The sequence below is a fragment of the Ochotona princeps genome, chromosome 10 (genome assembly GCF_030435755.1).
Source record: "Ochotona princeps isolate mOchPri1 chromosome 10, mOchPri1.hap1, whole genome shotgun sequence".
NCBI classification, from domain to species: Eukaryota; Metazoa; Chordata; class Mammalia; order Lagomorpha; family Ochotonidae; genus Ochotona; species Ochotona princeps.
The window spans coordinates 21,068,082-21,208,895 of NC_080841.1; the positions used below are offsets into that span (position 1 = coordinate 21,068,082).

The following is a 140,814-nucleotide window of genomic DNA, read 5'->3' on the forward strand; positions in this document are numbered from 1 at the left end:
GCTGTTTATTGAATGAATGAGAGCCTCTGCCAAATGGCCTGGGAAAGCAGTTGAGGAAGACTTTTTCTGCACCCATGTGGAACATCCCAAAGATGCTCCTGGCTCCTGGCTTTGGACCAACCCAGCTCTGGTCATTGTGGCCATTTGGGAAATGGATGGAGGACCTTTCTCTGTTTCTATTTCTGTCTCTATAACTCTGCCTTTTCAATAAAAATAAAATCTTTTTATAAGTATTTATTTTATTGGATTTATTTATTTTTATTGGAAAGTCAGATTTACAGAGAGAAGAGACAGAAAGAACTTCCACCTGCTAGTTCCCAAAGTGATCACAACAGCAGGAGCTAAGCCAAACGGAAGCCAGGAGCCAGGAGCTTCTGGGTCTCCCACACAGGTGCAGGGTCCCAAGGCTTTGGGCCAACTTGGACTGTTTTCCCAAGTCACAAACAGGGAGCTGGAAGGGAAGTGGAGCAGCCAGGACACAAACCGGCCTCCATATGGGATCCTGGCGCATGCAAGGTGAGGACTTCAGCCACTAGGCTGCTATGCGGGACACTTAATTTTTTAAAAAAAATATTACTGTTTTGGGCCCGGCGGCGTGGCCTAGCGGCTAAAGTCCTCGCCTTGAATGCCCCGGGATCCCAGCTCCCTGCTTGTGGCCTGGGAAAGCAGTCAAGGATGGCCCAATGCTTTGGGACCCTGCACCCGCGTGGGAGACCTGGAGGAAGCTCCTGGTTCCCGGCCTCGGATCGGCACAGCACCGGCCGTTACGCTCACTTGGGGAGTGAACCAGCAGATGGAAGATCTTCCTCTCTGTATGTCTGACTTTGTAATAAAATAAATAAATCTTTTAAAAAATATTACTATTTTGATCATTACCTTGGCTATTTTATTTTACATTGAGTAAAACAGAGCTCCATTAACATATTGGTGTTAAACCCTCATGAAAGCATGTTGATTTATATAAAAAAATTATTATCAAGCTTACAGCAAAAAATCAAATAGGATTTCTAACTGTTTTCTAATTTCTTTATTCACTTTGGTGTTGGGATGCTGAGTTGGACTGCATCTGTGCTGTGCTCCATTTGCCTGTGCTGGAGATCTGAAGTCCAAGTGGGGACGTATTTAGACAAAGGGGGAAACACATTGACTCAAGTAATCACATCACAAGAAGGTCACACAGGAGCTGCAGTGCCCCAGGCCTCTCGCTGTACAGCCTGTGTCTGTTCCTCTGTGAGGTTGCAGCTTTCCTCGGCCCCCAGCGCAAGGTCTCCACACTTCACCAACAGCACGAGCCTGAGAGTCCTGCTGTCCAGTCCTGCATTCTGCATTGCTTAGACACCGTATCTCCCTTAGCTCAAATCACACATCCTACAAAGCACAGTCAAAGGTGGAAGGTGTTGGTCTTTAGGTGAGTCCTTGTGCCAGGGAGGGACCCGGAGTGGAAATCCTAACAAACAAGACACAAAGTCTTTCTCATTCTCACTGTCTCTCTTGAGTGTCAGAATAGATGAATTTATCAAACTGGGGTGGAGAGAGAGGGCTGCAGGAAGAATTCAAATCTGGGATCTATTTCTGCCAAGCAGTGACATGACCACAGGCTGGCTAATGTCTCTTCTCCTCAAGCTGGCTTCCCAATTGATCAATGGGAACTTGACTTTCTTGTCCAAGAGGAGTGTGGTGGAGATGAAGTGCAGTGGGGGAAGAGGGAAATGATCTTCCCCCAAATGTCTTGTTTTTAATTTTTCTTGGAAAGACACATCAGATTTATGGGGAGAAAGAGAGACAAAGATCTTTCATCTGCTGGTTCACTCCCCAAATGGCCGCAATGGCCAGAGCTGAGGCGATCTGAAGCCAGGAGCTAGCTTCTTCTGGGTCTCCCATGTTGCATAGGGTCCAAAGACTTTGTGTCATCCTCTACTGCCTTCCCAGGCCACAAACAGGGAGCTGTATGGGAAATGGAATAGCCGGGACATGAATTGGAGCCCATATGGGATGCCAGCACTTGCAAGGTAAAGATTTAGGTATGGAGCCATTGCACTGGCCCCTTAACTTCTTGTTTATTTAGAACTGCAGAATGTGATCTGTGTTAGAAGTAGGATGTTTACAGATGTCATTAAAGATCTTAAGGTAAAATCATGTTGGGTCTAGGATAGTCCCTACATTCAGTGACTGATAATCCTTACAAGACAAAGACAGGGTGAAGATGGAATAAGAGAGAAGAGACAGGAAGATGGAAGAGGACGCGGGAGTTGTGACCGGCAGTCAGGGACCACTGGAGTGCCAGCAGGCACCTGAAGCTGGGATACGAGCATGGGATGGTTTTACCTTTAGTCTTTGATAGGATTCAAGCTCATGGGTACCTTGGTTTCATATTTCTGGCCTTTCGAACTATGAGAATTTTTCCCATTTTTAAATTATATTTTTGACAATCTTTACATAGTTAATTAGGGTATAAAGGTTCAAGGGCTACAGGAAAGTGGATAAGACTATCATTTCCACACACATTTTTTTATATATATATCTGGGGTAAAGGGGGAGGTAAAGGGAGAAGTCCCACCCAGTCTCCCACCCATCCCAGAGCCCCGATGTGGGGCATGCTCCGAGGGTCTTGCTCAAGTGGTTTTAATAGTTCAACAGTTATGAATTGCTGCCAATCTCACCATTCCAAGAACGAAAAAATCTCTTCAGAATCCACTGGTTGACATAGTCCATCTTAGAGTCTCCATTTGCCCTGTTTTTCACTGCCAACATATGGCTGGGGGTAACTGATTTATTTGTGCTGTCCTCTGTCTTTTCATGGTTAGGGATCAAGTCCAGTAGTTCGACTGAGGGGATCCCTGAAGAAACTGTCTGAGGTGAACCCAGACCAGGTTCTTGTGTACTTGCAAGTACAGGGCCGGGTACAGTCCATCACCCCAATCAGCTGGTGGTCACAGTTGCTGGGTTGGTTCTGTTTCCAGCCCTGTCTTCCACTGGAACCAATGGGTGTTGCAGACCAGCCTGATTCTGCCTGGCACACACTTGGCCCTCACATAAACCAATGGGAGCTGCAGCCTAGTGGGAGCTACCCGCAATAACCCCCACCAGGCCCGCCCCTTATCCTAGTTCCCGTGCTTGCCATCATATGCAGCAGACTAGGACAGTCTGCCCCACATCCCATTCGGCTCTCATACATGTCAATGGTCATTGAAGCCTAGTCGAACTATGAGAATTTTAATTTTTTTAAAGACTTATGTACTTGTCTGAAATGTAGTATTATTGGGAGAAAAAGCGAGAGACATTCAGGCCAAAACAGGAGGTCTCCCATGTGGGTGGCAGGGTACAGGCACTTGGGCCATCCTTCACTGTGTTTGCAGGTGTATTAGCAGGGAGCTGAATTGGAAATGGAGCAGCCAGCATTCAAACCGACTTGATCCAGCACCCATGGGGGATGCCAGCATTGAAGACAGTGGCTTCATCTGCTGCAGCACAACACTGGCCCCCAGAAAAAATTTCTGTTGCTTAAAGTTAAACAGTTTGAGGCCCTGCGTTATGGGAGTCACAGAAGACTAACACCCAAGGTATACATTGTGTTACAGGATGAATGTTAGCAGCACTCCAGTGGGCAGATGTTTTGTGCAGTGGGCGGTGGTTAAATGACCACGTGGAATACTTGCATCCCATTCAGAGTGCCTGGGTTTAAGCCTTTGATCCACTCTTCATTCCAGCTTCCTGCTGATGCACACTCTGGGAGGCAACAGGTACTGGCTCAGGTCCTTGAGTCCCTGCCACCCATGTAGGAGATCCAGCTGGAATCCTTGGCTCCTGGCTTCAGCCTGGCTCAGCCACAGCTGTTGTGGGCATTTAAACAAAAATTAAAACTCATACTTATTTGGCCTAGTTCAGAATGTGCAGCTGTGTTCCCATGAAATTATTGCCATAACCTGAGCTGAGCAGTCACCTGTCATCTATGCAGGGGTGACCTGCATAGAAGTCCACGCTGACCTCAGAGGTGAGGTTGAGTGGGTGTAGGGCCAGCTCTGGGAAGTGATCTGTGGGTAGTTGCTTGTACACTGGCCATAGCTGTGACAGCCTTCAGCAGGCTGTGGGCCAGTGGCTCCTGGACCAGGAAGGAGACCCGCAATGTAACTCACATGTGGAGCCCAGCACTCCCACTGCGGATCCTGTGGGCTAAGCACTCCACAAGCTGCCTCAAGACAGCAGTGACCCAGTCTTTTTGACTGATGGGACACACATGGCTACTGCCTGAGACTGAGGCTGCATCTGGCCCTTGTCCTGCTGCTACCTTCCCAGGTGACATAGCAGGCTCTGGGAGCAGCCCACGCTCTCTAGCTCGTCTCCTCCTCAGGCTGCCCCTGCTTTTGGTCTTATCACTGGATGTCCAGCTCTGATAGTGAAAGGTGTTTGCAAAGGGGAGCTGGAGAGAAACATGAACCTGCCATCCTGCTGCTTAGGTATATGATGTCAGGTGGCAAGCTACAAGGCACTGGAGAGGTCCCCACTGGGCCCCATGCTGGGTGGCAGGTCCTAACACTCCCAGGGGGAACAGGTGGCTGACAGCATGCACAGAGCAGGACTGCAGGGTGGGCCTCCTGTGTTCCTGAGCCCTATTTGTTTGGCCTTTTCAACGAACTGTTATCACTCCCGCCACCAGAAAAACTCAGTTACCTTTGCACCTCCACTCGCATGTCTGTGGACCCTGCCTCATGCCAGCCTCTCCCGACCACATGCCACTGCTGTCCGACTCCTGCATGGGATTCTGCCTGCTCCAGCCCCAGCAATCACCTCACCCATAAAGTTGCTTTCTGGTGCTGTCCCTGTCCCCAACACAACCTTGAGGCCACAGGCTCAGTCCCTCTGGGGACGCAGCCCCTCAGATATGTACGAGCATCTGTAGGCTGACAGGCTCACAATTTCCCCTCTCCAGTAATGCCAGCTAGGAAAGGGCACCCCGCATCACCCACTTGCTCAGCCCCATTCCACGGAATCAATGGCATACCCCCCTTTCTTCGCTCAATTCATCAACATACAATTCACTTTCCCAAAACCTGTCTCAAGGGACACAACCCCAACAGAGCCCATGTCCGCTTCTAGTCTGGAGACTGTGGTCACCTCCCAAGCAGTTGCTGCTTCTGTCTTAGTCTTTCTGGTCCATTTCCCACACAGTGGTCAACCAGCTGAAAACCTGTGAATCCATTTCCTGGCTCTGTTAAAAGCAAACAAATAACCTTCTGATGGTTTGGATGCAGAATCAGAGTCAAAGCCCTTGTGTGGCCCCCAGGAATGGCCCTCCGGCATCACACTTTCTCTTCTGTTTGCTCCCTAAGGTCTGGCCACACCTGCTCTCCATCTGCCCCCACCGTGCCCCTGACTTTTCACTGTAGGGCTGGGACACAAACTGTCCCCACTTCGGGGGAATGCTCTGTCTGGGTCCTCCTGTGCCTGCCTGCAGCTTATCGTCAGTACTCAGAAACGCCCTTGACCCCTTTCCCTTCCATTCACATTCTAGTCCCCTTGCTTTCTCGTTTGGAAAACCACAGTTCTTTCCCATTGCAAGAATTTGTGACTATTAAGCTCTCCAAGGTTGCCACAAATACTATTAGCAGATATCCACCCCTGGGAAATCCAGAGCTGGGATTCTAGGAGCCTCCAGCACAGCATTTTCACCAACCTATTAATACAAATGACTCAATACATACAGTGACTCATTGTCACTTGCTCATTCCTTTTGAACTCATGGCAACCAGCCCCTCACCTGTGCATCACCTGTGCTCGGAAGAGAACTTCAATAATATAGGAACTCTGGATGGCCTTGAGGACTCTGCCTCACAGCCATTCTGAATAACGACATCGCCTACACAAGCGCAAAGATGCAAAAGCAAAAAGGCACTAAAGAGACCATAGAAAGGAGTGGTATGGGTGGCAGAGTGAGATTTGCATCAAAAAGGTATGATAAGACCACCTGGGTACATGCACCATCACACGACTCAGCAAGTGCCTACCTGTTACTTTTGGGAGACAAGTTTTCCTGAGCAGGTGAACTCCCAGGTACAGTATATGTAAATTAGAAGGGTCAACTGCCTTTGCTGTGGTTGTGCCCTGCTTCTCCCAAGGAAGCCGCATGCTCGTCCCAGCAGACCTTGTCAGTTTTGGTCCCTGCTGTGCACCCAATGCTCAGCACCAAGTTTGATATGGTCCAAAAGAGGCAAATGAAGGGAAGGACAAAAGTGAAAGAATAGAGCCCAGGCAGGGCCCAGATTGCCTGGCCCAGGTCCTTGGGCCCACTGGAGTGGTGGGTACTGGGTCCATGAGCTTCAGCGGTTGGGTGGGGTTTCGGTTGCGCCTTGGTCATGTGACCTGGGGTGCCAAGGGCCCCAGGGGAAGATCACTGGCTGCCCAGGGTCATACTTGTGGGTCTTGGTGTGTGGGCTTGCAGGGGTCTGGCGATGGCACGGGGGGGGTTGTGGGGACCTGGGGTCTCACATCCAGGATCAGTGGTTTGACTGGGGTTCATGTGTCAGAACTCAGCCTCCTCAGTGGAAAAGAGCAGCGGATGGCTGGCCCAGATGCACATGGAGGATGTCACAGCCCACTGGGAGCAGCACAGGACATCTGGTACCACAGCAGAGGAAGGAGGACAGAACAAATTGGACAACTACCCCAGCCAAACGATGACAGCAAATATCTAGGTGATTGGAGACTCTAAGGTTGACTATGTCAACCAGTGGATATTGGAAAGGGCTCCTCACCCTTAGATCTGTGAGACTGACTGCATTTCAAAACTAACGAAACCACTTGGGCAGGATCCTGGGAGCAGGCTCCACACCGGGGACTCTAGGTTGATATCAGGTAGCTGTTCCCCATTCCCAGGTACTGGGGTGGTTGGCAAGCTGGATATGGCTTCTTCCCTTCTCTTCCCTCTTTCCCCAGATACAGGAAGAAGACAGAAAATTTGGAAACAATGTTTTTACACACTTTTCTCTAACCACAATGATCAACTATGTAAACATAATCAAAAATTATAAATTTTATATACATGAAAGAATAAAGTCCAGGGTTCCTAGGCTGTTGATAGCAGGACGTGCCCCTCAGTGACCTCTAGCACTCACACGGACCCCAAGACCTTTGCTTTCTTTATCTCTTCATGAAATTCCATTCCAGCTCTGCCAGGTCCTCCTCTTTGTTCTGTAGCTTTCCCCTGGCAGGGCACATGTGCTTCCTCCTTGGTGTCCATGGCTAGAGCCATGCGGGCTGCATACACCGGCTGGCCCGGTACTTGCATGCCAGTCCTTGCTTCACACTTCCTCCCAGTGGGAGATTGCTGGTGTGATACGGAGCACGCTGTCCCTGATTCTGTCCACCCCCCACCTCTGTGCTCTGTCACTCAGGGCTCGGCTCCCAAACCAAATGGCCGGTCAGGAGCCAACGGCTTCCTCTCCCCTGTCCCCAGCATCCTGGGATGCCTTTGGAAGATGCACTCACCTTCCTGGGGCACCTGCACAGCTCTCAGTTGAATGTCAGGTTTCTTTTTAAAGATTTATTTATTTTTATTACAAAGTCAGATATTCAGAGAGGAAGATCTTCTGTCTGATGATTCATTCCCCAAGTGACAGCAACGGCCGGTACTGTGCTGATCCGGAGCCAGGAACCAGGAACTTCCTCCAGGTCTCCCACATGGGGTGCAGGGTCCCAAGGCTTTGGGCCATCCTCCTGTTTTCCCAGGCCACAAGCAGGGAGCTGGATGGGAAGTGGAACTGCCGGGATCAGAACCAGTGCACATATGGGATCCTGGTTCACAAGGCCCCTTTCCTTCCCTCCTCTTCTTCTTGCCCACAACATCTTCAAAAACAACCAGCACACCATTGTAAAGCCTAGGTGCCCTCGCCTCCTTGTGTATGAGCTCCTCCTCTGAGGTTCAAGGTCTTGCCTGTGCCTCCACATCCACACTTGAGTGTGTGAGAGCAGCTACTCCTGTTGGAAAGTCTTCTCCCAGTAACTGTCTCTGCAGTTACCCAGCACTGACCACACAGCTCACCCTTGCATGGACCCGCTTACCTCTTCTATTATTTTTTCAAAGGTAAGGTTTATTTATTTTAAAAGCAGAGTGACAGAGAGAGAGAGAGAAAGAGATCCCCCAAGTGCTGTTTACTTCCCAGAAGGCTGCAGGCAGAAGCCAGGAGTCTGGAACTCCACCTGGGTATCTCCTGTTGAGGACAGGGACCCAAACACTTGGGCCATTGTCTGGTGCTTTCCCAGGCGCATTAGCAGGGAGTGGGATCAGAAGCGCAGCAGCCGGGAACTTAATCTGTGCTCTCATATGGATGCCACTGCTACAAGCGCAAGTTTAACATACTATGCCACAGCACCGACTCCAACTCAATCTTAGTTTGACCCTCCTGAGAAGCATGGAGGGCATGCATAAATCTTTCCGGTGGGTGAGTCACTGGAGGCACTCGTGTGTCCAAGATTATAGAGGACTCCAAGGCTAGATTGGAGGGAATTCCCAGTCCTGATCCCAACTGAGTACCCACCCCATCAGTCTACAGGACCTACAGGAACGTCCGTTCAGATTCCACACAACAGGCATTTGCCAGACTACTGCTCTATGTACCAGCAGGCGCGCCTAGGAGAAACCAATGCCGGCCTCTGTACACCGTTCTCACAGAACGCAGAGGGTCAGAGCTCCCTGGGAGTGGACACAGCAGCCCAGAGCAGAGGTTTGTGCATGACCAATGTGGCTGGCAAGACGCTGAGCTGGGCTCCTGCCCTAGCCTCTTGGGTCGCTGGCCTGCATTCTCCCCTCTCCATGGCCCACAAACAGCAACAATGAACTTGCTCCTCTGCTGGCAGACACAGGGATTCTGGGCTGGAAATCATGCCAGCCGGTTTCTCTGAACAATGTGGGAGGCAGCTAAGGCCTGGAAAGTGGTTTCGAGGAAATGTGGCCAAGGAAGAGGGAAGGAAGACTTGGCAGGCAGTTCCTGGGCCGCCTGCTGGGCCAGCAGCCCTGGCTGGGCTGGGATAGCCTCAGCCTTGGAGCCTGGCGGTACGCAGGAGCAAGAGGACGTGAGTCTGCCCTGCAGTGGCCAGGTCCGCTCTGAGTCTGTCCCTGGGGTTGGCGTTCCCCTCTGTAGGAAGCCTTTAGAGACAACCCTTGTCTCTTCCTTCCAGAAGCCCTCAGCTCCACCACTAACCCCTGTGAGGCCATCCATGTTGTGCCAAGTGCGACTGTGATGGGGTGCCCTCCTCTGGCCCCTCTCATCTGCTTGGCAGACAACAGAGGGCCAGCCCCCAGCCCCACCTGCCATCTCACTGGCCTCTGCTTATGGTGTTACACACATGGTGTGACTGGGTCTAGGGTGGGATAACAGGCGGCCCAGGGAAGAATAGTGCAAAAATGAAGAAATGAAGTCACAGAACCATGCAAACTGTATTATTATTATCATTCTTACTATTTTGCAAATGTATTTGAAAGGCTAAGGGACAAAAAGAGATCTCCTATCCACTGGTTTATTCTCCAAATGCCCATAATAGCTGGAGCAGGACCAGGCCTAATCTGGGAGCCAGAAATAAAATGCAGACCTCCAACAAGTGTGGCAGGGACCCAGTGCTCGAGCCATCCCGGTTGCCTTCCAGAGTGCATGTCAGCAGGGGGCCAGAATCCCCTCCAGTAGGGGACATCACATCCCAGATGGCGCCTGAACCACTGTGCCAAATGCTGGCTCCTGTGAGAGGTACTCTGCCTTCTGACTTTGCACCCACCACCCTGGGTTCTGCAGAAAGTTAGTCCCCAGGGAAATCTGACAGCTACTGCACTGTGGCCTAAGGGCTTGGGTTCCCGGCTTTCAGCTGCTCCTCCCCTCCTCCCCTCCCTACCCGCCCGCCCCCCCCAGCTCTAGGACAGACTCCCGATCAAATATACACAAGTCACTCTGCCTTTGACCTTGGGGTTTCTCTGGTTCTGAGGGGCGCATGGCCAGGGAAGGAGTCTTCCAATGCATGGCAGAGGTGACTTGGAAGTTTAGGGGGACTAATTGATGGTGGGGATGGGTGGGGTTGGTGGCTGGCTGCCCAGCCTTCTAGCCCTCTGGATTGCTGCCCGAGTAGCACGTGGGTGGTCTTGGGTGGCTGGTTACACCCTGACTCCAGACAGTTCGCTCTGTTCGGCTCCTGTGCCTGGATTGGTGCGATGCCTGGGAGAAGGTTAGGAAGAGGGCATGAGGGCACCCAAGGGTCTGGCCTGGCTTCCTTGCTAGTCCTGGTGACAGATTGACTACAGGTGCTGACAGAAGCGCTCTCATTTTCCTGCCCTGTCATGGCTGTTTTGAAATTCTGGTTTCTTTATGAACCAGGCACTCCAGGCTTTCCTTTGGCTCTGGATCAGGTGGCCCAGTGGGTCACGTGTCAGGTGCTGTGTACTGGAAAGAGGCCTGTGTGAGTGATGGAAGGGACAGATCATGGCAACTGAAGCCCATCCCCTGAGCTCACAGGGTCATCCCCATACCCAGCAGGATGTGACAGGCAGCCCAGGGGGAGCATTTACCAGAAACCCCAGGAGGAGAGCTTGTGGGGGATGTGGCATCCCAGACTTCAGGGGCTAGCTGTCCTCACTCCAAGGTGGGATCTTCCGTCTGGCAGCCCAGGCACTGACTCACCCTGCCTCTTGGTGAATTCTTTTGGCCACAGAATGGGCCTGTTTCTCTGTGGGTGCCATTGTAACCACGCTTGCTCCTGGAAGTGTTGGAGCCTCTCTGGGAAGGACACCCTGGAACTCCAGACTCCTGCTCTGCCCTAGGCAGCCAGCATCCTCTAGGGAGGGGAAACTGAGGAAATAGGGTTCACAGCTCTTACCCCTCCCGCTGAGCCTCTTCCTGTTGTTGCTTCAGCAGTGGAAGCCTCATCTCCTTGCAAGAAGTCCTCCAGCTTGTCAAAATGAGAGCAAGAACTCCTACTTCTTTGCATGAAATCATTCTCCCCTAGGCTGTTGGCAAGGTGATGTCTTTTTTTTTTCAGATGTGTTTTGCTGTGGCTAAGTCACAGCAGCCTTCTTAGATTTGTGCTAAAGCTTTCCATGTGCTAGGTCTCTGCTGAAAGAAGGTTTCCAGATCCGCCCTACTCCATTGCCCGAGGAAATAAACACAGCACTTTAGAAACAGAACATAAATATGGCAACCGCCTCAAACAGCTGGAGTCACCAACATGAAGGCCTCCAAGCAAGAGGGTAGGGCATACACCTTGAAATGTGCCTGAAAGCAAAAGGCTTTTTCTGCGCCCTCACTGTGCCCACTGAGACATTCTGGGTGCTGGCTGCAGTGCTTAAATGCTGCTTAGTGTGTCTACACCCCATACCAGAGTGCCAGGGTTCAAGGTCTACCTCCATCTTTTGTTTTTTCAAAGGCAGAATGGGAGAGCGAGAGCGAGAGACAGAGAGAATTTTCCATTTACTGGTTCTCTTCCTCAAATGCCTGCAATGGCCAGGGTTGGCCCAATCCAAAGTCAGGAGCCAGGAGTTTTGTTTGGGTCTCCCATGTGGGTGCAGGTGCCTAGGACTTGGGCCATCTTCTGCTGCTTTCCCAGACTCGTTAGCAAGAAACGAAATGAGCAGTGGAGTAGCTGGGACTCAAATCTGCGCCCTGATGGGATGCGAGTGTCACAATGCCACCATGCTGGTGCTCTCCCTCCACTTCCAATTTCAGCTTCTTGCTGGGAGGCTGTAACTGATGGCCCCTGTACCTGCCTCCCTGCCACGCACACAGGAGAGCAGGACAGCACTGGGAGCTCCCGGCCAAGTGGAGGTTGCTGTGGTATTTGGGGAATGAACCAGTAGATGGAAGATACGTCTGCCTATCAGAGAAAGGCCAGACAGAAAAAGAGAAAGAAAGGACAGAAAAAAGGGAAGAGGGTAGAAAAGAGGAGGGAGGGAGGGAGGCAGGAGAGGAAGAGAGAAGGAACGGCCAGTGTGCTTCCCTAGCACCTTCCGGTCTGGAGAGCAACTGCCTCTGAGGGTGGCGTCAGGATGGCTGTCCTTGGCGTTCTGTCCTCAGGGGCAAGGGCAAAGGCCCACATGACGGGCAGCCCTGGGGGGATAAGCTTCACCGCATAGGCTCTACCTGTGTGCCCAGGCAGAGGTGCCCATGCTTGTGAGGAGCCTAGGAGCGAAGCCCTTGCCCAGGGCAGGGTTGGGGGCAACTGCGTGCTCCCCGCTTGCCTGTGAGGCCTTGGCCTCCCTGCTTCCCTCAGGGGCTCAAGGCTGTCACGGCTAATTCCAGTCTGAGTGGCTTTCAGGTTCTCTGCATCTCCCACGGAGGCGGCAGGAAGTGCGTGTCTAAGGGGAACCCCGCCTGAGAGAAGCTCCTCCTGCGGTTACATCGGTGTTGCAAGGGGGTGTTGAGGGGCCCGGCTCTCACTCCGCCCCTTCCTCTTTCAAGACCCACCCAAGCAAGTCGGACTGAGTGAACCCCTCTTCTGGCCTGGCAGTCTCCCCACCATGCATGCCAGTTCCAGCCTTGATCGAGGTTGCTATTGCTGATTTCACGGGAGACAGGTCAGGCTGCTGGCTGTGGCGATTCAGCCGCTTGTGTCTGCCTCCATGGACAGACAGCTTTGCTGGTTCCAATGGCATCAACTCTGTTTATTCCTCGCACTGCTTGACAAACACAGGCAGATTTTTCCCAAGTCAGTCAAGGACTTCTCTGACTCTGGCGATACTAAGCAGGCATCTGTGTGTCCAGGAGTGGTTGCTCATTGCCAAGCTTCCCCCTGGTGGTGGGTTCTAAGTTTTCCAGATCTATTGTAGGGTTCAGCATTGTGGTACAGCAGCTTAAGCTGCCACCTGCAATGCGATGCTGGCATTCCATATGCATCCCGGATGTTCCCCTTCCCATGTAGCTCCTTCCTACACAGGAACAGCAGCAGATGGCCCAAGTGTTTGAGTTGCTGCACTCTCAGGAGATGATGCGATGCAGTTTTTGGCTCTTGGCTTATGTCTGCCCAGCACTGACCATTATGACCATTTGGGGAGTGAACCATATTTCAAATAAATACATCTTTCAAAACAAGCAAACAAAAAAATCCATTCTGAGAAAGCTGTTCCATTATCTTGTCTTGGCTCTGTACCCTTTCTTCTGGAATGCCCAGCTATGGCTGTTTACAGCAAAACTCTGTCTCCAGAGGGCTGGGCAGCTTTTGGGCCATGACTCTCAGGGCAGGTGAGGGTGAGGCATCATCTGTTAATTAGATGCTCGGCTCCCAGCAGAACTGGGTTGGGACCACACCCTTGCTGACCCAGTACCCCAGTAACTACAGGTACTGCTGGATTCTTCTCTGCCCGTGTCCTTTTGGTATCCACATTCCTGAGATTTGACCCCATGGTGCTTCCCCGGAAGAGGAAAATGTCAGTTCTCAAGTTACAAACTCTGGTAACTGGCGAGGAAGCCTGTTCAAAATCACTTATCACCTTCCTGAAGCTGTAGGAGGCCTCAAATGCAGTTTTATATTTAGGGTTGCATCAATTATGCACAGGGAACCCTGGGGTGTGGAGGAGCTTCCAAATATGGGAAACTGTATTTCCCTCCCTTTTTATAATCAGTTCAACAGCTTCACCACAAGTGATGTCACGTCTCATAAGCAAAAATAGGTCCCTATGCAGGCTATGTCATGTTTCTGTCTTGGCAGATCCTGCTGTTTCCGTGTGCCCTCACTTCACCTTCCTAATTGGCTCTCTGACCTCAGAGCCGTTCTGGGCTGCTGCTGGAGGGACTGCGCTACACGGGACAGGGGTTGAGCATGTGGGGCTCTGAGCTGGCTGTCTATGCTTCTGGCATTCACCTACCTTAGAAACTCAAAGGACCTGAGGTTCCAGAAAACGGCTGGTGAGCATTAATAACCTATAGGGTCATGATACAATTTTTATGCCCAACTGGCCATTCAGAGTTTAGGCAGCTAAGGAGGGGACTAATCCATACCCTCTATTAAGCTCAATTGGGGTGGCACAAAGCCTCCTGTGTGCCAGACAGCAACTGTTCCAATGTCCTATGCACCTAGAGCACATCATCTCATTGAACTTCTTGGGAGTTGCCCATGTAACACACAAAGGCAGTGAGGTTGAGACGGTAAGGGCGGGGATGGGACTGAAGCTCAGAGGCCAAGTCATGGCTCCAACTGCCCTCTGTGAGTTCCTACTTGCACAAGACTTTGAACTTGATGGTGCTATGATGCAGGTGCATAGTGCTGGTACAGGCCACTGAACCTGATTTCATTATCCATTGTTAGCTTCATACCTGAAATTCAGAAATAAAAGGAATCAGAGTGACATGTTCACTCCTCTCTGCAGGAAAGGCATTCTCCATCCTCTATCACACGGGGTAAAAGCAAAACAAATGTGTATCTTACTGAGATATCCAAAAAGACACAAATCATGGATTTCAGGTATTTTTTTAAGGAGTAAAAAGTGTTCCCTTACAACAGCTGAAGACAACATTTGTTTAAAAACAAAATCTTTTAGGGTCTGGCACAGTAGCCTAATGGCTGAAGTCCTCGCCTTGCATGCACCAGATTCCTTAGATGCTGGTTCATGTCCCAGCTGCTCCACTTCCCAACTTGTGGCCTGGGAAAACAGTCGAGGACGGCCCAAAGCTTTGGGGCCCTGCACCCGCGTGGGAGACCCGGAAGAAGCTCCATTACATTTATTTTAAAATTCAGGAAAAGAATAAAGCCCCTTTAAGTCGTACTTAATCCTTTGCATTTATCTTTTGCTTCTCCAACACAGAAATCTCAACAGAGGCAATCTGTTGTTTTGGGGAAAATATTTGAATGCAAACCAAGAGAGTTAGTTCTAGTCAATACAGATCTACTAAATAGCCATTTGATGCTACCAGTAATAGACCGGAATTGAAGCCTACCAGCCCCTAAAAAAGTTCCTGTTAGTTCTTAAATTCTAAGGCACAACAACTCATGCAACAGTTATCAAAATCATCTAAGAATTAAGCCCAAGGAAACCTCTTTCAGCTAGAGGTCCACTTGATCATGATTTATATGAAAGAAAGGCAATACAACAGATCTAATCCTGTTAAAATAATCTGGAAACTCAAAAAAAAACCAAAAACACCACACATTCCCAGTGAACGGGTGCCGGTTTGTGTCCTGGCTGTTCCACCTCCCATCCAGCTCTCCACTTCTGGTCTAGAAAAGCAGTGGAGGGGCTTGGCAGCGTGGCCTAGTGGCTAAGGTCCTCGCCTTGATCCCATATGGCCGCTGGTTCTAATCCCGGCAGCTTCACTTCCTCTCTATCTCTCCTCCTCTCAGTATATCTGACTTTGTAATAAAAATAAAATAAATCTTAAAAAAAAAAAAAAAAAAAAAGAAAAGAAAAGCAGTGGAGGATAACTCAAGTCCTGGGGCCTTTGCACCCATGTGGGAGACCTGGAAGAAGCTCCTGCCTTTGCATGGGCTGTCAGCTCTGGCTGTAGCAGCCATTTGGGGAGTGAGTCAGCAGATGGAAGATCTCTCTGTCTCCCCTTCTCTGTAAATGTGCCTTTCCAATAAAAATAATCTTAAAGAAAAAAAAAAAAAAAAGCTGGCCCTCCCAGCCTTCTGTGAACCAGCCCATACTGAACCTAGACTGGACCTAGGACCTGCTTTAACTAAATGAATGCAATAGTGAAGGGCACACCACAGCAGCCCTGGGCTTGGGTTATGAGAAACACTGTTGCTCTCCCCAACGAACTACATCAGGATTGGATGCACTGAAACGAGCCCAAACAGCCTACTCCAAAGCCTTCCTTTGTCCCGATTAGAATATGAGTAAGTCAGGGAAAGACAAAGGGATCTACTGTGGCCTCCAGATGCCTTGATTACAAGAAGTGTTTGTATCACCAATGATTTGAGCCATCTCTTTGTGGGGTACCCCGAAGGGAGAAGCCCAACGGCTGAGAAGTGTCCTTTCTTCTGTAAAGTGGGCAGTCATCTGAAATGGAAGTTGCAGCCTTGGTCCAGAGCTCACATGACAGATGACTTCTGTAAGGCCACCCGTGGACAGCCTGCAGGGTAGGGGATGCAGGGGGCGGGGGGAGCTGTGCATACCTGTTCGGCAGCTTTGGCCTTCCCTGTCTTGGGGACACTCCTGGGACCTCTTCCAGATTCTCTACTCAGATCTGGTTTTCTTTGCCTCCAACAGTCCTTCAGTTGATCGTTCTCTCAGCCCTGCTACTCCCATCGTCTGGTAAAGGGTTTTGGCATCAGAAATGAAACAAAGGGATGGCAGTGACACTGGGCAAGGCTCACAACCTTGTTTTCTCAGTAGAATCACTAAGATAGTGCAAGGCTGGTCTCTGTTTCCTGCCTTGGGGAAGCAGAGAGGAAGAGTCAGCAGTCAGGGTGGCCAACGTGTGAGGAGAGGCAGCGAAACCTTTCTGGGGCAAGCTTGTAGAGGTGAGGTCTTGCTCCACTAGGGAATGAATCTGCCCCATGGCCAGGGCTCAGCCAGCCCTCTTGCCACATCCTGGTTCTCCGTGACCTACACAGCTGGGGCTTCAGGTCCCCCAAACCTCTAGGAGTGAAGAGCGCAGTTATCCGAATCCTGAGAGGCACAAATTTATTGATTTCTACTTTATTAGCATGTTATGGCTTCGTCTGCTCATACTGCTGATTTTCTCATAGAACCAAAAGATGACTTTTTTTTTCCTGCTTTAAAAAATACGTATTTTCTGCAGGAAGAAACTTTTAATATACAAGCACTTTCATATTAAGACAAAACTAAATACAATGGCTTTCTTCCACCAACTCAAAGAGGATTAGCCAATTGTTAAATTTTAGAATTTTGCCAGTAGTTGCTAAAGCAATTATTAAAATTAGATTACATAATCTATTTTTTATAAAGATTTATATTTATTTTATTACAAAGTCAGATATACAGAGAGGAGGAGAGACAGAGAGGAAGATCTTCCGTCCGATGATTCACTCCCCAAGTGAGCACAACGGCCGGTGCTGCATCGATCCGAAGCCGGGAACCAGGCACTTCTTCTGGGTCTCCCACGTGGGTGCAGGGTCCCAAGGCTTTGGGCCATCCTCGACTGCTTTCCCAGGCCACAAGCAGGGAGCTGGATGGGAAGTGGAGCTGCTGGGATCAGAACCGGCACCCATATAGGATCCCAGTGCATTCAAGGCGAGGGCTTTATTGGCTAGGCCACACCGCTGGGCCCAGATTACATAATCTAACAATGAGTGCTGAAACTAAAGGTAGCTTTAACGAGTATAATTTATGTGATGTAAGAAACAGGGCCCGGTGCAGTAGCCTAACAGCTAAAGTTCTCGTCTTGAAAGCGCCAGGATCCCAAATGGGCACCGGTTCTAATCTGGCTGCCTCGCTTCCCACCCAGCTCCCCACTTGTGGTATGGGAAAGCAGTCGAAGACAGTCCAAAGCCTTGGGACCCTGCACTCGCGTGGGAGACCTGGAAGAAGCTCCTAGCTCCTGCCTTCAGATTAGCTCAGCTTTGGCCGTTGCAGCCGCTTGGGGAGTGAATCAATGGATGGAAGATCTTCCTCTCTGTCTCTCCTCCTCTCTGTATATCTGACTTTCCAATAAAAATAAATAAATTCTTAATAATAATAATAATAATAAAAAGAAACAGCTGAGAGACAGGATCAGACATGAGTTTAAATGACAATGGAAGTGAGTAGATCAGGAAATAAAGTCATTTTTCAAATCACAGTTGAGACATAACCACAGGTTGGTTATTAGGGGTCAGCAAAGAGCTGAGAATCAATTTGCTTTATGGAACTTATAACTAAGTAGTTATATTTTGCTGTTATTTAATTGTTATACATTCTTGCTATCAGCAAAATATACAACAAACTTATGGACACTTGTGTCCATAGCTTCCCTTCCCCACCCCCAGGAAAATGGAGGAGGGGGGCAGAGTTTAAAACCAAAACTGTTCCCAAGGGACCCTTCAGTTTACTCTTGTCACATGGCTGCCCCCAGGGCTGAGCTCAAACTTACAGGCTCAGACCCAAACATCTCAGCTGTCCAAGCACACACCACCGCCACTAAGAAGTGAAGGAACTGCAGTTGAAAAAAATCAACTTTATTTTCTCTAGGTCTAAAAAAAAAAATAGAACCAGCTATTATTTTTTTATTGAGAAAACGCTTCTTTTGGTGTTCACAACTAAACATCTGCAAAGGTGATCTGGTTACTAAGGTCATCCCCAGATGCATTCATAAACCAGATCCGCACGTGACCAGCCTTTTACAAAAATCAATTACAGTTGCCACACCTTTTACATTCATTCTTAGCACACATTATGACATGCAGATACATAGAGAAAGCAAAGTCAACACTGAAGAAGTGAACATTACGGCAAGCAAAAACCTGCCTGTGCAAAAATAAATACGACTCTGTGAAAACGGTAAAGGAAATGAGAGCACTTGACAGAAATAATGGCAGCTGAAGGTAGACCTGTCTCCTTACTCAGCGCGAACGAAGCTGCTGGAAACTGCATAGACTTCTTCCATTCAAGGATGTGTGCATCACAGTCACGTGTTCATTAGTTCCACACAAATAAAAATAAAGCCATTCCAAATGTGGGCATACTTTGCAACCAGAGTACACTAAAAAAAAAAAAAGACTTTTGCTCTCTGAACTGCTTTAAAAAAATATTACATGTCAGGTCCTCAGACAGACACTGTGCAGAGAAGCCGCCATTCTGTCTCTCACAAGGATTCAGTCACCCTCCTCCGATGGCCCAGCATCTCAGCTTAGGCCCAGGGTCTAGTTCCTAATCACTGGGGATTGGTACAAAAGGAATATGGTCAAGCACACACCAGTGACTGCTCCAGAGGACACCAGCCCCTCTGTGATCTAGAAACTTCCAACTTAGGTGATGTTGGTCCCAAACGTAAATGTCTCTATCCTACCTGAAATGAGCCAATTTTCCCACTGCCTGCTGCCAGATGCAAGGTCCACAGCACTGAGGACAAAAAACAAAAACAAATGCGCAAGAACAAACCATTTTTATATATCCTTTGTGGATCAGAGCTGAGCACACTGGTGAGGGGAACCCTGCAGAAAAGTCTGCTGTAATGACTTCAAAAACAACAAAAACAGAAAATGACAAATGCTTCCTATTCAGTAGTGCAAACAAAACGTTATCTTTCAAATATCAAAAGAATCCAGGAGGACCACCCATGATTAACCACTACTTTCTGTTTTTATAAGGAGGTCCAACAAGTTCTGGAGTCTGGCGGGAAGTGATTGTCAGAGCACACCACTCAGACGAATCCATGAGAAGTGAGGATCAGGAGCAGAGAGGGTGAGAAGGCTGTCTCCTTGCCAAGGTCCGCCGGGTGATCGCCAGCGCCCCAAGCCATGCTGAGGTTTCCGGTGGCCACTTAGAAGTCCGTTCTCAGGAAAGGGCTTGGCAACAGTTATAAATCCACAACTCTGGACTCGCCCTGGACCTCTGCTAGTCCACAGCCCATTTCGGTACCTGGTTCCTCCTCCTGATGGCCAGCTGGCCCACTTCCACGTCATTTCACTGCTCTTTAACATTTAACAGCCACAGATCCACAGGCAGACAAAATTAATAAACAACTCAACTTTTTTTTTTTGATCAGCAAAGAAAGTTTGATGAAAATAAAAACTCAAACTCCTAATAAAATGAAGAGCTTTGGCTCACCATGACTCATTACTGAATTAACAACCCATTAATTAACAAACTGGCCAGAAATCCCTAGTTCCTTTTTATCATGGAAAATTAAGGATATAACAGATATAAACTTACAACCATCTTTTGCAAGAAAAACCTATTGTTTAGATTCTCTCCTAATTTGTTTCCTCATCCAAAATGTGATTTCCATTCCAATTTCACTCGGTGTTTTATTCCTTGTAGGTTGCTTTACAACACATAAATATTCCACCAACAACTGCTTCTGAAGAGTGAAATACTAGCCCATTTGCTTCTGAAGCTGCTTAGAGCTGCCTGTGACCAAGCACGTGCCCCATCACCGTGACTGCCAGCCTGTCTGCCGTGAGCACCTAGGCAGCATGGTCGAGACTAAGAGGTGCTCAAAGTCTACAGGATGTCAATATGAAACCGGCACGGTTTTCTTTTCCTTCTCCTTGACCAATGTGAATCGCCTAGACCTCCTGCCATCTCATTTCCCAAAGCAAGCACAAATTGGAGTGATCACTGAGTTCAGGACAGTGGCTCCTGGCTGCTTCCCAGCCTGCTCTCTCAGAACGTTGGTTTTCGCTTCACATTCCAGGCAGGTGAGCCCCAGGCACTATTAGGAAAGCACTATCAGATCTCCGACAGATTTTTGCAAAGAGAGAGAAAGAGGGGCGGGGCAGATCAAATAGACATCCATTAAAACTCACAGATGTGTTGTCAAACATTAACTCACCCATCTTTTGGTGTTTGTCACTGTAAAGCCTGTGGAAATGACACAGTGCTTGCAGAAGACAGTATCCTGCGGGGGGGGCTCATTTAACAGCTTTGGAACGCAGTGATGGCTACCGTGGCCAAGTGCCACAACGTTCAAAATACAGGTGTTTTTTGAATAAAACTGGCACTTGCTTCGGCAATGAGGCCTATTTTCCCACGTCCTAGGACTGTGCATGTTACCCTGGACAGTGTGTCATTTCTTCCCTGGATGGCTGACTAATCTCTCAAATGAGCAATTTTAATTCACTGTGTAATTCAGTATTTGCAGAAGCATCGTTAAGCTTCTGCCTGGTTTCCTATCCTCATGTGTACCTCTAAACTGAGCTGAGTTTCACTTACTCCTTGTCACCAGAAAATACACAATGAAATGCTTACATGCGGAGAATGTTGCATTTATAGCCACTGTTATAACCGTGCACAGCACTGCCCCCGCACGGCGCCAGCAGTAGCACAGCAGTAGCACAGCAGTAACACAGTACTCAGGGAGGGATTTCAGTTAGCACATCATTCTTCTTCACACAGCACTGAGTGCCTCCAAAGAGGAAGCTGCTATGGACTTTTATTTGGTGTTGCTTTACCTTCCCTACGTAACTGGAGGAAAATTCACTTCTTTTCCATTCTGCACTTTTTTTTTTTGGTATATTCAAAAAATAGAAAACACCAGCTTTTAGTTTTGATGTAGAGCCTATTTCTCAGAATTGCTATCTGTGTGGTTAGTGCCAACAGGGGAAGCGAGGATGCTCGAGTCACGGACAACTACTGCTGATTCACTGGGCTCTCCTTAGGCCTCCGGTCCCCAGCCAGAAGGCATCACCTCAACCCTGGGGCAGCGCCAGCACTTCTAGAGCAGAGTGTGGTCCTCCTGGGAGGTGATCACAGGAACACGGAAACAGATCACAGACAAGTTTTCCTAGAGTGAGGCTTGCCACTTTCCCCTCCTCAAAAGCAAGTGGCAGAGACTAGGAAGCCTCCCCAAGGCACCCCCTCCTCCATAAGGGGCAGCTCCTTGACAGATGATGGGGACACACTGCCCCAGTTTTCAGGGAGCTGTGGGCCAACCTGTCACCATTCTAAGCCAATGTCTGGTTCCAGCTCTCATTTTATCAAGAACTGAGCCTGCTTCCTCTTAAACTGACCATTGGAATGCCATACATCAGCTTGTTTTCACTGTGCCAAGATGTATTTGGCACTCACATTTCACAGAGGAAAGAGGAAGCAAGCCTCTGAGCTACCCACCAGGCTTCAGGTCGGGGGCACCTGAGGCGAGGTGCTGGAGAGCACTGCGGGCCCACACCCTCCTCACGGCACACTCATCTCTACCCTTCTGCTGTATGGACATCTGAGAAAAGTGCATTTTGTAAAAGACAATGATCCATCTGTGATATGCCTTCTACACAAAAGGAGAAGTGGGCGTGTCCTCCCGCCAAGGGGAAGCACCAGCACATGTAAACAAGGTATGGGCTAAGGACAGGGTCTAGTACCAGGAGGTATTCAGTGGCCACAGCCTCTCCAGCAGAGAACCCTGTTGCCACTGTATCTCATCAGTGGCTGAGGATGCAGTTGTCCTTTGGAGGGTGGTCACCAGCTCCCCTCAGGTTACCAGCCACAGACCACAAGTAGGCACCAATGAGGATGCCCGGACACTGCCGTAACACAGACTCCCAGCTACAGGGGATGAATACAACCTTGTGAACTTGAACTAAGTAATCAGGTATGTCTGGTGGCAACAGAATTTCTCTCAGAAAGTCTGCTGGGATAGTTTTATGATTTCCTCTTCTTCAAATGTGATGTTTGCTTAAATATGTGATACAGTGTATCTTTTTAAAACATGAAAAGTTCTTAAAATATATTAGCAGGTCATTATATTACTGATCCTTATTTAGCAGAGTCTTAAAATATCCCAAAGGGGGATAAATATTAATCCATCCAATGAATTTCCTTTGCTTTATATATATATATATATCTGTGTGTGTGTGTATAAATCCTGATTTCCACGTGTAAAATAACACACACTTATGAAAGTCCGAACTCCTATGGTGACCTTGACAAGTCCAAGTCAATTCCTAAAACAGGCAATGGTAAAAATACTGAATAATGTTGTACCACATATAGCCTGACAAAAATGCAAAAGATTGTATGAGAAATATCCACATGTTGCTGAGGGTCATCTCCCTGGAAACAGCCTCCTTCTGGCCCTTGGGAGGTGGGAAAGCTCCTGGAAGACAAGAGAGAGAGACACTGATTCGCTCTGCCCTAGTGGTGGGTCTCCCTGAGCAGCAAGAGTGTCACTGGGTGGTGATTTTCAGACAGCAAGTCTGCGCCGACTTTTACCACTGTTCAGGACAGATCTTATTTGAACTTCAATTTCCAAACTGCTTGTTCATTCCTGCCTTGGTGCCTCTGCCTTTATGCTCCTGCAGCTCGGCAAACAGTTGGTACAGCTGCACCCTTGCACACCAGGAAAACACTCACTGCCCAGCCTTAGTCACTCTGTCTCATGTCCAAGGTTCCTTCCCACAGTGGGATGGTCTGCATCACCATCTGTCTTCCACTGCAGCGGAGCCTGCACCAGAGCAGGTGCTTTCTCTCTTATTTCACAGTAGACCCCTAAAGGTTTCTACCATCTTGGCCACATGAAACTGACATACACAATTTCTGAAACAGTGCAATTTATACTGACTCCTCTATTTGTAAATGAAGTTGGGATTTTTTTGGTGGGGGAGTGCAGGGCACAAAAAGTTTTCTTTTACCACTGACATTTTCAAAAAAACTGTATAGGTTATGAAATATCTTCTTAGAAAGGAGAAATACAAAGTACATAGAGTTCTGGGCTTTTTTGTGTGGGGAAAGGAAATCTAGCTCATCACCTCAGAGTAACAGTACCTAAGCTCTGTCCCACCACACTCAGTCTTTGTCCTTGAGATAATCCTCCAGGGTAAGCTGATTCATGAAGGGATTGGCTTCTCACAAGCCATTTACTGTGTGCACTTCTAAGGTTTTTTTTCTTTTTTTTTTTACTTCTAAGTTTCAAAGTCTAAAATCCAAATTGTTTTCTTAAAAAGAGGTTCCAGGACCCAGTGTGGTAGCCTAGCGGCTAAAGTCCTCCTCTTACATGTGCTAGGATCCCATGTGGGCGCCGGTTTGTGTCCCAAGAGGCCTGTTTCTCATCCAGCTCCCTGCTTGTGACCTGGGAAAACAGTGGAGGACAGCCCAAAGCCTTGGGACCCTGCACCCCAGTGGGAGACCTGGAGGAGGCTCCTGCCTCTTGCCTTCGGATCAGCTCAGCTCTGGCTGCTGTGGCCGCTTGGGGAGTTAATCAGTACACAGAATATCTTCCTCTCTGTCTCTGCTCCTCTCTATATATCTGACTTTCCAATAAAATAAAATAAATCTTCAAAAAAAAAAGAGGCTTCCATTATTGCTGGTACAATTTTGGCCAAACATCACAAGGCAAGGGTTTGGGGGTTGGGAAAGGAGAGACATGATGAGCCCCTTCTCGCCCTCTGCCTGCCAACCTTTGCTAATCATAAACCTTGCAACACTCACTCAGGAGCTCTTCTCTTGGTTCAGCTTTTCTGCCTGTGGCAGGTGCTAGAAAACAGGTCCAGCATGTGGCTGGGAAAGTAGTTTGCTAGTGTCTGGCTTTTGGCCAACATCCTGCTCACTGCTTTTTAGTTTTCCCAGGATGTGTTAAATAATGACTACCCTATGATGCTATTTAAATAATCAAGTATAATGCCAGTGTGATTCACCCCCCATAATTTTACATGTGCACCTGCAGTTGTTCACAGATGGGTCCTGTGCTGTCTCCTGACTAGACCCACCTGTGTGATACAACATGGATGCTCCCTGCACACAGGCTTACAAAGGGCAAGCCTGAATAAATTCAACCCAATTCAATCTTTACAAAAATTTAAAGCTCAAATTCTTAAATATGCAAATGTTTTTACTCCTTTATTGTAAAGATCAAAAGATAGTCATCTTGCTGAAAGTCCCTTTGGAATTACTAGTAGGTTTAGAAATGTTCTGGGAACACTTACATACCTGTTTCATAAAAATGTGACAAGAGGTCTTCTTTCTCAATAAACCGCTGGTAAAGCCAATCAGCGAGGCTGTCATCAGTCTCCAGGGGTACGTCTTTAACCGGAAAGATCCTAAGACAAGTAGGGTAAATTCAAGGTCAAAACCACTCAGATCTATTGCACAGCTTGGGTAATGAAAAGCCGTACACAATCAAGAAGCCATCTTTTGTTTTTGCAAAGGTCATTCTTTCAGGGCATCTAGGGGGTTTTTTGTTTGTTTTTATAAAGCTTGTATTTATTGTTTGAAAGGCATGGTTACAAAGAGAAAGAGACAGGGTAAGAGAGACAGAGGTCTTTCATCCACTGGTTCACTCCTCAAATGGCTGCAATGGCTGGGGCTGGGCTGGGCTGAGGCTGGGCTGAGGCTGGGCTGGGCTGGGGCTGGGGCTGGGCTGAGGCTGGGCTGGGCTGGGGCTGGGGCTGGGCTGGGGCTGGGCTGGTGCTGGGGCTGGTGCTGGGGCTGGGCTGGGGCTGGGCTGGGGCTGGGGCTGGGCTGGGGCTGGGCTGGGCTGGGGCTGGGGCTGGGGCTGGGCTGGGGCTGGGCTGGGGCTGGGGCTGGGCTGAGGCTGGGCTGGGGCTGGGCTGGGGCTGGGGCTGGGGCTGGGCTGGGCTGAAGCCAGGAATTTCAGTAGGGTCTTAAACCTGAATGCAGGGGTCTAAGCACTTGAGCCATCATCTACTGCTTTCCCAGGCACCACAGCAGGGAGCCGGATCAGAAGTGGAGCAGCCAGGACTTGAACTGGGGCCCACATGGGATGCTGGTGTGGCAGGTAGTGGCTTAACTCAGTACATCACAAGGCCAGCCCTGTGTCCTGGTTTTTGGAAACTGTTGTGAATTATACAACAGAGATCACTCATGTTTCACTCAACCATCTATTGCCCCCTTATATGTTGGGTCCAGCAACAGATGCTGAAAACAAATTTTTAAATTATCCTGCATCTACAAATAATCACTGAAAATAACCATGATTTTCTGTAATTGTGGATTTAAGTTGGGATAGTATTTAGAATAAAGTTTTAAAATGCAATTAATTCAAGCAATGTAGTACTGTATTAAGTGAGGCCAAACAATGTATCTTAGCAATCAAAGCTCTTTTGGCAGGACTGTTTGAGAACCACATAGAACCTGCCCAAATTGGTGGCTTTTCATTAATTATGTCAGAGATTCTGGCTGTATGAACAGCAACAACTTTAACTGATGGGAAGAGCTATTGGATATTACCCTGAGGATTTACTTATGTATTGGAGTTACAAAAGGAGATCCTCCAACCTGTGGCCCACACCCTGAGCAGCCCTGACAGCATGCCAAACACTGAGGCCAACAGCAGAGAGCTGCATGGGAAGTGGAGCAGCCAAGACTGGAATGAGTGCCCACAGGGGATGCTGGCATCACAGGGGCTGGCTTTACCTAATACACACCAATGTTGGTGCCCACAGTACCAGTGTTCAGTCTGCAAAGGGTCTGTATGAAGAACCACAGCACCATCCCCCTCCCCTGAGGACTGATTTTTCACCTCTCGCAGCCCATCATCTTGATTCTTATTCCATATCAGGCCTTATCCACCAACTCCTCACTATGGAAGATGAGGATGAGGCTTTCTCCTCTTTCCTTTTCTGCTACACATTCATCTCCCTTTCCCCATTTTTTCCAATGTGGATATACAATAATTTGAACTAGTTCACTGTTAGAGATTCACAGCTAAGTCATGGAATAAGTCATCACTACTTTTTCTTTCTTGTCCTATCTTTACTTTCCCTGGCTTAGACAATTACATTGTTTTTCATTTGCTTAAATCTTCTGTTTACATATAACTAATCCAACCACCAGCTTTCAAAGTTCGAAGCCTGATGCCTAGTAGTCTGTAAACTACTTTTTAAAGGGTCAGAAAAACAATATTCCAGGACCAGGCAGGTATTTGGCACAGCAGTTAAGATACTGCCAGGAATGCCAGCATTCCACACAGAAGTGGCTAGGTTTGAGTCTTACCTCTTTTCTGATTCATTTCCTACTAATTTGCATTCAGGGAGGCAGCAAATGATGGTCCATGTAATTGAGTGCTTGCCACCTAAGTTAACTGGCAGACCCAGGCTGAGTTCTAGGCTAGTGGCTTTAGTCCAGCTTAGCCCTGACAGTTTTGGACATTTGGGAATAATGGACATGAGACCCTCCAGGCCTGCTGAGGTCTTGGCCACACCTTCAGGTGGGCGGCACCAGCATTGCCCCACCAATGGGGAACATCTTACCTGTAGGTTCCCCGCCCATCAAGGAGGGGTCAGGGAATGCTTAAAATCCCAAGACCCTTCCTCAAACCTTTGGTGTCCCTCTCTCCCTCCTCTTTCAGGAGGCACCCCACCTCCCGGCTTCCTTTCCGGAGGTGCTTTCCCCTCCCCTCTCCCTTTCCTGCTCACCTGGTCCCTTCACAAATAAAATTTTCTGTCTGCAATAGATTCCCGGCTTTTTATTTCTATACTAAGCTGAGGAAAGAACCCACTGGGCATTTCTGGTAACAGATAGAAAACATGTCCCCGTCTCTGTCCCCGTGTCTTTGAAAGCAACGAGGACAAATTTTCAAAAAACACAGAAGATACTTTAGGTCTTACAAGCTATGTGGTTTCAGCCACAGCTACTCAGTTTTGTCCTCTAGTGTGGAAGCAGCCACAGTATATAAATTCGAGTTGTTCCCAAATAAGTTATATTTAAAAAACAGGCAGTTGGCCAGATTGACCTCCAGTCTAGATCTTCCAAGGGGATCAGTCAGAAACAGAGCAGCCGAGAAGTGAGCCATCACCCAAGCAGGATGCTGGCGTGGCAGGTGGTGGCTTAACCATCAGGCCAGAATGCCGGCAACCCTAAGTTCCATTCTGCAGTCTTTACTAATGTTCTGGAGATGCCCACACTCCTGAAGCGGGTAAAGTGCAGCCTGCACCTCACACTTTCTTCTTCCTCTTATGACAGACTTTGATGATGCACACCCAGTTTCTTAGGAAAGGCTACTTGGTCTACCAAGGCCTTTTAACTATCTTCCCATCTGATCATGATAACCAGACTAGATACAGGATTTATGGTTACAAATAATTTTCATGCATTTCTTACTTCCAAAACTTTCATTGATATATTTTTATTTTATTGTGTTTTAAAATTTCTAACAGTTCTTTATATTGTTTTAAACATTCCTTAATAGTTTTTTTTATTGCTACAATATCTTCGAGAAAGTTTTAAATTATAAAGGATGTTTTTAGGCACAGAAGTAAAGAGAAGGGTTAATGAACTCTAGGCACTATCAGGAGTTTTGGGAGACGCCCTTTCCTGGAGAGAGTCTAGACCTCTGACTCACGTCCTTCTGTCTGCTTTGTCAGTATTTTTTAACTGGTTAGAACTCACACAGGCGGGGCTGAGCAGCTGGGTGAAGTGCTCAGCACGTGAGAGTCTGTGGCCCTAAGGCCTCGTGGAGGATTAGATGAGTGGGCTGTTTAAATTGATGCTCTTCATCACCCCTTGCTCATTTCCCCCAAGGAAGAACTGTGAGAGAGACTGGTTGCCAGCTTTGTGGTCCCAGTGAGACAGGGCACTGGGACTCTCAGAGCTCAGCACACCAACCTGCCTTTCCCTGCCCCAGCATGCCTGATTCTAGAGGCACACAGAGACCCCAGTTCCCTCTCCAGGGCAAGCCTCTAGCATCTGCCAGTGTAGAGTCACCATGCGCTTGGGCAGGGAGGGATGCAGGTCTGTGTCTCTTGAGGGATCTGAGCGTGTTCCGTGTTCTTCAACAGATTTCAAAGGCAGGCATTTGGCACAGTGTTTAACATGCCAGCTGGGACACCAGCATCCCATATTAGAGTGCCCAGCTCCACTTTTCAATCCAGCTTCCTGCTAACATGCACTCTGGCAGACAGCAGGTGACAGGTCAACTAGCTGGGTTCGTCACCCATGTGGGAGACCCAGATGGAGTTTCTGGATCTTGGCTTTGGCCTAGCGCTGCCAGGGATGTTTGTGGCATTTGAGGAGTAAACCAATAGGTGGAAGATTTCTCTGTCTTCTCTATTTCAAATTAATAATTCTAACAAGAAAACAATTTTTAAAAAAATATTTCCACCAGTTTTCCCAAGCTGCAACCTTACTTCCTAAGCACAGAGGTTGCCAGTTGTTCTGGAAGTTCTATGGTAGGAAGAGGTGAGTTCTTAGCTTTCTCACAGCTAGCTGCTTCTGTTCCTACATTTACTACTCTGCTTTTCCAGCCTCCCTATCTTTCTTTTTTTCCTCATCCTTGTGAGTTTATACTTAAAAACAATTAAACAAACCAAAAGACCTCACTTAGGGGCAAGCGTCTGGCTTTATAGTAGAGAAGCCCACATCCCATGTCAGAGTGCCAGGTTCAAACCTGGTTCTGGCTCCTGACTCCAGGTGCCTGCCATGCAGACCAGGAGAGGCAGGGGTGACTGCCGCCCACCTGTGAGACCTGGACTTACCCCACCTTGGCCTGGCACCGGGCCCATGCAGCCATCTGGAGAGTGAATCTGAAGATGAGGGCTCTCTTTCTTTGTCTCCCACATAAAACTAATTACTTTTTAAAAATAACATTTGGGGCCCGGCGGCGTGGCCTAGCAGCTTAAGTCCTCGCCTTGAAAGCCCCGGGATCCCATATGGGTGCCGGTTCTAATCCCAGCAGCTCCACTTCCCATCCAGCTCCCTGCTTGTGGCCTGGGAAAGCAGTTGAGGACGGCCCAATGCATTGGGACACTACACCCGTGTGGCAGACCCGGAAGAGGTTCCAGGTTCCTGGCTTCGGATCGGCGTGCACTGGCCGTTGCGGCTCACTTGGGGAGTGAATCATTGGACGGAAAATCTTCCTCTCTGTCTCTCCTCCTCTCTGTATATCTGACTTTGTAATAAAATAAATAAATCTTTAAAAAAAATAACATTTTTTTTTCATTTAGTGTTACTTTACTGGGGTTTCTAGAGGTCATGAAAATACACATTATGGTAATGTAACAGCTCTTCTGTGAAGTTGCCCTGTCATTTCTGAAAGGTCTAATATGGTTTTCTATCTTTGGCTAGGGTCTACAACTTGCCGTTCTTCAAAGGGTTTCCCATTGCTATTTCAGGTTTAGGCAAAATGCATGTCAGTTACTTGGTAAGATTTTGAACATCACAGCAATGCTTACGATCACAGAATCAGAAGCCGACTTCCATGGTATGATCAAAAGAATACGTCTCTAGATCAGTGAAATCTACACAAAGGATTCCACACTAACAAGAATGACTCTCCTCGGCCTCCTTCAAAGGCCTGGATCTATCACCAGAGTGCTGTCTCTTGTCAGGGGTATTTTATCATTCAAACGTAACTGTTTATATACAGGGAAAATAGGGAGAAAAGCAGCATGGTTTGAAAAAAAATTATTAAAAATCAATTTAAAGAACTCAGTACTTTAATTCGAAATTTACATTCAAACACTTGAAAAGAGGAACCAGCACTGTGGCACAGGGTCTGGGTCTCCTCACTTCTAAGGTTGTTTCCTCCATGTACACAACCTGTGGACCACCTACTACTCTGGGCTCAGCGGGAAGGCAAGCTCTTGGCCTCAGAAAACCCAGAGTGGAGAAATGGAGCTGCTACTGTTTGTTTCAAAGGGGATGAAGCTGGCTAAGGCCTTCTTCCTCAGTTTATCCAATCGCTGGCACATTCCTGTAATGAGGTTGCAACTAACAAAGATCTCCATGAATGCTTCAGGAAAATGGTCCTTGATGCACCACAGGGAGCAGCAGTCACTACCAGTGTTCTAAAAAATGTGGCAGCACCACAGAGTGTCCTGGTTGGAGCACTTAGGCTTCCATCCCTCCCACTCTAGGGTACTCTTGGAGAGGTGAGCCAAGGGGTCCTTTGCCCTGGGCTCAGCAGCCAGTGCCTGTTCACATCGTCCATCTCTTCCTCAGCAGCTGGGGTGGCCCCGTGATCTCCTCTTCGACTCAGTCTGGGCCTTTGCTTCTCTTCCTGTGAGCCCTTCTTTTTCTGAAGAGGCATCTTTTTTTTTTTTTTTTTTAATTTGTTTTTATTAAGTTGGCTCTCTGCAAGCTTTTCAGCATCAAAGTGGGCCATCTTCTCACCTAGTTTCACTTCCTCCAAGACAGCCAGGAACTGGGGCTGGTTAACACAGGGGAGGAGCCAGTGGTTGGCACTGGGAAAAGCCTAGCAGACACCAGGCCCCAGACCTTCTTATAGAGCCACAACAGGGCGCAGACAACCGTGATGTCCACTGTGCCACTCACTCTCCCACTGGAAATCTCCTCTTCAAGAGAGCACCCAGCAGCCCCAGGAGATGCCTCACTTTCTCCTCCACATTCGCAGGGCCCCTTTTTCATTGTGGCACATGATTCCCACATGCCTCAGCAGGGCTCACCCACCGCACCACCTGGAGGCCTTCCCAGTAGCCCCTCGTTGCTCACGCAGCAGGTAATGGCACTGCTCCCAAAACACACAGACTCCAACATCACCCTCAAATGCTGGAAACCCGGCCAGCAGGTAATCTGTGGGAGCCCTGAAGTGGAAGTAAGGTAGTGCAGAAAGCACGTGGATAAGGGCCCCACTGTATTAGTCAGGAGTGGAGAAAGGTACTGAACAGTGTAGTAATAACACGACTGCATAGAAATCCAAGTTTACTTACAATTTCTAGTAGCAAAATTGCTAGTACCAAAGTGAAAATGCATTAGTAATTTTGAAAGATATTTTTTAAAAACTATACTAATTTTTCAATATTCCTCTCATAGAAAGATTTTTAAACTAGAGTAAAATTAGTCAGAAACATCTTATTTAGATGCAGCTATCAGTATTTATAAACTGATCTATGCCAGTTTGGGGACAAACTCTTGAGACTCCATTCATAACACATTCTTGGGGACCTTCCACTCTAAGATGTCAGATGTCTTGAATTTTCATTTCAATATTAATAGTAAAAACCATTTTTAAACATATACATCTTATAACTTAGTGCTGCCATGTGTTTCTGGTGAATATGTTTAGAGTCACTTTATACGATGTAGGTCTGCCATGAAAGGAAAAGGCTTGAGAGGTGAAGAGAAGCACACTTCAGAGCAAAACCTATTCTCTCACCTCTTAAGCTGTAACTGCCCCTGGGACTTTTAATATCCATTAAAATAAAGCAAGAGAGGGGTTCTGCTTCTTGTAATGACAGAGTAGGTCACAGTAACGATTAGAAAGTCTGGACAAGACATAAAGAGTAATTAGTGCACGGCAGCGGGCGGTGACCAGGTGCAAGCTGACAGGGCAAGAGGCAGCACTGGAGGGCGAGTTTCTGACTTTCCTACAGTCTCCACTAGCTAGTGTCACATGGGGAGGCTAGAACTTATACAGAAACTTGTTCAAGCTTCTTATGCAGATGCATCAGTCAAGTATTTGCATTATTTTTAACCTCCTAAGATATATTACCTTTGCTGTGTGGCAAGATTTAACAGAAAAGGCTTTTGTACAAAGTCACTCTTAGGGATCCTCTCACCAAAGAAAAAGTCTGCAAATCTGTTATCACTCAGCTAATTGTGGGAGTCCTGGCACCATGACCATCAAAAACAATTTTAGAGCCAGTCATCATAGATGAGCAAACCCTCAGCCATAGCCAGGCCCAAACATATTAGAATAAACGTTCATTAAGAGATTACAAAAGTTTAAGAGAAATCACAGAGGGCCCAGCATGATAGCCTAGTGGCCAAAGTCCTTGTCTTACATCCACCAGGATCCCATATGGGGAGCAGTTTGTCTCGACTACTCTGCTTTCCATCCAGCTCCCTGTTTGCGGCCTGGGAAGGCAGCTGAGGATGGTCCAAGACCTTGGGACCCTGTACTGGCATGGGAGACCCAGAGGAAACTCCTGGCTCCTGGCTTCAGATCAGTTTAGCTCTGGCCATGGCAGCCACTTGGGGAGTGACTCAATGGACAGATCTTTATCTTCATATCTCTTTCTCTCTGTATGTCTGCCTTTCCAATAAAAACAAATCTTAAAAAAAAAAAGAGAAATTACAGAAAAGTTAAATCAAGCTCTTCCTTTAGCTGTGAAAAGATGAGGCCTTGAATTTGTTGGCTCTGCTGCTACCAGGTAAGGATGAAGCCAACCTAATCAGGAGAAAATAACTGAGACACACAGCTCGAGTCACTAGATTTAGCCTATCACGGGACCTGTGTTACTCTGGATGTCCAGTTAAGTAAGCCAATAAATTCCCTTATGGCTAAAGTTTAATTCCATCTGAATTGGGCGTTCTGGAACTTACAGCTACAAGTATTGCTCTTGGCTTTTAGAATGCACCAAAATCTGAACTCGCTTGTTTACTTCACTTTCTACAACTTCTTTATTCATGTTATATTACTGTTTCCTACAGATTCACTATATACTGCTTCTGTTAGGTGTTTATTCATATAGTTATTACTGCACAACATGCCTATCTATCCTTTCCCCTCTCTACCTATTAAAATTCTATCGGTCAGTAAGGCCTAGTACGGATAATTCATCTAAGAGGTTCCTTTGTTCTAAGAATACCACAAGCCCTGAGGTTAGCACAGAACAGATAGTCTTTGTAAGAGAAGCATATCAGATACTACTGGCAGGTATGCACTTCATTATATGAGATCAATGCAGTTTCTGTTAATATAAAAACAGGTCTAGGGCCCGGCGGCGTGGCCTAGCGGCTTAAGTCCTCGCCTTGAAGGCCCCGGGATCCCATATGGGTGCTGGTTCTAATCCCAGCAGCTCCATTTCCCATCCAGCTCCCTGCTTGTGGCCTGGGAAAGCAGTCGAGGACGGTCCAATGCATTGGGACCCTGCACCCGCGTGGGAGATCTGGAGGAAGTTCCAGGTTCCCGGCTTCTGATCGGCGTGCACCGGCCCGTTGCGGCTCACTTGGGGAGTGAATCATTGGACGGAAGATCTTCCTCTCTGTCTCTCCTCCTCTGTGTATATCTGGCTGTAATAAAAATGAATAAATCTTCAAAAAAAAAAAAAAAAAAACAGGTCTAACCAACGTAAGAATAACTTAGCAAGAGCCACAGGTTGAAGACCTTGAACAAGCATTTAAAATATCTTTAGAAGGAGAAAACAAGCATTAAAAATAAGCTTAAATTAAACAAAGAAAAATTCAGGTTTACCAACTGAATGTAAGAATGTGGAAAAGTTGGCGTAGCATCCATCGCTTTCCATGGGGATGAGCCTCAGAGAGGGCTGTGTTTTGACAGTGAGCCCCGCCTACCATCTGCCCAGAATAGCCTGGATATTCTCTCGACTTAATAGACAGCCAGGAGGGCAGACCAAATGCTCCCTCAAGAGCAATCGACTCCTATTACTCTGATTGTTTGGTCACCATGGGATTAAAATATTAAAATGACTAATCCCCTAATATGGCAAGGGATCAAATGCATTGAATACCAAGTCCTCTTGGAATCAAATAAGAGGAGTTCTTGTAAGATTTAAGTAAATACATATTTATGTATAACCATCTGCCATCCAAATGAGAAACTAGCTTCTAATGTTTAAGAAACAAAATTTCTTATTTTCAGTCACCCACAATGTGCTCTTAAATACAAAGAACTCTACCCAACTCCCTAGAAGACTAAAGAGCACTAGATAAAACTCAGAGCAGTTGTAAGGGCAGAGGCGTTTAGATGCCTGGCCCTGACACTGGCGTTGCCTGGCTCTAGTTCTGGCTTCCCTTCCAATTCCAGCTTCCTGGGAAGCAACAGGTGAAGGCTCAGATAGTTGAGACATTCCCAGGTGGGAGACCTGGACTGAGTTCTTGGTTCCCAACTTCAGCCTGGCCCAGCTCTCGCTGTTGCAGGTATTTGGGGTGTAAACCTGTGGATGGAAGATCATTATCTCTCTGCCTTTCACATAAACAAAACCAATTTAAAAATAAATAAAACACAAAAAGATATAAAATAATGCTTAGCAGATTACACTAAGTTCAAGTTAAAACATTTGAACTTATATGCTGTCAAGACTTCAGAATATGAACCAAGAAACAAAAACATGACTAAATGCTCAATTCAATTATGTCAACAACATGTAAGGAAATAAGCACTGACAGAAATGCTAAGATAAACAGTTATTGTTTTCAAAAGGCTAATAATGTATCAGTAGGCTACGAAACAGTAAACATTCAGAATAGGCTAAACATCATCTGATGGGTTCAAAGAGCATTGTTATGAATTTTAATGATGGAATGTGATGCTTGCTTATGGCACAGGATACACAGAAAAGATAACCTATGTTTAGCCTAAAGGAGTAGAATTAAAAAATGTAAAACATAAAATTTAACTAATGTATTCAGACTTTATTTTTAGAAGATAAAGTGGAATGTAAGGCAGATGATGAAAAATAACGTCCTAAGTCCCTGCTTGGAACACTGACTTGGGATGCCAGCATCTAGCTTCCTGCTAGTAAGCGTCCAGGAAGGCCACAGGTGACAGCCCAACTACCTGGATTCCTGCACCCGTGTGGGATACATGAGTGGAGTTCAGGCTCCTGGTGTTAGCCTGTCCATGTCCTACCCAGGTGTGGGACTCTGGGGGGTGAACCAGAAGATGGAAGCTCTCTCTGTCTTTCGGTCTCCCTGACTCCCAAATGAAATGAAAAACAAATTAAAAATATAATAGCCCTATTCTTTTCCTCCTCAGATACATGTTTCCCAGACATACTCCCTTCTAATTATTATTTCTGCTATTTATTTCCATATAGCTTATAAGCATGTGAATGCACTATTTCCAAATTATCTCATTTAACATTTAATGGTTGACTTTCTACCCTAAATGCTAAACGGCTACCTTACACTGCTGTCCCTGATCCCCTTCAATGTTCCTGCCATCACTTCTTACTTAAAGACGTTCTCAATGCCAACTCTGTCCTTTGTGAGTATATCTACAATGATCAGTCTGTGTTCTATATTACGCATCTGTTTACTCTATAAGACTGCATTACTCTCGTCTTTGTATACTCCATATACAAATCGGTACCTGATCCTTGAACTCAGGTTTGCTCAACTGAATAAAACTGACTGTAATATGCCAGGGCAAAATTTTGGAAGGTTCCATCTGTAGACAGCCACCCCATACCATGGGCTCAGGTAGCTGACTGACATCACCGTGGTTAGCATGACATGACTAACTCAGAAATCACTTGTTACAAAAGCCTTTACAGACAAGCCATCAAATTTGACATTATTTTGAGCCATCAGCTTGCACTAAGCTGCTCTGGCCTAATCCTCAATATTCTAAATTGTGGTATTCATCGTTTCCTCTTGGAACCATTAAAAAGCTATGAAAACAAGCAAACAAACCAAATCCACTTGGTTATTTGAAAATAGAATTCAGAGGCTCAGATATAAACTCCTACATACAGGGAAAACCAAGGAGTTATTTCACAAAACTCAACAGGTAGCCAATCTACAGTCATGCCAGTAAATAGTTTGGATCTTAATGCTGTGTGGAGAGGAACAGCACCCAACCCACTGCTTTGCTTCACAGGATAATTCGGCCCTGCTTCTTGCAAAACAAAGCTCTAGCAAGCCACAATGTTACTTGAGAATATGAAATGGCATTGCTTAAACCTGGCTTTATTACATCTTTATTCATTTTCTACCCTTTAAACCCAGTAAGAGGCTTATCAAGTGCTTACTCAACGGAATGAACTATCCGGTAACCAAAATATGACACTGATCTATTTGCTTAAAACACTTCCATGTTTTCTCTGTGTAGTGATGTTAAAAACTTTTAACTCTGAACCAGATTCAGACTCAGAGGAAAACAGCAAAAGTGGTAAGAAAAAAAAAATCACACATACACTTAACTGATACTTCCCAAGTATTACTGCTCCCTACGCCTGCGGTGCTGCCACATCAGGCCTCCCACTGTGACCCACAGAACCAATGCCCTATCACAGGCCTTAGGCCACCAACCCCCCAGTTCTTGGGGTTCAGACTGTACCAGGACTTGGAACACTGGCTTCCGTGACTACGGGGCTCCAAGGCAGGACGGGACTGCAGCAGCACTCCGGGCCTTGCCGGGCTCTCTGCTGGCCAGCTGCAGATCAAGGGACTTCCAGGCGCCCGTGAAGCAATCAACAAGCCCCTCTTATGCATTGACACACATAACCTATTAGTCCTGCTTTTCTGGAGAATCTGACTTATGTGCCACAGCAACATATAAATATTCCTTTCATGTGTAACTTACAAATAGTTTAAAAGAAATTAGATGTATCTTCCAGGACAGGATGATGCTTTATTTTAAATTATGAGAAAAAAAGTAATACAAACGATAGATAAGTAAAATGCTCTCATCCAGAAAAGATCAAGAAAATATGAAACAGGGCCAAATATTATTTCTGATTCATTAACAGCAAATATTGCTGAGGCTGCAGCAAAAATTAATATACAAATTGTTGCAGATTATTCAGATCTCCAACTTCATTATAGAAATACAAACCCAAATCCAACTAAGACCACACACATATTAAACACTTTTACACTGAATGGTATCAAACTAAAATGCTTTATTTTTTTTAAATAAAGGAAGAAAAAAAGCTAACCTGGTGTAGAGAAAAAAAAGAACCTGTGGGTGGTAAACATTACTAACAACAAACAGAACTGAAGATTAAAGTGTAAGTTTCCATTTCCAACAGGCAACTGAATAGTGATTGATGGCAAAAACTCCACCCTTTCCATGGAAAAGCAGGACACAGAAGTAAAGAAACAGACCATAAGAGAGGGTAGAAAAGCAGATGGGAATAATGAAGGAAATTATTAGACAGGAGAAGTAGGAGGGAAATGAACAATAATTACAAGCAATGATGGGAAAAAGCCTTATCATGGAACAACGTTCCCTTGTAGGCGGGAAATGCCATGGTTAGCTCAAGCATCCTTGAAGGTGACTCACTCCCAGCAAAGCCCCCTGAGGGGGAGTTGAGGCGAGTAAATCCCTACACACAGATGGTTAGTACCCAAGAGGGTCCCACATGTGCCAGTACCATTCAGTTACTCACAGTTACTGGGGTCAAGCTGCCTTAAAACTTAGCCCCAAATATGCCAAATAACTAGCCTTTATCATAATTACTCTATTCTACTTTGTTCTTTTACATCAAAAAATATCATTAGAGTTAATTCTCTTAAAACCACTTTAAATTACGGATTAAAATCCTGGAATATAAAAATCTAAACAATTTATGCAATTTGAGTGTTTCAATATCCTAGATTCAAAATGGAAAAAAATCTGTTTAATATCTATTAAATGGGATTTATTTTAAATGTGACATTGCTAAATTTTTAAAGCTACCAGATGAAAATGCTTTTTGTTATAATTATTCAAGTTGCAAATTCTAAATTCTATGAGTAACTTTTCTTTCAACTGACTTTTTTAACTGAAGAATTCATACATTCAAACCATAAAAAGAACTTTTTTTGTATAATGAGAAGTAACAGCCCCTCCCCAGGGGCAGCTGCCAGCAGACGGTTACTGCACTCAAGGTTACTGCACTCAAGGCAGTCAAAGTGTGACTTTTGTGCAAGTCACATATTAAAATTACTTTCAGAATCGTCAGCACTCACCAACAACTCAAGCCATAATATTTAAGCTTTAAATTTTGCTTTACAGTTTTCCAACTCTGCACTCATATTTGTAAAACTCTTCTGACTTACTCACAAGAAAACACACTGTCTCTCTACCACCATTGACTTGAGTAGTTCTCCTATTGACTTCCATAGCAATTGTCGTCTTCCTGGGTTTACAAGCTTAGGGGCCATGGGTTAGGTTTTCAATAAACAGTAAAGCTAATCGATCTAGAAAATGATCAAACATACACAGGCATCATCAGTATATGATTTTTTGATATCAATATTTTCATAATTCACACGAAACATCTATCCTGAAATCTATACGAAAAAAATAGTGATAGCATCGTCCATTCAATAAATGTTTTGGTTGTTATTTACACACCTGACGTAAGCATATTAAAACATTAAAAATTTTACATGGAAGTTAGATATCGAAATTACCAATTTAATCACTGAGATAATTTTACATTTTGATTGCAAAACAAATTCTTTTTCTATTAATACATTTTTTTTAGGCCAGGTGAGTACATCCTTCAAGTTATTTACTCTAGTATCAATGCAATAATCAGTGCCTCTAGAAAGTCATTTGCAGAGACATTTATCACTCAGCGAAAAGGACTTCAAAAATACAGTGTAAGAATGACTTTTGAGCCAACCACTTGTGCTGTCCAAATAAAAACTAAATACTAGAACATTCACATGTTTTGAGGAAGGTCTGTTGGGTATGAACTAAGCACTAAGACTGAATTCTTACCTGTAATGTACATGAGTGACTGTTGGCTTCCTGTAGCCCAGAATCCAGGTTTGAATATCTATAGGCTCAGCTTTGGGGTAAGCTATCGTTGTATCTATTATCCACTGGAGGCCTTTTGATTTGCTCTCTGAGAACAAAGAAAAAATGACCTAAAAGTGGGTCAATTTTTACATAACCTGCAGCAAAAATCACAGTACAGATTACTTGAGCAGTATACAGCATACTGATATACTGTTGCACTAAAAAACAGGATAAACTTTGGGTACTATTGTTCTACAACACATGTAGGATGAAATTAAGCATTTCTCAACATATTCTCAATATATTTCTTATATATATTTCTTAATATTGACGAGTTGCAAAACAAACAGAACAGCACTATGATTTAGTGAACATGCTACCATTTAAGTATTCAATATATTAGGGACTATAAAAGCGCAATTTATATTTATCACTCTAATTAAAAAAAAAAAAAGGAGGCCTATGAGAAAGCCAGAAGCTAAAGTATTACATCACAAAAATGGAAAACAGACTTCAAAACAAAAATCATTCTCTAAATTTAACACAAGACAAACACTGAGATTTGCAATTCTTGCAAGATGTTAATAAATAATGGAGCATAGAAACAAACTTCAGCATTTTCACACATTATTGTTAGTTGTTGCTCTTGTTTAAAAACAGAAGCATCCCCCAATTTTAACAAGAGTTATATACACAAAAAAGCAAGCTAAACCTTGCTGCCACACAACAGGTAGTCCCGTTGTAGAACAGGAACAGGGAAGTGCTGTTTTGTTTGGCCCTTTGCAGTTTTTCAAATTTTGTTTTGTCATTTTTGATTTATTTGAAAGGTTAGAGAGATCTTTCATCTGTCGATTCACTCCTCAAATGCTTGCTAACAAGCCAGGGCTGGGCCAGGCTGCAGCCAGGAACCACGAGCCAGGAAAACCAAGCCAGATCTCCTATGTGGGCAGCAAGGACTCAAGCACTTAGACCAACCCCTGCTGCCCCTCAGTGTGTGCGTTAGCAGGAAGCTGGATTCAGAAGCTCAGCCAGACTTGACATGGGGAACAGACATGTGAAATGGTTTTTATTCCCAGCACTGAGCACAAAGTCGAGCAAGAACTGAGAGGGGAATCCTCCCAGAGACTGCTGAGGGACAACTTTAAAGTGTAACTCTGCTGCTTTATAAGTCCAAATACACATTAGGAACCAGTGATAATTATTTTTATATGACAAATAATTGAAAAACGCTCTTAAACTCTTTAAAGATTTTAAAACAACATTCTGGAAAAAAATATAAAAGAAAAAACAAATAAAGGGATCAGGGTTGGGATGTTCTTGCTCTGCACTGGAGCGCCTGGGGTTAAGTCCTGGCCTGGTCCAGACCTGGGTTTCCTGCTAGCGCACACCCTGCAAGGCACAGGGGGTGGCTCAGGTACTTGGGTCCTCAGTCACCCATGCGGGAGACTTGGAGGGGGTAGCTCCAGCCTGGCCCAACCCAGGCTGAGACAGGCATTTGGGAAGTGAATCAATAAATCAGTCTCTCTCTTTGCTTTCAAATAAAGGTTTAAATAACACATTATTAATAAGGTAACAATTTATGTAAATAAACACACTTTAAAAGCTGCCAGAAATATGTGTGCTGAAATGTTGAGGGATATTGCATATTATTTTGAGATGCATAAAAAAGAAAATCCAAGATGGACTAATGGATGGAGAGACATGTGAGTAGGCAAACACAGTAAGCTGTTAACTGCAGACGCTAACTGGCCATCTCATTGATGTCCATTGTAAAATACTTCTATCACAGATGCATGTTTGAAAATTCTCCTAATACAGTGATGGAGAAGCGTGAGTCAGCAGAGTTCAGCTTACTATTTGTTACAACACACCATACATCTGAAACAATCCCAACCTTTCCAGAGTTCCTCAGCCAGAACTCAACACTGATGCACATGGAAGCCCCACAGATGAAGACAAACACAAAGCCAGGGTTTTCACTTAAAGGGACTAAAATGTCAGAACATATAAAAACCACGGAAAGTAAAACGCAAAACACCAAAACACACAGAAGTAAACGGTTTCACGTAAAAACAGTTTTCCAAGACACTTAATGGTTTTTCCTAAATAGCTGGAATATTTTAATTAAGGTTGGATAAATCCTATACTACTTTGTACTGGTTATAAGCAGAAATCATTTCTTTCCAAACAAAAAACCCATTTTTCCTCAATATCATGCCTCAGGTTCACACTGCCCTTTGTCAACTGGAGCAGCGCAGGTACCAACATGGGGGCCTGAGGGGGAGGCACTACTGGAAAACAGTGGTCGTTTTGGGCTTCATCCTCTTTGGAAAGCCTTGGACTCCAAGCGCTGGCTTTGCTGACGGCGCCACAGCATCTCTCCAGCAGGGAAGCTATCCTGAACCTTCCTCTTCTATTAAAAGATTTTCAATTTGGCTTTTTAATATATGATGAATGATTAAGAGTCCTGACTGCCACGCAGCTTCTTGAGAGGAGAAAACTCAACACACTCTCACCGGCACTGGTTTTGTATCTGGTCCTAATTCTCACTTAAGAACCAGCATGTGAGCACTTCAGGAATTTCATGGAAAATAGAACTAAAGATGCCTGGGCCCAAGAAAACATTTGAAATCTATGTGTAGCTTGTTTATAAACATACATTTTCCCTGAGCATTTTGAGATCCCCTGTGTTTCCAACGGTCAATTATTCCAATCTTAAACAACAGTAAAGGAAATAACAAAATGCTACCAAACAGGCCTAGTGAGTTCATCTTTAAATTTACAATTTATCATACCAAGTTTTCACAGCAGCAGTGTCTGAGATATACTTTTTTTTTTTTTTTAAAGATTTTATTATTACTGAAAAGCCGGATATACAGAGAGGAGGAGAGACAGAGAGGAAGATCTTCCATCCGATGTTTCACTCCCCAAGTGAGCCGCAACGGGCCGGTGCGCGCCAAACCGATGCCGGGAACCAGGAACCTCCTCCAGGTCTCCCACGAGGGTGCAGGGTCCCAAAGCCTTGGGCCATCCTCTCCTGCCTTCCCAGGCCACAAGCAGGGAGCTGGATGGGAAGTGGAGCTGCCGGGACTAGAACCGGCGCCCATATGGGATCCCGGGGCTCCCAAGGCGAGGACTTTAGCCGCTAGGCCACGCCGCCGGGCCCCTGAGATATACTTTTTCAAAACAGTCTTCATGCTTATGCCACAAACATTTTTTGCAAAACTTCACAATTTACTAGATGATCTCCAAATTAAGGCTTACCTTCTCCTACTCATAAAAGCAACATATACTCATTTTAAAATTTGGAAAATCCACAAAAGTATAAAGAGATGGAGGGGAAATCACGCATGATGTTATAGCTCAGAGAAGGGAATCAGTGCTCACATTTTGGGGTTCTCTTTCCAGGAACCTGCTACTAAGTCAGTGTTTTAAGAATTGGGCTCATGAGGGCCCGTTGCGGTAGCCTAGCAGCTGAAGTCCTCACCTTGAATGCGCCGGGATCCCATATGGGCACCGGTTCTAATCCTGGCGACCCCCACTTCCCATCCAGCTCCCTGCTTGTGGGCTGGGAAAGCAGTCGAGGACGGCCCAAAGCCTTGGGACCCTGTACCTGTGTGGGAGACCCAGAATAGGACCCGGGCTCCTGCCTTCAGAATGGCTCAGCTCCAGCCATTTGGGGAGTGAATCATCAGACAGAATATCTTCCTCTCTGTCTCTCCTCCTCTCTGTATATCTGCCTTTCCAATAAAAATAAATAAAAATCTAAAACAAAACAAAACAAAAAGAGAGTTGGATTCATGAGCCCAGTGTAATAGCCTAGTGGTTAAAGTCCTTGCCTTGCAGCCGCCAGGATCCCATATGGGGTTTGTATCCCAGCTGTTTCACTTCCCATCCAGCTCCCTCTTGTGCCCTGGGAAAGCATTTGACAATGTCCCAAAGCCCTTGGACCCTGCACCTGCATGGGAGACTCAGAAGACGCTCCTGGCTGCTGGCTTTGGCTTGGTTCAGCTCTGGCCACCTGGGGAGTGTACCAACTGACAAAGGATCTTTCTCTCTGTCTCTTCTTTCTGTATATCTGCCTCTCAATAATAAAAATAAATACATAAATCTTAAAAAAAAAGACTTGGGTTCACATTATTGTTTTATTTCCCCTAACCCATTTACATTATATACAGCACAAGCATTTTTCCAAGTTAACAAAACTTCTCTATTGTATGGATATTACATAACTACTTATCTGTTTTCCCTCTGGCTATTTGATTTTTTTTGTAATTGTAAATAACACTATGATAAACTTCTTTGCTTATATTTCAGATTATTTCCTTTTGATAAGCATTATTTGCAGTGGAATAACTGAGTTATTTATTAACACTTGAAGGCTCTTAGTACTCTGACAACATTAAATTCTCAGCATTAAAAACAAGCAAAAAACTTTCTATAGTTAACAATATGAAAAATGACAAAACATTATCATTCACATAAAAAGAATTAGTTTTTCAAACAGGTCATTTCTACATCTCTATCTTTTACCTGATGATTCTACAGAAACAGTTTCATAAATAATCACTTATAGAATGCTCCTGCAGCACTGAGAATATTCCAGAATGAGGTTAGGGTGAGGGAAAGACACATTTGACTTACAGCATTTGCTTTATTTGAATAGATTATTATCATTATAAACTACCTGCATAAATAGAAACCTAAAAAATTATAGTTTCACATTGTCCCTAATTCTTCCCTTTGTCAAATTTAAATATATTTTAAAAAAACAGTATCTTTTGGAACTCGCTTAATTGCAAAAACAGAAAAATGCCAACAGTCACCATACCTAATTCCTTAGCATCTCCTCCTGCTGGGCTTCCATTTTCCTGCCGTGCTACCAGTGCACTCAGAATAATCTTTGTTGCACCAACCCTTGGCAGAGTGACATGAGTAAGAAATGGCAAGTTGTTCTTTTTGGCAAATGCCTGGCTTGTTTCTCGCCTCTTCCTGAGGAAGCCTCCTTCTGGAAACAAAACGATCCATTTCCGGTCTCTGCTCCTGTAGTTCTTCTCTAGGTGCTTCTTGAGAAGCAGCAGCTGTTGGTCCCGATAAGATCTTCCCTGGAAGGGACACACACATAGTAGTGCAGGTGCTTCTGAAGGGCAAGGCCACAAGAGTAAAGACAAGCCCCAGTTTCTTAGTCAAGACCCAATTCTAATACCGAAGAGTCAGTTCCCTTCCCTGAACTCTGCTTGCTTCTTTTTTGACCACAGTAGGAAAAAAAACCAAACACCCAAGGACATTAGCAGCAATCATTTAAATAATTATTGTGCAGGAAAAGTACATTTTTCTGACTGCCCCTGAAAACAGACTCACTCATCAATTCACTATTTACTATCATCTGCCAAGCACTCTTCTGGACACTTAGAGTAAACGAGAGACCTTCGTGGACCTTCTATTCTTCGCTGGGAAGATGGTGAATATGGAGTGTAAGAATTGGTGAAGGGTCAAGGACAATGGAAGGTGCCTTGAAGGGGCGGACCTCTGTGAAGGATGACACCCAGTGGAGACAACAGCAGAATCTCCCAAACACCACAATTTGAATGTTCCAAGAGCAGTACCGAGGGCAGCATGGCTCAAGGGTGATGAGGCAGAGCCTCAGCAGTGGGAGACGGAACTGCAGAGGGGGGCTGATAGCAAATAAGGACCCTGTTCACAGGTCAGGCTTGTGGGTGGTAAAGCCACAGGGCTGCTTTGAACAAGGAAGTGCTACATTTTTACTTATATTTGAAAAATCTGCTGGTCCCTACAACAAAAAGATCCCATCATCTAAGTCAGAAGACAAGTACCAGAGCACACACAAGGGGGTCTGCGAGCACACACAGGGGGTCTGCGGGCACACACAGGGGGTCTGCGGGCACACACAAGGGGGTCTGCGGGCACACACAGGGGGTCTGCGGGCACACACAGGGGGTCTGCGAGCACACACAGGGGGTCTGCGGGCACACACAGGGGGTCTGCGGGCACACACAAGGGGGTCTGCGGGCACACACAGGGGGTCTGCGGGCACACACAGGAGGTCTGTGGGCACACATAGGAGGTCTGCGGGGTACATTCAGAAAGAGTGAATGCGGAACAACATTCTGATGACCTGGAGCTTTGCTGTGAGCAGACAGGAAAGAGGATGACTTGCTGATTGCAAAAAGGAATCCGGAAAAATGTACAGGAAGACCCCAAACCTGTAACTCAACATCACTAAAGTTTCTCCTTCCTGTGAGATCAATTTATTAATAATTTCCAGCCAACCAATTTATAGGGGTACCTTAGATAATTAGTGTGGAAAGCAAACAAGGCATTTTTTTTTTTAGCTAGTTTACTGAACTAGACTGAGTATGGTTAAGGCAGACAGTAAATTTTCACATTCACAAGTAAACTATTTTTACTTGTCTTGGTGATCCTGTCAAAATGGTCTAGGAACAAAATCCCACAGTTTCTTCAGACTACCAGGATGAAAGGGGCTCTAGTTTTTGCACTGTGTTCCCCAGGCTCCTCAACTTCCTAGTTGCTGGATCTGCTGTCTTCTCTGAGGTACCAGGCTAGGCTCTGTGCAAGGTTGCTCTGACCACAGTCTATCACCAGTGGTTAATCTCCATTGCCACTTCTTTCTGAGCTTCCCACACATAGTTCTTTCTGTCTCTCTGGTTAGACGAACCAAGGATATTACTCTAGAATAAATTAGACAACATAGCAGGTGAAAAATTAAGACGGGTTGTGTACATAAAACTGGAATAAAGCCCATGTGTTTTATGACATCCACTTATGCAAACCTTAGAAGCTTTGATACTTGTTTCCAGCTGCTTTTTGAATTTGTGATTCTTAGAAAAGTCTTAATTAGATGTGAAGCTACTAATTGCTCATTATATACAAAACACTACATTAACCAGGCTAAAGCTGCTAAATATACAAGCACAAAGTAAGTGTGGCGTTACCACACATAAAAACTTTGACAGATCAGGATCTGGCATTGTGGCATAATGAATAGTCACTATTTGCAAAGCTAATGTTGCATATGGGCACTTCTTTAAGTCCCAGTTGCTCCACTTTTGATCCAGCTCCCTGCTAATGTGCCCTAGCAGGAAGCAGAGTTGTCCCATGTCTTTGAGCTCCTACCACCCAATGGGGGAGACTGGCAGCAAGCTCCTGACTCCTAGCTTTGGCCTAGTCCAGTCCTGGCTGTTGTGACCATTTGAGAAGTGAACCAGTGGATGGAAAATCTTCTTTTCTCTCTAACTTCAGTTTCCAAATAAATAATTAAAATATTAAAAAAATACTCAAAATCTTTCACACAGCTACACCATGTACCTATTTGGGGACAGTGTATGATACTGGTAGCCCACCAGGGACACATTCCAATGCAGTGTTGGCTTGCCTGGTGGCTATCATTCTCATCATTCTCTTCCATGTACTGAACATTTCCTAACAGTGGGGACTTTTTCAATCCACCTTCATCTGTCAAGTCTATACTCATTCTTTAAAATTTATGCTAAATATCCTCTTCTCTGAAGATTCTCCAGAGTCTCAGAAACCTGATGAATTCAATTTTTTAAATTCACTTTTCCAACAATGAAGTCCCAAAATATTTCCTATTATGTTACATCTATTTAAATAATTTTCTTATTGGTAATTTAGATATCCTGTTTCACATAACAAGACCTTATAAATAAAAATAATAGTGTTAATATAGACAAGAATAATAATCATGATAAAATCACAATGTGAGTAGTAGGCACTGTTGGAAGTTTCACATTATTACTTCATTTACAAGAACTGTCTCAGGGGAATACTATCTATAATTTTCACTTGAAAAATGAGGACCCTTTGAACAGTAAGTAATTTGCCCAATTCACACAGCCAACCAGCAAAAAAGCAGGGACTGTGGCAGGGCTAGATAAATGCTTACTAAATTCAACTATACTTTCCAGATGGAAAGAAAGCAGAGATTAGAATATCTGCATGATAATCACTTGACATACTCAAATTCAGACTGAAATAAATGTTTATGGAACACAAATTCAGAAGAAGCATTCTCTGAGACACTGGGGCTGGATCTACTTAGAACTGGTCTTGTTTTGCCTCTTTTCATAATAAAGAATCAGTCTGACAGGCTACCTTTGTGGGAAAAAAACGTTCATCACTTACCTGTCTTATAAAGAAGTCTCCATGAATCAGAGAAACAATTCCAAAGTTCGTATATTTAAAAATATGATCCATCAACCACATCATTTGAGCAACAACCTAAAATATTTAAAAGCAAGAGATAAATGAGTGTTGTATAAAACAAACCTGACTTTAGCCAAGTCTCCAAGGTCTAAATAAAATCATCGAAGCACAACCTGGGTTATCCTAAATTTCTTAAATCTAATGGCTTTTTCTAAAAAAAAAATGCAATTACTAACGAAGCCTGCATGAAAAATTACAGGACCTGATTACAAGTCTTAGAATGCTAAGCCATCTGTACAAGCAACGCTGAACTAGTTTCTTAAATCTGGACTTAAATGATTTCAAATCTGTTCTGTCCTAACCCAGGTCTGGTAGTTCTTATGCATAAGAAAAATCATTACAAAATCATTTCCAGCTAATCAAAGAGTTGTGAAGGTTGTCAAATGAGGGCTATATGCTTTATTAATAAGTACTAAAACTATGTGAAATATAATTATACCTTAATGGCTAAAATGTTAAAAGTTAATGTCAAAAATAGCAGAGTATTTTAAAAATCTTTCATAAATTCATTTTGTGAATTTATGCCAGCATAAAAATATGTTTAATGCCACAGTTCTTAAAATCAAAAACACATATTTGCAGCAGGGGACTTCGTCTCAAGCAAATTTTAAAATTAATGGTAAGTGTAAGTAAGATCTAATTGATGAATTGCTTAATTGTTCTTTCCTGCTGAGGAAGCAGCATTCCTTGTTATAAGCCTTAAATAAAGCGAGAATCTCAGTCGAGCATGTGATGAGCACAACTGTGGTTTCTCATGGGAATAACAAATGTAAACATCGGCTCTAAGCACCAAATTATGCGGATTTAGAACAAGGAAAAATTCAACATTTATATGCTGCTTTTACAAAAGCACTCTAAAAGCCCACAAATATATAATATTACAGCTTCCGCCTTAGTTTTTCAGTTACACACCCCTATCCTCTAAGCTTTACTATATTAAATTACTTTAAAAAAATAAAAGCATGCCTAAGTGAACAACTCAGTTGCCAAGTTGAATTAGAGTAAAATAACCCCAATCTCACTTTTCAATCTTGTTTTGCTTTGCAAAGTTCACTTTGTTTAAATAAAAATGAATTTCAAAATAAATGGAATTTATTAAAAAGTGATGCCCCCCCAAACAAAGTGGACTCAACCTGTATTTTTTTAAGGGGCCAGCATTGTGATACAGCAAGTTAAACCATTTCCTGAAATGTCAGCATCCCATTTGAGCACTAGATTATGTCTTGAAAGCTCCACTTTCCATCTAGCTCCCTGTTAATATGCTTAGGACAGCAGTCGAATATGATCTAACTGTCTGGGTTCTTGCCGCCCAAAAGGAGAGCCTGATGGAGTTCCTGATTCCTGGTTTTGGCTTGGCTCAGCCCTGGTCATTGTGACAATTTGGAGGGTGAATCAGTGGATGAAAGATCTCTCTTCTCTCTCTCTAATACTCTATGTAATTTTAAGGTGTATAGAACCTGGTTGTATATAAACTGATAATTGAAATGTCAATGAAGAAGTCACAGGATGTGGTTCAGAACTTGCATTCTTTTTTTTTCTCTCTTTTTTTAACATATTGGTTACTCAATACCATGTCAATTAATTCCATAATGCTATAAATTGTTACCGATGTAATGTCGGGGCTTTCAATTGATCAGGATGATACTCTGCCGACTCTACCTTCAGACCAGAGATGGTCTCCCCAAGAAACCGTTGAACTTATCTGGACAATAATGCTTGGTAAATACTTGCAATGAAAGGATCTCAACTGATTCTGAACTGTGGTAATGCAACAAGGTGGAGGAATCCACCATGGGGGGAGGGCTTGGGGAGGGGCGGGGGAATCCCAGTGCCTATAAATCTGTGCCACATAATGCAATACAATCAATAAAAAGAAAAAAAATAAGCCCTAAAAAACATATTCTATGTAACCCTGCCTTTCAAAATATCCCTTAAAAAATTTCAACTTGATACACAGTATGATGTATAGTTCAGATGTATTAATCTCTGGGTGTTTACATAATTGGTATTTATGCTTAATCTTTATGAATTTAACTCTTAAGTTAGAATGGTCATTAAAACACCAAGTTCAGAGCTCGGCACAGTAGACTAGTGGCTAAAGTTCTTGCCTTGCATCCACTGGGTTCTCATATGGGTGCCAGTTCATGTCCCAGCTGCTCCACTTCCCATCCAGCTCCCTGCTGTGGCCTGGGAAGGCAGCAGAGGATGTCCCAAAGCCTTGGCACCCACGTGGGAGACCTGGAAGAAGCTTTGGACCAGCTCAGCTCCGGCCACTGTGGCCACTTGGGGAGTGAATCAGCAGATGGAAGATCTTTCTCTCTGTCTCTCCTCCTCTCTGTAAATCTCTCTTTCCAATAAAAATAAATGCATCTTAAAACATCAAGTTCAGTAAGATTCCTGAACTATATTGAGATTTGTGCTCAATTATTTTAGGTAAACTCTCACAAGTCAATATAAAGCTTTTTTTTTTTTTTTTTTTGCTGTTGTTTTTTGTTTTTGTAGAAATACATGCTCTTAGCGTTATTGTAAATCACTATAAAAGGACAAACTGCCTTATTTCAATTACTTATTAAAAATATACCAGCTAGCCCATTTGGAAAAAAGTAGTTTGTCACTGGGTCACATTTCTGAAATAAAAACAAAGAAGGATCAGTGAACACATACCTCCTAAATTAACAGTCAATGTTGGTAGTTGGACACTTAGAACTTTATCTATTATCTCTGGCAGATAAAATCAGTCTACACAACTGTCCTTCATCTGGAAGCACACACTTGACCATCTGGATGGCAATACCAAATAGACAGACTGCCATCATTTCTGCTTGAAATGACAGTGAGGGCAGTGGTTCTCCTTGGGATAAGGATGTCACTAAGACTGCTACTACCATTTAGCAGGTGGCAGACCACTATGTAAAACATACAGCACTGTGCAGGACAGTCCCCAAACAACGGTGTTGTGTTAGCAAAATGCCAGCCGTATCTCCACTGAGAACACTGACTGGTGGTCCTGGGAGTCTCCTGAATTAAAAAAGCTATGTTATAATTATATCACCATGAAAGCAGTAGTTTTAAACTGGCTTAAAATTTAGCAGGTAAATATTCTTATTGTAAGTTATTGCTCTATAGTTAGTAGCAAATTTCTAGTAAGAGGTGGAGATAATCATGCCTTAACCACTGTTTTTTATTATTTCTTTATGAGGGAATATTACAAAAAGAAAACTCTTGTAGGGCATTAAATGTTCAGTATTAACTAGCCTGAAAATACAAGCAACTCAGGACAATAAAACAAATGTGAACAAACTCAAATTTATTTTACAAAGGCAAAAAAATAACCAAACTTCCTTTTGTCGACAAGATTGGTAAATTTCAGGTTACCTAACAGTCTGATTGACACAGTTAATATCTATACCAATCTGGATCAGAAAACAGGCATATTTACACTGACCATTTTAATCATTCCTTGAGAGTCAAAAACCACATAAGGATACTGTATTCCCTCAGATTAATTGATGTAAATGTAACTACTGTATTAGTGAGTTTAAAACTGTTAAGACAACTGGGGATTATCTTTAATAGAAGGATAAATAAAACTTGTTTTTATAAAATGTTAATATCATGAATTTATGGGACAAGTAAAATGTATTAAGTACATTTTCTTTCACAGAAAGCCAAATAAGATCAGTTTTTATAAAATTTAATCATACCTTTATTGAACAGTTAAAATGCATCATCATAAATGCAAATATATCTATGCAATGATTAAACACTTCAATATTCAGAATACATAAAGGATTGAATTTATTTCTCGTTCTACCAAGATTACGCCTATGCTTTTCAGATAAACAAACAAAAAACTCAGATTTGCAATAACCACAACATACTTCACTTTAATTTTCCCTCCTTTTTTACCCTACCCTGACCTGGTAAATCAAAATCTTCAGGACCTAATAAACTGCCCCCTCCTGCTCTCACCTGTTCCTGCCAGGATGGTTCCCCTAAAGCAGGACCTGCTCTTGTGCTCCTCCTGACTAAATTCTACTTTGCTTCAAGGCCAAGTTTAAGTCCTATCCTCTACACAAAGCTTTCCATCCCCATCAGGTACATGGTGATCTCCTCCACCACAGACCATTGCACAGGGCCTTGGAATCCTCTCTGCAACATTCTAATTTTAGTATTTGTGCTGCCAAAGAGAGCACAATTTGGTAAGTGATCAATTTACTTTTAATCTATTTTTAAATCTATTCAATTTGCTGATATATTTTATTATTTTTAATTAATCTCTCTTTTTAAATAAATATTTGAAATACAGAGCATCAGAGAGGTGGAGAGAGAGCTCTCCTACCTGCTGTTTCACTTCCCAAAGAGGCACAATGGTCCAGGCAGGGCCAGGTGGAAGCCAGGAGCCAGAAACTCCATCTGAGTCACTCCCACGGGTTACAGCAGCCGTAGCCACCTTCCCTATAGCACATCAACAGGGAGCTGGACTATATGCAGAGCTGGGAGTCAAGCTGGCTCTCTGAGATGCTGGCATCACCAGAGGCAGCCAAACCTGCTCAGAGCAAAATGCTGACCCCCATTACTATATTTTAGCTAGCAATCTAAGTAATGTAAAATCAATAGCCCAAACACAGCAAGACTGGGTAAAATAAATCTAATATATTTTCTTTGAATCCACTTTGTAAATGAAATTTAAAGTAATAATGATCTTACTTCTGCTGGCTAGAGATCCCCAAGATCATCTAATTCACTGATTAATTTTACAATGCTTCTTGAGTTTCTGTTTCTGAAACTACAACCCACTACTTTGAACTGTAGTAACTTTGTGCTTCCAACCCAGTAGATATTTTTTAAAAACGGTTTCTGAGATACAATTTTTATTACCCCAGGTATTTTTCTAATCTCTAAATCCCCCTCCTAGAGTGATTTACAATTAAATATGTACTGATACAGCTATCGATCCATATCTATACTATTTTTAAGATGTACAGGTAGACTTTTCTTTTTTTTATTTTCTAGGTTTTCAGCAAAACAGTGAGTGCTGAGTCCAATCCTAGGCTCCTGCCGTGGCCCCTGCCCAGCATAGCCCTGCTGCCCTCGGGGTGGCTTACCAGGCCTTTGTCCTGCAGGCACATCATCAGCGTGCACACATCTCCTGTTGCTTGATGATTCACCAACATCACTGCTTCATCTTTTGAAATTGCTTTAATGTCCTCCCCCCATTCCATCACTGTAAGAAAAAGGTTTAAAGCTGTCATTTAAAATATTTTTATATGACTAGAAGCTTTCTATGAACTGTTTACTTTCTATAAAATTATAATGTTGATAAACCATTTGATAGAGGACAAGGTAACATGCCATACCTATTTTCTAGGAATTTTCCTTCCTTGCACTTATCTCACAAAAACATTAGTTCAAACAGGCAAAGACAGATAAGGGAGCTTCAAAAATTTCATGGAAAATAGAATTTTAAAAGCATGCAAATTTTCCATGAACTCTCTGAAGTCCATTTCCATATACATATATGTGTGTGTATGGTATTTATTACAACTTAAATGTTTATGAACAGAGAAATGGATTAGAAATTTATGATAAAGAGTAGAAATCCATGAAAAGAATAGAGGGTATCTTTAATCACTAATCCAAAAGACAATGCCAAACAATAGTAACAGTACCCAGAGCAGGATTCTATCCTTTAGAGAAGGAATACAGTTTGTTATATTTGAGGCACTGAAAAAAGTCTATGTAATGGACAGCAAACTATCCATACTTCTCATCACTGGAAGGGGGTTCTCAAACCCTCAAAGTCTACTGTAGAAGGAAACATTCAAACGTGACAAGAATGTTTGAGTATCTTCACTCTAAGGCAGTTAAAGTTCTTTAAACTTTTAAAATTTCATGACACTGAAGCCTGTATATATATAATGAGGAAGGCAGTGTTTTCTATGTTGGTATGCCTCATCTTATCGTAAACTTATTTGACAGCAAAATAAATAAATAAATAAACACACAAACAAATAAATAAAAAACAATCATTTGCTTTCAAATACCAGGGTTCTATAAAGCAGCTGCTAGGGTCTCTCAAATACCTGGCATGAACTGTCAGAGGTTTAACGTACATGAGCACCAACTTATTTCTATCCCCACCCAACTCCCTGTTAGAGAAAGAAGTTGTGCCTCCTGCATTCAAAAGCTCCAGATGCCACAGGGCTGGGAGGCCTGCAGCCACCTGTTTCACCTCTCCTCGCCTGCCTCCTTTCCCAGTCAGTCCTCAATGTCACCCCAACACACTGAACCTCCTGGCAACAGTGCAGCTCCTCAAGAGTTCATCTGACATTTGACCTCTTAGAAGTTCTGAGCTTTTCTTTCCATTAAAGCTCACTTAACCAAGGCACATAATTCTTCATTTTCATTATTTAAAAGATACATTTATCTGACAGGTGGAGTGACACAGAGGAAGAGACCAGATCTTTTTCATCTGCTGGTTCATTTTCCAGATGGCTGCAACAGCCAGGGCTGGGCTGGGAATTCCATCCAGGTCTCCCTCAGGTGGCAGGGGCCCAAGCATTTAAACAGACACCCACTGCCCTCTCAGGCACATTAGTAGGGATCTGGTTTGGAAGCAGAGCAGCAGCACACAAACCAGTACTGCGATATGGGATGCTGGAGTCTCACCTGTTGTGCCACAATGTTGTAACAGTTTGTAATAAGGAAATTCCAGCAGTGAACATTTAAATTGTGGTACCTATTGCAAGGTGAGGAATTCTAATCACTCTATCATATTATTGTTACTATTCAAACGACAATGTTGATGAAAAACGTTTTTACTTAAAAGTTAAAATCAACCAGGGATGGAGCCAAATGCTAATTTAGGAACAGAAGTAGAACACTGGACAGCCAGCTGTGGCTGCACCGGCTCCTCCGAGTCTGCCCTGGCCAAGCTCCTGGATCAGGTCAGCTGACAAGCTAACTCAACTCAAACATATATAAACAGTTTTTAATTTGCTGGGGGAAGTATAAATTGATACAATCTTTCAGGAAGTCAATCCGTACTAAATGTCAAAATTAAGAAATGCACCAAACCTTCCCCCATGAAACAATGAATCTGTAGGATCAATTTCCATTTTTGAGAATTCATCCTACAAGATGCACTCACGTGTGTACAAAATGACACGTACTGAGATTTACTGACACTTTGCACAAGCAAAGATGAAAATACCTTAAAACTGGAGACTAGCTCAAATTCACAGAAACAGCGGAATGATGGCTGGCAGTGGCTGGTCAGCAGGAATTCACTGTCTAATCAGTACAGTTGCTCCTTGGCATCACGCAGTGTCAAAATACATGGATACTAAGTAGACTACGTATAACATGTAGAGCATGCACACAGACGCAATGTACAGCTTCCTGTATACTACAAGTCATCTTCAGGTTACTTATAATTCAGATTACAATACAAATGTCATATAAATAGTTGCTTTTCTGTATTACTTAGGGAATCACCAAGAAAAGATCTCTATATGTTCAGACAAACCTAACTGTTTCTGAATATTTGTGCTGGCTGAATACTTCATTGGTTTACTCCACAAATGCTGAACCCACAAGGATGAAGGGCCAACTGTACAGCTTCACTCTGGCAAGATGAGAAGTTTTATAGCTCTGTTCCACAATAATATGAAGTATTTACAATACTAATGTGTACACTTAAAATGGTTAAGACGATACATTTTTTGCTGTATATATAAAATTTAAAAAGATGAGAAGGTAGATGAATAAATAAATTATTATTTTAAGTAACTAAATTATGATTTATCTAAGCAATGGTGCAACCACAGAATTTACACATTAATAACGAATGATATACTATAAGCAATAAAACTATAGTGTGAAGGATTCCATCAGTTACATTTAAAAAACAGTACATAACATAATTACTAAATGAAAACTCCCATATCAGTCTTGCTAATGGCCTTTCATAGACCCCCCCCCCCCACACACACACAATTCGAGTACTGTTGGTTGTTGCAGATGCACAATAAATAATACTGGCAGCACTATTCTAAATTGAATAGAGGGAGAATGCTTGAGAAAATTCTAGTTTGGTTCTATAAATACCAACTAAGAGTGATGTGAAAAGCCTTCTGGCTCCATATCTATACAAACAGATGTTTCAGAACTGATGATTCCTTCAGTGGAATTTCTGTCAAAGGCATGGAAGAATATAGATACTTTATGGCCCTGCAATGGGAACGCATATATGTGAATATAACTGTAATTAACAATTAGGGATCTTAGAGATTTATTTATTAATTTGAAGGTAGAGGTACAGAGAGAGAAGGAGGAAGACAGGTATCTTCCCTCTGCTGGGTCACTCCCCAAATGGCTGCAATGGTCAGGGCTGAGCCAAGCCAAAGTCTAGTGCCTGAAACTCCACCTTGGTTTCCTACGCAGTTGACAGGGGCCCAGGTACTTAGACCATTGCTTTCTCAGGCTCCTTAGCAGGGAGCTGGATCAGAAGTGGAACAGATAGGTCCCATCTGTGATTCCTGTATTTCAGGCAGCGGTTAACTGACTATGCCACAATGGCAATCTCCCAAAATAATTTTTTAACATAAAATGCAGCTTATCTGTATATTTTATATAAACTATATAATAAAATTTAAATGTCAAAATCCAAGTTGAATTTGGATCCCTCCAAGTTGAACTGTGTACCCCTAACTCTGTACCCCTGTGTATCCATCTAGAATCTGTAAATTAAGATAAGATTACACTGGATTAGGTTCAGTTTCTTGCTTTCTCACTCTTGCCTTCTCTTGTCCATTTCCTACTTGAGAGACATGGGATGATGTGGCCTGAAGGCTAAACCTGGGATGATTGGAATCCTTACACAAGGGGAGAATCTGGACATGGGCACACAGAGAGAAACCAGGTGACTTTACAGGCAGAGATTGGAGTGACACAACTATAGCCTTCAGAACAGCATGGCCATTTAACACCTTGCTTTCACATCTGGAAGTGTGAAGACTAGAGCTCTGTTGTTTGAAGCCAGCCAGCTCATGAACTATGTATGGCAGCCCTAAGAAATTAATGCAACTACCCCAGCTTTCACCATACTCTCTCTCTCCTTTGTGCTCCACTTCTCCCAAAGTTATAATCCTTTTTTTCTTATCAGATACAGGAAAACATTATTCCTTTCAATATCTAGAAGACTTTAACAGATATCTAACATGTATTATAAATGATTCAGTGCTTACTTCTAAAGATTTTCAAAGTATAATCATTAAAGAGTTAATACAGCATGCTTAGAGTATCAACCAGAACTAATCAATTTATTTTTACAATAAATATCAATTTATCAAGGCTCAGACACATACCAAACAATGAAGCAAGGTAATGGATGGACTTTATTGAACTTTGTAATATCCATATTTTATTTATTCAACAACATATTTCATTTCCTACATATGGTATTCTTCCTTCAGAACATATCAAGGATCCTTGTTGGAAAACTAAATGACTGACAAAAATCCAAGCTTTAAAATGTAGGCAAAGAACTACTTATATTATGCATGAACTAGCTATAGTCTCCAAACCACAGCCTACTATCACAGGATTGGTAAACACAATCATAATAAAACTAAGACGGGTGTTTGGCCTGGCACTTGAGAAACGCATTCACAGGCCTGCATCCCACATGGCAGTACCGGGGTTCAATACACCCCTTGGGGTCCTACTCCATGTTCCTGCCACTGCAGACCCTAAGAGGTGGTGGTGATAGCTCCATGGATGGGGTTCCTGCCACCTATTTGGGAGATGTGCATTGAGTTCCTGGCTCCTGGCTCATGCTTCAGCTTTAGTGTCACTGGGCATTTGGGGAAAGAACTAACAGATGGGAGCTCTCTCTTTGTCACTGTCTCTCTTCCTCTCAAACAAATTAAATTTTTTTTTTTAAAAGGTAACTGCTTTTTTTTTTTTTAAGATTTATTTATTTTATTACAAAGTCAGATATACAGAGAGGAGGAAAGACAGAGAGGATCTTCCGTCCGATGATTCACTCCCCAAGTGAGTGCAATGGCCGGTGCGTGCCGATCCAAAGCCAGGAGCCAGGAACCTCTTCTGGGTCTCCCATGCGGGTGCAGTGTCCCAATGCATTGGGTCGTCCTCGACTGCCTTCCCAGGCCACAAGCAGGGAGCTGGATGGGAAGTGGAGCTGCCGGGAGTAGAACTGGCGCCCATATGGGATCCCGGGGCATTCAAGGCGAGGACTTTAGCCACTAGGCCAAGCCGCCAGGCCCAAACAAATTAATTTTTTAAAAAGGCCTTTTTTAAAAACCTAGTATCTTAACCAAAGGACAGGATTATTCACATATTAAAAAACAGAAGCTATGGATGGATGCCTGCCAGTTCTTACATTGCACTTGATTAAAAGAACAAAAATATTCTAACACACTGTTCTGTAAAGTGAATGCTCAACAAAGAACTGGGTCAGATTCACTATTTTCAAAGGGAATGAAGGGCAACTGAATAAAAATGGGACGAAAAGTTTTCTAGTGACAATGACTTTTAAAAATTCTTACTAAAAACAAAAACTGAAGATAATCACCTACTAGCTAAACACTGCTGCCAAATTTATAGATAAGAATTAACTGTATGCCTGGGTGCGGCCTGCTTCCTTCTGGGTGCAACTCGGGACTGAAAACAGAACCAACACAGCAATTGCAACCACCAGCTGATCAGGGTGATGGACTGTGCCGGGCCCTGTGCTTGCTAGAACATACAAGAATCTGGTCTGGGAATACCTCAAAGTATCTTTGGAGATCTCCCCACCTGAACTGCTGGACTCAGAATTCTAACCAAGAAAAGACAGAAGACAGAATAGGACAATCATTCATCTCAGCTACATGTTGGCAGCGAAATATGGGACAAATGGAGACTTCATGATGGACCATATCAATCAGTGGACCACCTCATCGAGCGAAACTGGCAGTGACTCATAACTGGAGAACTATTAACTCCACTTGAGCACATATCTCAGAGCATGCCCCACATATGGGACTTGGGGTGGGTGGGAAACCGGGTGGGGCTTCTCCCTCAATATCCCCTTTTACCTCAGATACATGATGGAAACAATATGGACATAATAGCATTGCCCACCTCCCTATCCCCCTGAACCTTTTTTTTTTTTTTTTTTTTTTTTCCTTCTCTTTCTTGATTTTCCTTCAACTATAGTTAACTATGTAAAGATTGTCAACAACAATACAATAAAATGGATTATATAAAAAAAAAAAATAAAAAAAAAAAGAATTAACTGTAATAGTTGATATCTCAAAAAGAAATAAAAACAACCTATTAAAAGACTTACAAAAAAAACACAGGGGCACTGGGCCCAGCGCGATAGTGTAGTGGTCAAAGGCTCGCCTTGAACATGCTGAGATCCCATATGGGTGCCAGTTTGTATCCTGGCAGCCCCGCTTCCCATCCAGCTCCCTGCCTGTGGCCTGGGAAAGCAGTTAAGAACAGCCCAAAGCCTTGGGACCCTGCACCTGTGTGGGAGACCTGGAGGAAGAAGCTCCTGGCTCCTGGCTTCGGATTGTCTCAGCTCCAGCCGTTGTGGCTGCTTGGGGAATGAATCATTAGATGGAAGATCTTCCTCTCTGTCGCTCTTCCTCTGTATATCCGCCTTCTCAATAAAAATAAATCTTAAAAAAAAAAAAAACAAAAAAAACCAGGGGCATTGAACCTATTCTACTGATCCACAACAAATAAGTAATGTGAAAAAGAAAGGTTGTTTAACATATAACCACAATGACCTGTCTTTCCAAGTTCAAAAACAATTATGCTTATGAACTGATACTACAAACTCCTTTCCCCTTATCTCAGCTTTCTCAAATATGAAGTATTAATATTATCATTAATACCACAAGACTGTGTCATGAAATGGGCAGAATATAACTGACAGTGCCACAGAGATCTTAGGTACCTGAAGTCACTTTTGGAATCATTATTTTTTTAAGATTTATTTTTTGTTGGAAAGTCAAATATACAGAGAGAAGAAGAGACAGTGAGGAAGATCTTCCATCTGCTGATTCACTCCTCACGTGACCGCAATGACCTTTGCTGTGCCAATCCAAAGCTAGGAGCCAGGAGCCCCTTCCAGGTCTCCCACATGGGTGCAGGGTCCCAAGGCCATCCTTGACTACTTTCCCAGGCTACAAACAGGGAGCTGAGTGGGAAGCGGAGCTGTCAGGATTAGAACCAGCATCACTATGAGATCCTGGCACATGCAAGGTGAGGACTTTAGGCTACTGCGCCAGGTCCTGGAATCACTACTAACTAAAAGGGCCACATACCTACAGACTGTGTTCCATAAGGTAACACATTCCCATCTGAATAGTAAAGATTGAGGACCAAAATATCTCTTAAATGAATCTTACATAGCTCAAAAACTGTGACTTCCAGAAGCACATGTTTGAGGATTTACCTAAGATTAGAGGTTACCAAAACAAGTAAGACAAGAGAGAGAGGACATTAATGGGAGATGGCAGAGAGAAGGTGCCTTGAGAATCAAAGCAAAAGGATGATTAAAGAGAAGAAAAGGGAGGGGCGAGGGCCATGATAACAGAGACACTGATCTCCACACCCTTCTATTCAAACCACCAGGAGAGGCCCAGGCAGATTCTTTGCCCCGGGCAAAGTTGATGTACCCCTTTTAAAATTTCCTGTGCTCAAGAGGGAGGACAAAGAGAGAAGAGACAGGCCTACTGATAGCGCTTTCATCCAAGAAGAGTTCACTCCCCAAATGCCAGCAACAGCTGGTGCTGGGCCAGGCTGAAGCAAGAGCAGGAACCCCATTGAGCTCCCCTACCTAAAGCAGCTTTTAATGATACTTGATCACCCACTATTTCCTAGGGTCTGCACTGGCAGGAAGCCAGGTCCAGGAATCAAATCCAGGTACTCTAAGACTACCTCTGACTGTTCCCTTACCTTAACCTTCCCTACTGGATCCCTCTCCCCATGCTGTGGACCCTAACTCCAAAGCACACCTTGCATCTCTCTATCTCTCCATTTATCATTCCAGCTTGAACCACCAATAAACAGTCATGTTTAGACTTCCACAGATCTTCAAACTGGCATTTGTGGTTGTCCACTCTGGCCACCTACTTCAAAGAAATCTTCAAACTTCCCATTCCAAATAAAATTGGAATTGGTAAGCAATTGTCACCGGTAAGCATGAGTTAAGGAAGCACAAGACAGTAATTAATTTTTACTAGTACTAAGATTTCCTCTAAGGTAGACTTGCCCTGTGCTCAAAAGGACAGCTATCTGGGCATCATGGAGGAAGCAATTAATCACACACACACTCTCACTTAAAGCAATTCATCTCACAGCCGCCAGTACTGCATAACTTCTAGTCTCCCTGGCCAAGAGTCTCCATTGCAACCCAAAAGTCAATTCCAACCATCTGCCTCCATTCCTGAGAACCATTAAAACAAAGTGTTCAAAATAAACTGGGTCCATATAAGTTGATGGTAATCTTAGGTAAGCAACCAACAATCTTCAGAACAACCCAAGGACAGCTCTGATTCCCTCCTGTCCCCACCCAGCCCCAGGCCTTGGCAGTCAGCAGTCTGGAAGAGTCTTCCCTAGGAAAAGTGATCAATTCAGGAGAAGAGACTATGAACATGGAGATGAGGAGCTCCCAATGACAGTACCAAGCACATCACCCTACACTGAGGCTCACTGTTGACCCTCCTCAAACGCTCGCATGACTTCTTAATTAACTTTTCACACAGTTGAAGGGGATCCTAGAATGTCACCTGGCCTACTGATTATTTTGAGCAAGACTGGGGGGAGGGTGTCTCTCTGGAGATCCTGTTGTGCCTTGAAGCACATCACAAGTTCCCTCTGAGAGGTGCCCTCACAGTACCAGGAACAGAACACTCATCCCTGGGCATGGGCAGTCGATGCACACACTTCACCAGTAACCCTTCTCGCCCACGAGTTCGCCACACAGGCACCAGTCACTGTCCCACAATCCATCATCCCTAGAAGACCAAGTCCTTCTTCCTGCTTTGGTCACTGCACAATGTATTACCCTTTGCTAAGTGCTTTACAAGACCCCAAGTCTAACTGCTTCTTAAAATTTTTCATTTCTTCTCTATGACATACCTTCTAACTTCACACAAAACTACAAATATCTAAATTTGTATGCTTTCCTCCTGCCATTTTTTTGTTGGCCCCAACCACAAAACCTAAGATGAGAAAGGAAAATTATTCTTCCGTTGAAAAAGCCATATATATTGGATAGTTGGGAGAGAAAAAGAGAGAGTGAGCGAGCAGAGAATGAAGAACCAGGGAGAAGCAGAAAATAAATGAAACAGATACTATTACTATGCTAAGAAACAAAACAATGATGGGCAACCACGAGACGTGAACTATTACTAGAGCATTTCTCTTAAAAGAATACATGATAGCAAAAGTAAAATTTTCAACAAAGGAAAGAAAAAGTGTTCCAAAAATTTCCAAAACACTACATAAGAAGAAAAGATAGCAAACAGGAGAAAACGATTGGAATTATAAAGGACTATAATACAAAGTTCATCATTTAAATAACAGGAGTTCCAGAAACAAAGAAATAAAAGAAATAACAATATCTACTACTGTCTGAATGTGTCTTCCCAAGCTGATGTGTTGAAAATGTCATCCTTAAAGCACTGTCAGGAGGTGGGACCCAATAATGCAAAATTTGATAAAACTAATCTTTACTCTCAGGATAATTCTGAATGATGTTCTTCACTAAAGTGAGGGAATGAACAGTAAGAAAAAAATAGATATGTGACATCACAAATTGGTAATGCAGTCCAGTAGAAAAGCAGAGAGAATTGCCAGCATGATATGGACAGCAGCCAATCAGGTTCTCGGTTATATAGCAGGGTTAGTGATATCTAAACCAACTGCAACAATTTTTAAAGTTTCCAAGAAAGATTTTCAAAAGAAAAGAAAAAAGGCTTGAGGAGAAATCTAAACCTGGTGAGGAGTTTCGAGGTGTATTAGTGGTTAAGTGATGACTTCATAGAAAAGCAAGGGAAAAAACAAAAACTGTGCAGCTAAGTAGAGGGAGAACCAGTTTTACACATGGCTCACCTGGGAACAGATTTATATGTTCTTAGGAAAAATTATCAGTATTTACATAACCAAAATTGTTACAAAATTTATATCCAAATTTAAAAATCTATTTTTTTTAAAGATTTATTCATTTTATTACAGCCAGATATACACATAGGAGGAGAGACAGAGAGGAAGATTTTCCGTCCAATGATTCACTCCCCAAGTGAGCCGCAACGGGCCGATGCGCGCCGATCCGAAGCCGGGAACCTGGAACCTCTTCCAGGTCTCCCACGCAGGTGCAGGGTCCCAATGCATTGGGCCGTCCTCGACTGCCCTCCCAGGCCACAAGCAAGGAGCTGGATGGGAAGTGGAGCTGCTGGGTTTAGAACCGGCGCCCATATAGGATCCCGGGGCTTTCAAGGCGAGGACTTCAGCCACAAGGCCACGCCGCCGGGCCCTAAAAATCTATTTTTAAAACATTATTTTTTAAATGACTACTTATCTTTTTAAAAGAAATGGCTTTCTGGATATTAAGAAGATGTGTATTCATTATAGCACATCAAAACAAAACCAAAAAACACTAAGAAGAAAACCACTCCAAATCTTACTATCCAGGAATTAAAATTCTGTATATTTTCTAGTGATGTTTCTATGTGTACAAGCTAATTTTTTAAATTATTTTTTTTTTTAATTTATTTTTTTATTGGAAAGTCAGATATACAGAGAGAAGGAGAGACAGAGAGGAAGATCTTCTGTCTAATGATTCACTCCCCAAATGACTGCAATGGCCGGAGCTGAGCCAATCCAAAGCCAGGAGCCAGGAGCCTCTTCCAGGTCTCTCACGCAGGTGCAGGGTCCCAAGGCTTTGGGCCGTTCTCGACTGCTTTCCTACGCCACAGGCAGGGAGCTGAATGGTAAGTGGGGCCACCGGGATGTGATTCTTCACCCATATGGAATCCCAGCACGTGTAAGGCAAGGACTTCAGTTGCTAGGCTACTGCACTGGGCCCAAAACATTTGTTTAATTATTTGAAAGGTAAAGTGACAGAAACAGAGGGGCAAAGACACACCACAACCCCCCCACACACAGAAAGCTAACTCTTCCATTAAATTGATTCAATCTCCAAATGGCAACAAAACAAAAGCCAGGTGCCACAAACTGTATCTGAATCTCCATTGTTATTAGCAGGAACCCAATACTTCAGCTGTAGCCCACTGCTCCCTGGTGTCTTAGGCAGCTGGTGGGTAGAAAGCAGAGGTGGCACTCCATTCCAAGCACTCCAATATGCAATGTATGCATGTCAAGTGATGACATGACCTGCTGTGTCATAGTGCCTAACCCCAAAGTTAAGTTTTTAAACCAAAAAGGAATGATGCTTACTATACTGATTTATATCTGAAATTTAACATGTCAATTAAAATTGGCTGTCATTAAGTAATCTTTTTTTTTTTAAGATTTATTTATTTTGTTACAAAGTCAGATATACAGAGAGGAGGAGAGACAGAAAGGAAGATCTTCCGTCCGATGATTCACTCCCCAAGTGAGCCGCAACAGCCGGTACTGCGCCAATCTGAAGCCGGGAACCAGGAACCTCTTCCGGGTCTCCCATGTGGGTGCAGGGTCCCAAAGCTTTGGGCCGTCCTCGACTGCTTTCCCAGGCCACAGGCAAGGAGCTGGATGGGAAGTGGAACTGCCGGGATTAGAACCGGCGCCCATATAGGATGCCGGGGCGTTCAAGGCAAGGACTTTAGCTGCTAGGCCACGCCGCCAGGCCCATCACTAAGTAATCTTTCCAACATGCTTTTTAGTAGCTATATAGTATAGTCCATTATATTTATGTCCTATAGATTAGCAAATTTTTAAAAATATTTATTTATTTATATTGGAGAAGCAGATATACAGACAGAGGGAGATATAGAGAGAAGAACTTCCATCTGCTGGTTCATTCCACAACTGGATGCCAAGACCAGATGTTGGATCCTGGGTACAGGAGAGTGGTAGATAGTATACAAAGAAAAAAACTACAGGGCTTCCACTCTAAACAGTACTGTGACTTTATTAAAGAGTAACAAATGCCAAGTCACCAAAAGAAATACAGTCCAAGTAAAATAAATTTATTTGGGGAATTATGAAGTATTCTGTATTTTGATAGAGGTGGTGGTGATAGAATTGCATGCCTGTCAAAATTCATAGACTACACTAAAAAGAATGAATTTCACTAAATTTTTTTTGAATTTCACTAAATTATATTGCCATATTTCAGACTAACCACACACAAATTTTAAGAAGATACAGACATTAATATTTCTGAGTCAATGAATAAATTCATAGAGAAATTTAAAACTCTGGTGATGTTAATAAGTTTGATATTGACAGAATACCAAAGAATAAAAAGCAACAACATAAAAAGAAAAGAAAAATTAAAAGTGACTCGAGCACCTAGTATGGTAGCCTAGCAGCTGAAGTCCTCGCCTTGAATGTGCCAGGATCCCATATGGGTGCCATTCTAATCCCAGAGGCCCCAGTTCCCTGCTTGTGGCCTGGGAAAGCAGTGAAGGACGGCCCAAAGCTTTGGGACCTTGCACCCGCATGGGAGACCCGGAAGAGGCTCTGGGCTCCTGGCTTTGGACTGGCACAGCTCCAGCAGTTGTAATCACTTGGGGAGTGAATCAACGGACCAAAGGTCTTCCTCTCTGTCTCTCCTCCTCTTTGTATATCTGACTTTAAAAGAAAAATAAATAAATCTTTAAAAAAACGTGGTTCTTGAAAATGATGAAGAATTTATAAAATTAATATCTGGGGGAAGTGTGGTGCAGTAGGTTAAGCCACCACTTGGGACACATCTATCCTACTCTGACGTGGCTGTGATGGAGTCCTGCCTTTGCTTTTGATCTAGCTTCACGCTAATGCACCTAAGAGGCAATGAATGATGGCCCGAGTACTTGGGTTCTTGCAACTCGTGTGGGAGACTCAGCTGGAAGTCCTGGGTCCTGGCTCCAGCATGACCCAGTCCTAGCTGTGGCAGGCATCTGAGGAGTAACGAGTGGATGGAAGATCGTTCTCTGTCCCTGATTTTCAAATAATGAAATACATAAATTTAAATATTCTTTCAATGAATTTGGAGATATCATCGGCCAAACTCTTCCTTCACAGGTATTTTAAATCAAATACAAGAACCAGAACCTTAAAGCTGCTCTGTGCCTGATGGAATAGTTGCAAAGAAAAACACACAGATGGGAAGTATAATTAATTGGCATTCCCCACCCCTACTCGTGCTCACCATCCCCACATCACTCACTGATGGAGTCATTCAACTCCTATTCACAGAGACACAAGCCACAGGAATTATGTCTCTGAGCATTCAAAAGCACACAGGAATTATGTCAAGTCATGATTTTCTAAAACTCAATCACATGAGCTCAGCTAAAGGACACAAGGGAGAAGGAAAGGGAAGAGCCAGGGTGGAATGAGAGAGAGAGAGGTAAGCACTTTGAACCGTCTGTGCCATTCAGCCGGCCTTTGCAGGCACCAGACGCATGCCCTGCAAGCCTGCTCTCGGGGGCCTGCCGCCACACAGCAGCTCCCTTAGCGGCAGCGCTGCAGGCTTCTAAAGGTACCCCTGCCCTCAGGAAGCCTGCTCAGGTTTTGAGAAGAAAAGACAAACGGGGAGTCGTGAAGTACTCATGGAAACAGGCACCGCAGCAGCTGGCCGAGGAAGAGCTCAGGTGAGCTGAGACATGAAGAGATCCCGAAGGCACAGGAGGAGATCCTGTCAGCACACGGCTGGCCAGCTCAAGAGACACCACCCATATATCTGCATAGGCAAGCATGGGTTACAGCTGCTTTTAAAAGTTGGGCATTAGAACTTAAGCCAGGAAATTTTCATGTCACCAAGCAGGTAGCACTAGGGGCAGTAGGAGTCCTGCATGGAAAGAGGAAGTAATAGATGATGTTAAAAATACAGCACACATTTCAGCCCAGGTCTCCAACCCCAGGAAGGGCGGCCTGCAGCCCCAGGCTCTCACTGACACTGGATGTGTAGAGCCAGAATGCAATATCCACCAATTCTTTAATACATCATGGTGGCATTATCATACAGTATATACGCATAACAGACTATATCCTATATTACAGATAGATTTCTCATATAGCTTTTTAAGAATTATTGATTTATTTTCATTCTACTGGAAAGGCAGAGACAGGAAAACACACAGAGATCTTCCATACAGTGGTTCACTCCCCAAATGACCAGAGCCAGCTGAGGACAGGCCAGGCTGAAACCAGGAGCCAGGAACCCAAACACTTGAGCCATCACCTGCTGCCTTCCAGGGTAGGCACTGGTAGGCAGCTGGCTCAGAAATGGAGCAGCCAGGAGTTAAGCGAGAAACTCCAATATGGAATGTGAGTGTCCCAAACCACAGCTTAACCACTGTACCAAATGCCTCACATATAGGTTTATGTAAGTGTACTCTCTCATGTTTGTACAAGGATGGAGGTGGCTGCTCAGAATCCCTTTTATTAAGCAAACATGACTGTAATTGGAGATTCGAGATTTGTTATGAAAGCAAAGAAACAGAAGATAAAAATGGAGAAAGAGGGCCCGGTGTGATAGCATAGCATAGCAATTAAAGTCCTCATCTTGGAGACACTGGGATCCCATATGGGCGCCGGTTCTAACCCTGGCAGCCCCACTTCCCATCCAGCTCCCTGCTTGCAGCCTGGGAAGCAGTCAAGGATGGCCCAAAGCCTTGGGATCCTGCACCTGTGTGGGAGACCCAGAAGAAGCTCCTGGTTCCTGGCTTCATATTGGCTCAGCTCCAGCCATTGCGGCTACTTGGGGAGTGAACCATCAGACAGAACACCTTCCTCTCTGTCTCTCCTCCTTTCTGTATATCTGCCTTTCCAGTAAAAACAAATAAATCTTTTTTAAAAAATGGAGAAAGATTACTGAACAGGCAGGAAAAGAATGGAAGTTAAACAAAGGGACAGGCCCTTTACAGGTAGACTGCCTGTAGTATATTCATATCCTAAGAAATATGAGCCAAGATAGAATGGTCTTAGCAAGATCAAGTAATGGGATATTTTATCCTTAGATAAGGAGCTATCTATAGACAAATGAGTGTGTAAATCAATCATAGCAGGTGATGAGAGAACAGAGGGCGAGACTCCAGTGTATGCCACATCACCACCCCAGGTCGTGGCAAAGCGCGCACGGAGCGGAGTTACACACTGGCCACGGAGGGACCTGCTCACAGTTATCACAAGCATAGCTATCTTAAGAGCTGAGCAAAGCAAAGTTAGGGAAGCCCATTCAAATTAAACAGCGGAAAGCTGAGTATAAACATTCATATCAGCAAAATGCCCAAGAGGTCTTAAGCAAAGAAATTCACAGTTGGGGCTAATGGAGCCTCTGGTTTGAGGTTTGGCCATATTCCCAAATTTTGAAATCTAGGAAAATAAAAGAAGAAAGAGCTAAAAATATAATCACATCAGAGACCAATTAATTCAACTACATATCAGCAACATTCTCCTATTTGGAAGGGCTAACATTCACATTCTATCACTGTTAACAGCCCCCAAAGACAGGCAAGTCAGGAATTAGGCTTATTTAAAGCCAAGGATCAGACAAGATACTTGGGCAAGGTAAGTAAGTGCCGTCAATCTGATTGAAACCCAGGTCTGTGCACTCCTGAACCAAAGCACAAAAGCAGCCTCCGCTAAGGAGATTACCCACCACGTCCCGGGGAGGCATGCTACGTTTCCATACATTTCCATGGTAGAACCAATGCCTTTGAAAGCACAACCCTTCCTCTGGAGGATCGCCTGCCAGCTGCAGGACCCACACAGGGCAAACTTGCTCCTTATATAATAGGCTCCACATTACCTCCCCTGCAGGACCATTCTCAGCATTAAGTAACAAGCTGTGTGCACACACTTGCTTAAGAAGTGCTGAATGCAGCCAACTTTCCCTGCTCACTGGAGGCGTGGCAAGTTACTGTTGGCACCAAAGTTAGTCTCCCTACTGAATCAAGATCTAAGAGGCTTAGGAAAGCCTTTCTTTTAAAAAAGATTATTTACTTTTATTGCAAAGTCAGATATATACAGAGGAGGAGAGACGGAAAGGAAGATCTTCCATCCAACGATTCACTCCCAAATGGCCACAACAGCTGGAGCTCAGCCAATTCAAAGCCAGGAACCAGGAGCCTCCTTTGGGTTTCCCACGTGAGTGCAGAGTCCCAAGGCTTTGCAGTCCCAGGCCACAAGCATGGAGCTGGATGGGAAGCAGGGCTGCCAGGATTAGAACCGGCACTCATATGGATCCCGGTGTGTCCAAAATGAGGACTTTAGCTGCTAGGCTACCATGTCAGGCTCCAGGAAAGCCTTTTCTTTTACATCAAGTCTTATCAGAGTATGAACAGCCCCTAAAGGAAATCAAGAGAAGTTAGCTCAAATAGAGAAATGACAATTTGATCTCAAGAAAAAAAATATCACTTCAAAATTGGTATTTATCAAATGATGAATGAAAAAACACGACACAGAGACAAGAGAGAACAAAGAGATTCGTTGGGGCCAGCACTGTGGTGCAGTGTGCTAGGCTGCCACTCAAGATGCCAGCATCCAATACAGCAGTATTATTTCAAGTCCCAGCTAACCTGCCTCTGATCCAGCTCCTACTAATGTACCTGGGAAAGCAGCACAAGATGGCCCAAGATCTCTCTTTCTCTGTCACTCTTTTCTATCTTTTTGTCAGTTTTTATTTCATTATATTATTATTATTTCATGACACAGTTCCATAGGCTCTGGGATTTTCCTTAACCCTTCCCAAACCCTTTCTCCCCTACTAATTCCCCCTATATTATTACAATAGTATAGTTCTTCCTACACAGCCGTAAACCCATCATTGCACGCACATTGGCAGAGTCCGGCGTCCTACTGTCAAGATATATTTAACAGTTTCTCTGGAGTTCATCTTTGATCTGGAAGTAGAGATGCATACTGCATTGTATCTTCACATCTGGACATGATAGCCTGCATTACAGTTACGACACATCCCATTAAATGAAAATCCACAAAACAAAACCAACAGGAAGAGAAATAGAAATTTACAACACCATGAATTTAAATAACATGCTACTGACTCACTAATCTGTCACTGAAGAAATGAAAATCAAAAACCTTCTTGAAGAAAATGCTACAGTATTGCTTATGAGTCAGTGAAGAACTTAATATGAGAAAAAAAACTGTTTTGAGGAAATGAAAACAAAAACAAAATATCAGGGTTCAGTGCAGTGGCCTAGTGGCTGAAGTCCTCGCCTTCCACACGCTGGGATCACATGTGGGTGCTGGTTCTAATTCCAGCAGGCCTACTTCCCATCCAGCTCCCTGCCTGTGGCCTCGGAAAGCAATCAAGGATGGCCCAAAGCCTTGGGACCCTGCACCCCTGTGGGAGACCTGGAGGAAGTTCCTGGCTCCTGGCTTCAGATCGGCACAGCACCAGCTGTTGTGCTCAGTTGGCGAGTGAATCATCGGACGGAAGATCTTCCTCTCTGTATATCTGATTTGCAATAAATCAAATAAATCTTTTTAAAAATTCAAAATCCATGATATAATTTCTGCTGGTCTTTGTAGGTGACATGTATCTCCTGTAGGCAACAAATAGATGGCTTTTGCTTTTTTATCCAGTCCACTAATCAATGACTGATTGATGAGTTTAAGCCATTTACATTCAGGGTTAATATGAGTAGGAGGTAATTTGATCCTGTCATTTAAGCAATGGGTTTTTACTGCTTGATTTAGTCTTCTGTTGTTATTTTACTGGGATGTTCTTCACATCTGCCTTTGGTTTTGGTGGGTGCTATTCCTTTTCTCTGTCAAGAGAACATCTCTAAGTATCATTCTGTACGGCAAGTCTGGAAGAGGCGTATTTGAGTTTTTCTTTGCTGTGGAAGAATTTTATTGCCTTTTCAAAGACAAGGAAAGCTTTGCCGGAAACCTGATGGGTTGCAGTCATTGCTGGCTCGCACCTGCTTGTCAGATTGACAGTGGACAGGGCACGGACCCCGCCCTGCCTACCTCCTCTCACACCATTCAAGTTAACTGAAGGCATGAAACCAGCTTCAGAGGTTCCTTACGCTCCTCACTCCTCCTGCCTTCTGCACCATTCAGAACTGACAGCACAGAAATGAATCCAAAGTTCTGCGCACCTAGCCCCTCCTGCCTCCTATTGTACTAGGTTAGGTTAATTAACTACAGGAAAACTTGGGGCTCTGGTAACTCCCTCCCAGCCTCCTGCACATGGAAACTTTGTACTGGATGGCTCTCAATCTCACTGGAGAATGAGAACTTGAAAATCCCTGACTTTGGCAGCTTGGTACAGTGGCACCTGGAGTGTAGCGGGAAATGCTATCACCAAACCTGGGCAATTAAGACTCCTCCTAACATCCTACACTTGGGTCCAGTGTCATCTCTCTCATACTCTGCACCAGGTACATTTTTCTGGGCCAACAATTCTTTGCTTTTAGAATCTAGAATATGTTGCTCCATTCTTTTCTGGCCTTGTAGAGTTCCATGTGTGAGAGGTCAGCTGTGAGTCTGACTGCCATTCCTCTATATGTCAATTGAGTTTTTCCACGTGTACATTTGGGGATCTATTCCTTATGTTTGAATGAAGAGAGTTTGACTATCATGTGTTATGGTAAAGATTGCTATTGGTTAACCCTGTTGGGAGTTCTGTGCCCCTTCTGGATGTTGTTTCCCAAATCGTTTTCCAGATTAGGAAAGTTTTCCTTTATTATTTCACTGAATACATTTTTTAAAGATTTATTTATTTTTATTGCAAAGTAATATATATAGAGAGAAGAGACAGAGAGCAAGATCTTTCGTCCGATGATTCACTCCCCAAGTGGTTGCAACTGCGCTGATCCTAAGCCAGGAGCCTTTTCTGGGTCTCCCACACAGGTGCAAGAACTCAAGGCTTTGGGCTGTCCTTGACTGCTTCCCCAGGCCACAAGCAGGAAGCTGGATGGGAAGCGGGGGCACTGGGATAAGACCTTTTGCCCATATGGGACCTGGCACGTGTAAGGCAAGGACTTTAGCCACTAGGCTACCATGCAGGGCCCTCACTGAATACAGTTTTAACCCTCCTCCTCTATGCTTTCTGGAACTCCCATAGCTCTTATATTTGGCCTTTTATTAGTGTCTCTTAATTCTTGAATACTTTCGTTAGTTTGATTCAGTTCCTCTTTCAGCTTTCTACTTATTTCCCCATTGTGGCAAGAAATATCTTTGAATTCTGAGATTCTTTCTTCTGCTTCATTTATTCTATTATGGAGACTTTTTGCTCCATTGTGTCCTTCATTTCTAATAATTCTACATGATTTTGTCTTAGTGTTGATATTTCCTGTGTGACATATTCTTTAAATTCTTGTATGTGCTTTTTTGCTATTGATAGGAAGCTTTATAACAAGTTTTTAAAGTTGTTTTATCCCCCATTTCCTTGATGTAGTCCTCAGTTAACTCTGAAGTTGGCAAACACTTTTTCTCCTTTGCTGGGGAGTCTTCAGTAATATTTACTGTGTTTTTGTCTCTTCTTTTGCTCTTGGTCATTGTACTTCTGGCTATCAGAATCTTCTCCTTAGGGCAGGTTTCTAAGCTGTGTCACCCACAGGTCTACAGTTCAATTTTACTTACTGTGTTTGGTATCCAGTTTTTTGTTTGCAGTCACTTGTGCCACTCCCTCCAGTGAATTTCGGGTCTGGATTCCTGTGTTAGGCTTTCATCATGATTTCCATAGCCCTAGCTCCTGGTTCACCGCTTTCCACTTCCTGTGATCCCATGTTGTGGCTGCACCTTTGCCTGTACAACCTTTCTCCCACTTCCAGTTCAACAGTCCCCAGGATTAGGGAGACACCAGGTTTCCTAAATAGCTAGGTTTTTGGAGGTGGTGATCATGCTGAAATCTGCTGGCTGTTAGGCCTGATGGCCACACAGATTTATTTTGATCCATAGGAAGTCAAAGTCAGTATTATTTTTCCTGTGGGACCAGTGCAATGCTCTGAGCTGGATGTTCATTTGCTCCAAGTTCAGTGCATGTGCAACTCACTACTGTCCCTCCAGTGCCAAAACCTTTGCCACAGTGTACAAAATGGCACCTGAGTGCCACTTGTGGAGTTCTGGATCTGTTGACCATTAAGTCTAGAAGCTATGTAGACCTATTTTGAGTGGGATCTGTAGGATGCCATGCCGGTGCAATGCACTGAGCCAGAAATAAGTTCACTCCCAACTTAGTGCATGAGCAATCGCATCCCACAGCCTTTCCCTCCCTATGTAAAATGGCACCTGATACAACTCTGGTGGAGGTCTGGGCTTTTAAACCCACCCTGTTCCTGCACCTTCTGCTTTGGGTCTGCTCCTCTATCTCTGATCCTAGTTGAATCAAACAAATCATCACGATGGGCAGATGCTTTCCTGGGTTTACCTCCTGAGCTCCCGGTGAACTCCCCTTCCCACCTGGCTGCTGGCAGAGGTATGGCCTCCAATGCAGCTCCGATCGCCACTTGCTGAGTGGTACTGGGGTATCTATCTAGTCACTGCAGCATCACACTGTTGTCTCTGCTGCTTTCCCATATCTGTCAGTCTCCAGATGCCCCTGTGTTGTCAGCCTGTCCTCTCCTGTTTCCTGGAATGTGCCTTCCCTGCTTTCTGGCTAATGATTCTCTGTTTAAACATGTCGTTAACCTATTCCGCCATCTTGATTCTCCTGTCACATTGTCTTTCAAACAAATGAATAAATCTTAAAAAAAAAAAACATATTTTACAACTAGAATACAATATAGGTGTACACTTCTCACTGCACAGAGACTAAACCTTGAGCCCATAGAATTCATAAATGAAGGTTATAAAATTGTCAGCATGTACAGCAAAGAGTCTGCAGAAAGCCTAAAGGTCAAAGCCCTGGAACCCAGGAATGTCACTTTATTGATAAAAGTGATTAAGAATCACCAGAGGATGTGCTTATCCCACATTATCCAGACGGGCCATAAAGCCAATGACAGACATTCTAAGAAGAAAAGTAGGAGGCAATGTGATCCTGAGGCAGAAACAGAGGCTTAGACCAGGAGTCTGAACAGGTTTCCAAGGAATCCTGACCCTGCTGGCATCGTGAACTGAACATCTGACTTTCAAAAATGGGAGAGAAGAATTATATGTTGGTTTAAGTCCTCTGCAGTAGTTAATTAGGGCAGCCACAGGAAAGTGATGCAGGTGCAATCTTCTTACGGAAAGGGACCACCATCATCAAATTAGAAAGAAGCTCTATGAAGCCTAAGAGGCACAAAAACTACAACCGTAGAAGTCAACGGTCCAGTGTGATGGCCTAGTGGCTAAAGTCCTTGCCTTGCATGCAATGGGATCCCATATGGGTGACGGGTCTCATCCCGGCTGCCCCACTTCCCATCCAGCTCCCTGCTTGCAGCCTGCGAAGCAGTCAAGGATGGCCTAAAGCCTTGGAACCCTGTACCTGTGTGGGAGACCCAGATGAGGCTCCTGACTCCTGGCTTCAGATCTGCTCAGCTCCAGGCGTTGAGGCCAATGGGGAGTGAATCAGCGGACGGAAGATCTTCCTTTCTGTCTCTCCTCCTTTCTGTGTATCTGACTTTGCAATAAAAATAAATAAATCTTTTTTTAAAAAAGGAAGTCAAACAAAACTGTCTTTAAGGAAGCTAGAAATTTTAAAAACCTGCAGAACAAGTAGTTACTTAAAAAAGATCCTATAGGTGGTAGATGTTGAAGCAATAGAATAAGCTGCCCTCTCACATGTAATTCAATACTCATTCATTACCTCTTGGGGTTCAACTCTACAAATGCATTAAGAAGCAGTGATTCGGGCTCTTGGTCAGTGCAGCTGATAAATGTACTTTATGGGAGACCCCATTCCACTTCATAGTGCTGGGTTCAAGTCCTAACTCCGCTCCAGGTCCCAATCTCCTGTTAAAGTGTAGTAGGCAATGTCTCAAGCACCTGGGTCCCTGCAACCCACACAGGAAACCCAGACTGAGTTCCCAGCTCCTGGCTGTGGCCTGCTCCAGCCCTGGTTATTGGAGGCATTTGGGGAATGAGTAAGTGGATAGGAATTCTGTCTACTCCTAAATAATCAATTGAACAGAAATGAAAAGAACAGCATGTTAAAATTATGGGGCCATGATCAATTCCTGAGGAACTGCATCAGAATCTCCAGGATAAAGTAATTTATCTATTTATCTATACTTGCTAATATGTCATTTACTTATTTAAAGCTCCTCATACGATCCAGATGCTGTGATAAATTCTGGCATTATTACTAGAAGACAAGGGTGGCAAACTTCCTAAAAGGGTCAGATAGTAAAAGTTCTAGGATTTGCAGATGAAGACATCAAATTGAGTGTATTGTGCAGGTTCTTATTTTTTTTTTTGATTTACTCATTTTTATTTGAGAGGCACAACTATAGAGAGAAGGACAGACATTGTGAAAAAGCTCTTCCTTCTGCTGGTTCTCTCTCCAAAAGAACACATGGCTGTAGCTAGGTTGATCTGAGGATATGAGCCTGGGGCTTCTTCTCGGTCTCCCACATGTGTGCAGGGGTTCAAGAATTTGGGACAAGCTCTGCTGCTTTCCCAGGCCTTAAGCAGGCAGCTGGATCAGAAGTACAGCAGCCAGGACTCATACCAGCACCCATAGGGGATGCTGGTGCTGTAGGCAGAGGATTAATTTGCTATACCACAGCACTGGCCTTTTTGTAGGCTCTTATACACACTGGTTTTCTAATAAATTTCCAGGAATTTATTGACAAAATATAAAAATAATAACTGAATAAACCTCTTTGAAATACAGGTCAGTTAATTAGAAGAACAGCACTCCTGCTTGGAAGAGAACATTTTCCTCAGCTGGAGTCCTGGTGTGTTTGTATTGTCAGATCGATTGCAGAGGTCCATATGTACAACTTCCTATCTAGAGGGACTCACAGACCTCCCTGGGTGCAGTCTGCAATCTTCACTGTGAGGTGTTAAAAAAAAAAAAAAAAAAGAAAGAAAGAAACGAGTGTCTGCAAACAACCTACAAGTCAGTTACACAGGAGCAGTGAAGGTAGGCTAACGTGATGAACATAAAGCAGAACAAGGAATGCTATGTGCTGCAGAGTGCTAACCTTTCAACTGTGAACATTCTTTTTTAAGGTCAAAATGCATGGTGGAGCCCAACGCCATAGCCTAGTGGCTAAATCCTCACCTTGCATCTATCAGGAAACCATATGGGTGCCAGTTCATGTGCCAGCTACTCTACTCCCCATCCAACTCCCTGCTGTAGCCTGGGAAAGCAGTTGAGGACAGCACAAGGCATTGGGACTCTGCACCCGCATGGGAGATCCAGATGAAACTCCTAACTCCTGGAGTTAGGAGTTCATCAGATTAGCTCATCTCCACTTGGGAAGTGAAATCAGAGGATGGAAGATCTTTCTCTCTGTCTCTCCTTCTCTCTGTGACTCTGCCTTTCCAATAAAAGTAAATCATAAAAAAAAAAATGCATGGCAGACCTATATATTGCAGCTCTTTTATCTATTTATTTTTAAAGGTTTTTTTTTTTAATTTTTATTGGAAAAGCAAATATAGAGAGGAGGAGAGACAGAGAAGCAGATCTCCTGTCCACTGATTCACTCCCCAAGTGGCCGCAGCAGTCGGAGCTGCGCCAATCTGAAGCCCGGAGCCAGGAGCTTCTTCTGTGTCTCCCACGTGGGTGCAGGGCCCCAAGGCTTTGGGCCATCCTCAACTGCTTTCCCAGCCTACAAACAGGGAGCTGGATGGGAAGCAGGACCGCCAGAATTAGAACCGGCACCCACATGGGATCCCAGTATGAGCAAGGAGGACTTTAGCTACTAGGCTACTGTGCCAGGCCCCTGTTGCAGTTCTTTCAGCAGTTAAGTGAAAAATATTCATAAAAAGATGACTATAAGCACTACAATGTTTTTAAAAGATTTCTTCTTAATTGAAACAGGAGCTACAACAATGAGAAAAACATTAGCACATGCTTACCAGGCATACTGGTACCTAATCCATACTGGCATACCGGTACCTAATCCATAGATGCACCTGGCATGCACTTGGGATTCCTGACCTCAAGCCCAAGGTCAGGAATCACGATTACAGAGGAACTGCTAAATAGTCTGGCAGAGGAGACCACAGAGGCTGGATGATGGGCAAAAGTGGGGAAGGGTTTTTCGGGTTCAGACAGGCAGGGAGAAATCACCCGGGAAATAGAACAAAAACGAGCAAATGTTAGGGTGGCAGGAGAGCGACGTTCCCTGGTGGCAGTTTGCAGTGGACCAGACCGTGGAGGCCCTGGACCTCTGGGCCTGCTTCCGCCCTTCGCAGATATGTCAATGATCTCCATGCACTGAGCACTGATATAGGCACTCTCTCATTCAGTCCCCACCCAGACACACTAGTTAGCAAAGTTTTGTAAAGCACAACCCTAAATGGGTCAGAATCTAGATGGTTCTATCTTAAACACTAAGAAGCAGATTTTAAAAGGAGCCTTCTTTCGCTATAAGCCTCTTACAACAATCATACCCTGTTCTTTCACAACAAACTCCTGGGACATTATTCTCTATTGTTTCCTCTCCCATTCATCACTCATCTCCATCCCGCTCTACAATCCAGTGTCCAAGTCTACCACCTCAATGAGGTTGCTTTTGCCAAACACAACAAAAGCTATACTGGCTCTCATCTTAAAAGATGGAAACTCGGCTCTGCCGGAAGACAGTGTGCACTTCTGTGACGCCACCCTCTTGAGGCGGACATTCCTGCTACTGTCCCCCTATCTGCCGCTCCTAAGTCTGTGCTGTTGGCTTCTCCATGACTTCCCAACGCTGCCTTGGTACTGGGCCTCTTCACTCACGATTTCAAGTTTCCAATTTCTCTCTCAGCTCACATTTCCCATCTGAATTCCAGTTTGCATATCCATGTCTATTTCATGGCTCCACATAGATGTTGCTCATCTATCCTATGCTACAATCTTAAAATCTTGCCTCTGAGCCTTGTCCCTTCTCTGGACTTAGCAATTACCCAGCAGGTCAGCCCAGAAACCCCAGGGGCGTCCTATCACCTCCACCTTCACTGCATCCGCCTCAGTCAATCCCTAGCATATCCTGACGACCATCTTGCCTGTGAAACCCTCCACTTGCTTCACTTCTTCCCAATTCCTTAGCCATCACCTCTAGGAAAAGTGTCTATGGACAAGGTGAGAACTGTCCAGAGGATCCTGTGTCTGTCTGTCTGTCTCTCTCCATTTGCACAAACCAGGCAGAGCACAGAATTACAAAGGAGAATCCAATTTCATTATTTTCTTGTTTAAAATCCTTCAGTAGTTTCATCCTAAGACAAATGTCACAATTCTTTTTCCGTACTCCAAGGCCTCCGAGGATTTGGCCTCACCTCTGCCCCTCCCCGACTTGTGTGGCACGGCAGCCAAGCTGGCCTTCCCCTTGCCCCTCAACAAGACCAACGCGGCGGCTCCTCCTCACTTCACTTGGCCAGCCTGAAGCCTCAGGCCTGGGTCAAGGCGGCCATTTCTTGCTGTCCCACCAAGTCCCCAGGTCAGTCCTTTGCTCCCTTTCAGATCCCCTGAACCTGTGACTCGCACTGTCACCCGCACTGATGCCACCTCCTGAGGCCCAGGAGCTGCGCCGTGTGGTCACCATGGACTCCAAGCCACTAGCATGATGTCTTACACAGAGTAGGCACTCAAGTACCTCATGTTAGGATGGGGGACTGAAATAATGAGAAGACAACAGCATATATATCACTTTGAAACATTTCCAAATGTATATACATACAATTTAAGTAGCTAATGTTTCAGTTAGATTATGGCTTACATTATTTTTCTATTAATTTAAAGCAAGAACTCCATTGAACTATACACTCAACGCTAAGCTTGAATATCTTCAAACATACTTCCAAAACTTTCCCATGCATTAGTGTGTATTCATCTAGACATGCTTCTTTCCTAGGGCTAGCAGAGCTGCTTTCCCATACATAGCAAAAATAAAGACCATAATCACTTGCAGAGTACCAAACACCAGGCTAATCACTTCATGTCCAAGCTTCTGAAGAGGTAAACACCGTAGCCTCTGCTTTCACAGGATACAGCTGAGTCTGAGAATCAGGCAACTAGCTCAAAGTTCCCACAACTAGCAAATTAGGGGTGGCAGGATCCAAGCTCAGACCAATTCAACGTCTAAGTGCTTTTCCAAAATACCATGTTACCATTAACATATGTATGTAACAGTACCTATTGTATACTGAAAACACATCTGCACACAGTACCTGAGGCTTTAAAAAGACGATTATACTTAAAAGAATTGCTCATCTCAGTCTCTAAGATACAAAAACCAATTGTATCCTGTTCATGTGAAGCAGTCTGCCAACAACCATTCCAAATGGCACCCTTATCCATGCAGTCTGGGCTTGATTTTACCAAATGAATTTAGCTTTCAGCTAACTTTCTTCTCTGCAAGGACAGTAATTAACTTGAAAAAAACGAAATCATCATATTAGAAGGAAATGTGCATAACGACTTCTCTTCAGAAAGCTTGTCGTAGCTCCAATTTGAACACACAGATCTTATCAAACTTAACTATTTCCCCAAACCATCCATCAGAATAAAACCCATACCAAAAATTCTTTTTTTGGTAGGAATTACTCTAAATCATATTCTCTGGCCTATTATTTTACATAACAATAATACCACTAACTCCAAACACACATTTGATTAATCAACCACACAAGATACTACAACTAATGTCTGGAGTTTTGGAGAGAGTAAACAGGAAGACAGGATTCTCAATAAAGAACTCTTTATGAAACTTGTAACTAGTAAGCACTTTCTCAAAATGCAAAGAGGAGTCACTTAACCCAATTATGTATATTAATTTGTGAGAAGCACTGCACTGATTCAATACTTTTTAACACAAAACTTTAGGATGTGTTTGTTTATTTGAAAATCAGAGTTATGGTGAAAAATGGTGACACAGAGAGACAGTGAGACAGACAGAGAGAAAGAGATCTTTCAGCCACTGATTCATTCCTAAAAGGTCACAATGTCCAGTGGTAGGCCAGGATAAGGTCAGGGGCCAAGAGCTTCACCTGGGTCTCCCACATGTAGGTGCAGGGATCCAAGAACTTAGGCCACTCTCCTGTTTTCCCAGGTACATTAGCAGGGAGCTGGATCAGAAGTGGAATAGCTGAGTGTCAAACCAGTGCTCATATGGGTTGCCAGCACCGCAAGTAACAGCTAAACCTGCAATGCGAACACCAGCCTGCTCCCCCAACACATACCCGAAGCTTTTTAAAGAGATTGTTAAATTTTTATTGGAAAAGCAGATATAAAGAGAGAAGGAGAGACAGAGAAAGATTTTCATCTGCTGGTTCATTTCCCAAGCAGCTGTAACAGCTGCAGCTAAGCCAGCCAAAAGCCAGGAGCCAGGAACTTCCTCTATGTGTCCCACCTGAGTGCAGGGTCCCAAGGCTTTTAGTGCAGGGTCCCAAGGCTTTGGGACCTCCCCTACTGCTTTCCCAGGCCACAAGCAGGGAGCTGGATGGGAAGTAGAGCAGCCGGGACATGAACTGGAACCCATATGAGATTCCCGTGCATGCAAGGAGAGAATTTAGCTACTAGGCTAAGACACCAGGCCCCCAAAACACTTTTAAATTACAAAAGGATCACGAGTTTTTAAAGAATTAAAGTATACATAACAATAAAAAATGTACTATAAAACTATAGTAAGTAAGACAAATGTGGTACTGGCATAAACACAGACCTGAATAGATCAATGGAATAGAATTCCGAGTCCATAAATAAATCCATGCCTTTACAGTCAATTGATCTGTAACAAACATGCCAATTTCACTCTGTGTGGAAAGAGCAGTCTTTTCAACAAATGACACTAGGTCAACTGGGTAACTACATGTGAAAGAGTGAAGAATGGGCCTTTACCTCATATTCTATAGAAAAACAAATCAACTCAAAACGGATCTAAGAACTGAATATGCAAGCGTATTAGCCTGTCTTGTCTTGCAACAAATAGCTAAGAAAAGCTACTCATGAAAGAGGAAGGTTTACTCTGACAGATGTGGAGGTTCAGAGTAAAGACTAGTTAACTCGCACGGGTATAATGGATGAGGCAGGTGGGGGATGCTGGAACACATGCCTAGGCTGTTTTCACGTGGAGGCTCACAGGGCAAACCTAGTAGGCACAGAGAGAACAGCAGTATGTTTTTGTCTTGTACTACCAAACTTCTTGTGAAAAATTACCTTCAGAGAGCAAACCCTTATTGGCCTAAAGGCCTCCCAGTAGGCCCATCTCCCAGATCAATCAAGCTTCCATGCACAATTCATAAGCTATTAACATTAACATAAGACTTCAGGGTTTAAACACCTACATGAATAAGAATATCAAGTCATGTTCAAACTACAACAAAAAACTAAAACTCTTTAACAGAAGATATAGGTATAAATGTTACTACTTTGACTTACAAACGGCTTAGATAAGACACTATAAATACAATCAGTGAAAAAGTTAAGTATGACCTAGTATCAGTGATTAGAAAGAACTCTAACAATAAAAGACAAATGATCCAATTAAAATGGGCAAGATACACAGATGGTCAATAAATAAATGAAAAGATCATAGTCATAAAGGAAACATAAATCTAAAACATCTAAGATACTACTTCATATCACCTAAGATGGTTAAAACTAAAAATACAACAGGACAAACATTTTCCAAGCAGTTAAGTTGTCACTTTGGACGCCTAAATCCTGTATCGGGTTCAAGTGCCAGCTTCACTCCCTGTTCCAGTGTCCTGCTGATGCCAACCCCAGGATGCAGCATGTGATGCTCACCTAGTCGGGTCCTGTGCATCCATGTGCCTGGTTCTCTTGGGCCCTAGCTTTAGCCCCTGCTGGGGGCCACTGTGGATACTTGAGTGAACCAGTAAGTGGGAGCCAAGTCCACCTTTCTCCCTCTCCCTTAGCTCCTCTTCTCATTCTCCCTCCCTCTCTTCGCCATTCAAATAAATAAAATTACAACAGAAACAATAAAGAAAAAACGGCAAATATCAATGAAAATGTAGAGAAACGAACATTCCTACATTGTTGGTGAGAACACAACAGTGAAACTATTATGGAAAGCACCTTGGCAGTTCTTCAAAAGTTAAACACAGAATTAACACATGATCCAGCAGTTTGACTCTGGAGGCCAAGAGAACTGAAAACTTACACTTATACCAAAACTGCACATGAATAAACATATCAGTATTATTCACATAACCAAAAAGTGGAACCAACCCAAATGTTCATCAACTAATGAATATGTAAACAAATGTAGCCCATTCATACAATGGAGCATAACCCAGCCATAAAAAGGAATGAAGAAATGAAACTTATTAAAAAAAAATGCATGCAGCAACATGCTGAGTGAGAGAAGCCAGGCACAAAAGCTCACATATTACTGATACTGTTTAGATGAAGTGTCCAGACCAAGCAAATCCATAAAGACTAAACATAGATAGAGATTGCTCAGGGCTAAGAGGAAGAAGAAATAGAAAGTAAACAGTTAATGGGTTCATAGTTTCTACTGAAGGAGTTATGAAACATTTTGGAATGAGATAGGGTGATATATGAAAATTATGGTAATACATCAAGAAAATCTTGAATTACATGCTTTAAGATGGTGACTTTATGGAATATGAAGTATGTACTTAACACTAAAGCTATAACTTAACATAGTTTGTCTTTTTATAATTCAAAAACATTTTGATGTAGATTACAAATGCTTTCCCTTTAAAGTATCAAATAATGCAAATTTATCATTAACAGCATAAGCAAAATATGTACCATGTAAATGGTTCATACGGTTTCTTAGTGTTCAATGAATAAAATGTTCAGGAAAGTATCCTTCTAGCAAAATCTGATCAGGTTCACTAACTCTTAAGAAAAACAGGCCCAATGTCATGGTGAAGCAGGCAAACCTACCACCAGCATTGCATACAGGAGCTGGTACAAGTCACAGCTACTCCACTTCCCACCCAGCTCCCTGCTAATGCACCTGGGAGAGCAACACAAGGCCCCAGGTCCATGTGCCACTGAGTATCCATGCAGGTGACCGGGATGAAGCTATAAGCTCCTGCCTTCGGCAAGGCCCTGGCATTGTGGCTGGCCATCTAGCGAGTGAACAGTGGAGGGAAGACCTCTCCCTCTTTCTGGTGCTTTCAAATAAATAAACACTTGGGTCATCTTCCACTGCTTTCTTAGGTGCAGTTACCAGGGAGCTGGATTAGAAGTAGAGCAGCCTGTACTTTAACCAATACCCATACAAGATGCCAATGTCTTAGGGGTGGCCTTATTGGCTATGCCACATGCTAGCCCGAGAAACAACTATTTTCTAATGATGTGGACTTAATGTTACACTCTTAAGAATGCAGCACTCCACTAATAACTGCACAAAAAACTTTGTGAAACTTGAAATGGGATCTTGGGTGAGCTGGAGAGCACAGGCCTCTGCATTGGGCAGTCATACAGCAGTTCCAACAAACACAGCCAAGTAGGCACACAGGCTCAGCATGACCAAGCTTCTAGTTTCTCAAGAGCAGCTGAAACACAGATTTTTTTTTCATGTTTTATGAAATCTTTCTAATTTTGAAATGTTAGCAATTGATGTTTTTAAAGGCCAAACAAATGCAGCAGCTGCTGAGTGTGGTCCCTGGTTTGCAGACTGTGCTCAGTAAGCCCCAGTGTTAGAGTGGCAATGGCAAATCTATAAAGTCATACTGTAACAAGTTGGGTGGCACTGGGGGGTCCTCAGACCGGACCCTAGACAGCAGTCTTCGTGTCACATTCCATTCATGTGCCTGAGTGAAGCTTCAAAGCTACCACGCTTCTCCTATTCATTCTGACATTTTCTTCCTGTAGCCAAGTGGAAGCACAGTGGCAGTCTCGACTGCAAGCCATGGGTAAGCAGTCCAAGAATCAGGGAAATTCTGGAGGCTACTTCTTGTTTTTGGATACATCTCAGGGAAAATTGATTAAACAGTAAAACTGGTCTTCATTTTACAACACTCAACTAGAAGTCAGAAGGTGACAGCTGGGCCCAGTGCAAGAGCCTAGTGGCTAAAGTCCTCACCTTGCATGAACTGGGATCCCATACGGGCGCCGGTTCTATTCCCGGCAGCTCCACTTCCCATCCAGCTCCCTGCTTGTGGCCTGGGAAAGCAGTCGAAGACAGCCCAAAGCCTTGGGACCCTGCACCCATGTGGGAGACCTGGAGGACACTCGTGTCTCCTGGCTTCGGACTGGCTCAGCTCCAGCCATCGTGACCACTTAGGGAGGGAACCAACACATGGAAGATCTTTCTGTTTCTCCTTCTCTCAGTATATCTGCCTTTCCAATAAAAAGAATTAAAAAAAAAAAAAAGTTGACAGAGTTGTTTGAACTATGACTGCATAGTTGAGGCCGAATCTTGCGTTGTACTTTCTGGTATGAACATGGCAGCCCTACATACATGAACTTCCCTGGAAAACACACAAAGCAATAAGGTAAAAGCGGAACACACACACCCTTTTCAGTAAACCCAGGAGAAAAAATACATTAAAAACTCGGGCCCAGCACATTAGCCTGGTGTCTAGAGTCCTCGCCTTGCACACCCCGAGATCCCATGTGGGCACCAGTCCGTGTTGCAGAGGTCCCTGTTAGTAACTTTCTCACTGTGGAATTTGTTTCCTTTGGTCAATTGTTCTGATATTTAGGAACGTTAAATATGTATAGTATCATCAGTCTTTACTGATAGTCTATGAACCAAGGCAAAGTTCTTGTAAAAAAATCTCTCTCTTCCCTGGTCTTTCCTCTCATAACCAATTTGAATCACCAGTATCTATTCACAGTAGTTGATCCATCTGTGTTATCATGTATGCTTACATTGGTACTACTCAATTTGCAAGCCTTAAAGTATCCTTTCACTGCTAGCTGTTTCATCAAGGTAATCAGTACATTCATTGTATGCCCCCCTTTTTTCCCTTCCATTTATGTTATTTGTATTTATATGGCATTATAGCCTGTAATATTTATGTCTTGTTTTATTCTGCTTCGCTCCATCTGTTTTTGTCTTGATTCTTTAGCTAGTTGAATGTAAAGTTCAACCAAGTACTTTTGCAGAGTTTTTCCCAGTCATCCTTTGGTTGGCTCAATTTCATCCTTTAATAATTTCTTCATAAAGGTTCATGGGAAAAATGTGGAGATTACAACATTTTGAGAACTTTTTTACTGCTGTATATCTGAAGGAAAGTGTAAGAAGTTCTAGAACCCTTGGCCAACACTTGTTTTCTTGGGTAACCTACAGATGCACAAATGGCGTCTGGTATTAAATGTTACTATGGAAATGTGTGAAGCTAACTTGAATTTTTTCTGATTATTAATAACAGTATGTTAAACCACCACTTGCAATCCCAGTATCTCACATCTCATGGAGCTCTCCACATGCACCTGGCCGCCCATGTGGGAGTCCAGGATGGAGTTCTTGGCTTCCGCCTGACACCTTTGGGGAGCGAACCAGCAGATTGGAATGCTTGTTCTCTCTGCTTCTTTCTGTTTGTGTCACCCTGTCTTTCAAAAAAACAGAAAAAGTAAAACATAATAGCAATTATGACAAAACATAGTAAGTATGAATAAGTGCAAATGGATTCAATTCACAGAATGGTGAATGAGATTTTCAAACTGACAAAGCAAAAACTTAAAACTCCATGCTATACATTAGAGACACATCTAAATCAAGGTTATTTAAATGTGGAAATAAAACGATACTATGCAAAGATATCAGGCAGATGTAAACAATACAGCAGGCATTATTTTCTCCAGCTCGTTTGGACTCTGAAGCCACAGATCTTAATCACACAAACACTGCAAATGCTATCCCAGGCTCTTAGATAACAACGAAGGTGGGAGTGTGTGCAGGTATAAATACACACCTATATATGTTTTTTAGAACTAGATTATTCAATTACAAATTATCTTTGAAATAACACTAGATTTCTGGGTTATAATATGACCTTTAGTGAATTATTTCCCCTGTAAAAAATCAAAACATTGTCCTGAAAAATATTTTGGATTTATGTCAAAATCAGCTGTCAATACAGTAACTGTCCACGCTGATGAATATCAGCTTCCAAGCACTTAAAAAGTAAAATTTTAGTGGAGTTGTTCTCCATCGAGGTGGCTAATTAAGAAAATGAAATTTTACAAAATGTCTAGTGTACTATAAATGTTTGCACTGAAGCAACAATTTTTAACCTCTTACAGAAATCCATAGCTATGAAAGAGATGTTAAAGCTCTGAGAGAGATTTCATGCCTCAAAAACAAAAGGGCAAATGGACAGTAAAAATTAAGAAACATTCTAAGAACACTGTCAAAAGATCAATATTGGCTCTTTAACTACAGAAATATATTTGTGGCAACATCAATTTAGTTAATGCTTAAGGGGAAGCAGCTGTGAAATCTGTTTCAATTTCAATATAACAAAAGGAAAGTGGATAATAATAGCACCAAAAATTGCTGTGAGCAACAAATGACTAACTGATAAACTGAAATTTTAAATCCATTAACATGAAATACTTAGAACATCACTTGGCTTATGTTTAAAAAAATGTCAGCTGGGCCCAGCAGCGTGGCCTAGCGGCTAAAGTCCTCGCCTTGAACGCCGCTGGATCCCATATGGGTGCCGGTTCTAATCCCAGCAGCTCCACTTCCCATCCAGCTCCCTGCTTGTGGCCTGGGAAAGCAGTCGAGGACGGCCAAAGACTTTGGGACCCTGCACCCGCGTGGGAGACCTAGAAGAGGTTCCTGGTTGCCCGCTTCGGATTGGCGCAGCACCGGCCGTTGCAGCTCTCTTCCTGTCTGTCTCTCCTCCTCTCCGTATATCTGACTTTGCAATAAAAGTGAATAAATCTTTAAAAATGTCAGCTAATGCTATTGTCATAGTTACAAAATTCAAACTTCACGCATTATTCATCTTAAATCTATTATAACTCCTGATGACACAGATGACACACCCATGGAGAACTATTTCTCTAATGAAAGAATGGAATTCAAATTCTCCCCTTCCCTAAACTTCCCATTCCGCGGCTGCCACAGTCTACCATGATGTTCCCTCAGGAGCTTCTCCTCTCTCAGCCATGCTACACTGTCAGTGTTGGATTCCTCACAGCAGGGATCAGCTCAAGCGTGTCTTAACACCTCCAGGGCATCTACTGCCACACAATGTAGGAGCTCAAACAACAAACAAACATGGTACTGCAGGAGCTGATCCATGTATGCACCTGTAAAGCATGAAGCTATGCAGGGTTTGTACTGCACACTGCAACCATCCTGAGATCCTTCAAGAAGGGTGGTAGCTAAGGATCTTCATTTGGGAGCAGCAAAGATGGGATTCTTTCAGAAACAATTACTGAGCACTCTGTGAGCATCAAGCAGTAGAGGAACTTGTACTGTTATACAAATGGCCCTATGCACATTGGTGGTAAGGATCTCACTTCCACCGGAGAACAGAGATGCTAAAGCTGGATTGAGACTACTGACTCCAAAATTTTAATTCTTTCCACAAAAATAATGCCTTTCAGATGTGGACTGAACTCAGAGGAAAAGGAATGTATTTGTAGCACTACTTAGTATAGACACTCCTGGTTTTTGCTATAATTCTATTCCATTTCTTACTTTTTTACTTACTTGTGAGACAAAGAACCCAATTCACTGGTTCATTCCACCAGATATCTGCAATGGCCAGGACTGGGTCAGGTCAAAGTCGGAACTAAATTCACATAGACTCAACTACATAGGTCCAACTACGTAGGTCATCACCTGTTGCCCCGCAGGATGAGTATCAGCAAGATGCTGACACTGGGAATGGAGTTATAACTCAAACTCTGGCACTTTGACACAGGACACGGACAGCTTAGGCCCTAGGCTAAACATCCACTCTTATTTCACTTTGCAAAAATGTTCATCTTAACACACGAAATCAGTGTTATGATTCAGAGGTTGGAAAATACTCTATTGGTGAGCTTCTGCAGCTAAGATGCCACATGGAACACCTACAACCCACATCCAAGGCCAGCTTCAAGAGATACACATCTCAGGAGGTAGCAGATGATGATTCAAAGAGCTGGGTCCCTGCCACCATGTGGGAGATCTGGATTGAGCTCACACGTTTGGCCTGGTCCACCCCACCTGTTGTGGGGTTCTGGGGAGTGAATCAACAGACAGAAGAGTTCTATCTCTGTCTCTTGCCTTTTAAACAAATTAAAGAAAAGAAATACTGCTATAAAATACATGCTTTTAAAGTTTTCTCTGAAATTTCAAGGTCAGATATAAATCCTAAAAATGTTTCTTACACAACAAATCTATATGCCAACAAAACTGTGGAGTGCTACATACAACCATGACAGCTGTCATGTGGGCAGTGGGAAGCTATCCCACAGCCACCCCAAGTAAATATCCTAAGAAAAACAGGGTTTGCTAAGCAGAAACAGTTTGGCAACAAGTTTTTGGCACCTGGGTACCTTTCAGCCAGGCTCTGTCCGTAAGATTCTCTCCTTGTATAGAAATTTTGGAGCTTCCACTTAGTGAGGATATTTTAAAATTATTCCATGTGAAGGGGCTTTAATAAAATGTGCTTGGATGACAATGATTTTATTGAAATCTATGAATGAAAATCAAGACAAACCAATTTTAAAACGTTTTGAACAAAATCTCTGAAATGTGCCCTTCTTCGCTTCGATGGAGGGAGGGATCTGCTCCAGCGGCAAATAAAGCACCCAGTGTGGATTTCTGGCGAGGTTCTCCTACTGTCTGCTCTTAAAATACAAGGGCAAAGCAGAGTAAGGCTTCCTGTCACTATGGCACTTCCCATGATAGGAAGTGTGCTAACAGTAACCACCACCACCTCAGGTCAGTTTTGAGTGTTCCTTCACAAAATATGTTCCCCAGACAACACATCAAATCAGAAATGGGGGCTGGCATTGTAGCACAGCAAGTGAAGCAGTCTGCAAATCCGGCATCCCATATGGGAATGCTGGTTCAAGGTCTGGCTGATCTACTTCCAGAAGGTCATGGAAGATGGCCCAAGAGCTTGGGGGTTTTTGATGCTCATAAGAGACCAGAGAGAGTTCCTGGCTCCTGGGTTCAACCTGGCCAGGCCCTACCTGCTGGGTCATTTGAGAGTCCAGAAGGAAGATATGTATATGTATTCTTACCTTGTTCCCTGCTGTTCTGTCTTCCAAATAAGTAAATTTTTCTAAAGATTTGTTTTCAATGGAAAGTAAGATTTACACAGAGAATGAGAGACAGAGGTAAAGATTTGTTTACTGGTTCACTTCCCAAGTGGCCTTAATGGCTAGAGCTCAGCCAATCCGAAGCCAGGAGCCCAGAGCTTCTTCTGGGTTTCCCACACAGGTGCAGGGTCCCAAGGCCTTGGGCTGTCCTTGACTGCTTTCCCAGGCCATAAGCAGGGAGCTGGATGGAAAGCAGTGCCACCAGGATTAGAACCGGTATCCATATGGGATCCTGGTGCTTGTAAGGCGAGGTCTTTAGCCACTAGGTTACCATACCAGGCCCTCAAATAAATAATTAAAAAAAAATTTTTTTTTAGGCTAAAACCAGGCAGAAGGACCAGCAAATTTCCTTTCCATCTTTTGTGTTCCAAGACAGTTCTTTGGCTCTGAAAATGCAAAGTACAAGAAAGCTTATTGAAGCTCTTGGGCTTATTGACCTTGCCAGTTGCCATCCAAGAAACATGCCTTTGTTTAAAGGATTTATTTTAATAGAATTTAACTCAAATAAAGGGACAACTTTGTAAACTAAATCTTGCTGTCTCTCTAAAGGAAGTTTGTTTAGAATTAGAGAAAGGTGTTCTTTTCCTTAACAACAACAACAACAAAAAAAACAGGGTGGAGGGTAGAGGAGAAAATCATACTAGTTTTATCAGCTTTGGCCAATAGAACTTTCTGTGTTGGTATAAGCATTGTGTATCTGCTTTGTCCAATGCTGTGATCACTGGCCACACCGTTTCGAGCCCTAGAAATGTGGCTAGTATAACTGAGGAACTGAATTTTCAACTTGATGTCATTTGCATTCATGTCCATCTCCACAGTCACATGTAGCTTGTGACTACCATACGGGGCAATGTCACTTAGGTTATCCACACGTATCCTCAACAGCAGGGCGGAGGAACTGACTGGTCTCACACCAAATGTCCCTTGAAAAAACTATACTCTACACCCAATATTCAATTTTCAGTCTCCTAATTAATATTTACAGCTTTGTCATAAGCTTTTCAGCAGACTTTTTGGCCATTTTTGTTCTAAAGCATGAACATGCTAACTCTGCTGAGCAGAATCCTTTGGCAGCAGGCAAGTTTCCATCTGTGACATTCACACATTAGAAACAACAACAACAAAAAAAAACTGCTTTGATAAGCCCACTCTACCCTTGACACAAAGAGAAAAAATGAAATACCACAACACAAAGGTCACTACAAACTCTGAAATTCTTTCATGTGCACACCTGCTCACGCAGCCTTCCTGAGGTTTCCATCAAAATGTATTCCTGCCCTTCTCTGACCTCTTGACTGTGTTCTTTTATGATCAGACCCCACCCAGATGCACTAACTCAAATACTGTACCTATGGGAAAACAACGTAAGATATGAGTATATATGTTAAAGTAGCCAATATTTAAAAGGAGATAAGTGATCAATTTGTCAAGATGCAACAGCCTGCAGAAGAGCAGAAGGTTCAGAAAGACTAAAATATGCAGATGAAGCTAAGACCACTTTCCAAGCAGGTAGCAAAAGAAATCACACACTTGTACAGTCAGGAAGGAAGAGACAGGCCCCTCCAAGAAGATGTGCTTAAAGATACACCACAGCCATGTGAAAAACACAGGATTCACAACATCCAGCAACCCCACCGAACTCCTTACAACCTCAAGGTCAATGCCAATTTTTTCTCTTCTCAACATGTTACCACTCACATGTAAAAATTACACACACCAGCACCAACATCTGAATGATTTCACTATGAACTTCCAGAGCCCACTTCTAAAAACATACTTAAGGAATCTGTACAGAGGAGACTCAAGCCACTGCCAACACAAAGACGCCACACAAAGCTAAGGCAGCAGGGCAGCTCCAGGACGAATCCAGCACCACAGGCTAGAACTTCCTTTTTTTTTGGGGGGGGGGGGGCTATTCCTGCCTCTACCAGCTCCTAAAAAAAATCAACCTAAAAAAGCAGCTCACCTACAGTATCCCAAAGGGCACTAGAATTTCAACAAGACACAGGACATAGAAGCAAGGCACACACCATCCCATGGGTTTCAGTCCTTGCAGAATAAGAAATGACATTGCTGGAATGAGAGAGGGCCCTGGGAAGCCAGCCTGTGGCATTCCACAAAGCTGGGTGCTGGCAGCTCTGTTCAGGTAAGAGGAAAAACTGCAGCACCAGCCTGGGCATAGAAGACTGAGAACTCAAGACGCTCACCCTGAACTTCGGACTCTCCTAAGCCATGACCTAGAGGCTCTCCTGAGCGCAGCATCTGTAGCATGACTGCCAAGGTACCCAACAACCAGCTCCCAGTTTCTGAGATAAAACCCTCCCCATCTGGCAAGGGCTGGACATCCCAGTGCTGTTCTCATTATCCTCATCCTTACAGGAAAAGAGGACAATGAATAAAATAAAGAATTCAGCATTTTCACAACCCAGGCCTAAGTTCTCAGAGTACAAAAGCCTTATAAATAGAAAACCAACGCTATTTCCCATTGAGTTCTATAAAAGTCCATCTCAGAGCAGTGTTACTACTACTTCCCTAAGAGCAACTTAAACAGAGCAATACAAATCTACGTAAAGACACTCAGAAGATAAATTAGCTTTAACAGATAGTTTAATACTCTCAGATTTACAAGAGAAAACACAGGTTCTAAAAAGCAAAAGAAACAGACATAGCAGAAAAGAAAGGCTTTTTTTGGGGGGTGGGGGACTGGCTTCAAACATTAACACAGTACAATGTCACACTAAGTGGAATATAAACTGAATAAACCATCTTAGCACAGATGCCCCATTTTGTGAAATCCCCCACTACTGCAGGCTCAGTATCTTATATATCTCTTCTTTGTAAGCTCTCAAGTCTTAAATAACACACTCCTTTTCCTGTGTTAAGAGCTGCAGTAGGCCAATTTTAATAAATGAATATCAACTGCATTCAAAACATGAAGGGGTTTGTCATATGTGGTTATGAAATTATGCTTCTGAAACCATCACGCTTCCTAATGAAGACCCTGAAGGGAAGACCCAATCAGACAGTTTCCTATTTTTTCCACAGTCAAAGCATAACAGCATCCTTAACCCAAAGTGTGACACACATGCAGTCCCAGCCCCCGATTTAAGCTTAACATGGCCCATCTTCCCACGCACGCAGTTACCCCAGTGGACTCTCACCTGTGTATCCAGCATACCATCCCCACGAGGCCACCATTCCTAAGAGCCATTTGTACATGATTCCTTCAATATACCAGAACTGCTTACTGTCCAGCACTCGCAGGGGCTGCAGGATAATCACATAGCAGATGTAGGAAGGAATGGCGACTAGGTTGTTGGCCACCATGAAGGCAAACCTCATCAGAGCTTTCACCAAGATCCAGCCCAACCAGGGAGTCTCTTCCACAGTCACAGCCATTGTCACCTGAGAGTCCGTCCTGCCTGTCTGGGATGAAAGGAACAATTCCTTAAAAAGAAAATAGAAACATGATTCCAAAGTACCTAAACAGTCACTAGCAGGAAGTGGCCTCCCGCGCAGAGGGTCTGAGGCGCTGCGGTCAGGGGAGACTCCAGAGGGGGACAGCAGGAGAGGCAGCAGCAGCGGCACAAGGTCACCGCACCGGACTTATGTCCCAATACATGCAGCAAACAAGACCGTTCCCACTCATGGGGCGGCAGTCGTCCAGGTGGACTTGGAGGAAGAAAGAAAAAAATGGACTCGCTGCCTCAGGCACCTTCAGTGTGCCAAACTGGTGACACGCGGGAAACATCCGATCCAGGGACCTCCGGATCAGATTTGCAGAACACCACAGACCCAGGGCTCATCACAGCCACCATTCCCGCACATTGATTCATTCCTATAAAAGGTGTCTCACGCGCACCCAGCGAGGAGTTAGCTCAAAATTCTCCTATGCAATTTGGGGGTCTTGGTTCCTTTCCCTTGCTGCTGTTTTTAAAGGGCAGGAAATAAAAGGAGCGGGGCCCAGCAAGATAGCATGAAAGGTGAGGGCAGAAAGGACGGGGGGGAGGTCAATAATAAGACAAAAAGGAGAAAGGACAGGAATATAGGGGGAGGGGAGCAAAAGCCCGCGGAGGTAAAAGGTAACGGGGCCAGTAATGAAGGGAATGAGCCCTCCGGCCAGTGGGTGCTGATGGAAGAAGCGAGGGGGTGATGGAAGAAGCACGGGGGAAAGAGAGGACGGAGGCCTCGGGGAGGGTGGGGCCCAGCAGCGGTTTCCGCGAATGTGGAAGGGGTCAGGGCGGCGGGCGCGGCCCGCGCTCCGGGGCTCACCTCAGCCGGCGCGGACGGCGAGTGGCGGCAGAGCGCGGGGACGAGCGAAGTCGCGGACCCGAGGTCCGGAGCGCGGGGCGGGGCGGCGGCGGCGGCGGCGGGTGTCCCCGGCCAAGGGGTCGCGGTCATGGACGCGGCGGCGGCGGCGCGAGGCGCGGCGCGAGCGAGCGCACGGGCGCCCTACTCCCCTCGCGGTTGCCTGCGGACGGAGGGACGGCGAGGACTCAGAGGCCGGACCTGTCACCGGGGCGGGGCCGGGGAGGCGGGCGGATGCCCCGCGCCCCCGCCTCCTCCCCGGGGCCTACCGCGCCTTCATCCCTCAGGCCGCGCCGCCGCCTCCTCCTGGGGCCACGCGACGACGACTCCCCTTCCCCGCCGCCCCAGCGCTCCCCAGAGCGCGGCCCCACCACCGCTCCGGGGCCTGCGTCGGCCGAGCCGGAGGTTACCTCGGGCTGGCCCAGCCCGGGCCGGGGCTGCGGGAGCTAGAGGAGCCGGAAGAATGCATGGCCGGCGGCGGGGCCAGCGGAAGGAGGCGGCGGCGGGCTGCGGCTCCGCTCCCGCTGCGGCGCGAGCCGCGCCGGGTCCCAAGCGGCGCGGAGACTCGGTGTCCCCCGGACCCGGCCGCGTTCGCCCTGGCTGGCGGGGAGGGGCGCGGGAGGAAGCGGCGGGAGTCGGGACTGCGGCGCAGCCGCCCCCAGAGCGCCCTCTAATGAAGGTGCGGCCGCCACCGACTCCCGCCTCCCGCCTCCCGGACCCCACTAGCCTGCGGGTCACGGCCCGCGGGGCTAATTGGCCGTTAGGCCCGGACCGAACCTGAGGCAGAACCGAGGAAAAAGGCCTTTCAGAATGGTTGAGAAATCAGCACCCGCCCTTACACCGCGTGAGGCGTGCTCGGGTTCGTGCGGAGAACCCCCTTTGAGTCCAAACGGTCGCTTTTCATTGTTAGGGCTCCTCTGCCCAAACGCGAAAGGAGGAGAGCCCTCGAAGACTGACATGTCTTCCTTCCATTCCTAATGAAACCCAGGTGCACTCACGGCTTTTCTGCCGCACCTCACCGGAGTGTTAAGATCCAGAGTTTTAAATCAATTCAAGCGCCAGAGCTCTTGTTACTGGAAAGCACCTGGAACGTAACCGGCAATTGTGCTTTCCCGTCCACCACCACCCCTCCACTGGGAATCCAGTTCTGCATGGAGAGACCGAAATCAGGTTGGTCAAGGGGGGACCCAGTAAGTGCGTGACCTTCATAAAGTGCCCCCTGACCAGTGGCCGCGGGGCAGCCCTGAGCACGGCTGCCCAGGGCTCTGCAGCTGGTTTCTAGTTCAAAGTCTGGACCACTTAAAGGAAATGAGAGGAAATAGCCCAATGGCTCACTCATTTGCACAACCTCAAATGACCTACATTTCTGCTCTAAGAAACCCAGTCTACAAAACCTTTGTCCTTAGTAATATTTGTAGAGTGGGGAGTAGGGGGTTGGGGAGTTAGGTCATTTTTTTCATTTGTCCCTAGGGAACTGTAATACCAATATTTTTCATCAAAATGCCACTTATCCTGGTTGCTTTGAAAAGTTATTTCTCTTCAGTGCCTCTTCTGCCCACGTGCCACATGAAAGAATATTTTCTTTTCCCTTTGGTGGTAAGGAACTGCTAGGGCTCTTATGAAAAAGTACATGGAAAATGAACCTTGTCTTTCAATCCCATTTTCCATGAACTTCTTGAAGTCCTCTTATAAATGAAGGACAGGGCTTGTCTGAAGTACTTATTAGAATCTCCGTTGGTTTTATTTGTTTTATCTATGTCATTCATGTATTCCATTGGTGTTACATCAATTATCATTATATGGTTCATTTTAATGTAAATGTTTAAAAAGTTATAAGTCATGTCCATATATGCTCTACTGATCTATGCCAAATGAAAAAGCTAGATATGGTCATTCTTTGCTTCCCTTCTGCTAATTTAGGTGTCAATGTAATAGGATCTTTGGGTAAGTCTCTTGAGAGAAATCATTTTTCTATTGTTTAGGCCATGCCATTATATCCCTCAGTAGGATAGGTGAGGCCCATATTTCTTTTGAGAATCAAGAGTGAACTCCCCTAAGGAATCCATTTGTTTCATCCCATTCAGCTTTCCCACATGCTGTGTGAAAACTGGCGGCCACCTGGGAAGAGAGAGCCTACAGTGGATTTGACACATGGCTCCTGGTTCCCAAAACATCTGCCGGCACACCAGATGCACGAGCACTTGGTGAGATGCAGTTAGTCCCAGCCAGCCAGGCCCCGGAAAAAGTCAGGTTGGGCAGGACCCAGGTTGAGTGTGCAAAAGCATTGCTTGGGACAGATTCTTAAACTCCATACCAGAGCATTTTCATATGCCAGGTCTGTGGGTCTGGGAACTTGCTTTTTGTTTATTTGATAAAGTCTCAAGGGTGATGCCAATGCAGGCATTGGGCAGGCCTTGCCTTAAGTGATCTTGATCTGAAAATATTCTGTCATGATCACATCCTTTTCTAAAAAGTGTATTATTTTATTTTACTTTAGTTTATTTGGGGAGGTAACAAAGTAGAATCCTATTTTTAAGTGTTTATTTTCACCTGCTTCAAAGGCAGAACTACAGAAAGGTAAAGAGAGACATCTTCCATCTGCTGGTTCACTCCCTCAAATACCTGCGGCAGCCAGGCTGAGGCCAGGCTCTGGACTCAATCTGCACATCCTGGGTAGGTGACAGGGATCCAAGCACTTGAGCCATCACCTGCTCATGCCTAGGGTGTGCATTAGCAAGAGGCTGGGCCTGCAACAAAGGTGGACTGGATCCCAGGCACAGTGCCACAACATCTGTTCACCATCTTTTTCTGTAAGGACGCAGGTCCCATTGGATTAAGAATCACAGTAATAACACTATTTTTAGCTTAATTATTTACAGTCCTATATCCCGATGTAGTTATATTCTGAGATTAGGATTCAGTATAGATTTGGGGGCACACCATGCGGTCATAATATCATCATATTTTTTACACTGCAGAATTCTGCCATGTTAGTTAGTAGCTCTTACTAGGAACATGGAAGCTGTAATCTCTCTGATTATCTCAGTTGTTTTCTTGACCAGCTCCAACCTCATTAAACTCTTCTTGAGGCTCAGTAATCAGTACAAGACATCATGTTCTAGGTGTGTGTGTGCCCTCGTCTTGTGCCAAGGGATGTAGGGGCAGTTGACTTTCCAACCTTGGTAGCACACTCAGTTTTGAGAGAGTTCAGCACCCGTGAAACATAAGAAACTGCATATGGGCTGATATCAGAAAATGCTTCCAAAGGATGCTTCTATTTATTACTTGTGTTGGAGAGTTCATTTGATTGGTTCATGCTGTATTTTTTCACCTCAACTCTGTTACCTTCCTCTTGTCTATGCAACTTCTCTGCCCCATTGCCTTTTAGCCTCTTAGGCAGCCTCCTGCAGTTTTTCTGTGGCATAAACACTACAGGCAGACAGGTGTCTAAGTACTTTCAGTGAATTACAAGGAAGCTGAGACTGCCAGTCTTTCAGGGCAAGACAGATCTGAAGACAGTAAGGATCTTCGACAGTGACTACTACCTAGCTTCTAGTCTCCTATCCTACTTTGCAGCCATCTTGACCAGCACATGGGCATGCAATCAAGTGTCTCACAGCCTTTATGTATACCCTTCTTGGGGGGGGGGGGTTGTGGAAATGGAAAACAGACCCCCATCCCATAGCCACAGGTGACATGGTTTCTGCTTTGAAAATCCAGATTGGAACCACAAGAGAGATGGTCATTTGAAAGATAAATAGAAATTCTTGCATTTCCAGGAGTCTCCAGACATTTGAAAGCATTCTAACCACAACACCTTAGAAGGCTTAATTCCACCCATCTGGTCCCTATCCGGACAACAAATTAGATTATAACCAGGGAGGGGCCTCCTGGGTAGGAACATATTCCCCTGGGCCCTCTCATTTTCCTGGTGGCAATTATAGAGAAATTTCACTTACCTGGGCTGAGTTCTGTGAACTATTTCCTCTCTAGGGGAACCGTACCTACAGCATCACAGATGAACAGTAACTTGGCTCAGCTCTGCCTCCCACACACCTCTGGGACACAGTGGCAGGCTAGGAACCCACAGCCTGCTAGAGCAGGCCCTTTGACTGTTGTCAGTTTAACAGCAAACAGAAAGAGGAACTAAACGTTTTCTTCTTAAGTCAAATCAGTAACGATTTTATATAAAACATGCTGGACTTATAACCTTGAAGTCTTTTAAATGAGGTCAATCAGATCATCAAAACTTGATTGCAACTGTCTTTAAAGCATTTCAGCAACTTTTCTTACTAACAGAATGGACCCTCAGCAGTGTTCTGAGGTGAGCAAGCCGTCCTCTCCATGTTCCTCTCTTGCTCAGCTCATTTCCCTTTTCCCCTCTGAAGACTAAAATTATTCTGAAGTAGCAGGGTGGAGGGTGGCATTGCGATGAGCCAGTTAAGCTCTGCCTGGAACACCAACTTTCCACATCAGAGTGCCTGGTTCCAGTGCCGGCTACTGAATGCTTCAGATCCAGCTCCCTGCTAATGCACCAGAGGTAGCAGATGATGGCCCAAGTACTCGGGGTCCTGTTACCTCCCTGGGAAAATGAAGTGGAGCTCCTGGCTCCAGACTTCAGCCAGGCTGTGTAGGCATTTAGAGAGTAAAGTGCTAGATGGAAGACTGAGCTCCCTTCTGTCACTCTGTATTTCAAATACAAATAAACAAATCTTTAAGGTAAGACAAAATAAAATAATGCCTGGGTTCCAAAGGGCCTTAGGTTCCTCTCTTATTCCCAGCAGACAAGACTCCCAGCTAGAGCCTCGTTTCTCACCTGTCCACTATTGCATTTCTTTGGCTTGGCTTTGTCTCACTGAACTGATGTGGTAAGTCTAATCCACGCAAAGGTGGTTATGGCCACAAATGGTGTTCTCGCTGCCTCTAGTGTTGATATTTCACAAAGGAATTCTCAAAAGCCCTGAAGCCTTTGCACACTTCTGTTGATAGTCTCAGTACTACAATGGATTAATATATTTGCAAGATGTTTCGAGGAAGAATATTTCAGAACCTTTCTCTGCTCTTCAGACCTACTAAATCACATAGTATACTATGAAAAAGACAAGTCCAGGTCTCAGTGTTTTCCTAACATAAAGAAACAACATAATGCATGTTGTTATGCCAACATTCTGATCACTACAGATACTTGTTGATGACTTCTGATATTTCAGGGCATGTTCTCAAAGTTTTGTGCACAAAGTTATATTCTTTTCACACTGATTTGTTAAGGATCACATCGTTGTGCATTCACATTTGCAAATGGGAAGATGAAGCAGTTTGTCCCTGGTCTCTCAGCTAGCAAGTAGCAGAGGAGGGGCTTGGTCCCCAGACCACTCAAGGCCTATCGCTGTCTACGTTCCTCTCTCCTACCTACAATCCCATCATCCCCTGGTACATGAGCTACCTTTGAGTATTCCCCACCGGGGAAAGATGTGCTGTGTGGCTTCACACACCCCAGCTCGAGGTGGGGCTCAAGCCCGGGTGCACGCGTCTGATCTCAGATGTAGCTGAGATATGAAAGATCCAGACTCAACCCCCCCTTCAGGATTGACTGTTATCTTTGGACCTAGCCCTCTGCTGAAGTGCTTATATGAACACAACTGCCAGTGTGTTTCAAATTCCAGGGACTTTGTGGAGACTGGAGGTTTCATATCATTTAGTTTTTCATTCCTGCTTTCCCAGCATCTAGCTTAGCATCTAATAGGCAGTAGACATTCTTTTGGATTTGATGTTTCTTTAATTTACTCAACCTGATTTCTTTTCACTTTTTTTAACAATAGGATAGTTTGAACAATGACTTCATCATTTAAACGATGGTCAAAGAAATCATGCTGCTTAACTTCTTTTGCAAATTTATTTCAACCTTTTCTAAATAATTCTTGCAGTAACGTTCAGTGGCTAGACAAACCTCAGCTGAATAACTAACTACACAAATACTCCATTTGTTATTGAAATGCCACCTCTCTTCTCAAGCTATAATCTACCTCTATGCCAGATAATATAACCACAGTATTTTTCTTAACGTGCTGTTTTTTAACAGTTCATTTTTTGTCCCTAATTTTGACATTTCGCTTCTATGTTCAGTTCAATAAATTTGAATGTCTCTATTTGGTTTACTTCAAAATCTTCTCTACCTGTATCCTCACTCATTATTCTAGAACTTAACCTGATTCCTCACTTATTATTCTAGAATTTATAAACCAATTAGCCATGTGCCTCATTTAGGTCTAGGTGGGCAAAGCTGGCACTGCCAAGCAGCCAGCTGGAGGCCCCACTCACATCATACTGTTATTGCAATTTCCAGTGAGCACCATGAAGTGGAAAGGCTGGAAAGCATTGTCAAATTCTCAATGTCCTGTTCTCACTCCCTCTTTTTTATTTTTATTTCTTTTTTAACGATTTATTTTTATTGGAAAGTCAGATTTGCAGAGAGGAAGATGTTCCATCCACTGATTCACTCCCCAAGTGGCCCCCAAAAGGCTGGAACTGAGCCACTCCAAAGCCAGGAGCCCAGCATTTCCTCCAGATCTCCCAAGTAGGTGCAGGGTCCCAAGGCTTTGGACCGTCCTTGACTGCTTTCCCAGGCCACAAACAGATAGCTGGATGAGAAGTGGGGTCACTTGGATTAGAACTGGCCCTCACATGGGATCCCTGCGCGTGCGATGTGAGAACTTCAGCCACTAGGCTACTGTGCTGGGCCCCTCACTCCCTCTTAAGTACATTCCTGTAATTCCATTTGGTTGATAGCCCTACCTATCCTAGCTTCATTCTTTCTTTCTGACCTTCTGAATTCTCAAGGGCTCGGGAGTCCTCTCTCAGAATGCCTACTGCATTTCTACAGAGCACCACACAGGTTAGAGTCAGCGCCTCTCACACATTCCCCTCTGCATGATTGCTGTAGTGTGTGGCCACAGTTAACCGCCTACCTTGAAACCTGCAGCTCAATAGCTCAGCACACAGACCGCCTACACTGGGGAAGTTCTAGGTGCACAGTGTCATGGTGCTGCATTTGGACTGCAAACAAGTTCTGGTCTCACTCTTTCATTCACAGACCCCTAAGCAGCCTGATCCTTTTAGCCCTTCTGTCTACTCATTCTCCAGCCTCCAGTTTAAGGTGAACCTTCCTCAGACTGTCTGGGCTGTGGGAAGGCTCTGTCTTCTCCAGGTCTTGCATTCCCATTAGTTTCCAGCCACGACTGCTCTCCTCAGGGTCACCAGCCTTCCAGCGTGGCAGTGCCCCTGGACTCTGTCCACAGAATTTCCCAGGATGGACTTCCTGCTGGAAGCATTACCCCAACAAGCCTCTTTGAGTTGACTTCTGTCCTCTGCTCTCTGCCCTTGCTTCTATCCACAGGAGACCATTGAATTTCCAGCTTGCTTGCATAAGTTCTAGAGTTGACAACCAACTCCTAACTTCCTCTGGGTCTTTTGTTCTCACAAGTACCCTATGTTTCTGGGTTTCCGCACAAGTTTTTTTAAAAATTAAATGCTAGAACATCTTTGTTCTGGAGTTGGGGTAATGAGATTTAGTACTGCTTAACAAGTGAGGAATTCCCTGTGGTTAAGGAGTTCAGGACTCCATTTACAAATGGGGGAACAGGGTATGGAGAAGTCATGTGACTTGCTCAGCCTAGGCCAGATCAGAAACAGAGCTGATATGATCTTAAGATAACCAGCTCATCCTGCTTCACCCAATGCTTTCGTTGTGTGAGCACTGAAGTGTCACATTCTCAGGAGACTCCTGAGTTCTGGAAAATGGTTGTGAACTGTCTGGGTCCTTTGGACAGTCTACAGAAGCCCGGTCTTCTGCCCCTCTCCCCAGGATGTGATCCTTCATAGGTTAGCAAAGTGTTCGGGGAGGATAATAATGTTGAATGTTTCCTCTGTAAGCATAATCCTGTAACCATGGAGAAAGAGGGAGGTAAGTGAGCAAGCAAGGAGTAGGCAGGGTATGTGGGATCTGACAGGAAGCCTTCCACGAAGGGGAGAAAACCCAGAGAGTAACACTGAAAACGGGTTTGTTCATTGCAGCAGAGAGGTGAATGACCCCACTGTGGCAAATGCTAGAAATGAAATGAGGTGAGGAGTGGGAAAGGTGATGTTGAATGAAATGAGATTAGAAATAACCCTGAAAGTCAGGAATAGACATTGCTAAGCAGGCATTAGCAGATGGCAATGATTTTCTACAATTCTTCCTTCCCTCCTTTGGAAGGGTGTTTGTAAATGCTGGGCCCAAAGGTGACAAAAATCACAGGCTTCATTTCCACACCACTTTTGCATTGAGGTATGGTCACGTGGCTGTGCTCTAGCCACTGAGAAGTAAACAGAAGTGACAGCTGTGACTTCCCTAAGGCATCTTTAAATGGTGGGGCACCCACTTTTTATCTCTTGCTCCATCCTGATGTCTACACAGGAATGAAGACATCTAGGCTGCATGTAGCCTTTTGGACCAGAGGGTGGAAATCACCAGCTAGGGGAGTAAGGAGTGTGCATCTGAGTCCCTGATCATCAAGCCAATAGAACCCTGGATGGGTTCCCTCTGGTCTTTCACGTGAGACAGATGTAACTTTTCGTCTTGCTCAAGCCACTGTCACTATACTTTGGACTTTTTGGCCATACACAGCCTAACCCAATACTACCTAATAACACAAGTAATTGAAAGTCAAAAGCACATGGCTTATGCATCAGGCACCCTTATAGTCCTGTACCCTTGCAAGCTCTGTGACTCTGATAGAAGAGTTACCTACTCTCTCCATGCCTTTGTTTCCTCACATGTAAATTAGCAAAAACATTCCTCAAGGGCCATTGTAAGAAGCACATTATATTAAATGCCTGAAGTATCTAGCACAGTGCTGGGGCATGGCGTACTCCTAATAAATGTACCTTTGCCAATGACACACAGGGGCCCTGATCATCAGGACAGTAGGAAACAATGTAACAGCTGGGGGAATCAAGATGGCATCCTGTCTAGGAGGTAACCTAACAAAGTGGAGAGTGTGGTTTGGGATGGGAGTCAACACTGGCTGATGGCATTCATGGTAGAACTGAGGTGGATAGTTACTGAGCCCATTTTTGTGTGCAAGGCACATTCTAGGAGTTGAATCTACAATCAGCAATCAAAACACACATGGTTCTTGCATTCATGGAGTTTTCATCCCAGTACGGGAGTCAAACATTAAACAACTAATGAGTAATTATATAATGACAGAATGTGGTCAAGTGCCCTGAAGGAAAGGAGCAGAATGTTCTGAGATCTCATATCAGAGCAATCTAACACAGTGAAATAGATTAAGCTGGGCCATGGAAGGTAGACCTGAGTTAACTGAGTGAGAAGAAGGAGAAAGTACATTCCCTGCAGGTGTTACAGGTCTAAGTGCCTCAATTTTTATTCTCTAAGTTCTGCCCACGCAGAAGGAAGAATTCGAAGTAGAGGCATAAATGCAGTGCAGAGTGAGAGCAGGATTTACTTAAGGGAGAGTAGATAGGAATTCACAGGCAAGCATGGGCCACCCCACATCAGGGGATACCCATCATGAGTGGACTGGAGAGTTGCTTATGAGGACAGAGTGGAAGAAGGTCAGAGAAGCACCCCTAAACCAGGCCTTGCAGCCAAAAAAGCAGAAAAGGGCACTACCATGTATATCAACCCCCTTTGTAAGGTAGGGGGTGATGCTGTAATTGAATATATGAGCAGGGTGGAATTTAGAGTACATGGGGCTTTCTGGGAGTTTTATGGTGCTTCTCCATGGCCATTACGATGTCTTTTCCCTGGTCCCCGAAGACGCTGTTCTATCATGGGTTTCACTGGATTAACAGACAAGGGGATGAACAGACTTACATGGTAAGGCTATGCAGAGATTATTAGGAACAGTGTCTTGCTCACCTGCTCCTACCTGATCTTTTGTCTTGTTCCCTCATACTCAAGGGAAGTGAAGGATCACCATTTTGCACTGAGAGTGCAAGGTGCATTGAAATTAAGACAGAAGTAGCACTTCCTGAGTGGTGAATCCAGGGGCACCTGGTGTGAGCTGAGCTGGAAAGACAGGTGAGCATAAGGTGTGGGATCTTGAAGAACGTCATGAAGCTTTCCCGCTGAGGTTGACTGGAAGCCGCTGGCAGGCCTGGAGCAGAATCCCAGTTTCCCTAGCACTGAGGAAAAACTGGGACACTTCCAGGCAAATCAAGGAGTTGGTCACCCTGGAAGTTACATATTCGATTTAAAAAAATCACACTGTAGCTGCTGTAGAAAATTAAATATAGGAAGGCAATGTACACTAGATGTTACAAGACATTGGTGGGACATCCAAGCAAGAGAGGACAGTAGCTTGAGTTTAGGTGGAGTGGAGATGAAGATGAATTTGAGAGACATTTAGGAGGGAAAATCATCAGAATCGGATGAGCAGTTGCAACTACCACTTCAAAGACCACAAGAGCCTCAGTCTGTTCTCTGTTTCTCTAACAGGATACCTGAGCTAGACAACTCACTAATCAAGAGACTCTTTTGGGGCCCAGTGTGATGGCTCAGTGGTTAAATTGTCACCTTGGAACCACCAGGATGCCACATGGGCACTGGTTTGTGTCCCAGCTGCTCCATTTCCCATCCAGCTCCCTTCCTGTGGCCTGGGAAAGTAGCAGAGAATTATCCAAAGCCTTTGGTCTCTGCACCTGCATGGGAGACCCAAAAGAAATTCCTGGCTCCTGTCTTTAGATGGGCTCAGCTCCAGCCATTGCAACCATTGGGGAATGAACCAGCAGATGGAAGATCTTTCTGTTTCTCCTTCTCTCTGTAAATCTGCCTTTCCAATAAAAGAAAAATAAATCTTAAAAAAAAAAAAAAAGAAGAAGAAGAAAAATAGGGTCATTTGGCCCACAGTTCTGCAGATACAAAAGCACAGTCCCAAGATCTTAGCATGGATCCCATGGAGTGTCATAACATGACAGAGGGACAGAAGGAGTACCAGCCAGAATGGCCTCACTTCTAGGGGACCACGTAGGAGAACAACATTTGTCTCTTGAAGGCTGAACCCCTAGTTACCCAGTCCCCTTCCAGAAGGTTCCTCAACCCCATCAGCAATCCACTGGGAACCCAGCTTCTGCCACATGAACCATCAAGAGGCAAGTATAGACCACATCCAAACCGTGGGTTAATTCAAGCCAAACAGGGAAATTTGAGTTTAGTCCCACCCAGGCCTACTCTAATTATATCCTTTTCAGCACTGAAATGCTGAAGGAGACGGCCTCAGCCATAGTACAAACTCCCCGGTTTGGGCCTTCGTCTTGAGAATGCAAGAATTCAGCTTGCTGTCTGCAGGCAAGCCCATTAACAGCACCTCAGAACTATGGGTTCTACAAGGACTAGAATCTTTGTAGCTTAACAGCCACACTTAACCCAAGCAAACTTGGAGTAAATGAACTCTGAGAACTCCATCACCTGGAAGGGCTATAAAATGCTTTTACTCTTTCTAGAAAGTGTTCTCGTGGCTCTGTCAAGCTACTTAGCCAAGTTTAATGGTAGGAGACCTGTGCTTCCAGCAGTATCTCTAAATAACCTCTAACCTCTTCAGGTATCTCAACTCCTATGCTGAAGATGGCTAAGGAAATTATTGTTTACTTATGGTTGTCATTGTGGTTTGGGATAATTTTAATGTTCTTGGCAAGATGTCCCACCTTTCAGTAGGTGTAACAAAATAGTACCTCGATGCCTTTTTAATTACAGTACTTTTTTTTTGCACCACAAAACTAATTGGTGCTTCGAAAATAAGAGGCGAGGGTGTTAAGCCAACCAGACAATGATGAGAGAAACTTGTTGTAATAAGACTAAAATTGACATTTAAGCTCCCTTCTGCCTTGTCTTTCTCTGTTGATATATTTAATCTAATGGGCCTGCAGGAACTTTGTTAGTGTTTTTCACATCAATAAAATATACATATGTTCTCTTTGCAAATAATGATTAGCATATCTTAGTATTATTACATTTTAATTTAAAAGAGCCCAGCTATATCCTAGAATGTCTGGTGATTTTAAATTCGATGAATTGATTTAGTACAAAGAACACTAAAAATAGCGTGAATGAAAGAACTCTGGAAGTTTTCTGACTGTGACTAGGGTCAGTGTAGGAGATGCAGGGGTCAGATGTAGATGTGACAGAGACAGACAGCATTCTCCTTTTTTATTTTTTTATTTTTTAAAGATCTATTTGTTTATTTGAAAGATAAAGTTACACAGGGACAGAGATCTTCCGTCCACTTGTTCACTCCCCAGATGGCTGCAAGAGCCAGGGCTAGGCCATACTGAAGCCAGGAGGTGCCTCTTGGTGTCCCAGCTGAATATCGGGGCCCATCTGAGCTGTTTTCCGTTGCTTTTCCCAGGTGCACTTGCGGGGAGCTGAACTGGAACTGGAACAGCTAGGATTAGAATTAGTGCCCATGTAATAAACTGACATCTGAACAATTCTTCACACATTACATTTCAACTGGATCAGAAAAATAGATTTTTGATTTTTACCTCACTTGCATGTGTGGATCTCAAAGATTTTTTTGCACCGAAAGAAACACTTTTTAAGTCTGTTTTCCACGAACTTTAAAAAACTACTAAATCCATCACACAGAGCTCAGATTTATTTCTAATTAACCAATTGACTTGAGAGACAGAAAGACAGTAAACTCCCATCCATTGGCTCACTTCCCAAATGTCAGAAACAGGCCTGGAAGGTACCAAAGCTGGGACCCAGAAGGTCAGTCCAAGTTTCCCTGCTGGGTGGCAGGAAGCCAAGCACTGAAACCATCACTATTGCCTTCCAGTATCTGCAAGAAAAGGAAGCTGATGGCTCAGGGGCAGCTGGGCCTGGACCCACTCCATTGTCAGATGCAGACATCTGGAGTCAGAAGGACAGATGACTGCTCCCGTTTTCTGTGAACTTCCTGAAGTACCCTCCAGACCACGACTCTGTCAGTTTTGATTGTTGTCATGCATGAGGCTGCATAGTTTAAAGCAAAGATCTGGCCACAGGAACTGAAAGGCTGATTTCCAGTCCAGTTCTAGTCATATTTTCATCCAAACCTAACACCTGCAGGCTAAGAGGATCTGAGGTTCTTGATGGGAAAATCACAGCCGTGCCCAAGTGAGAAAAGCAAGTTGCAGCCTTATCTTAGTCACCAAGTCAAGGTTTTGTACCCAGGATGCAGGATTAACAGAGGTAATTCTATGTCTTCTCACCATGCTCATTACATTAGCTGTAGCACTGCTTGCTTCCTTCCTTAATGTGTGGTTAAAGCTTGATTTTTGCAAGAGACAAACAACATATCAGTTTTATGAGAACCAAAACCAATAATCTTAACACATTGTTTCCTAGCAAGGCTCCATAGCATGGTATCAAAAATGTGGCCTGGAGTAAAATTGCCCTTGGATTCAAATCCTGATTCTGTTTTAGTAGGCATGTTGCCTTGGCAGTTTATGTAACCTCTCTCTGTGTCCATCTCTTTATCTGTAAGGAGTACAAATAGAGTAATTCACAGAAATGAGTGGGTGTTGAATAAAACACATACAATGCTTACCACATGATATATTTTAGCTACTTACTCAGTCTTATTCAAGGTATGCACTTGACTGACTAAAAAACAATGAAAGCATTACGGATAATTTTCATAATAGTCTGCATAATACGAAGAATAATTCTTTGAAAGATTTATTTATTTATCTGAAAGACAGAGTGACAGAGACAAAATGAGAGAGAGAGAGATCTTCTGTCCACTGATGCACCTATAACAGATGGGGCTAGGCCAGGCAGAAGCCAAGAGCCAGGAACTTCATCCAGCTTTCCTACATAGGTAGCAACAGCTCAAGCATTTGAACCATCATCCGCTGCTTCCAGGCACATTAGCAGGATTCTGAATTGCAAGCACAGAGTAGCTAGCATTTGAACCAGCACTCTGATATGGGATGCAGGCATCCCAAGCAGTAGCTTAATCTGCCCCAGAAAAAAAATTTTTAATGAGAAGTCTCACGCCCTTTTTCCAACACAAATTTCTGATCAGTAGTCAGTGGCAGGTCACATGAACCTGCATCATCATCAGATACTGTAGTCCGGTACTTTGATTTAAGTGACTAATGGGTATTCTTTAAATTAACTTTTTAAAAAAGATTTATTTATTGCTCTTGCAAAGTCAGATATACAGAGAGTAGGAGAAGCAGAGGAAGATCTTCCATCTGATTATTCACTCCCCAAGTGACCGCAATGGCTGGTGCTATGCCGATCTGAAGCCAGGAGCCAGGAACTTCTTCCAGGTCTCCCACACAGATGAAGGGTCCCAAGGCTTTGGGACCTCCCCTACTGCTTCCCCAGGCCACAAGCAGGGAGCTGAGTGGGAAGTGGAGCTGCCAAGACGTGAACCGGCGCTCATATGGGGTCCCGGCACCTTCAAGGAGAGGACTTTAGCCACTAGGCCACTGTGCTGGGCCCTAAATTAACTTTTAATTTTGATATAATTTTGAATTCACAGAAAATCTACAAAAGTAAAACATAGAACTTTTATATATATTTACCAAGATTTATTAATGTTTAATATTTTGCTACATTTGCTTTATAAATCTGTATTAGTCTCTATAAAATTTTTTCCAAGTTAATAATAGGTTGTTTATTAAATCTTCATGTTTCTCAACAATTCATTGTGTCTTTCCCAAAGAAGAATATTCTCTCTAAATAACCATGGTTTAGTTATTAGATTAAAATGATAAAATACTTCTATCTAATATATAAAATACATTCAGATTTCACCGTTTGTCTCAATAATGCTTGCTGTAGCAACTTTCCCTCCCATACAAGATCCAGTCCAGGAACACATATTATATTTAGAGAAACATTCCTTTTCTTATCTTTGTTTTTTTAATGACATTGATATATTTAAAGTGTATAAGCCAGTTCTTCTATAGATCGTCCCTTATTGCAGATTTGGCTGATGTTGTCTAGTGATTAGATTTAGTTTATGCATTTTGGCTGGAATCCTATATAAATGGTGTGTCCTTTTCAGAGGCTCATCTCCAAAGACACCAGATACCCCCTTACTTCTTACTGGCAAGATGGGCCACTCTTTAAGAAATATTGACTACTTCAAAAAAGATTGGAGCAGCTGCTTTCTGCTGTAAGAGATCTCAGAACATGAAGTGGTCAAGAAAAGCAAATATGACTCTTCCTATTCTCAATGTTTGGATGAATTATTGATTTGCTAAAGGGCCTGGGGCCTGCTTTAGAAAATTATGTCATATTAGCCACAGCTACACACTGAATTGTGTGTTCAAGGTCTCAACATACATTTTCTAATTTTTATATTTCCTCCCTTGACCTCCCCATTTCATTCTTAATAACTCTAGCTCATAGCTTAGTTAATGCAGATAAATCATACAGTATGTCCTGTAACATAACCAAATCCATCCATGTGGTTGATGACATTTTCAGGTAGTACAGACAATTTCTTACATTTCAGATTTTACAATAATGTATGAACTTCCTTTTTAATGATGTGCTTAAAAATACTTATTTCTTTCTTTGTCTTAAAATACACTATCCATGAACTGTAACTGATGCTTTACCTTGTTACTTGTATTTCCATATAAACTCGGTAGCCTGCTATTTTACTGTGGCTTCTACAGGTTATAACCTTCTGGCATTCAGTCCTTCCTTCAAAACATAGCTCAAAGAAAAAAGAAAGCTCGTAATATCAGTCTTTAAGATGCTAGCATTTATTTGAGTACCAGTTAAATGCTTACCATTGTGTATATACAGCCAGAGAATAATGTGTTATTGCCATTTGACCAACAAGGAAGCATAATTAAATTAGTTGCTTGATAGCACAACTAACAAGTAATAGAACTGGGACCATATATATGATTAATCATAAATAAACTCTGGGAATCATTGTAATATTGCAGTCATAAAGACAGTCAAAAAAAGTCGAGTTCATGAATTTTAGTATGCTAGAATTAGGACATGCCATTCAAAATTAAAACTGTAACTTGAGATCAAATGAAAATATTACTTTACAAAAAAGCCAGGACATTTATGGAATCTACTTCTCACAAACTGTTATGAAAAGATAGAAGATTTTATAGAACACTTTTTTGAAAATAACATTGAAATTCTCATGCTGTCTTTGCCATCCCATCTCTCCCTCATCTTCTCTCGCCTGGACTACTCTTAGTATATTTTTATGCTTTGCACAAACACTGTCACTAAAATATAAATAAAGAAATCTTTTAATGGCCTTTGTATGCATCCAATGTTATCAAGTTCACAATCTATCTCTTCCCCAAGTGAAAAATATTTGGATTTATAATGTGCTTTTAGATAAGGTAAGATTGATTGAAAAATACTGTTAGCTTTTGAGATCAACTTTATGAATAAACCCTCAAAAGTCAAACAGACTACAGGGGCTTGGCATTTGCATCTGATCTTAGGAAGACCTTTTACTTGAACTTTCAGATCTCAAAATGGGCTTCAAAATTAGACTCCGTTTCTACACTTTTTAAAGTTCCTAATGTTTAACAATAAAAGCACATTAAGAAACAGAGAGATGAGTGTTTGGGTTAGGGATCAAGACACCATCTGAGATGCCCAAATCCTGGATCAGAACACCTGTATGAAGTTCCATCTTGGCTCCCAATCCCAGGTTCCTGGGACTTACACCCTGGGAGTTAGCAATTGGATCCCTGTCGCCCACATAGGAGAACTAGATTGAGGTCCTGGCTCCCAGCCCTAGCTTGGCTTAGCATCAGCTGTTGAGGGAAATTAAGGAGTTGTTGTGAAGAGCAGGTTTTTGTTTTTCTCCATTGTCTGGATGTACTCCAGTTTATTTGTTTACTTAGTGAAGGATATTTTGGTTGATTCCAAGTTTTGACAGTCTTTAATAACTAATATCTATGTGTATGTGCATGTCTGCCTCTCAAATAACAAGTGAAACTTTGAAAAACAGACATTATAAGGCTTTATTAAGGATTAATTAGTGTTGTATGTTCTCATAATTATGTATTATCCTTATTTGTTTATTTTTTAAAAATCTTATACTTTCAGAACATTTTTAGGGTCAAAGCAAAATTGAGCAGGATGTAGAGGATTCCCCTATGCTAAAGCCTCTAATACCCAGGAAATCTCTGACTATTAACATCTTGCACCAACGTATGTTTTCACACCCAATGAACCCACATTGACACATCTTCCAAAGGCCACAGTTTACACTGGGGTTCATTCTCAGTGTGTTCAAGGTGTATTCTGTGAATTTGGATAAACATGTTATGATCTGTACCCATCTTTGTGGCATCATAAAATCCCTTCTGTCCTGCCTGTTCATCCGTTCTTTCCCAGCCTCCCCTTCCATCCCAACCCCACGCAACCATTGATTTTTTTCACTTCCTCTGTAGCTTTGTCTTTTCCAGAATGTCACATAGCTGGAATCATGTGACACAGAGCCTTTTCTTTATCTTACTTTCTCTATTTATTTTTTTAATACAGAGGCTTTTCAAGTCATCTTTTTCTATCTACTAGTATACTTTTAAATTGCTTCCAAGTTTCTGCAAGACTTGACAGCTCGTTTCATTCTAGCGCTGGATAAACTTCCATTGTCTGGACATACCACATTTTATTTATGTAATCACATATCTTGGTTGACTACAAGTTTGGGCAATTATCAGTAAAGCTGATATGAACATCCATTTGCAAGTGTTCATATGAGTTAAGTTTTTAATTAATTTAGAAAGATACCAGGGAGTGCAGATACTGGGTTGTACTCATAGGTATGGACTTCAAAAATTTTTGTGCCCACACAGACTGATCTTTTATTTCCATTTTTTTCTGTGAACTTTTAAAGTGCATTTGTTTGGTAAAAGTATGTTTTATTTTTTAGGAAATTGCCGAATGTGTTCCAAAGTGTTCTATTTGCATTCCCACCAGCGATGAGTGAGAATTCCTGTTGCTCTACATTCTCACCAGCATTTAGTGACATCAGTGTTTAGGAGTTGGGCTGTTCCAGTACATGTAAAGTGATAGCTCACTGTTTTAATTTGCAATACCCTAATGATGTATGCCACCTAGCCATCTGTATCACTTCTTTGGCAAGTATTTTGTCCATTTTAAAAAAAATCAAGTTGCTTGTTTCCTTATTGTTGAGACACATTATCAGGTATGTCTTTTGCAGGTACTTTCTCCCCAGTATGTTGCTGGTCTTTCAATGACAATATCTTTAGCAAAGCAGAAGTTTTTAAATTTGTTTAAGTGTTTCATCAATTGTTTCTTTCATAGACCTTTGGTATTGTCTCCAAAAGATCGCCCCGCTGCTCCCACCAGCTCTGAGTCATGAAGATTTCCTTGTATGTTATTTTCTGGAAGTTTCACACTTTTGCTTTCAGGGCTCTGATCCATTTTGAGTTAGTTTTTATGAACAGGCTAAGTTTGTGTTCTAGGGGTTTTGTGTGTGTGTGTGTGTGTGTGTGTGTGTGTGTGTGTGTGTTTATTTATTTATTTATTTGCTTCTGGTTGTCCAGCTATGCCTGTCAAGAGAACAGTGCTCAGTAGATTTGTAGTAGTGTTGGGGCAGGATGTGGCAGGGCTGTTCTGGAGCCCTGTGACTGGGTCTCAGCCTTTCCCTGGGCCTCTGTCCCCAGGCCATTCATTACCTTCCCAAGTGCTGCTTAATTCCCTGGATGGGCCAGGATGGTCAGAGGAGGCCAGAGGTGGGCCTTTTTCTGCCTCTGCAGGGAAGGTTAGTGAGATCCACAGTTGGTTGTCTCCTAGCTTAGGTTCTACTAAAACCCCCTGCTGGGTAGACTCTGGCAAAATACTTCGTCCTGAACACAGACTCTGTTAAGAGGAATAGAACATCCTGGCATATTTTGTAATGATTCTTCCTCCCTTGGTTGACAGAAGCTGCAGGATTTTGTCAGATGCAACTGTGAGGAGCTGGTAGAGCTCTGGGAAGTGACTGACAATACTGCGTTCCCCAATCTCTATGATTAGAGTCCCGGGATTTTTAGCTCTCAGGCTTATCCATCCTGAGCCTCCAGCTGCTCATTGCTTCTTGCTCAGGTTTTGCTTCCCCGGCACTCATGGGTAAATACTACTTGGAATGCCTACTTCCTATTAATGTGAGTGCCCGGGCTTCAGTCCCAGCACTGCTCCTCCTTCCTGTTATGCGCACACACACTCTGGGAAGCAGCAGGTAATAGCTCAAGTAGTTACAGTGTGGACAGTTGGGGAGAAGTCCAGTGAATGGAAGCTCTCTCTGTGTCTGTCTGCGTCTCTCTGCTTCTCACATTAAAAAAAAAAAGTTTTAAAAAATGATGGCCAAGGATACGGTGCGGTGGCCTAGTGGCTAAAGTCCTCACCTTGAAAGCGCTGGGATCCCATATGGGTGCCAGTTCTAATCCCAGCAGCTCCACTTCCCATCCAGCTCCCTGCTTGTGGCCTTGGAAAGCAGTCGAGGATAGCCCAAAGCATTGGGACCCTGCACCCGCGTGGGAGACCTGGAGGAAGTTCCTGCCTTCTGGCTTCAAATCGGCATAGCACTGGCCGTTGCAGTCACTTGGGGAGTGAATCATTGGATGGAAGATCTTCTTCTCTGTTTCTCCTCCTCTCTGTATATCTGACTTTGCAATAAAAATAAATAAATCTTTTTAAAAAAAATTATGGTCAAGGGACCGAAACAGCTAGATCCGGATCCATTTACTTTTAAGTGAGTCTGATATTTATGATCTTTATAAGCATTTCCTGGAGACAGAATCTCAAACATATGATGAATCTGACACAGTATCAACTTTCTCATTTGGTTATGTATAACATAAATGAGTGGGATAATTATCTGTTTTACAATGAGATTTACTGTAGAAAATGGTGACGTCCCTAAGAATATTCAGAATAAAGATTTATTTATAAAAACTCAATCATTTAAGGCTATAATTATAATATATAATGCATGATACTTAATTCTTTCTGCTTAGCCAAGTCGCAGAGCACATTTTTTTTATTTTGTAAGGTAGAGCTGATACAGAGTGCTCATTGTTAAATCACAATATCACAGCCTTAGAAAGAAGTAGAAGCTATAAGGGCGAGGACAAGCAGAAAGTGAGTTGCAGGACTTGGGCAATGGAGAGACAGTGCAAGGATGAGTTCAGGTGAGAGGAGGCCATCCAAGGCCCTGGGGAAAGATACTGCTAAGGGAATGCAAAAACAGCGAAGGATCCTCATGATGAGGCGCCAGCGCAGGCGAGCGGAGAGAACAACTGCAGATGGGAATCAGTGCCATGACCACAATCAAGGGCATCACTGTTCTCCAACAAAGAGCTTCCAAGTCACAGAGTGTGCTGGGGCTGAATCACGGGCCTGCAGCAAGAGCATCCTAAATTAAAATAACAAAGACCAAGAGAGAGGACCTAGAGAATTTAAGGGAAATAAGAAGCAATCCAAGTAGACTCAGTAAGGAAGGGAATCCAGTGGATTCTAAAGGGAAAGAATTCAGTGGAATTCTTCCAAGTACATTTCAGAATTTCAAAGTATAGGCATTTTACAAGGGAAAGAAGGCATATGGATTCATTAATAAGAGAACTGTGTGAAGCCATTAGAGACAAAAAAAACAAAAACAGAATAAGGGCTCCAAAATAACAGTTATAATAACTAATGTTTATTCATTATATACTTTTTTGTGACAGGCACATGCTACATGCCTTGTTATAACATTATCACAGTTAACCTTTGCAAAAATAGTATGAAGTAGGGACTATTTCCTGACATTTATATAATTGTGACTTGTAAATAATGTCCCCATTACCATGCAACCAAGTCTAGGACTCAAACTTTTTTTTTTTTAGAATTTGAAAAGCCAAGTATTTATTCTAATAGATAAATATAAAATTTATGTGTATTCAAAATATAAACTCAGTTGAAATCTTAGAGTATCATCTGAATACCATTTTAAATTTATCTTTTATGCAATTAATTGTAATTTTTATTATTTCATCCTTGTAACATACTTGCAGTTGATTAATTCAAGGTGATTTCTGTACTAAAATTGAGACAGCTTCTAACTTTAATTATTAGTAACTAATAAACAGTATATCAATATTACTGAATGTTTTAACTACTTCTGTCCAGTAAATCTTTTAAACAGTATTTATTTCTTGGGAAGGTAGTTGTCACAGAGACACAATGAGATCTTCTGTCTTCTGGTTCATTCTGGGACAGGTCAAAGCCAGGAATCACAAAGTCTATTCTGGTGTCTTACATGGGTGCCAGAGACCCAAGGACTTGAGTGATTTTCTGCTTATTTGCCAGGCACATTAACAGGAAGCCAGATTGAGAGTTGAGCAACCCAGACTCAAACAAACATTACAGTATGTGGTGTCTGCTCTGCAAGCTGGAGCTTAACCTGCCGCACAATTCTACCACCTTCTGGTAGATTTTTTTCAGATGCCAGATCTCACATTCTACCTGGAAGTAGATCATCACTTCTCTTTTAAAGGTTTTCTTGGACTTCTTGTGTTATAAAGTTGAGGGTCAAATTGTTACTGTGTATCTTCCTGTTTAAGAAATCCTCAGTGTGTTTCTAACACACGTTCCACCATCAACAAATCATCTCTGGTGTTACTGATCTTCAGACCATTTTTGGCTGTAGAATAATCATATGCTCTTTTTTCAGCCAAGTACTTAAGAATATAAGTCCCTATTTATGAAAAAAGATCAGAGAATGTTCTCTTCCTATGAAAATGATCATTTGGACATGACAGAGAACTTCTGGAATCTGCAAAACAAGATGCCTTTGTTGGAGGGTTATGCTTTTCTTCTTTTTTCTTTTTTTTCATGAAATATTTCAATTTGTGTATTTCTTTCTTTTTTTATATATTTTTTATTCATTGATTACATTGTATTATGTGATACAGTTTCATTGGAACTGGGAATCACCCCACCCCTCCCCCTGCCCTCCCCCCATGTGGAATATTCCACCTTGTTGCATATCCACTGATCAAGTACAGTTGAGATTCCCTCTTTGCAAGCATAAACTAAACATAGAGTCCAACATCTTGTAGTACAGTCTAGTTCCTCAGCTTCCTGGGGAGACCCTGTAGGACTCAAACTTGAGTTTGACTCCAGAGTTGGACCAAGTTCATAATATCAACAATACGTATTATTTCATAAGCATCACTGGGTGTCAGGTACTTCATATAGTATCTTCATTTCTCACTGCAACTCTGTGATAGCTATTATAGTTATTTATGGGATATTACCTTCTCCATTATTAATAATATCTTGATGGAGAGTTGCAGTCAGAACTATAAAGAGCTGATATTGAAATCCCTGGAAAGCAAACCGCCTTTTATGCCTCTATTGCTTTTCTGGCTCCTCCATCTGTGAGAACAGGCAGATGGGAGAAATGGACACAATGTCGACGTCAAAGCCAGACAGGCCTGGCTCTGACTGACCAGGGATCAGATTCCGATGCGGTTAGCAAAACAGCAGCGATAGAGATCTTAGGAGGGACACTACCAGTTCTCTAGCTCCTCTGTCGAGTTCCATGAATTTGCTCCTGGAGGAGAGGCTTGTTGAGGGAGTGGGGCTAGTCCTCTTCTAAAATGTACTGAGGAGGTTCAGAGGGGAAAGCCCAGACAGAGGTGGTGGTAGAGAATCAGTAGAACTCAAAGGAGAAACTGAATATTGCTCTTTAAAAATAACACATTTGAACCCCCAGAATAAGATAGCAATGTTCTGTGGAAAACATGAGTTCCCAGATTTATGGAATATGACAGGGAAGACTGGTTATTTGAGTGGAAAAAGGCATGATTCCGTTGTTATGCAACTTGTCCTCATTGTCTAAGAAATTGCTCAGTACTCTGGTTGGAAAAGTATCCAAGATTGTTGTTTTCCTCATACCATTGCCTTCTTTGAACCTCTTTAATATCCATTTGCAGGATTCCCAGAGGGTGGAGAAGGAGATGGAGAAGATTGACTCATGTCCTGATGGAAATTTTGATAAAGGAATGGCAAAGAGACTAAAAAATGCAGGTTAAAATTCATTTTCTACATTATCACAGTGACGCAAACATTCATGATTTGGACACTTGGCACCAGGGTGGGAATTCTGTCGGCTGTTAAACTATTGGTTATAAACCCCTTCTTAGTATAGGGTTTGTCTCTTCCCTGAAGAGCACCTGCAGCTATATTCAAGGATACCTGGAATGTAAATATGAAGATTTGAGGACAGTAAGCCAACTGGAGTAGGTTGGAAAAGTACCATCCATCACTTGGTATCTGTAACAACTCATCCAAAAATGCTAGACCATGGAACTTTTGAATGGAAAAGATTGTGCTCTTGTTAGAAAGCAGAGATGGTGTTTGTCAGAAATCTTGGCTACTGAAACAACCACATTGACACAGTTGATAATACAGACACTCAACTGAGTGTGTTAGAGATGACAATTTGTGGAAATAGCCCTCAAGATCTTTGACATACCCATCAAAGCTTGAACAACAAAGTTCACAGCCAAATAAGTAGTCCTATCTTCTGGTCTGAAGAAATGAGTGTCTAACCAATGCCACATGTTGGTGAGGTGACTGCAGTTGACTCTTGATTTCATAAGTGTAGAAACCAACCCATTATCTTAAGTTGCATGATGCTTTGTGGACAACTCCTGCTGTTGCCACGAAGAGCTTGTAGGTTTACTTAACTCCATGTTGCACTCACACTTCGAGGGAGTCTCAGTTTAGCGGTTATCATCTTGTGTGAGCCTCAGCCTCATTCTCACTTCCTCCATAGTTCCCAGTTGTGTCTACTGCTCACCCCTTTACTTAGTTCCTGCCATTCCTCCTCATAGCCTATATCCTGGGGACTTCATTCCCAGGCAAGATGATTTTGATTCCACTAGGTCAAAGACCAACTGAGTGACTGGTAAGTTACCAGCCTGCAACAGCAACTAGTCACAGGAGCATCTTGACACCTGTGGCAGTGGTGGGACACACCCACACATCTATATGCAGCCGGGCCTCTGCTTCCTCGTATCCAAATTGCCTCGTAAGCAGTAACACATCTGCCCATCCACCCACAGCTGCAGTCACATGTAGCTGCATCTACCAACATACCCTTATACAGCCTTAAAAGACAAAAGTGGCCCAGAGCCAAACCGTTACATAACAGAGTAGTCAAGCAGGTGGGCCTGTCAGTAACCATGACATAGGTTGCCATAGAGGCACCAACACACCCAATTCTAGATCTCAACCTGACTGAAGCAGGGAGACCGGTTGCAGCCTTGGTCTCTACCCATAACCTCATTTCACAGAGTTGAGTGTTAAAACCCCTCTCAAAGACTAGACCCAGAGTGTGACTCCCAAGCTATGGCTTTTGGGGGCCTATGTGGGTTGCCCACTCACTGTCTGGTGTCTTTGATTTCTGGGTCAACTTGAGACTGTGTGTTCCTGAGGAAATCACAGAGAGGGGTCACGCTGACCTCTGCAGTACTCCACTCCTGGATGCTCAGTCCCCCATGAAAACCCTGCTCCAATCCTTGGCCCAATATCTTAGTGCTGAGGTGAAGCACTAAAGTCCAGCACAGTTGCTGGAACTGCTTATTTCCCATTCAGGGTCATAGCTCTCCAGACTTGGAGTTTTGGCTGGAACATCAGTCTTGTCTCTCAAGACAGGTTGGCTACATTCAACCCACTTCCCAGTGCCAGGTTTGCTGAGGCTGGGATGCAGGTGGCTGGGAAAACTCAGATGTGATAATGCCATGAACATTCACTCAGGATGCTTGAGTTTCAGAGCCGCTCACTAACCTTGGCCTCTGTGAGCACTGAGGCTGGTTGGGAGTCCTAGGTGGGAAGAGAAATTAGGCTGTGATCAGCAAGTGTTTCTGCTGCTAACTGACCTGCAGCTACCGCAAAGCAAAGGAACACGAATTTCCCAGTCTTGAGTGTTTTGTTAATAATTCATACCCATATCTAAACACGTATGGGTAATTTCTGTTCTTCTTAAAGCTAGACACCCCTCCGCCAACAGTCTGTATCTGCCCAAAGCTTTCCTCCCCAGGGATGGTAACTTAATGATTTGGGACAGTGGATCTCAGCTATGGTCAATGTTGTCCTCCAGGAACTTGATATTCAGCAATGCCTGGGGGAAAGAGGCTGACTATTGACAACGATTGGGTAAATTAGCCGGAAATGCTGCTAAGCCTCTGATGATGCCAGGGAACATACTCCATAACAAGCAGTTCTCTGGGGGCTGGCTCAAAACATCAGCTCTGGCACAGCTGAGAAACCCTGATTGAGGCCAGCTCTCTGAGTGTTAGCATCTTTCAAAATCTCTCCAGTTAGTGTACATATACAGCTATGGCAGAGAACAATTCTACAGACATCATAGGCCACATTTGCTCTGAGTGCCAAGTACTATTGCTGTTTCCATTTTATAGATAAATAAACTGAGGGACAAGATAGTAAGAATGTAATGTCCCGGGATGCAAAATCAGAGCATCAAATCCAAGAGGTTCAGCTCTAATACATGAGCTGTTAACTAGTGTTTCATATTTGAGTCTCCTTAACTAGCTAACTTCACCAGCTGCAGATTTCTGTGGGAGAAGGGAGGGATGGTTCCTGGAGCCCCCTAACTAGGGGCAGGGGGGTCTTTGTCAAGTTCATCTGCTAGATGCAAATCCTTAAAACAAAAGTTTTATCCAGAAATGATAGTCTCACAACCAGGTGAGTTCTAAAAAAAAAAAGACTTTGATCCATTAGACTGTGAATAGCTGTTAGTCATCATCGTGGCCATGGCCAGGCCCAGAGTGGTAATGGGCTGTGTGGCAGTGCGCATTTCACAGATGGCTGTCTCTGATTGAAAGCCATGCCAAGCAGCTGTCAGAAACGCTGACTACCAGACCAAGGAAAGCACTGCCAAAGGGGAGGAATGCAGACAAGGACTGGGGAAAATGGTGGAAATATAGAACCTAATTTCATGCTCACTTTGTTCACTATTTTTTTTTTTTTCCTCTTTTAAATGCTCCAACAGAAAAAGGATCAGTACATTTGAACTTCTTGGTTCAATTCCAGAAAAATGAGAGGAGGGGAAAGATACCATTTTTGTCTTCAAGGCAAGGAGTGTGGTGGAAATAAGACACAGCTATGCAAAGATGCATAGAAACAAAGAGGTATGGAGAAAAATCTTGCTTTTGCCTCTCATCAAAACCACAGCTGTGGTCAGTTCTCCGCATTCAGCCCAGTGAGGCCCTGAGCTGACAGTCCAGTCAAGGCATGCCTGGAGTGTGATCTACAGAAACTGTAAAGTAATAAATCCATGTTGTGAGATGCTGAGTTTGTGATGATTTTTTTATGCAGCAAAGAAAATAAGTACAGAAGCAGATAAATCCCATACTAGAGTCCCTGACTTGAAGGCCTGGCTCTACTTCTGATCCAGCTTCCTGCTAATGAGCAACCTGGAGACAGCATGTAATGACTTAAGTACTCAATTCTTTGCCACCCACATAGGAGACCTAGCTTGAGTACCTGGTTCCTGGCTTCAGCCTGACTCAGCCCTGGTTATTTTGGGTTTGGGGTGAGTGAACCAGAAAACGCAAGATTTCTCTCTCTTTATCTACTTGCCTTTCAAATAGTCTTTTTTCCGAGGGAAAAATGAAAAGAATACAATGAATTATACTGATTGGTTTTCAAATGAGAAAACAGCCTCACATTCCTGGGATGCTCTTCATTGAGCTTTGATATGTTATCCTTTGTTGAATTTAATTTGCTTTAATTTTGGTCAGAATTATTTGTATATCTTCATGTGGAACATGGCTTCAAGTGAAAACTAGAAAACAGCTGATGGAGAAATTAAAGTAAGGTAAGGGAGGAAGAGGCTATAGGTGAAAAAGCAGCAGAACAGAGGTGGAGAAATGCCAGAACATAGGCATAACCACTATGTTACCCTTTGCAGATACTGTGCTTTTTACAGAATAAAGGTTTGTGACAACTGTGGGACAAGCAATCTATGGGTGCCATTTATCCAAAAGCGTGTGCTCACCTTATGTTGCCATATCACAGCTGGGTAATTGTTAGGTTTCTTTTTAAAAACTACTTTAAAGATTTATTTATTTATTTGAAAGCATGACAAAGAGAGTAGGAGAAGAATGGAGAGAAAGTTCTTTTATCCATTGATTCACTCCACCAATGGCTATAACAGCCAGGTCTGAATCAAACCAAAACCAAGAGCCAGTAACTCCACCCAGAACTCCCAAGTGGGTGGCATGGGCCATCTTCTGCTGCCTTCCCAGGCACATAAATAGGAATCTATACTGGAAACAGATTAGTTTGGACTCAAAAAGGAACTCTGCTATGCGCGGCTGACATTACAAGCAGAGACTTAACCCATCGTGCTACAATGCTGGCTCCAATAGTCACATTTCAGACTTTTTCACTAAAATATCTGTTATGATGGTCTATTATCAGAGATATTGGATCTTTCAAACTATTGTCATTGTCCCAGAGGGAGGTTGGGTCCCTGCACTCATGTGGGAGACCCAGATGAAGCTTCTGGCGCTTGGCCCTGGCCTGGCCCAGGCCTTACTATTGTAGTCATTTGGGGAATGAGAGGGAAGTTTCTCTCTCTCTTTTCATCTCTTTATTTTTCTCTCCAGCTTTCTCTCTATCTCTTTCTCTTCCTCTCATGAGTTGAGTAGCTCTGAGAACTGGAGCTGATTTGGAGAATTCCAACTGACAACACTGGTAGACAGCATTTGTAGGAGAACAAAAGTGAAGCTCAGAAAACACCTGAGTTGGACACAGACTATTTAATCAGCCAATTACTTGGTTACAGCTTAACCAAGTGATTGGCTACAGGGCCTCCTACAGCCAACCAAAGCCTGGTTACCGGGATGAACTCTATTTTAGTTAGTGTGTAGGGCTTATTGCATTCCATAAAATCTTATGTAACACACTTCTGGGGAATGTTAGGGAAAGATCTCTTCCAGGCCTCTTTCCCTAGCTTGTGGAAGGAGCTTCAAAAATTCCTGGGAAAGTAAAACTAAAAGATAGGCAATTTCCCACAAACTTTTTGAAGGTCCCATGGATGGCCATCTTTGGCCTGAGTCCTCCCGCAATCCACCTTCTGTGGTGATCTGTAGCCACATTTCTTCTTGTAAGGACACCGGTCATTTTGCATTAACACCCGCACCCATCATTTTAACTTGATTCCCCATGGAAAGATCCTATCTCCAAAAGGCCGCATCTTGTGGAACTGGGGGTTAGAGCTACAAGACAAGACTGGGAAAGGTCGGGCATCGTAGCACAGCAAGTTAAGCCACTGCCTGGGACACTTTCATCCCATACCCAAGTGCCTATTTCAGTCCCAACTGCTCCGCTTTTGATCCAGTTTTCTCCTAATGCTCTTAAGAAAACAGTTGATGGTGGCTTGGGTACTTGGATTCTCGTCATCACTATGGGAAACCAAGATGGACTTCCTGGCTGCTGGATTCAGACTGTCCCAGATCTGGTTGTTGCAGTCATTTGGAGAATGAATGACTGATGGAAGTCCTCTTTCTCTCTCTGTATGTAGGCAGGGTGTGCATGTGTGTGTCCCTTCCTGTTTGTCAGTTTACAAAAAAATTTTCTTCTAATAATTTATCCAGGTGTTACATCCTACCTCATTTGAAAAGGCAAATATTGGGTCAGGCATTTGGCATAACAGCAGTTAAGACACTGCTTGGGATGCTCTTGAGTTGTATCAGAGGCCCTTGGGAGCTTCCTGCGAATACACACCCTGGGAGGCAGCAAGTGCTGGTGCAAGTGCTCACGTAGGAGGGCTGAACTGAGTTCTAGGATTTTAGCTTTGACCTGGGCCAGCCTTGGTTGTTGTGACATTTGAGGAGTGAACCAATTTTGGGGAAGCTTGCTCTCTCTGTTTGTCTCTCTGCCTTTCAAATAAATAAAAATAAAGGATAAACAGGTCTCACCAGATCTAGGCTGAATTAAATTTTGATTCCAGAATCAGTGACCTCTTGAACTCTCAATTGCCCTGGATAGTGTCACAGGCTCCTTCAGGGACAAGCTATGAAAACAGGAGCCAGCAAGCCAAACAGACACAGGAAAGGGCAGTCCTAGGAGGAGTATGGCCCCAGAGAGAAAGAAGGCAAGGATAAAGAACATTTTAAAAAGAAGCGAAGCAGCAGCAAGTCACTTCATATCATCTCAGAAGTTACCCATCCTTCCTGTAGACTGCAGTGATCCATTCAAATGTGGTTTTAGAGGTTCAAGTGTTATGAAGCTGCAGAGTGCTATTTTCTAAGCTGGAACTCACCAGGTGTTGTGCCCTTTGGAGCCTTGCTGCCAGGTTTTCTCACAGATGTCTTCCTAGACTTTGGTCTAGTTTTTGAGCCACAAATACAGCATCATATCTCCTCCTGGGAGTGTCAGATCACAGTGTACAGCTTATTGTAGGAATCCGGAGGGTAGGGGTAACATCTCTGGTTCTTAGTTCTCATTTCCTGTGGTCTAAAACTCTGTTGAGTCACAGCCCTGCCATCCTCTGCTTTCACCCAGTGAATCTTTTTTGTTCCTTCACTTTGTCTGAATGGCAGAGATGCAGGCACTCAAGGCGAGATCTTTCAACCACTGGTTCACCCTGCAAATGCCCACGGTATCCAGGGTTGGGCCAGGCCAAAGTTAAAGACTCCATCTGGGTCTCCTTTATGGGAGCCGCCATCTGCTGACTTCCTGCAGTAGCAGGAAGTGAGGTGAGAAGCAACATAGATGGGACTCAGCCTTGGAATTCCCATGTAAGAAGCAGACATCCTAAGCAGCAACTTAACCTGCCTACCCTCTCAACCCGTCAGTCTTAAGTGCTGTCCAAGGCCTCCCAAGAGAGTAAGCTTTCCTTTTTGCCTTTGGGGTGAACTATTTCCAAATTCATATACTCTTGTTTAATGTACATCTAAGACCTACTTACGACTAGCTTGCCAAGTGAATTATTACATATTAGTCCAATTTGGAACTCATCAACCAAAGTCAATGAGCTACCAAGTTTTATTGAGGATTATGATGCATTATTCTGCTAAGAAATTTGTGGCCTGGCACAGAACAAGGGAGATTTGTCTATTCCTGCCACTGTCTGGGCATGTACTCTGGCACAGTCTCTGACCTGTGTTGTCACAGGTGAGTCAAGGTCTTCTGCTGCTGCCAATCTTGCTTTTAATTATCCCTTGCTGTTCATTTCATCACTATCAAGGTAGTTAGGATGTATGAATGTTAAAGTGACTACCAATATATACTTGTTTGCGTGGATTTCAAACATTTCCTACACCAAAAGAAGCCTATTTTTTAATTCTACTTTATATAAACTTTTGAAATGTCCTCATAATTTCTCGAACTGTATTTTTGCTCTTAATTTTCAAATAATTATACCTACAGTTATGCATTGTGATTTTTTAATATTTATTTTTTTTATTGTAAAGTCAGATTTACACAGGGAGGGAGAGACAAAGAGAAAGCCCTTCCATCCACTGTTACACTTCCTAAATGGCTGCAATGGCCAGAGCTGACCCAATCCAAAGCCAAGAGCCAGGAACTTCTTCCAGGTTTCCTACACGTTTGCAGGGTCCCAAGGCTTTGGGTCATCCTTGAATGCTTTTCCAGACCCCCAACCATGGAGCTAAAGGAGAAGTGAAGCAGCTGGGACATGAACTGGCACCCATATGGTATCCTGGCACATGCAAGGCAATGACTTTAGCCACCAGGCTACTGCACTGGGCCTGCAATGTGATTTAAAAAAAAAATTTTTTTTTTACTTGCTTATTTCTTTGAAAAGCAGAGTGACAGGGGGAGAGAGACAGACGGAGAGAAAGAAAAGCAGAGAGAGAGAGAGAGAGATTCTTTATCCATTGACTCACTTACCAAAAGGTCACGACAGCTGGGACTGGGCCAGAGTAAAGCCAGGAACCAGGATCACCATCAGTGTCTCCCACATAGGTGGTAGGGGCCCAAGTACTCAAGCTATCTTCTGCTACTTTCCTAGATATATTAGCAAGGAGCGGGATGGGACTCAAGCCAGCACTGCAAGTGGTAGCTTACCCGCCTATGCCACGAGCCTAAATGAACATAAATCATTTAGGCCTTGATTGTGAATTCAAGTGAATACCTTGTTCTCCCAATTATACTTTACATGGATCCTTAATACTATCCAAAAGTCATTTTTTCCATTTGTACTGAGATAGGATGGGGTAGCTTGATTGCAGCCTGTTTTGCTAGTCTTCACATAGTCTGGAGTAGCACAAAGAAAAGGTTGAAAGTCCCCTTTTGGGACTTCAGGAATAAACAACTGATTATTTGGCACGCTGTGCAAATAGCTTGCAAATGCCATGTGCAAAATCCATTTCTCTGGGTCGGTGCCTGAGAAATAAATACCCCGCCTTTCTCTGACCCCTTCTCAGCAGCAGGCTCATTGTCATTGTGGCAGGAAGTCTGGGAGAGCAACTGATTAGCAGCCCAGCCGAGGTCAGGGACAAAGGTGAACCAGGACTCTGCAGGGCAAAGGTTCCAGGGCAAATGGGAGCGGAAGTGGCAGAGTCCCCACACTGGGCTCTCCAGAAACAGTAATAGCTCTGGCTGTGGCGTTCCCATTCGGGGTTTGGGAGGCTGCTGTCCTGCCGTCAGTAAATGGCCAGTGCTCACGAGAGACACCACACAGCTGTGCGGCACTGTAATCTTTTTGTTGGATCATCCAGCTAGTCAGGAATTGCCCAAAGCTGGGTCTGGGCTTCCTGGAGGCACAATTTAGTCTCTGATCCTTTTCTCCTTGGGAGCCCCAGGGCACTTGGTTGCTGTCATTGTTACAACATTACGCGCTGTCCAGCTCTGTAATGGTAGAAAGGCCTAACCCTGCTTGTACTTTTGGACAAGTCACGTCTCTGAGCCTCAACTGCTTGTTAAATGGCAATAATGTCTCTGTGCTAAGCGCAGTTGTTCTCCAGCATCTGTGAGAAGGAGGAAGGTGCCAGTCCTCCCCCACGCCTTATTCCCTCACAGACACCAAAATCCTCCAATGCCCACATGCCTTTTCTAACAGGCATAGTATTTCCATATAACCTACGCCCATCCCGCTGTGGGCTCGACTTATCTTTTAAAATGTTTATATGTATTTGTTTGAAAGTCAGAGCAACAGAGAAAGAAATAAGGAGAGAGAGGAGAGAAAGAGCAAGACAGAGAGTGTGTGTGTAAGAGAGATATGAGAGATATCTTTTATCTACTGATTCATTCACACAACTATGAATAATGCCTGTGATAACCTGGCTGGGCCAGGCTGAACTCACAAACCAGGAACTCCATCCAGGTCTCCCACCCGGGTGGTATCTTAGCTGCTGCCTCCTTGGGATATTACCAGAAAGCTGAATCCGAAGCAGAGGTGCTCTGATGGGGATACAGGTGTCCCACGCAGTAGCTCATGTCAGTGGTCTACTGAAGAACCTACATGTTTTCTGCTTTTGTGATTTCTGCCTTACTTGCTTGGCTGGAGGCTGTGAACTCCAGGCCTGGCAGCCTATGTGACACCCGGCAGGACACCCGGCAGGACACCTGGCAGGTCACGTAGGCAGACGACTCCTCGGGAAGGAGGTCCCTGGTGTTAGATAAGATTCACTGCCCTATAGCCCTTCAGTTTGTACTTTTTGAAAGTTGCTTGCTTCAAACTCACCGATAGAACCTGCCAATTTGCTCTTTTTGAAAGTTAACATGGGGCTCGGCAGCGTGGCCTAGTGGCTAAGGTCCTCGCCTTGATCCCATATGGCTGCTGGTTCTAATCCTGGCAGCTCCACTTCCTCTCTATCTCTCCTCCTCTCAGTATATCTGACTTTAAAATAAAATAAATCTTAAAAAAAAAAAAGTGTATACTATAAAAAAAAAAAAAAAAAAAAGAAAGTTAACAGGTAAACTGACCAATCATGACTATAGAATTACATGGAATTGGTCTGAAATGTGTAAGAACCCTGTGCTGTTCAACCTCACTCATTTTCTTCTGCCCTGCTGTTTCTCCTGAAGACTGGGCTGCAGCTGCCCCTCCCCACCCCCCTACTGGACTGGGGGGTAGGTGGCTGGGAGACCTAGGTTAACCTGAATAAACTACCCTTTATGCGTTAGCACCTGCTTCAGGCTCCTGATGATTTTCTGGGGATCGCAAAATCCGGCACAACACTGCTATACCTGTTCTCTCTTGTATACTTTAAATCATCTCAAGTATTTATAATACCTAATATAATGTAAATGCTATGTAAATAGTTGTTCTGCTGGATTGTCTACGGAATAATGATAAGAAAAGTCTGTATATATTCAATTGAGATGCAATGATCTTTTTCAAATATTTTCAGTTCTCCGTTGATTGAATTCATGGATTCAGAACCCCCAGCTATGGAGGGCTGACCATATTAAAAACCTGACTCAAAGGACCCAATGCCCAAAATGATCCAATGAGGAATTGCTGGTTTATATAACAATGGAAACAAACTAGGAATTAAGTTATTAGGTTTAGATCAATGTATAGCGATAGCACAGTCTCTCTCTGCCTCTGCGTGTGTGTACCCATCTCCTCCAGCCCCAACACCTGCACACACTCAACTCTGCTGCTGTCTGTATTACCTTAGCTTTCCATTACTACAGTAAGCACTGAATGCATATGTTGCAAATAGCTTTCTTTTGCACTTCCTTTTTGCCTAGCAGCCTCAGAGAAGAAAAAGACTTCCCCAGGATCCATATATATAAGCCAAAGAAGATTCTGATTGGCCAGTTCTGGCTTGCAGACCTTCTCCCATTAAGGAAAGACAGGTTTTGTGATTTGCAGTCTAAAAGGAAGCTTTTGTGGGGGAAAGGAGGAGGCAGGAATTTCTCCAGGGGAAAGGGTATATGCAAATGATATTCCCACAAATAAGATTCTGGGTGTCAGGGTGGATTTGACAATGAAATTGCATCTGTTTCAGTGGGTGGAATGCCTTACCTGAGGACACAGTACCTAAGACAGAGCCCCCTATTTCTTCCTTGTTTTCATTGTTCCTTACCTGTTTGTGCTTAGTTTCTCCTACCACCTTCCATAAATGGCTTCATCCCATGCGTGCCTGAAGCCACTTCTGAGACTGTTAGGAAACTCTAGCCACAGGAGATCTCTGTTTACTCCCTCCAGGAGTGACAAGAGTGTGCCTTGATGCTAGCACCAAAGATTCCCTGGAAAATCAGAAAGCTATAGGAGAAAAGAAAGGGAGTATGGGGATGTTCCTGTGAGGCCTGTTCTCTCTCTCTCTTTTTTAAAGATTTATTTTATTTTTATTGGAAAGTCAGATATACAGAGAAGAGGAGAGACAAAAAGGAAGATCTTCTGTTCGATGATTTGTTCCTCAGGCAGCTGCAACAGCTGGAGCTGAGCCAATTCGAAGCTAGGATCCCAGAGCTTCTTCCAAATCTCCCACATGGATGCAGGGTCCCAAGGCTTTGGGCTGTCCTTGACTGTTTTCCCAGGCCACAAACAGGGAGCTGGAAGAGAAATTGTGCTGCCAGGATTAGAACCGGTGCCCATATGGGATCCCGGTCCGTTCAAGGCAAGGACTTTAGCCGCTACTGCACCAGGCCCGAGGCTTGTTCTCTTAATGCATGAGAATCATGACCTGGGACACAGTAAGACAGTCAGAATTAGTGGCAGCCCAGGAGCTAGCGCAGCAAGCTAAGCTTCTGCTTGCAGTGCAGACATCTCATTTCAGAGTGCTGGCTGCTGTTTTCCTGTCAGGCCTCCTACAAATACACCTGGGAAAATAATGGAAGATGGTCCAAGTACCTGGGCCCCAGCTACCTATGTGGATGATCTGGATGGAATTCCAAGCTCCTGGCAGTGGTCTGATCCAACCCAGCTAGTTGTGGCTATCGGGGAATGAGCCAGCAAATGGAAGATCACTTTCTCTCTGTCTTCTTCCCTCTTGCTCTCTCTTTTGCCCTGCCTTTCAAACAAGCAAAGAAATCTTAAAAAAAGAAAGAAAGAAATTAATGGCAGTACTCAGGTACTTGAGGAGGGACAGACAGGATTTCATTCTGTTTCTCTCCCCACCCTGTGTCCTTGTCCTCCCTCTGCTCCCCTTCCCTCCATGGCTGTTGTCACCTGGCAACGTTCCTTTCCACATCCCAGGGTCAGCAGCTTTCGAGGCTGAGAGGTTTGACAGAAGCAGGAAGTCATTACCCTGGGCCCAGGGTTACTAGGTTTCAGTCCAGTAACCTGATTCATGAGGTTGTCTCTGCGTGGGTGGTAGTGAGGACCAGTGTTCTTCCCAGCCCCACAGCGATCCCAGTGTGCCTCTGGCCCTGCAGTCAGGACTGGGAGACACCAACATCTGGGAGTAGATTGGAGCTATTCAAAGTGTATTCCAGACTAGTGGTGCAAAGGAGGAAGTAATCAACCATTTCCCAAGGCTTGGGCCTTCACTGAGGGCTGGCTGGTGAGGAGGCGGGATTCACAATAATTCAGCCATAGCTAAGGTCCCCCTTGAGTGCGGCTGGGATGTACGAGGAAGTAAGTGTGATGTGGAATCAGGAAATTTGGATTGGAATTTGAAGCCTGACTCAGCTGCTCATCCATCGTATGATCTTGGACCAGTCACTTAGCCTGTCTGCACCTCGTTTTCCTCATCTGAAAAAAGTGAAGACAATCACACCTGCTGGGAGTGTCTCTAGGATAAAAGAAGCAAAACCTGCTGATGAGCCATTCCATTGCTTGAGTCTCCTACCCTTCCAAGGGGGCTGGTTAGCATCATTGTTAAGAGCTCACACTCGGGGATGTGACTGAGTGTGAGTAGATATTTATGGATGAAACAATGAAATTTCAGGGATTTGTTCACAGTAACTCAGGAAAGGGGGGAGAGCAGACAGGAATGAAGCAAGATGGGCCAGCAGCTGCTGGATATGCATGTTTCCAGTTTGCACTAACCTGTCTATTTTATATGCACAGGCACACCCTCCATTTGATGGTTCCAAGATGCTTGGGTTTCAGTTTCCACAGTTTAGTGAAATAATAGCAGTCATCTTTTGATACAGTTACCATGGTAATATTAACTGAGTAACTGCATCAAGCACATACATTGCTGCTAACTCTTCCAGAAATGGCTGTGTAATACCAGATGCACATAATGATGGTCGGTCAGTCATATCATTTCCAAGTGTGCCGGATGCTGATTGGTTACTTCCTATCTGTTCAGTTCATACACAGGCAGGAGGCCTGTTACTGAATCCTTGCTTCCCAGAGATAAACCCACGTGATATTTGACAAAAAAGGGGAATTATAAGACAGCATTGGGCCTCCCAAAATGAAAATGTACCAAATAAAATGCAGAATAACCCTGAAAGCAAAATCTGAGCCAAGCACATAGTGAAATTCTAGAACAAGTAGCTGACTGTGAAGGTGGCCGGTCCAGGGATTCCATGTGTGCCACCCATGATGGCATCACAGCCTTGGCACAATTGGAGAGATGGAGAGGATGATGAGGTCTCAGAGGAAGTGGCATTGGGGGAAAACTGAACATGAGTGATACTCTTGGAGGTGTGTCACAGTTCCGACAGCACCAGGGATGAAATGTCAACAGCTTATCTCAATTCGGGGGTTGAACAGTTAGCTGAGGTGTGGGGAAATGTTCACTCATTTTTGTACATTAAACTATGAGAAGCAAGCAAGGTTCAAACTACTCTAGATAAATTTTGTTTTTTTATTTTTATCTTTTGTAAGTTTTGTTTTTAACCAAAAAAAAAAAAAAAGCCAGAATTCTTTCTCTTTTAAGATTTAATTATCCATTTGAAAGCCAGAATTACAGGGAGGGAAAGAAGAGAGAGATTGAGAATCTCCCACGCTCTGGTTCACTCCCCAGATGACCCCAGTGGTCAGCACTAGACCAGTCCAAAAGCAGGAGCCAAGGGCCTCATCTGGGTCTCCTATGGAAGTAGCAAGGGCTCAAACATTTGCTGCCTACCCAATGTCCTGATAACTGAACCATTAATTTCCCTACCTTCTACCCTACCCAACCTACTCCCTCAACTCCCAGCCTTTAGCTTCCTGCCCTCTAAGAGAATTCAGACTTCATTGCTGTTGATCTGTTGTTTCCCATGTGGCCACACACTCTGCTAAACAAAGTAATCCCATTGCTTTTGCCAGCCATTGATTAGGAGTGAGTGTGTTATACAATTTTCTAGGCAACCAGATGTTACAATACATCTGCCAGGACAATTTTCTATTTCAAGAATAAAGACAGAAACTCAGAAAATGACCTGTTTCCCGTAAATGTTGTCAAGTCTCTTGTTGACTTGAACTCTAGCAGCTCTTTTGTTCCTCAGAACAGAAGGGTTAAGGACCTCGCTGACACACTGCACATGCAGAGTGGGGTTCTTGGTGACACTACTCACTGAATTAATGAGCCCTGGAGCAGCCTCCATTGGCACTCCTTGCTATATGCAGTGATATTTTCCCTTCTAGTTCTGGTTTGCTGGGACAGCATTTCCAGTTGCCTGTTGCCCAAAGGATCCTAATTGAAATGGGGGTGGGGGTGTGAGGGGGATGGGGGGAGACAGGAAAAAATATCCCACTAGAAACAAAGCAAGGATTTTAAACAAACATATTAACAGACTTTCCCATGAATTGAGGATCATTGGCTTTTGGAGAGAAAAAATGGGGAATACCTTCTTTTCCATTCCTAGGTTCTAGCACCTAGATTTGGATGGGTGTACCTGCACCTGAATCCTACCCACCCAGTGACCAGCTGCATGGCCTTGCTAAGTTACTCTTGTGAGTATCAATTTTCTTTTTAATAGAAAGAGATCTGCATTGGATTGTCAGAATTGACCAAAACAGTATGACTGAAATGCTGAGAATGATCCTAAAATGCTTAGAATTTTATATATATATATATATATATATATATATATATATATATATACATACACACACACACACACACACACATATACACACATATATACATATATATAGGATCATATATATATGATGTTAAATAAATGGCTATTTATTTCTCTTCCGTAGATGGTTTCCCATACTACTTCTCTAGTCCCATCTGGTCACTGATTATGTCCAGATATTTTCACCTGGAGTTTTCAGTATTAAATACAAATCTCATTCATTCCTTGTTTCCTCTAAACAACCACTCTCCCCTCCCCTCTCACACCATGATCAGCATTCAAGGGAAGGTTCATGTTATTCCCTAGCCTTCGAATGGGATTCTGTCTCTGCAGCTTTCCAAACCACACCTATTGTGGTTCAGCACCTTGACCCCTCAGGTGCTATTTAAGGGCCTTCTAGTCTTTTTCCATTTCTCATACCACATTTCCACCATGGGTCAGTTATAGCCCTGCCTTTCCCTCTGAACTGAAAGCCATAATGGACACTTACAGAAGATGTCACAACATGCTTTCTGCCCACCAATCCCAATTTTCAATTTTCACTCGAGTATTCATCCTCTGGTCTATTCACTTTGGGAGAAGAGCTGAGTTGTTGCTGTTATTCTTTCCTAATTTATTTATCTGAAAGACAGAGAGGCACAGAGAGATCTTCCACTTACTGGTCCACTCCCAAATGCCTGCAACAGTCAGAGCTGGGCCAGGTCAAATCCAGGAGCCTAGAATTCAACTCAGGTGTCCCATGTGGGTGGCAAGGCCTCAAAGGCTGGAGTCTTCACCTTTTTCCTCCCAGAATGCACATTAGTGGGAAGCTGGAACTGAACAGTGGAACCAGGACTTAAACACAAGCACTCTGATCTAGGTTGCAGATATTCGAACCCATGATTGCTTTTTAAAGATTTGTCTAATTATTTGAAAGTCAGCAATACAGAGCAAGGAAGAGAGGGAGATACAGAGAGAGACAGAAAGAGAGCAAGCTGTGTTTTAATTGTTTTAATTTCTACACCAAACTTCTGCCCCAGAGGTTTGATTGCCCAGAGATGACCCTAGACTGCCTGCCAAAACACTAGACTTCTGCTTGGATGATTCTGAGCCAATGTATGCATCACATTTCTCTGGACATGTGGATTGGTTTTGGAAGGATTATGTGACCCAGTATGAACAAATAAAAAATAAGGTTATCTTTCTTAGGTGTATTTTTGGAGGCTGGGTGAGGCTGGCGGGAGTGGTACCTTTGCTTTTAAAAGTGAGCTGGGGCCCTGCACAATGGCTCAGAGGCTAAAATCCTCACATTGCAAGCACTGGTGTCCCATATGAGTGCTGTGCTTTGTGTCCCAGCTGCTCGGCTTGTGGCCTGGGAAAGGAGAGAATAGCTCAAAGCCTTGGGGCCCTGCACGCATATGGGAGACTCCCCTCCGCCACTAGAAGAAACCTCTGGCTCCTAGCTTCGGATAGGCTCAGCTCCAGCCATTGCCATTTGGAGAGTGAACTACCAGAGGGAAGCTCATTCTCTCTGTCTCTTCTTCTCTCTGTAAATGTGATCGTGTCCTCGTGCTTATTAAAGTTGTTTTGGTACAACATGGGAGGGGAAAGGAGAAAAGAAACCGTTGTGAGAAACTCACTACAGAGGCCACTGCAGTAACCCTGTGGCTGTTCCACCGCAGGCTTCCATTTACAAGAGCCAAAGGAAACGTGTATGAGGATATAGCCAAGTTCTTGCTCCCTTACACCAGGAAGAATGTTATCCCACCACAACGTTTGCCGCCTGGCAAGCGACGCGTGTGTGTGGGGCTGGGGGAGCACACGATTCTGTGCACTTTCTTTGCACTCTTCCTGCACAGACACTTGTTACAGGCCCCCACTACACGTGAGCTTCAGGCTTGTGGTGGTAAGCAGTCTTCCTGAAATGACTGGAATGTCCAATTGCAGCCCATCTGGCTCTGGCTTGGGAACTGCTTCGTGAGAACTGACAGATCCCAACTGACTCCTTGCTCCAGACTTTGGACTGCGACCTTCTAGATTGTAGTTGTAACTACCATTTCGACACACTCCCATGGCGTTTGAAGTTTTGTACATCTTGGCAATAACTTTGGAATCACCCCAACGCAATCAACAAACTGTCTACAAATCATATTTCAGGGTGGCGCAGTGTTACTGGGTATTTAGTCACCAAATATTTGAACTGCAGATTCTATACCATGAAATGAAATTGCTTCTAATGCATATTCCATTGATCATTTTCATTGTAACTGGACTGAGATTATTAAGAGTGTTACAGTCAGTAAGCTATATTTATTTTATTCACATTAAAAAAACTATTTACTTTATATTGGAAATCAGATTTACAGAGAGAAGGAGAGACAGAAAGAAAGATCATCCATCCACTGATATACTCCCCAAGTAGCTGCAATGCTGGGGCTGAGCCAATCTGAAACCAGGAGCCAGGTGCTTCTTCTGGGTCTCCAACATAGGTGCAGGGTCCCAAGTCCTTGGGTCGTCCTCCACCACCCTCCCAGGTCACAAATAGGGAACTGGAAGGGAAGTGGAGCAGCCAGGACACGAACTGGTGCCCATATGGTGAGGACTTTGGCCACTAGGCTACCGTGCCGGGCCCTGATATATTCTTAAAATGAAATGCTACTGAACAGTGAAAATAAATGATCAGCAGCAACATGCAGCAGTGGGATTATCCATGCAGGCAGAAAGTAGTTCCAGAGTTTGGAAGAGAAGGGGTGGGAGTCGTGGTATTAAGTCAATTTGTATGCCCATGTCCTGGTTTGAAGTGCTTGAATTTGAGCCTACTTCTTATTCAGCCTCCTGCTAATGCACACTTTGGGAGGCAGCAGGTAACGGTGCATGTGCCTGGGTCCAGTGCCCCATCTAGGAGATCCTGATGCGGTTCCTGGCGCCTGGCTTCAGCCTGGCCAACCTCAGCTGTTGTGGGCATTTAGGGAGTGAACCAACAGAAGATCTTTCTGCTCCCCACCACCTCTCTGTCACTCTGTCTTTCAAATAAATAAAACTTTAACAAAAGAACTTGCAAGTGATCTATCTATTGTCTTTCTTAGCCAGTGACTTTCGCCTTCTGGGAGGTTCTTCATCCATCACCTTTCCTGGAAGATCTGAAATGAATTTTGGATTAAATGCTCTTTGATGCATGTAGATTTCACAGTCTGCTTCTCGCTGTGCAAGTGGAAGTTCATAGGCCATTTTAAGGTAAAACACTTAGACACATTTTTATGGATAGGGTTTATTATTAATATTTTGGGAATATAATTTCCTTGAAACTTGAGGAAGCTTCCGCCAGCTCTATGAGTCAGTTTCCCAAAGTTCCCTGGATATATTTCTTTGATACTGATTTTTAAAAAATTTTATTTATTTGCAAGGCAAAGAAACACACATATGGAGAGAGACACAGAGAGAGAGAGAATCTTTCATTTTCTGGTCCATTCTCCTAATGGCCAGGACCGCTTGGGCTGAGCCAGAGTCTTTCATCCTGCGTGGCAGGTGCCAAAGAACCTGCACCATCACTTGCTACCTCCCAACCTGCACATCAGCATCTATTTCTTCCATCCACTTCATTCATCATCTGCTTCCTTCTCAGGCACGTTGGCAGGGAATTGGATTGAAAGTGAAAAAGCGAGACTGGAGCTGCTGTTCTGATATAGCAGGTCAGCATCACGAAAGGTGGCTCAGGCCCCTCCACTACAACACCAGACCCTGGACATAGAGGGTTAAATCTGGTTTTGTTTGTTTTCACGAGAAAACTAATCATTCTTTCTGTGTGTCACTTTTTTTTATTATTATTTAACTTCATTAATTACATTGTATTATGTGACACAGTTACATAGATACTTGGGTTCTCCCACCCCTCCCCAAACCCTCCCACCATGGTGGATTCCTCCACCTTGTTGCATAACCACAGCTCAAGTTCAGTTGATATTCCCCCATTGCAAGCATACACCAAACATAGAGTCCAGCATCTTATTGTCCAGTCAAGTTCAACGTCTTCTTAGGTATACCCTCTCTGGTCTGAAGACAGAGCTAGCAGAGTATTATCCCAGTCAATTGAAAGCTCCATCATACCATCAGCAAAAATTTACATCATTATGGAATTAATTGACATAGTAATGAGTAACCAACATGTTGAAAGTAAATGCGAGTTCCCAGCCACCTTCTGTGACCACCTCACCTATACTTCAATTTAGTTTATACACAACATATAACAGTCAAAACATAACATGTTATACATAACATCATATCATCTTAAATTAAGGCAAACATGTGGTATTTAACCTTTTGTGATTGGCTCATTTCCCTTAGCATTATGGTTTCCAGTCTGTGTGTCACTTTAGTGATGGCTACCTCGAGTGAATCTGAAATAATAGGCCTAATGCAAATCCATAAACGCTTAGTCTCATTTTTGTCATAAGCCTGTCTGGCAGTTTGGCTCACAAATTTCAACAGATCCTTGACAACCTCTGTGAGCAACTATGGCTTATCTTGTCTTGTTGGTAAGGAAGCAATTGATTTCTTAAAATTCTGTTCAAAGAGCCAAAATTCTGCTTTCTGGCCATTCCCTGAAATCTGGCCAATGTTTGCCTCCGCCATTTCTTGTAATACCTTGAGGAAAAACAGAAAGGAGGATCCGGAGCAGTAGCCTAGTGCCTAAAATCCTTGCCTTGCACACGCCAGCATCTCATATGGGTGCTGGTTCATGTCTCAGTTGCTCCACTTCCCATCCAGTCCCCTGCTTGTGGCCTGGGAAAGCAGTCAAGGACGGCCCAAAGCCTTGGGACCCTATATCCGTGTGGGAGACCTGGAAGAAGCTCCTGACTCCTGCTTTCAGATATGCTCAGCCCCAGCCATTGCAGCCACTTTAGAAGATCTTTCTCTATCTCTCCTTCTCTCTGTGCATCTGCCTTTCCAATAAAGTCTTTTTTTTTTTTTTTTTTAACTATTTATTATTTAACTTCAGTAATTACATTGTATTATGTGACACAGTTACATAGATACTTGGGTTTAAAAAAAGCAGAAAGGAGTAATGTATGTGATTGTTAACCATGTGATTTTTATGCAACTGCTTTCTTTAGGACTAGGGCCTTCATAGGCAAGTGGGCCATCCCTCCAATTATTTTTTTTTTAAATATTGCAATCAGTCTTGCCTATTCTTTTTTTTTTTTTAAAGATTTATTTTTATTACAAAGTCAGATACACAGAGAGAGGAGGAGAGACAGAGAGCAAGATCCTCCGTCCGATGATTCACTCCCCAAGTGAGCCGCAACGGGCCGGTACTACGCCGATCCGATGCCGGGAACCAGGAACCTCTTCCAGGTCTCCCACGCGGGTGCAGGGTCCCAATGCATTGGGCCGTCCTCGACGGCCCTCCCAGGCCACAAGCAAGGAGCTGGATGGAAGTGGAGCTGCCGGGATTAGAACCGGCGCCCATATGGGATCCCGGGGCTTTCAAGGCGAGGACTTTAGCCGCCAGGCCACACCGCCGGGCCCCATCCCTCCGATTATTACGGAAGGATGTACTGGTCAGAGATCGTCTGCTTCCGCTCAACAAAGTCTCTCTTCTCCAGCACAGTATGGGTTTTCTCATCGTCCAGCTGCTGCGACAATGGCACTTATCTCGGGTTTTTGCAACAGAAAAACCATATTGGTATCCATTTCTATATTAGTAAGGGTTAATTAGATTGCACTGATGAAGACCTCCATCCATAATCCCATGGTTTAAAGAAGGCAGCTCAGTTCATATAACAGTCCAGGTGAGCACTCCAGGCAGTGGGAGGTTCTGCTGCATTTGATCACTCAATACGAAAATGGGGAGCTTAAATTCTTTTTTTTTCCCAGTTTAACTAATGAATAATTGACAAGCAAGGAATTATGTATTTTCACAATACACAATATGGTCCTTTGGTGAAATGATTCACACTGGAGCAGGTATGTGTTGAAGCAGCCAAGACGCTGCACATACCGAGTTGGGGCTGCTGACTCTGGCTTCCTGCCACTGTGGACCCTGCAGGGGGGTTGCAGTTGATGTCTCAAGTGCTTGGGTCCCTGCCACCTATGTGGAAGACTTGAATTAATCTCGGGGCTCCTGGCTGCAGCCTGGCACCCAGCTTTGGCTGATACAGACATGGAGAGTAAACCAGTGGATGGAAAATCTCTCTCCATCCATCTGCCTCTGCTTTTCAAACCAAGTAAAAATGTAATTAATGAAAAGGAAAACCCATTTAAAAAAAACACTGCACTATGATTAGTAAGAAATTTCTGGTTGTAAATCAAGGACCGTCCACATAGTGTAATTCAAAGGGATCAGGCTAGCAACAAGATGTAGAGTTGTCTCTTAGCACCTGAGAACAGGAAGACCCAGAACCAGGAAGTGAACCAGGGAGTGGGCAGCCACCCACCAGGAACTGAGTTAGCCATCCTCTTGGCCCTGCTTCCGTCTGGGCGTTTGCTTCCCCCATCCCGTCTGTCCCTCTCTCTTCCTGTCTCTGTCTCAGCAGCACAAAATACTGCCACTCACAACGCCCCTGTTCCCATATCACAGCTTCCAATGCTGGGCGGCCTGAAGCTCTCCTAGATTCCCGAGAGGTGCCTTTAGGGAAGGGACTCTGATTTGGCTGAGGACGAGAGAGAGAGAGAGAGAGAGAGAGAGAGAGAGAGAGCGAGCGAGCGAGAGAGCGCGAGTGAGAGCGGGTTCATGTTGAAAAGGTGGCGGCTGGCAACTGCTGCTGTGGGCAGGAAAGGGAGCTCCCGGGTGTGAGGCAGGTCCTGGAGAAGCAAGAACCTGTAACCTTTCATTTCCCTGGACCCTGTCCCTGCTAGATAAGAGCCCTTCCTCATCACACTGAGTGGCTGAGCTGATCTATGTAAAGCAAGGACCACAGAGAGAGCCCTGCATGAGGGAGTCACAGTGGTTACCTGGGCAGTGGTCAGACACCATGTTACTCTGTGATCTGCTTGAGGAAGCCCACCCAACGAGACTGGCACATACCTTTCTTCCTCCAGCCAAGCTGACCACACCAATGTTGGGATGTGGCCCAGGCCTCTATCTCTGCCTCAGCCCTAGCCCTGTCTCTAGCCATCCTCTCTCACTCGCAATTCAGAGCTCCTGGAGCACATTCCTGCGAACATTCTTGCTGTGACCAACCCACGGTTTCCTCAGTCCTTGTTACCTGTCATCCCGTGGGCCTCCGTTTATAATGACTCTAGTTAGGAGTGCTGTGTTGGCAGGTGTATCCCCTCAGCGTGAGCCAAGAGTCTGCTCCACACAGCCAGGGCGCAGCCAGTGTGTTCTCACAAGCAGGGCGATGTCTGCCTATTGATTCATCTTGATATGGCGCTTGCTGCTGTGAGTCTGCACGCCAGGAGTCCGTCTCTCCCAGGATGCTCAGAGACGGTGGGGCAGGTCCTTCTGCATCCTGGCTCTGCCTACCATGGCGCTAATTGGGGCTGTGTAGATTTGAATTGGTTTCTTTTTCTTTTTCTTTTTTGGTAGAATTATCACGAGGGTGATTCATACTCTAATATCTTTGACCATTATTTCAAAATGTGAACATTAATTTTTTAGGCTGCACAGGTAATATGCATTCCATTACAGAAATTCACTGGAGAAAAGCAAACCGTGTAAGGATAAAGAGAATGTACTTGGCACAGTAGTTGAGATGCCACTTTGGGAGTCTGTCTGCTGTATCAGACAGCCTGGGCTAGAGTCTCAGCTAAATCCTTAAGATATATTTAATTTTTTTTTTGGAAAGGCAGCTATACAGAAAGAAGGAGATACAGATATGCAAGATCTGTGTAGACTCTTAATGTTAATATTTATATATAAATATATTATATATATATACAGATTTTATACACACACACACACCACAGATGACGAGGATTCACCTCAGATCCTGTTAGAATGAACTCACTGGAAGTGAGACCAGGAGTCGAGATCCCAAGAGTCCTCCATAGGACTAAAGTTTGGAACCTTTGATCTGATCTCCATTTCTTCGTACTGATGGCTCAATCAAGCCCAATAGAAAATTCCAGGTTTACTAAGGCTATGGGAACCTTCTGACAATTGTTTGAAGCATGTCCAGGCTTTGCTCTTGATCAGTCACATGATCTGGATGAAGGAATGTAGATGATGCTGGGTGCTGCTGAATGTGCACATGTGTCTTCTTCCAGATTAAGTTGCTCGTTCTCTCAGCTGCTGGAAACGTGGGCGGTTGCTTCACAGGTGGGTCACACTTATGATGCCTCCAGGGTTGTAGTCTTTCTCCAGTGTTTGGTTGATGAAACCCAAGACCAGCCAGTTCTGAAGGGCCACCCAACAGGGTTGACTTGAGACCTTGGTTACATCTGCATCATAGGCTAATTCATCCCTCAGCCCATTACTACTTCCTTTGCTGCTTCATAAGTGTGGATCCAGGAGTGTGTCTCAGACACTTCCTGCACACAATGACCATCCAAATCTGTTGCCTTGGTAACCAAGCATCACCTTGACCTTCTGCTCCTGACAGGGTAGAGTCTCTTCTTAGGCTCTTTTTTTTTTAAAGATTTATTTATTTTTTATTGCAAAATCAGATATACAGAGAGGAGGAGAGACAGGGAGGAAGATCTTCTATTCAATGATTCACTCCCCAAGTGACCGCAATGGCTGGTGCTGTGCCAATCCAGAGCCAGGAGCCAGGAACTTCCTCCAGGTCTCCCACTTCGGTGCAGGATCCAATGCATTGGGCTGTGCTCGACTGCTTTCCCAGGCCACAAGCAGGGAGCTGAATAGGAAGTGGAGCTGCCGGGATTAGAACCGGCGCCCATATGGGATCCCGGTGCGTTCAAGGTGAGGACTTTAGCTGCTAGGCCATGGCGCTGGCTCCTCTTAGGCACTTTTTAACCATCATGGACTCTCTGCCCCACTTTCTCCTCATGCTCACTCATTTTTTAAAAAAAATTTATTTATTTAAATTTTACTTTTGATTATCTTTACACAGATGATTAGGGTGGGAAGAATCGAGGACTAAGGACTATTTCACACTTTCCTTATCTTCTGATATCGGGGGTAGGAGGGTGACAAGGGGTGAGGCCACACCCAGCCTCCCAACTGTCCCAGCACCCGGGAATGGGGTATTGCCATCTGATATCACCCCAGGGTCCCTGATGTGGAGCATGATTCAAGGACTGTGTTTAAGTTGTTTTGATGGCCCTGAAATGTTGCCACTCTCGCAGATCAAAGGATGAGGAACTCCTTCCAAGATCCGTTAGCTGACACAGTCCACCCCAGAGTCTGTTTCATCCAGGAATGTGTTGTCAATCTTTGCTGGGATGACTGATCAATTTGTTTTGCCCTCCTTCCTCTACTATGGTACCAGATGTCCTCCACAGGCTCCAATGGACTACCAAATTCTCCTAACTCTTGATTCATTGAGCAAATATTTATTGTACTCCTATTATGTGTCAGGTCCTGAGCTAGGCCCAAGCATTAAGAAGCTTGCCCATGTATCTGTCACAGTGGAAAGAAAGCAGCTACTTCAAAGTAGTTTTTCTGTCTTTGCCACTTGTTTGCACTGTACTCTTCTCAAAGCTATGGGACTAGCCAAGCTTCTTACTCTGAACATGACCTTCTTTTAAAAAAAATTATTTATTTTTATTGCAAAGTCAGATATTCAGAGAGGAGGAGAAACAGGAAGATTTTCCATCCGATGATTCACTCCCCAAGTGAGCGCAACAGCCAGTGCTGCACTGATCCAAAGCCAGGAGCCAGGAACCTCCTCCAGGTCTCCCACGCGGGTGCAGGGTCCCAAGACTTTCGGCCGTCCTTCACTGCTTTCCCAGGCCACAAGCAGGGAGCTGGTTGGGAAGTGGAGCTGCCG

General features: G+C 44.0%; 1 protein-coding gene, 2 long non-coding RNA genes and 1 pseudogene across 4 annotated transcripts; 2 read left to right on the forward strand and 2 right to left on the reverse strand.

Moving 5' to 3' along the window:
* Nucleotides 1-20,939: 20,939 nt before the first annotated feature.
* On the reverse strand, nt 20,940-93,539 carry LPGAT1 (lysophosphatidylglycerol acyltransferase 1). Of its 2 annotated transcripts, XM_058669158.1 has the most exons (9): nt 93,390-93,539; nt 92,944-93,142; nt 91,833-92,097; nt 52,271-52,389; nt 47,082-47,177; nt 43,729-44,002; nt 38,877-39,003; nt 24,488-24,597; nt 20,940-22,658 (listed from the first exon to the last, which is right to left on the reverse strand). In XM_058669158.1, exons 2-9 carry the CDS (start codon nt 93,070-93,072, stop codon nt 22,507-22,509), a joined length of 1,272 nt encoding a protein of 423 aa, XP_058525141.1. In that variant the 5' UTR covers nt 93,073-93,142; nt 93,390-93,539; the 3' UTR covers nt 20,940-22,506. The 2 variants fall into 2 exon arrangements, with proteins under 2 accessions (XP_058525141.1, XP_058525142.1); XM_058669159.1 differs by lacking the exon at nt 93,390-93,539 and having other exon boundaries at nt 91,833-92,093; nt 92,944-93,082.
* LOC131481294 (elongation factor 1-gamma-like) lies at nt 29,931-31,112 on the reverse strand (annotated as a pseudogene).
* A 71-nt stretch (nt 93,540-93,610) lies between the features above and the next one.
* Nucleotides 93,611-116,240, forward strand: LOC131481240 (uncharacterized). The gene is made up of 3 exons (XR_009246170.1): nt 93,611-94,149; nt 102,944-103,063; nt 115,960-116,240. It is a non-coding gene; the product is annotated as an uncharacterized LOC131481240 (long non-coding RNA).
* An 812-nt stretch (nt 116,241-117,052) lies between these two features.
* LOC131481318 (uncharacterized) lies at nt 117,053-119,336 on the forward strand. The gene is made up of 2 exons (XR_009246225.1): nt 117,053-117,718; nt 119,043-119,336. It is a non-coding gene; the product is annotated as an uncharacterized LOC131481318 (long non-coding RNA).
* Nucleotides 119,337-140,814: the final 21,478 nt, after the last annotated feature.

Excerpts from the sequence above, each read along its gene's own strand:
- LPGAT1 (XM_058669158.1), bottom strand. The coding sequence starts at position 93,072 with ATGACCGCGACCCCTTGGCCGGGGACACCCGCCGCCGCCGCCGCCGCC. Across the intron at positions 47,178-52,270 it reads GCCTGCAGGACAAAGGCCTG|GTTGTTGCTCAAATGATGTG; the intron begins GTAAGCCACCCC and ends TAAATATTTTAG. Across the intron at positions 39,004-43,728 it reads AGGAGATGCTAAGGAATTAG|AGAGCAAATCAAAAGGCCTC; the intron begins GTATGGTGACTG and ends CTTTGTTCTCAG.